Source organism: Vipera berus, assembly GCF_964194415.1.
Source record: "Vipera berus genome assembly, chromosome: 3".
Taxonomy (NCBI): Eukaryota; Metazoa; Chordata; class Lepidosauria; order Squamata; family Viperidae; genus Vipera; species Vipera berus.
This window is the reverse complement of record NC_138204.1, coordinates 186,410,985-186,552,468: the sequence shown is the minus strand read 5'-3', so window position 1 is coordinate 186,552,468 and position 141,484 is coordinate 186,410,985. Positions and strand designations below refer to the sequence as shown.

Sequence of the window (141,484 nt, the reverse complement as noted above, 5' to 3'; positions counted from 1 at the left end):
TAAGGAGCTTTATTGGGAATAATGCAGCTTTTTGAAAGAAAAAAATGCATATTAATTTACTGAATCTGTTCTATCAGACTGAATCAAATCAGATCAAATCAAATACCATTATTTAACATAAAGTTCATATGTGAGCCTACAATATTAAAGTAGTTGTGTGAATATTAATTCCCATCTTCTGCACTGGTGAAAATACTGATCATAAGTGGGTTGAGAGAGAGAGAGAGAGGGTGAGAGGAAGAGAGAGGACTGCTCATATATTTAGCATTTAGGAAATTTATTTTCCAAAGCTTTTCATGGGAGTTCTGCATATAATAAATGTCCTAAGATGTTGGCTTACATTTCAATATGCTGTTTCACATGAACATTTCATCCCTGCTAAGTTAAAAAAAATTATTTGGTGGGCTACATTTGAAATAACCACCTCGTACTAAGCTTTCAGGAAACATGTATACTAATAAAAATGCATAATTATGTGGAGAAACGCTGGATCCCATCAGCCTTCCTCCTGTGAGGAGTCTTCACCACAGCGATCTGTATGAGGAACATCTTATTTTAAAATATGTAGCAGAAAGTATTTGTGAATTCATCTTTCAGAATAAATAGTCCCCTAGGGTATAATATGATGATAGGTATCTTGTTCCTTTCAGCATAAAATACTGTGCCTTTACAAATGTACCTTCCATAAAAAGTCTGGACCACTTCTGACAATAGAAAACTTGGTGCATTCTCTTAAAACTGTACTATGGTGCTGTACAAAATTCTTTAAAAATATTTCATTGTATGTGTTTCTGATAGCTTGTTTGTACTGCGTTTTGTTTTGTTTTTGTTTTTTAAAAGGGAGACTTTTTTCTACTAAATTATCTATATTGCATAGTTTGGGATGCTAAATTTCAAGCAATGCTTTATGCACTACAAGGAGCACCACAGGCATACTTAGGAAGTGTTAAAATGGGTGAATTTTTGTAAAGCACAGTTAACTACCCACAAAAAGAGAAGAAAGGGGTATTCCAGTGGGACCTAAGAAGGTAGTAGTAAGCATCTAATGGCAGTAATAAGAAGCAAGGAAAGTTAATTGTATTGCAGATACATATTTGCTGGCCTTGTGTTATATATGTGATGTGTGTTTTACCTGGATGTTTTGTTTTTTATATGTGCGCATTTGTTTTTCTTAACAAAAGAAAAATATTTGATTTGATGTTTTGTACTTCTGCCTTGTATCTGGTATCTGTCAATCTATTTCTGCAAAAGGATATTAAAGCCGAAAGGTAATAGATGTCAGTATATTGTATGGAGGTTCTTGACCAAGTAACTTTTTCTTTAATCTCAGTAGTTTCCTTTTAGGACTGGTAATGCTCACAATATTGTCAAATCTCACCAACCTCAAAAAGTTAGGAATGACCTTGCCTTGATACTTTTGAAATCTAATTTGTTTTTGAAATCTAGCAGTGCTTTCATTTGAGAAAAGAGTGGAGTGAATTATCAAAGAATAAGAAACAGGTTTCTGCATTTGTTTGCCCAGTTGTAGTTTGATTTGATATTTGATTGCCTTCGGTTTGCACTATTATCGAAGACGGTTCCTCTAGTGACAGTAATTATAAGGCACTTTCATGCTTAGAAAAAATATATCTCTGAATATCAGGTGCGATGACAAAGCTTGCTCTTTAAATGCCCTTTATCTAATTGGCCACTACAGGCAGCAGATAGTCATGGGTCAATCCATAAATATTGTCAATACGTTCAAAGAGAGGAACAGTTATTCCAGCTTACTGTACTTGAATTGTTTGTCTTAAAGGCAAAATTTTAGTCCAGAAAATAAAACTTAAATTTTAATAGAAGAGATTAAAAGATGCATTCTGGGAAATTAGAAAAAATTACTGTTTTTTGGAGGTTTTAAGCATTAGAGGCATGACAAATCAAGAGAAAAGATAATGGAGTGTTTCATGTAAATTATGCTTTGGAATCAGAATTCTTGACAAGATACTACCTTGCATCATGAAACTGTCTATACCAAGTCATTCTCTATATATTTGTTGCTTAAATTTTTGAAATGATCTTCTATTATTTATTTTTATAACAGATGGTTCCAGATTGGTCCTTAAAGTGTGGCTCTAAGTTTAGTTGTCACAATTTTGAACATTATCAAAATTTCTTTTTGCCTTACACTTTTCTCCTATGGATACCCAAATGCTCACATTAATTTATGAAGTATTTAATATACTTCATATATACAAAATCATGTGAAATATTAGTACCATTCTATAAAGCCTTAGTAAGGCCACAGCTGGAATATTGCATCCAGCTTTGGTCACCACATTTCAAAAAAGATGTTGAGACTTTGGAAAAAGTGCAAAGAAGAGCAACTAAGATGATTAAAGGCCTGGAGACTAAAACACATGAAGAACAGTTGCTGGATTTGGGTTGGGCTAATTTAGATAAAAGAAGGACTAGGGGGGGACATGATAGCAGTATTCCAGTATTTGAAAGGTTACCAGAAAGAGGAAAGGGTCAACTTATTTTCCAAAGCACCAGAGGGCAGGACAAGAAACAATGAATGAAAACTTAATCAAAGAGAGAAGCAACCTGGAATTAAGGAGAAACTTTCTAACAATGAGGACAATTAACCAGTGGAATAGCTTGCCGTCAGAAGTTGTGGGTGCTTCATCACTAAAGGTTTTGAAGAAGAGACTGGACAGTCACTTGTCTGAAATGGTATAGGGTCTTCTGCTTCAGCACGGGGTTGGACTAGAATTCCTCCTCCAGCTGTATTCTGATTGATTGATTGATTGATTGATTGATTGATTACCTCATCTGGTTACATTTTGAGAGTTTAATACGCCAGTCTAATGGGCAGTAAGTTAGTGTCATTTTCAGAAATCCCGTGCAAATAATTGTACTTTTGCTACAATTCTAGCTCCCTCTATTGAGTAACTAAGAATTGTTGACTGATAGTTATTATTGGAGACAAATGCAAAGAAAGTAACTTCAATATTTCTTGTAATATATGTCTGTTGTGATCAAGTTTAGCAAACCTGTTTTCCCAATGTTTTTCATCAAATAGTTGTAGCCAATTCAACAATTGGCTGCTGAAAGCACAATAGGCTCTTGCATTTATTGACTGTAAATAAATCAAATTCTTATGTAAATACATTGGAGCACAGAGGTCTTGTTCAAGAACTAAATTTTAGTGATAGAAAATAAAAGATTCACTTTTTACTGAAAGTTTCTCTCCCTACCTTAGCAGCAGACTTATTCATATTCTTTATCAAAGATCTTTGAATATTATTTTAGAAATAAACACATATTAAAAGCGTAATGGTATGGCCTCAATACAATAAGCAGCTTATCAAAATGTATTGTTATTTTCTTAAATTTACAATTTTTCAAACATCTGACAATATGAATCAGAAAAATCACTTTGGTAGAGCCTTCCTTTATAGTAAAATTATCTGATTTTTATTCCACCTTTATTATTGATTTTATAAATAATTCAAGGCAACAAACATACTGTCTCGTATCTAGAATAGAATCTAGAATAACAGAGTTGCAAGGGACCTTGGAGATCTTCTAGTCCAACCCCTGCTTAGGCAGGAAAGTCTATACCATTTCAGACAAATGGCTGTCCAGTCTCTAGACATACCCAATTCCAGCAACCATTCTTTATATGTTTTAGCCTCCAGTCCCCTGATCATCTTTGTTGCTCTTTCTGCACTCTTTCTAGTGTCTCAACATCTTTTTTACATCGTGGTGACCAAACCTGGATGCGGTATTCCAAGTGTGGCCTTATCAAGGCATTATAAAGTGGTATTAACACTTCACATGATCTTGATTCTATCTCTCTGTTTATGCAACCCAGAACTGTGTTGGCTTTTTTGGCAGCTGCAGCATACTACTGGCTCATATTTAAGTGATTGTCCATTAGCACTCCAAGATCCCTCTCAGTTACTACTATTGAGCAAGGTACCACCTATACTATACCTGTGCATTTGTTTTTGTTGCCTAAATGTAGAACCTTACTTGAATTTCATTTTGTTAGATAGCGCCCAATGTTCAAGTCTGTCAAGATCCTTCTATATCTTAAGCCTATCTTCTGGAGTGTTGGCTAGACGATACATAATACTCTTTCCTCCTCTTATTTTGCCCACAACAACAACTCTGTGATGTGGGTTGGACTGAGAGACAGTGATTGACCCAAAGTCATTGAGCAGATTTTTCATGCCTAAAGCAGGACTAGAACTCATGGTCTCCTGGTTTCTAGGCCAGCACCATGAACTATTAGACCCAACTGATTGTCTTCTTTATCTTTAAATGCTAATAAAAGGAAGCAGTTTAAATTTTAATCAAAGTTCAGTGGAATTAATACACACTATATTATTTGGATAACATTGCTAGTGGTGACCTGATTCTGGAATTTCCCATCAGCCCAGTTGTGGCCAAGGAATCATTCAATACTCTTCTCTCATATTGACATAATGTAATCTTTTAACCAACACAAGACAACACATCACTTATAGCAAGAGAAAATGCATGTGAAACAAGGTTTTGGATCTGGCATGCAGCTATAGTATCATTGCAATTCTGTCTTACACCTCATTTCACAGGACGGTGATATTGGTTACAAAGATTCATAAATTACTTAACATGTTGTCTTATATTTGCCTATTTTCAGATGAAGTACCAAGAGGTTCAGAGAGAAAAATAAATTGTCTGCTCTCTGAAGAGTATAACTGAAAGTTTAAAAGTGCAATGCACAGGATAAAAAAATATAGTGTGTGATATAAAAGCTAATTACATATTTAGTAAAATCAAAATTCACAGGCTAAAAGTAGATTGGTTTTCCAATTTTAACAAATTCTAAAGTACCGTATTTTCCGGTGTATAAGACGACTCGGCGTATAAGATGACCCCTGACTTTTGAGAAGATTTTCAAGATTTTTCGTCTTATACGCCGGAAAATACTTACATGCCAGTTGCCAAGTGTCCGACACAAGCCCGATTCAGCCCTGTCTGATGCAGATGGTGCAAAGCCTCCCTTTTGAAGCCCAAAGGGGCTTTTCCTTCCACCCACCCATTTGAGAGCACATTTGCAGACGGAGCAGCCGCGTGTCTGGAGCCAAGCAGCACCCAGGAGGCAGTCAGCCAGGTGGGCTCGGAAGACGCGCTGGAGAGCTGGGCTTGGGGCGGCCATGCCGAGGCCGGCTGGCGAGGGCCGCTGCGTGGTCTGCGGGCGAGAGGGGCACCAGGCCTGCCGGAAGTCCCCAAAAGTTCCTGGAACAGCCTGGTGGCGGGCGGGCGCTCCCTCCCCGACCCGCCGGGGAGCGTCTCCCAAAGCACAGTGTCTGGCGGCCAGGAGTCCGTCGGCCTGGTCTCTGGCGAGCTGGCCTGCGGCTGGGGCCGGGGCCCAGGAACCAGTAGCCGGGTGCGGGCGGGGGGAAGGAAAGCCGGGCACGGGCTTCTGCGGCTGGTTGCGAGGCCGGATGCGGGCATCTGCCGGATCGCTGGTGAGTGGTCTCGAGGCCCCGCTGAATGTTGGGCCTGCCGGGCCTGACATGCCGCCCCCTCTACCCAGGGTCCTCCTGCAGGGGTAGAAGACAACTGCCGGGAGAGATAGTGGGTAGCAGGGTGTACTCTGCTTATGCTCAGATGCCGCTTGGGTGAGGGGGAGGGGCTTCCTGCCACTCCTGGGGTCTGGCGTTTGCAAGGGGGAGGGGAAGGGGCTTAGAGGCTCTTGGGGGTGGGAAGGGAGAGTCATGTTGGAGGGGGGACTGGACTAAGGAGGCTTGAAGTTGTTTTGCACGAACGGGGACGCTCGATTGATTTATGTACTATTTTCCGGCGTATAAGACGACTAGGCGTATAAGACGACCCCCCAACTTTTGAGAAGATTTTCATGGGTTAAAAAGTCGTCTTATACGCCAGAAAATATGGTATGTACAGAGTGATCTCACATATTGTTAATTGTTTATAAAATTTCAAAAATAATTTCAAGATCCATTATGCTGATATAGACTAATAAAGTACATGTTAAGTGATTTCCAACACTAATCAACACTATTTTCACTTAAAAGTAGTTGTACATAATGAGTGTTGCAATGTTGATTTGCCTTAATGCTAAAATCAACTGTTATAGACTTATTTGCCCTTTCTGTGCATACATAAAATAAAACTAGGGCTAAAACCAGCAAGTAATTGTTGCTGTTCCACAATCATACTATGTTTTTGGATAACTGAAAAAGTCATTTTAAAAAGCTTAAAACAACTTTCCACACTTGTGTATGTCTATATGTGTGAAAAAGAAAAAAATACACATTTGAGTGCAATGACTTTATAAAATATCTATCAAAACCATATCTAGCTTTAACTAATGCACAAATTATACATTAGTTTTAGATTAACTAGTTAGACAAGACTGAACCACCCATCAGGCAAGGTAGCCCAGCCATACTCAACATGGTAGAGCAAAAAGGTAATAATGTCTCCAGGTCCACCCTAATCCACAGGTGAAGCTACCTGCAGCCACCATTATCAGCTGAATTTCTATTATGCTTACTACTGTCTTTTCATTGCCTTGCTTTGACAATCCTGAATGTGAGAATATTTCCTCCAAAAGTGACCCAGAATATCAAGGAACTTCAGACCATTGTCCCTATGTTGATCTTAGTCATAGTAGAAGTTTGCAAGCACATATGCTCAAGCTTGTTCTCCATAAAAAGGTAAAGGTAAAGGTTCCCCCGCACATGCGTGCTAGTCGTTTCCGACTCTAGGGGCCGGTGCTCATCTCCGTTTCAAAGCCGAAGAGCCAGCGCTTGTCCGAGGACATCTCCGTGGTCATGTGGCCGGCATGACTAGACGCCAAAGGCGCACGGAACGCTGTTACCTTCCCACCGTAGTGGTCCCTATTTTTCTACTTGCATTAGGGAGGACTAACTCAGCCTGACTAGTTGGTAGAAGACAGAAGTTAACTTGAAACAATAGTCATCAAAGGGTTGATTTAAAATACATTTTCAGTGAAGTGCAATTCCTAGCCCACATAATGAAAAACTATTGAAAATTCTTTTCTCAACCCCTGAGAAACTCCAACTAACAGAGAGTTTACAGTAAATAACTTCTAGTCTTGTCAATGAAGTGCCTCACATGTCTCAGTCTGGAAAAAGAAGAGTGAGCCAAAAATGCATGAAAGTTCATTATATGTCAACTATTGATTATGAAGAGACAGAGGCAGAATTGTCTCTACGAGCTACCATGACAAGCGAACCCACAGACATTTCAAATCTGAGAATTTGGTAACAAACACACACACACACAGAGAGAGAGAGAGAGAAATTCCTAGGACAAAAAGAACATGCCCCATGATGAACATGTGTTAATGAAGGAGGAGTCTGCTTTCCAAAATGAACAGAACAACGAACATTGGCTCAGAGTATTGTCTCTGCTTGGTAATTTACTCATATGTGCCATATTGCCATCTTGTAGACTACAGAGTATAAATACTAATCAGGCAGCCAGAAATGTAAGAAGCTTAAACAAATGGAAGGAAAATCATCTAAAACACTGCCATCATCCTTCAATTTCAGAAGAGAGCCCTCAGCTATGTTAGATTTATGCTGAGTTTATGGACACAGTGTCTTCCTAGTAGGTTATCCTAAGCTTTGTGGAACTTAGCTATTTTCTCTGTTCTATGAAAAAATATGTGAGTCAAAATGAAGTTATATTTCAATATTTAAAAATAAACAAGAGATTGGATAATGATGTATGAGAATGCTGATACTGACATGTTAGACAACACTTTGAAATAAGTTTTAAAAAAAAGCTTTCCAAGCCACATCTATAAATATCTTCTACCCTGAGAATTATTCTACATTCATCTCTTTTCTACTTTCATCTATGTCTCCTACACAGATAGGTGCTCGTATAAACAGGCAGCTCAAGAGTCTTGCACTATGTTCATTTTGACTGGAGCAAAGTATTAGCCATCTGTTTCACTTTTCTAAATAAAAGTTTTATTGTATGGGGAAAGCTCTGAACTCTTAGTCCCTTTTTACAAATTAACTTGGCACTTAATGAAAAAAAGCAATATTTTTGGAGTTTGCACAATAAAAGGAACTGGGCAAGAAACCAATTTTTTCATGTTGCACTAAGTAAAATTGGAGTGGGGGGAAGGGCTGACAAAAAAGATTGTCCTGACTCCTTCCTTTTCACATATACCTTGCTTCGTTATTATCTTGATCTTCAGGAACAAACTATATAAGAAGGACACTGATAATCTGTCAGACTCTCTTTTGGCCTGAGTCAAAAAAATTAGGGAGGATTAAGTCAGGCCAGTTTGGCAGAGAACCAAATGTAATTGGAAACAATCGCCAATGTAGCTAAAAATACCATGCGGGATATATGTTATACAAAATGGAGAAATTTCTCTCCCCTTTCCAAGAGAGTGAGTATAAGTCATGTAAAACATAACTCACTCTCTTTGAAAGGGAAGATAAATTTCTCCATTTTTACACGGAGAGCATGGGAGCCTGATATATGTATCTCTCTTCTCTGAAAACAAAAGGGGAGATGGACCATATATACCATTCTAATGTCTATATTACTAAAATTCTTATCCCTGACTGATTGTTTGTAACCTTCAATTGGGAAAAATGGTACATCAAAAAGCAACAATTTTTGAATTAATGTACCTCAAATAGACTAACTTACAGAATGCATCCAAAATCTAGGACCCAAGACTCACACGAGATTGAAATTTGACATAGATGTGGCCTCTTCAGTGCTGCTGGAATCAGATACAGTCATGTGATCATCATTTACAAAATGGTCTGCCAGCTTCCTGCACAGAAACTCAATGAGGAAAGCCATCAGGAAGTCGAAAGTCACTGACTGCTTTTTTGTCCACCGATGGTAATTTCCCTATTTAGGTAAGGAAATAACAGTGAGATGATGACCCAATGGTTCATGGATTGTCAGTAGTCTCTAACATCATGATTCTCAAACTTCAGTCACCATGTTCACTTGCTACTTTTCCATATGGTTTGCAGAGCTACACTAAGCTTATCCCTCAGTCCGGCCTCTTCACATAAACCACCAGCCTCGTAACTAGAAACCAATCACTTACTATACCACCCCTCTCCTGTCTCCAGTGACTGTCATCTGCCCAGGTCTGAGTTACTTCCCATCTCACCCTAATCAACTGGCTCATGAAAAGGGGATAATTATCAAGGGATAATACAAATAAAAAAATGCTAAGGGAGGACTTCCGGTGGCAACGCGACGCTGAAAGACAGCCGTTTTTGGGCTGCCCGCTCCGCAGCTGTGTTTTTCCATCGTAAACAGCGTCGATCAGCTGTTTAGATGGATTTGAAGCCCCCTCCTCGGGAGAAGAGGAGGGGGTGAGGCCCCAGGTAGGGGTTGAGCTCTCCGGGCCGCCTGAGCTGAGAGCTTGGGCGGCTGAAGGATGAGCCCCCCCGAAGCCTGGGTTGCTCCGAGCTGCGCAGTGCCTCTGCTCTGGGATTTTTGGAGCAGAGCCAGGCGTTAGCAACCACCCCTGCCAAAAGGAAATACTTTTGATTATCAAGATGCAGGCAGAGCGGTACAGGAGGTCAAGGTGAAGTGGACTCTTTATTTTTACTCTCTAGCTCAATGGATTTTATAGCTTTAAAGTGAAAGTGCGTAATAAGTGAAAGTGGGGGAAGATGGCGGCTAAAACTTCTAAAGCTCTTCGGAATGCGGGGTCTTCCCTGGTGCAAGAGACCTCATTGCAAGCTTTGCTTCCTCCTGCATCTCCCCCGGTATTGACGCTTAAGGATTTACAAGACGCTCTTGGAAAGCATGCACAATTGATGTCTGATATGATGGATGAAAAGTTGAAAAAGCTGGAGGAGAAAATGGAGGAGAAAATGGAGAAATTGAAGAAGAAGATGGAAGAGAAGCTGAGAGCAATGAGGGTGGACATCTTGTCTATGGTTGAATCCGTAGCTGAATGTGTGCTACAGCTGGATATAAAAGTGGAGGACCTCAGTCAAAAGAACTCTATATTAGAAGCAAAGGTATTAGAAAATGAAAATATAAGGGATAAAATGGACGAAGAATTGAGCCTTGTTCAGTATAATCAGATGCAGTATGCTATTAGAATTAGGGGTTTAAAGGAGAATGGTAAAGAAGATTTAAAGCAGCTGATTTCTGAGGCTCTGGAAGGGGTACTGGGCCAGTCAGCATCTGAAATTGAGGGAAATATGGACAAAGTTTTTCGTGTAAATTCATGGATTGCAAGACAGAAGAAGTTACCCAGAGATGTGGTGGTCTATTTTACAAAGAGAGTAATTAGAGATGAAGTCATTCAAGCTGCTTATGATACTAATTTGGTAGTGGCTGAGCAAGAAGTTTTGGTTTTAAAAGAGATCCCTCCGAAGATCCTAAGGAGAAGGAAAGATTTTGCATTTCTAGTACAGGAACTTAAGAAACGTGATATTAAGTTTAGATGGGAGATTCCAGTTGGATTGGTGGCAACGCACGAAGGTAAAAGACATTGTTTGGTTACTGTGGCTCAGGCACGTGATTTTTATAGTAATGTGTTAAAAGCAACCCCCCTATCATTTTTGGAAGCTGCAAAAGGATACGGTGTGGGAAAGCTTCAAGATGTTGCAGATAGACAGACAGAGGACAATGGTGTTGGAGGGGATCAAGTCACAGTCTCATCGGTTGCTGCAGGAGGCCAGAAGATGACGCGTGCCGCCCTAAGAAGAGCGAGACGAGAGCAAGAGCAAGACCAGCAGAAAGTTATGGAATCTTCAAAGTGTGCCTACAGTGAAGATATGGGAGGAGAGCGGTCTAAAGAAGTTTTGGGGGTCATGACAGAGGTGCTCCAAAAGTTTTGGGGCGTTAAGATTGCTGATTAAATTTTTAGATTAGAATGTCAATGGAGTAAAATTATTATAGAGGAGAAAGAAAGTTTTTTTTTTTAATATTTTACACAATTTAAGATTGATGTTATTTGCTTGCTAGAAAAGTATATTAGGGTTATGGACTTAAAGTATGTGTTGAACTAAGAATGGGTATGTAAGCTCCTAATTAACAACAAGTTGTCTTAGAGATTGCCTAAATCTTTTTTTTATATACTCTTTTTATTTGAACTTTTATTTGAACTTAAGGATGATTTGGAACTGCGAGACATGTGGCGTGATACATGCAAGAACTATTTTTGATCATAGTTTAGTTTGGTCGGAGATTATTAAGATTAACAGAGATAGGCGCTTTTGGCGCGTAACTGAGAATTTGTTTGGAAATTAGAGAAAGGTGGGAGAATGCAAATAGCAGGTGAAAGTTTTTTTTTCTTTTCTTTTTTTTTGAAATTAATATGAATAAGGACTGGGATTAAGAAAATTTATTTTGAGTAAAGCTCTTTTTCTGTTTTCCTCTTTTTCTTTTCTACTTTATTTGTAATATTAATATTGTTTGTACTCATTTTATATGAGCTAGAGAGAGATAGAATTTATAGTTTATTGTTGATAACATAGGGGTGTTTATGTTTGTTTTTCGATTTTATGCCCTGTATTTAGCTCTGGGAAGTCGGGGGGGGGAGGAGGGAGTGGGGGAGAGGGATAGGGAGGGTTGGATAGGGGTGGGGGAGGGGGGGATTAAAGTCAAAAAGTATTGTAAAACTTTTTAAATAAAAAAAATGCTAAGGGAATATTGCTTGCACAAGCAAACCAAAAGAAAAGTACATATTTGAGCCACACTGATGAATATTTAAGAATGGGATTACTTTGGAATGGAGATGCATTTACACAGCTTCTTAGTACTTACTGGGTTTTTTGCATTTTTATAAATACATTAGATTAATAAGCAAAATATAAATGAATCAGTAAGGATTTAAAATGTAATGAAGTTGTAATTCTTCAGTATAACAATTAGTCAATATCTTAATAAATTATATTGCATCAACAGACCAAAAGTCACTATTTAAACTAAGAATGAATATTGAGAGCCATGGTACAAGTCACCAAGCAAAATTGTAGTTTATGGTAAATTCAATGCATATTATTAAAATATTTTAAATATTTTGTAAAACTAACATATTTACACTATACAGAGAGAAACCCAAATGTTGGGTGTGGTATTAATCTGTGTATTAAAGTTTAAACTGAATTCTGTATCTGACTTATTTTTAAGATTTATTTAAGACATCCAACTATATTCCTACAACTCAGCATTTGTCCTCAGAGGGGATCAAACAACCTTTCTACTAAAAACATACATTATAATATCCTTGCTACAGTTAGCATGTACAATATAAAGCCAATTCAGTACACTCCAAAGGGATATATGGTTTAGTAAAGTTTAATAAGAATATTTAATTTAATAATTTGATTTCTATACCGCCCTTCTCCCGAAGGACTCAGGGCGGTGAACAGGGCAATACACAATAAAAATCGAATACAAAAATTAAATTATTGCAGGTTGAAATTTCAAAATTTATTTCATTTGGTATGGATCATTTTCAGAATTGTTGTACAGTGTTACATTGCCACCTGATATGAAAAACTGATATAACCTGATTGCTACAGCTCCAGAAATTTTAGAAAATGAATTGCTCATTTTAGTAATCAGTCCTTGCAAAACATCTTAAACCAATGTTCTTTAAGTATGATATCTTGAGTAAAATTAATGTTCTTGTTCAAAGAAATTCTCATTGGTACTTACAAATTTCTACTGAAGAAGACTATAGCAAGAGATATTGTAGGTATTTATATAACTTTTTCACTGCATCTATCTTATCAGACAAAAGGCAATTGTTATAGAACAGGACAAATGTAATTATTTATTTGACTCATATACTTTCAGGGACTCAGGTTGGAAATATGTCCGTCCATCCATCCATATTCTCTCTCTCTCTCTCTCTCTCTCTCTCTCTATATATATATATATATATATATATATATGTATGTATATGTATGTATATATATGTATGTATGTATGTATGTATGTATGTTATGTATATATGTACATATGTATATATAAAAGGTAAATGTAAAGGTTTCCCTGCACATGCGTGCTACTCGTTTCCAACTCTAGGGGCCAGTGCTCATCTCTGTTTTAAAGCCGAAGAGCCAGCTTGATAGGAATGATTAGGAATCCTTCTTCCTATTTTTCCCCACAACTACCGTATTTTCCGGCGTATAAGACGACTGGGCGTATAAGACGACCCCCTACTTTTCCTGTTAAATTATAGAGTTTGGGCTATACTCGCCGTATAAGACTACCCCACTGCATACAAAGTCTGCTTGGATTGGGTGGGTCAGCTCTCCCTCCCTGCCTGCCCAGCCCTCCCTGTCTCCAAGACGATCTGAGCGGTAGTACGCAATTTTTTTAAAAAAAATCCCATTTATATCCTGCCCTTCTCCGAAGACTCAGGGCAGCTTACAATATAAAGCACAAATCAATGTGCTTAGCAATGTACAAAGTACACTTCCGGCATCCAGAGCCTGCCTGTGTTTCTTTAACCTCCACATGCTTCCGACTCTCGACAACTTCAGCATTGTAAACCTTGCTGCTGTTAGTATCCTGGGTGACTCTTCTCCAAACCCCCTCTACCCCAACCCGGGTGAAAACGCTAACGTGCTCCCAGTGTGTGCCTATCCCTCTCCAACCAACTGCCCCCCCTCATCCGTATCTGGCTCCAGCGGGCTCGTCCACACATCCCAGGGCCGCCCTCCAGCAGTCCCCAGCTCCAGTCCATCTGACACCGACGGAAAACAGCCGGCCCTTGCCTCCAGTGCGCAGGCTATAGCATGCAGTCCCGGCACAGGTCCGTCGGCAGGGAAGGGAACAGCTAGCATGTTTTGTAGTGCCCAGGCTCCCTGTATGGCAAGGCAGACTGGGCTGTCCTCCTGAGTGCCTGCGGGGTCCTCAGCAAAGCCCTGCGATGCAGGTGCATGCAAACGCCGTGAAGCAGCTGGTCGTCGGGTTTGCAGAGCCAGGAACCGACGATCAGCTGATAGTCGGGCTTACTGATTACGGGCGACCTCCTCCCTTGTTTGTCGGAGCGCCGGGTCATGGAGCGAGCCGTGTGCAGTGGGGGGGTGAGTAGATGAAGCAGGGCTTGTTTTTGGAAGGAGACCCCCTGCGTAGTGTCAGGCCCGCAGGGCTCGACAACGGACAGCAATTTTGTGATTCCCTCCCCCTTCCTCCCCCCCATCAATGAGCTGCTGAGGTTGCCTGCATGTGTGTATGTGTGGAGGGGTGTTGCCTCTGGTTTTTCCTGTAACATCGGACAATAAAACCGCCCCTAACCCTAACACCCAGCGTATAAGACGACCCCCGACTTTTGAGAAGATTTTCATGGGTTAAAAAGTCATCTTATATGCTGGAAAATACGGTACTACCCAAAGTCAGCCAGGGAGCTGCTGCAACAGTTACCCCATGCTGATTCTCTTATGAATTATGTTCGGTTTGTTGACTCTTCTCACCTTTGGTTTGAACAGATAACCTGAAGGTAAATTATTCCAGAAAAAATGAATTTGTGTGTGTGTGCACATGTGCATGTGCGTGCACATGTATATAGACAGGTTGTTATGTGATAGGTAGATGAGCAAACATCTGCCTACAAGAAGATAGTGTTGTGATTCAGGGTCAGCCTGTGGGTTCGGCAGTTGGGTTGGACGATTCAGAGGAGGAGGAGGGGGGTGTTGGAGAGCTTGCAGAGAACAGCCCGTAGGCTTTGCAGAGCCCTCAGCCAGGCCCTTCCCATCTGGTCACTATGCAGACCCAGCTGTGTGAGCCTGACAGCATGGATGAAAATGACCCACAGCTGGCCCTGTTCAAGGACGCCCGACGCAGGAGGCAGTCAATCAGGAGTAAACAGAGGAAGGCAATGGGGCACCTCAGAAGGAGGCAGAGAGAAGCCACGCCTTGAACTGTTTAAAAGGGGAATGTGTGGGAGGGCTGGTTTGCTGAAGGCAACCGTTTGAATAGCTCCTGTTTCATGGTTCGTGTTTTTGTTTGGCTCTGTTTGCTCTGTTTTATGTCAATAAATTTGGCAGGCTTAGTTCCAGCCTCTTGCCTTTTTGTAAAGGGTTGTCCCTGCCTTTTCTGCAGGGCTGGTAGTAGGCTGGTACAGAACAGTTATTCCACTTTGAAGATCGATTTCTCTTAACCATAGCTCCTTCCTTTAGCCATGGCTCCTTCAAATTATAGCAATTCTGGGGTTGAATATCTTCTCAGTTTAAAACATAGCAATTTATTTCCACTGTTTCCTGTTCTTTAATCAGTTACCATGAGAATCTCTAGCTTCTTATTTTATGGCTGTGGAATTTCCTTGGGAGACTTTGCTGACTTTGTCAACATCAGTTGAATGGTCCTGTATATATACTTGTGAACATCAATGAAAAAATTTAGAAAATTACTAAGACAAAACATAACTTTGGCAGAAGCCATGCTGTTTTTTCAGTAAGGTCATTCTTTTCTCTGTTTTCTTTAATAAGTGTGTTTATACAATCTTTAATTGTGTTTGTGTCTGCCTGGACTAGTTCCTGCAGTTTTCTTGGTAAAGTATTTTTGGAAGGGGTTGACCATTACTTCCTGCCAATTATCTGGAAGGGGCATTAAGATAATCTAGCAAATATATTTATTAAGATATCCACAACAATTTTTCTAAAAAGAAACCCCCAAAATTAAGCTGGCCATGTTCCAAATCCTTGGAAACAGATACCAAATTTTAAAAGCAGTTGGATTTGAAAGTCAGAATATAAGCTTTGGATTTTAAAACTGTAAATTCTGAAGCCAATGCCCATACACTGTATCAGTGTTTGGAGTTTTGAAACCTTGTAAGTTAGAGACCAAGAATAAAAAATTGTGAATATATGTACCCAAATTTCACTATTAAATCCTTGAGAAAAACTGATCTGTTAAATGTATTTCCTGAGTTTCCCTAGAGTATTAGAAGACATCTGTTATTATAATTTCAGCAGTTAACAATTGAGCTAAACTGAATTTGTATTACATAAAATTAATGGCACATTATTAAATATAATTGTGTCTTTTCTCCAGAGGTAACAAGTATTATTTATATGGCGAATCCTCATCTTTTAAGCAGCACTTTTAAATATGTTTAAAGAATATTTGCCATTAAAGCTATCTTGGAACTTTATCAGTTCACAATATCAGATCATACAGATCAGTGATTCTTCAGAGTTTTATATCTTTAATAAAGAAATTATGATGTCCATCCTTTTAAATACATTTGGGGAATGCAATACATCAAAATACAAGTTAATTGCTTAACTTCCTTTCTAAGATGGCGGACGTGTCGAGCTGAGCTCCGTGAGCTCCGTGAGTTTGGTGTGGATTGGTGGTCTTGGGGGGCGCCCTTGGGAGTGCATAATGCCTCCATGTTAGGGCTGGGTGAACAGACTGCTTTGCCATCCCTGCTTTTTGGGGCGTCGGTGCCCTCCATATCGGTGCGAGGTGACTGGAGGTCCTGCTTGGAGATCATGGCTCTGGCTCCGTTTGAAACACCGCGGCTTGAAATGCCCGATCAGCTGTTTTTCGGGGCGGATAGAGCCGCGGCTTGAATCAATCAGAAACGGCTTGAAATGGCTGTAGGAACTGCAACGGGAGTGAATGCTCCAGCCTGGAACGCTTGGAATTGGCTGGAGAAGCTGGAGGAGAAGCTGGAGGAACTGCGGCAAGAGCGAATGCTGCCAGAGGAGCCGTGGCTTGAAAACGCCCAAGTCAGCTGGTTTTTGGGGCGGATAGAGCCATGGCCCCGAATGGCCGGAACAACTGGAGGAACTGCGGCACAGGCGAAGGCCGCGGCGTGGGTAATGCTGCGGGTTGCGGCGTGGGTAATGCTGTGGGTTGCCCAGCGCAGAATCTTGCATGGTGGCCCTTCCACAACGGTTCTTGCTGCGGACTACCAGGCGACAGAGACCAGTTTTGGGGCAGATAGAGACACGGCTCCGAATGGCTGGATTAACCGGAGAAACTTCGGCATGGGTGAATGCTGCTGGAGGAGCTGGGATATTTTTATCGACTCCTCGCTTGCTCCTATCTGCTACCTGCTGCTATCTACCCCCCCCCCCCCCCGCTGGTTTAAGAGCTACTGCCTTAAGAGATCTGAGGCAGCTTTCAATCATGGCCTGGAGTTACGGCTTCCAAGTTGGACTGGGCTTGCCTATCACCCATATGGAGTTGGACTCTTGTATGCTGTTTCTCCTGTCCCCCATAGACTCAGGAGGACCCGGGGTGAAGAGTCGCTGTGAGAGGGCGGCTCAGTTTCTTTTCATCTACAACCCTCCAGATGTGAGAGATCCGTGAGGGTATGTTCTTTCTCCCTGGATGGGGTCTCCATCTACCTCCCAGATCAGCCTCGAGGTCGGGGTGAGAGATCGACTGCGGTCTGTTTCTGGGGTACCCAGCACAAGTGAGAGTTGTGCTGGACTGGCGGTTTTGGACTCATATACTCCTCCTGATATGACATCATCTTTCAACATCTGACTGCCACTTCCCGAACTCACATGGCCAGTCATGGCACGCTTACGTTATTCTGACACGGACTTATACGCCCTCAGGGGTACTCCCCCCTCCTGGGTGCATCCCGCCTTCTTTGTTACCTTTCCTCTTGATGACGGGCCCAATTGTTGGGACCCTGAGAGATGGTCAGGTATGGATTGGGGTCTCCAGTTTATTGTTAGGAAGAGACCCCTGATCTGTTTTTTAGCAAAAGATTTTAAGGAGTTAAGGGGGAGGGCCAGGTCCAGGATTGATCGCGCAGGGGGAGAGCGGGGGTCAGTTGCCTCCGGAGCTCTGGAGCGGGTCGTGGGACTACCTATTCCCACGACGTTAGGGAATGGCAGCAGGTGTACGAACAGAGGGCCGTATCGATATCCGGGAGGGGATCCCCGCTATTTACAAGCGGTGAGGTGCTCCGACCCTCTGTTTTCGCCCCGAGGTCCCGGGAGCGAGGATGTGCAGCCACCTGAGCTCCGGCTGGTATACTTGAACGCCAGGTCCGTTGTTAATAAGGCTCCTCTTGTCCGGAAACTGGTTGAGGGTGAGCATGCGGACCTGGCTTGCATTACAGAGACTTGGCTGGGCCCAGAGGGTGGTATTCCTCTGGTTGATCTTTGCCCACCAGGTTTCTGGGTGCTACACTGGCCGCGGGCTCAGGGTAGGAGCAGGGGAGTGGCGGTAGTTATGAGGGAGACCTTGTGTCCGCGGGAGGCCACCGTTCCCCAGATAGTTGGGTGTGAGTCTCTCTTTCTGAGATGTGGTCCTGGGGCGCAGTTGGGCTTGCTGCTGGTGTACCTTTCACCTAGTCACGCAGCAGCAGCCCTGCCTGAGCTTCTCGACATCCTCTCAGGGTTGGTGACTGAGTTCCCCAAACTTATAGTTTTGGGTGACTTCAATATACCATCCCTGGGAGGATCATCTGAGTTAGCTCGGGAGTTCATGGCTTCCATGACGGCCATGGACCTGATGCAAGTAATTCATGGACCGACTCATGAGGGAGGCCACACCCTTGACTTGGTTTTCTTATCTGGATGGTGGTTAGATGATCTTGGTGGGGGCTCCCCAATTGTTATGCCCCTGTCATGGACCGATCATCATCTCCTGCGGCTGGTCTTCCGTTTTGCCACTCCCCGCCGTGGGTGTGTGGAGCCAATTAGATGGTACCGCCCCAGGCACTTAATGGACCCTGATAGGTTCCAGGCAGCGCTGGGGCCCCCACCTGCCTCCGTTGCTCACAACTCGGCGAATGCCTTAGTGGAAGCCTGGGAAAGGGCAGCCACGGAGGCACTTGACCGAGTTGTACCCTTGCGGCCCCTGACTCGGCGCAGATCCCAGCGAGCTCCATGGTTCTCCGTGGAGCTTCAGGAGATGAAGCATCGGAGACGGGGCCTAGAGAGCTGTTGGAGGTCCAGCCGATCTGAATCCGACCGATTGCGACTAAGAACCTATATGAGGTCTTATCTCGCAGCGATAAGGGCGGCGAGGTCTAACCACTTTGCTACCCTTATCGCATCCACAGATAACCGCCCGGCCGCCCTGTTTAGGGTGACCCGCTCCCTCCTTAATCAGGAGGTGAGGGAGGAACCCTTGCAGGGTCGTGCCGAGGAGTTTAGTCAACGTCTGTCGGACAAAATCGCTCGGATTCAGACCGGTCTGGACTCCGACTGGGCAGAGTCTGACGATCAGGACACGGGCGGTCTTGTCGATATTATCTGGGAGGAGTTTGATTCTGTGACTCCAGAGGAAGTGGACAGGATTATGGGGAGGTTGAGCTCCACCACATGTTTATTGGATCAGTGCCCTTCCTGGCTGGTTTATGCGGCTCGGGAGGGGACACGAGGCTGGTTCCAGGCGGTTATATCTGCCTCTTTGAGTGAGGGCAGTTTCCTCGCCGTCTTGAAGGAGGCGGTGGTGAGACCTCTCCTCAAGAAGCCTGCCTTGGACCCAGCTGTGTTAAATAACTTTCATCCGGTCTCCAACCTTCGCTTTCTTGCAAAGGTTGTTGAGAGTGTGGTGGCGCATCAGCTCCCTCTGGTCCTGGATGAAGCAGATTATCTAGACCTGTACCAATCGGGTTTCAGGCCCGGGCACAGCACGGAGACGGCATTGGTCGCTCTGGTGAATGATCTCTGGAGGGCCCGGGACAGGGGACATTCCTCTGTCCTAGTCCTATTAGACCTCTCAGCGGCGTTCGATACCATCGACCATGGTATCCTGCTGCAGCGTCTCAGGGGATTGGGAGTGGGAGGCACAGTTCTTCGGTGGTTCTCCTCCTATCTCCTGGGACGCTCGCAGTCGGTGTTGGCAGGAGGGCAGAGGTCGACCCCTAGGTCTCTCGTTTGTGGAGTTCCTCAGGGGTCGGTCCTCTCGCCTCTCCTGTTCAACATCTACATGAAACCGCTGGGTGAGATCATTCGTGGTTTTGGAGTTGGGTATCATCAGTACGCTGATGATACCCAGCTTTTTATTTCGACCCCAAACCACCCCAGTGATGCCCTCGACATGATGTCCTGTTGCCTGGAAGCGGTTCGGGTCTGGATGGGGAGGAACAGACTTCAACTCAACCCCGTCAAGACTGAGTGGCTGTGCATACCGGCATCCCGGGATATTCAGAATATCCCATCTCTTTCTATGGGGGGTGAGCTATTACCCCCCGTAGATAGGGCTCGCAACTTGGGAGTCCTCCTAGATTCACGGCTTACTTTGGAAGATCACATAGTGGCCGTGACTAGGGGGGCCTTCACCCAGGTTCGCCTGGTGCGCCAGTTGCGGCCCTATCTAGACCGGGATGCCCTGCGTACGGTCACTCATGCGCTCGTGACCTCTCGTTTAGACTACTGCAACGCTCTCTACATGGGGCTGCCCTTGAAGACCACTCAGAGGCTCCAACTGGTACAGAATGCAGCCGCGAGAGTTGTGTTGGGAGTCTCCCGATACTCCCATGTTACACCTCTGCTCCGTGAGCTGCATTGGCTCCCAGTTGTCTTCCGGGTGAGGTTCAAGGTGCTGGTATTGACCTACAAAGCCCTACATGGCATGGGTCCGGAATACCTTGGGGAGCACCTGCAGCCGGCATCAACTTCCCTCCGCCCATTACGCTCCCACAGAGAGGGTCTCCTCAGGGTGCCACCGGTCAAAGAATGCCGACTGGTGGCCCCCAGGGGGAGGGCGTTCTCTGTGGGCACGCCGGATTTATGGAACCGTCTTCCGGTTGAGCTCCAGATGGCGCCCGACCTTCGCTCCTTCCAGCGCGATCTAAAGACGTATCTCTTTGAACAAGCTGGCCTGGCCTGATGGGAGGGGGTTGGGTTTTTATTACTTTTAAATGCGTTTTAATCTATTTAAGAGTTCTGGGCACTTGTTTAATCTTTTTTAATTTTTGTATTCTGTCTTTTTAACATGTATTGCCCTGTTCACTGCCCTGAGTCCTTCGGGAGAAGGGCGGTATACAAATAAAATTAATAATAATAATAATAATAATAATAATAATAATAATAATAATAATAATAATAATAATAATAATAATAATAATAATAATAATAATAATGAATTATTTTTAGCTTCAAATCCATCAATACCACTTCATTTTTTAAAAGAATTTGGCATGGCAGGATGTGGAGATTCCAATTCTTTAGATCATAATTGATAAACTAATACAACTTTTAAAATATTCTTTAATTTTTGATAAAAATACACTGAAGTTTGAAGTTCCATCACACTGATGCCATCTGATAAGCACCACAGATTCCTCTGAAGTGGCCAAGGCATCTTGTCCACATTAAGTGGTCAAAGCATGCTCAAGTTGAAAATTCAGCCCCTGCTGTGAAGTAGGGAAACCAAATTCAGTTTAAAGCCAATAAAAATCCTTAAGATTATCATTACACGATCACTGATCTAAAGTCACTTTCTTGGTTTCTGCCCATACTTTTCAATAAAACATTTTACAACTTATTTTGGACCGAGATGCCCTATGAACGGTCACCCATGCCCTTGTCACTTCTCGCCTGGATTACTGCAATGCTCTCTACATGGGGCTGCCCTTGAGGTGCACCCGGAGGCTTCAACTGGTGCAAAATGCGGCCGCGCGGGTGCTTATGGGAGTATCTCAATACTCCCATGTTACACCACTCCTGCGCGAGCTGCATTGGCTTCTGGTTGCCCTGCGGGTGCGATTCAAGGTGCTGGTAATTACCTTTAAAGCCCTACATGGCTTAGGCTCGGGGTACTTGCGAGACCACCTGCTGCCAATGTCAACCTCCCATCGCCCCGTTCGCTCCCACAGAGTCAGCCTCCTCAGGGTGCCATCGGCCAGGCAATGCCAGCTGGCGAACCCCAGGGGGAGAGCCTTCTCTGTGGGCACGCCGACCCTCTGGAATGAACTGCCTCCGGAGCTGCGGACGGCCCCTGACCTTCGATCCTTCTGCCACGACCTGAAGACATGGTTGTTCCAACAAGCAGGCCTGGACTGATCATGGTTTTTTAAATTTGGTTTTTATTGGCTTAAATTGTCCTTTATTTCTTTATTTATTAATTCTTTTTTAATCTTTGTATTCTATGTTTTTTAATTTTTTATTGTTGTGAGCCGCCCTGAGTCCTTAGGGAGAAGGGCGGCATATAAATTTAATTAATAATAATAATAATAATAATAATAATAATAATAATAATAATAATAATAATAATAATAATAATAATAATAATTTTTAGCACAGAAATATTTCAAAGAGTTAAATAGCTATTAGTCTCAATATCAAAATTCAATCCATATCCGAATAAAGCCCAAGCATTTCTTGACATTCTCTCCTAGAAATAGAACACCTTTTCTATTGCATGTTTCTATGGCACTTCTCTTCTCCTTCACGCATCTATCTAGTTTCCTCCGAAAACAAGTTACATGATGCTCGATGCCAGCCAATTTAATGTAGAGAAAAGCAAGGTTTTACACCTAGGTAGGAAAAACCAAAGGTACAAGTACAGATTAGGTGAAACTTGGCTCAAAACCAGTAACTGTGAGAGGGACCTTGGAATCCTTAGAGGATGATCACTTAAACACGAGCCAGCAGTGTGTGGCAGCAGCCAAAACAGCTAATACAATCCCTGGTTGTATAAACAGAGGCATAGAATCAAAATCCTGTGAAGTATTAGTACCATTTTATAAATCCTTAGTAAGACCACACATGGAATACTACATCTAGTTTTGGTCACCACATTACAAAAAAAGATGTTGAGACTTTAGGGGGAAAAAGTGCAAAGAAGAACAACTAAGATGATTAAAGGCCTGGAGACAAAAATATATGAAGAACAGTTGCAGGAACTGGATATGGCCAATCTAGAGAAAAGAAGGACTAATAGTATTCCAGCATTTGAGGGGCTGATACAAAGAAGAGGGGGTCAACTTATTTTCTAAAGCACCAAAAGGCAAGACAAGAAACAATGGATGGAAACTAATTAAGAGGAGCAACCTGGAATTAAGGAGAAGCTTCCTAATAGTGTGGACAATTAACCAGTGGAACAGCTTGCCACCGGAAGTCATAGGTGCTGCAACGCTGGAGGTTTTTAAGAAAAGACTGGACAGCCACCTAGCTGAAATGGCATAGGGTCTCCTGATTCAGCAGGGGGTTGGACTAGAAGACCTCCAAGAAGCTTCATTGACCACAATGGAATTTACTTCTAAGCACTGATGCATGCTGAGTGTACTTCCTAGTCTGGTGATCATTCTATTTTTATCACTTTAATTTTATTAATACTTTAAAGAAATCATATAAATCACCATAAAGAGTTTTGTGGCTGAGGATGCAAACATGTTGCATTATTTTGAACATTTTCTCTGAAATCTCCCCGGCTGCCGACATTCTAACAGTCTCAGCTAATGCTTTTCGTCTTCTAGGCACTGCTGTTCAGGCTCCTGTTATTGTAACCTCAGTCCCAGATGTGGCGCCAAAAACTAGTGCACTCTATAAAAGTAACTGACAGCTCAGATGTGTAGCTTAGTGGAGGCCTGGAGAAGTTAAACCAATGAGAAGCTAGCTTTTTCACAGAGCCACACATGTTTACAGTCTGCATTCTGCCAGGAGGAACGGTCTAACTGAAAAGCCGTAATGGATTCATAACAGGAATTGGGATTAATTTTTTCAAATATTGAGCAATCCAATTTCTCTTTATAGAGCTGCAGTACAAAACAGTGAAATAGTCTTGTTAATCGAAATAAAGTCTCATTTGAATGAAATCCTGAACCTGACTGATATGCCATGGAAATGCAGAGGAAATTATGAAAGAGATTTTTTTAAGACAAAAGTGTCAAAATTCATATTCATATACTTTTTTGAATTATCAGATAAAAAAGCCAGTAATTGTCTGTGAGAATAATATTTTGGAACATACAGCCTGTATGTCATAGAAACATTTATATTATTCTCACAACTATCAAGATATTGATTACTTCTTGACTGCCTATATAAAAATTAAAAAACAGTCAGTGTTGTTCATAAATTGGAAAATATTCTCACAGTGTGCCTTTATCAAATTACAGCTAACTAATGGTGCACCATATGTCCTGAACCTGTAACCTCCAGATGTATCATAATCCAATTTCTATCAAGTCTATATGGTCATGTTGGCTAAAATAATGGCAGATGGGAGTCTGGCCAGTGACTAGGAAATTGATTTTTATTTATAGCTACTGTGTCTTTGGGGTGAAGCATATGAGCATTACTTTCATGGAAGTCTCCTATGAAAGACTGTATGAAGGATCATAAAATATGTCTCCAAGGATGCAGCACATGGTATCTCAATCAGTAGCTTGTTTATTGAAAGGTAATAAAATTATGGTCTCAGGTTTACCTGTACCTTCATTTTAAGAATTTTTTTTGACTCTGCCAATATTAATAGTAGGAATGCTGTTCATTTGGTGGATTTGCCAAATATGACAGATGAATGACAGTATTATGATTTTAAACCTAAGAAGAATCTATTCTTGTTTGAACTTGAAGAAAACAGTTCATTGATTAGCATCCAAACAAGTGTAATAAGTCTTTTGATGAGCTAATGTAGAATGTATTTGCACGTATATATGAATGTATGAGAGAAACCTGCCTTGCTCTATAAGCAGAAAAATCTCCCTTGCTTTAAACAAAAACCTATGGACTTTAGAAATAACAGAAAACCACTGGTCCAAATTTGACTGGGTAACTTTGGCCAGTCACTCTCTTAGCCCAACTCATCTCACAGGGATATTATTGTTGGGAAAACAGGAAGATGAAGGAGTATTCAGTATGTTTGCAGTCTTGAGATGCATGTGAAAAAAAGGAGAGATGAAAATATTTTTAAAAAATCCAAAAGAGGAACGTTTATTTGAAAAAATGTTCCATCACTCAAGAGAAGGCCTATACTGGAATGAGATGTGGAACATTTAAGGGCTGGGGGCTGCAACTCAGCCTCCTCAGCTTCCAGGAAGCTAGTGTGATGTGAGGCAAATATGGCAAAACACATTTCATGTTTCATCTCTCTAAAGAAGTTTAAGGATGGCAAGTAACTATTGCCATCCCTATTTTTAAAAGGTAAAGGTAAAGGTTCCCCTGCACATGCGTGCTAGTCGTAGCTGGTTCCAGGCAGTTATATCGGCCTCTTTGAGTGAGGGTAGCTTCCCCGCCGTCTTGAAAGAGGCGGTGGTGAGGCCTCTCCTCAAGAAGCCTGCCTTGGACCCAGCTATATTGAACAACTTTCGTCCTGTCTCCAACCTTCGCGTTCTTGCGAAGGTTGTTGAGAGTGTGGTGGCACATCAGCTCCCTCTGGTCCTGGATGAAGCGGATTATCTAGACCCGTGCCAATCGGGCTTCAGGCCCGGGTACAGCACGGAGACGGCATTGGTCGCGCTGGTGAATGATCTCTGGAGGGCTCGGGACAGGGGGCATTCCTCTGTTCTGGTCCTATTAGACCTCTCAGCTGCTTTCGATACCATCGACCATGGTATCTTGCTGCGGCGTCTCCGGGGGTTGGGAGTGGGAGGCACAGAGAATGTAGACTGGTGGCCCCCAGGGGGAGATCTTTCTCTGTGGGCGCTCCGGAGCTATGGAACCAGTTACCGGTTGAGCTCCGGACGGCGCCGGATCTTCGCTCCTTTCGCCGCGATCTGAAAACATACCTGTTCGAACAAGCCGGCCTGGCCTGAGGGTGGGATTGCTGGGGTTTTTATTATCATTTTATTGGGGGTTTTATTAATGTATTTATTGTTTTTTATGGGCATGTATTTAATAACTTTTTAATTTTTGTAACTTTATGTTTTACTCTTGCCCTGTAAACCGCCCTGAGTCCTTCGGGAGAAGGGCGGTATAGAAATATTAATAAACTTAAACTTAAACTTAAACTTCTGACTCTAGGAGCCGGTGCTCATCTCCGTTTCAAAGCCGAAGAGCCAGCACTTGTCCGAGGATGTCTCCGTGGTCATGTGGCCGGCATGACTAGACGCCAAAGGTGCACAGAACACTGTTACCTTCCCACCGTAGTGGTCCCTATTTTTCTACTTGCATTTTTATGTGCTTTCGAACTGCTAGTTTGGCAGAAGCTGAGACGAGTAACAGGTGCTCACTGTTACGCGGCACTTGGGATTCGACCCGCCAAACTGCCGACCATCTGATCGACAAGCTCAGCGTCCTAACCCACTGAGCCACCGCGTCCCTTTCCCTATTTTTAATTACCACAAAAACAAAACATTGGGTCTAAAATCACAATTCAGGGATGATTTTGAGGTTGTTTTAAAGGACTGAGATTTTTAAGGATGTCAATGTAGCTTTTGTCTCCAGGAAATCCTCTATTATAGGCCCTCTAAAAAGACTTTTAAAATGGTTTGGATCCTATAATCAATCCTGCAATTATGACCATGTCATAGTAGGTACAGCAGTTTCTCCTATCTGCAAACTTTTTAAAATGGCTACAAGATTCAACTAGTATAAAATATAGCATCTGGTCATTGTCTATTTGACAAATATTTGGGATAAAAGTAGGGACAGAGCACAGGCTTGGACACTTAGCACTATTTCACTTGGTTGCATTGGGATAAAAATACTTAACAAAGCAACACTTCAAAATGAATGTATTGGTACGATGTATGCAGTGCTTTTTTTGTAAAAAAAAAAAAAGGTGCTGGAACTCACACGTCATACAATCCGCCTTGCCTACCCTACAAGGTTCCATCCAAAAAAGGTGCCGGAACTCCGTTCTGAGCGTTCTATGAGAAAAAAAGCCCTGGATGTATGTATGATCATATAGCAATGGGAATATGTTTTTTCGCATTTCTCCCTGGGATTTAAAAACAAATGAAGGATTCTCCAGCCCATTAACCATAGCAACACTAAAAGAGGTTGAGAATCCCATTATCATAATGATGTGTCTCAAATGTAGAGTTTATTGTGTTTTGTTGTGTGGCTTCAACTGCTAAGCGCTTTTCTTTGGGGAAGAACTTCAGAGTCATAATTATTCTAATTTTTCATATTTGATGGCTGGACAATAGGATAAATTACTTGATTCAACTGACTGTAATATAATCGTTTTTATTCACAAGGAAAGAGTTTCACCAGAGGCACATAGGATTTTGAAATGAGTCAAAAGGTTAAGTATCAAATTTTAAAAAACCCTAGCCCTAAACAATGCAGGCACTGCTTTCAGCCGATTAAGAATGGTTAAGGCATCAGATTAGAAACAGATTGTCCTGCCTTGGGCACAAATCCAGTTGTTTACCTTGGGCCAGTCACTCTCTGAATCCTAAAAAGCCAGCAATGGCAAATCACTTCAGAAATGCTGCCAAGAAAACTGCAGGGACTTCTGCAGGAAGTTGCCAAAAGTCCCTGACTGACTCGAAGGCACCCCCGCCACCCCCACAAGCCAAAAAAGTTTCATGGGAGCAAGACTGCAAGGCATCGGAATGTCTCGGCGTATCTTACTAGGTTGCGGGCTAGCGCTAAAAAAGAACCTAAAAAGTCGTTACTCGATCAGTGCCATCATGCTCGCCTGGTCTCCGCCAATCTGTCCTAGAAACTCTCATCACTACCCTAATCTGGTTGGTGCCTGCATGTGGTTTTGTCCGCAATTACGGAAGACCTATCCTGGCCCAGCCCAAACACGCCTTTGAAATCCGCGCGTCCTATTCCACAGCACGTTGTGTCGTTGTCACCACTTGTTGCTGGGCGCCTCAGGGCACTTGGAGGCGAGGAAGGCCATAGCCGGCGCTCCCAGACCAGCAATCCCCTCAGCCGACACGTGTGACTAGAGCGGCAGCGGCGGCGGGCAGGCGAAACTGCCGCCGACTAGCATTTCAGAGGCAGGCGAGTCCAGTCCGGGTTTTGGGGCTGAGGACTAACGAGCCGCAGGGAAAGGCTAGCAAAGGCTAGCTCGGTCCGTCCACCCAGCTTGCCCGCCCGCCCTTTCGCCAACATCTGGGAAGCGCCGCTGATCTGCAGAGGGGAGCTATCCCAGCAGGGTCCCTAAGTCCTCGCCGGACCAAAGCGCTCGATGGCTGCAGCGGCGCACCCGGCCTTCCTGCCCAGCCCAGCGCATCCGCTGTAAACGGCGGCTGCACCGCCTCTGCTGCCTTGCCGCGAGCGCCTCGGCTATAGCGGCAATAGCCGCCGGCGCTGCCGCTCCCGCCCTCTCGCTCAGCCTTGCCCACCGCCTAACCGAGCCGAGCCGAGCCCACTCCTCCTCGGTGCGGCGCGCTAAGCGGTGCTGGGCGCGGCCATGCAAGCGCGGCGTCTGGCCAAGCGCTCCAGTCTGGGGAACCGGCGCTTGAACGCGGCGGGGCCGCCCTCGGCCGCGCAGCCTTTCCCGGAATCGGGCGGCCGCGGCGTAGCGAAGACCGAAAACTCCTGGAGGCCGCCTCGGCGCGAGGGATCGGCTGCAGCCCTCGAGGAGGAGGACGAAGAAGAGGACGTGGTGGTGGACGTCGAGGAGGACGACGACGCCGACGAGGCGGAGGAGCTGCCGGGGTCAGTCAAGGGCCACGCGGCCGCCCGGGTAAGCCTAAAGGTGCGTCGCCGTCGCGAGGAAAGCGTCCCCGCCGTCAGAGGCTCCGCCTGGCTCGACTGGCGGGAGGGGGGGGCTGGGTGGGTCAGTGCGGCAGGTTATGGGGGGGCGGGTTGAATTTCGGCAAGGGACCTTCGTGATTGATGACAGCGGCGTCCTTCCTCGAGCAGCCGCTTGAAGTTGAAGGGCTAAGTCAGCCCCAAGTTGTAGTCAAGGTTAGCAAGAGGATGAGAGTGCAAAGAGCAGAAGGCGTCTGAGCATACATAGAGTGTCTTTGCTGTCCGGAAGAATAAGAGCCGTTTCCACCCCTCCTTTGTAACAAGGGCAGAGTTCTTGTTCTGCCCTGGTGTATCCTCCGCTGATTTTCATTCAACTAAAATGTCTAGGTCCGGAGAAGGGATTTCTGTGCGAGTCAGGTTGTGTAACAATAGACTTCATATTCAGCATTCATCTTATTTTGAGAAGAAATGTTCTGAAAGGCACGAGCGGGGTGTTCCCGTTTTTAATTTTATATATCTAAAATGCATGGTCAATTGAATTTAAAGAAGGAAAGAGATGGAATAAAATGCTGGCTTAACAGCCCTGCAGGGTTGGCATTCGTCTGTTTTGTTCCCCAACTCAAATAACTCGTGTAGTGCAAATAAAGATGGCTGTTGTTTACAGTATTTTAAAAATCAACCCTTTAACAAAGTCTGTTGTGCCTGATCGGATAATTTATCGTTGGATGATTGCTATGATTAGACCAAAGTAGATATCCAGAATCAACTCTTTTAATGGAAATAAAAAGGCTGGCTGATGAAAGAGGGCAAGATTGGAATGACCATTGGAGAGAATGATTAAAAATAACTGGGATGTGGGCACACACAGCTTTGAAATACATGCAGCTAAAGCGTATGTTACAGAAACAATAGTAAAGCTTTAAAAGGCCAAGGGGAATGCCAAAAAGGGAAGAAGGTAAAAATGACATCAGCTGGTAGAACTGCTGTAGTGCAGGAAAACCAACTGTATATAAACCCTGCAGTTCTAATACATGCTTAGGAATAGTTTGTCTATTACATCACCGAAAAGGTAACACACTAAGTTCAATAAATCTTACTCTCAGATAAATACAGGTTACAGGGAAGATGCAAAGAAACCTAATATATTCTATGACATTAAAATAAAAGATATATTAGAAAAGCAAAAGAAATTAAAGCTTGGTTATTGCACTGAAACTTAGTGTGTGTGTGTGTCCATCAGAGAAACAAATCTTTGCAATTTCTGACGCAAACCTGTGATTTTCTAGCTGGATCTATAGTCAAAATTTCCATGCAGCATTTTAAAATCTTCAATATAACTACCGGTAGATACTGAAAGATCAGTAAAACATTGTTATATATTTTATAACTTGAAATATTAATAAGGATAAATGTTTATAGTATTTTGAACAAGCAAAATGGCTCTTGAATCAGGATCATGGACTAAATTTGGCCCCAAATAACTCTTGACAGATAAAAGGTTATCTCTTAATCTTGTGGATCTGAAGCTCAATTAAATTGAAGATTTTGATTTTTGGCTTTTAAAAAGGTAAACATTCTTGATTTATGTAGATACATTTCCTATGTGTTTTGGGTTACTTGAGGTTCTGTACAGATAATGAACAAAAGTAGTATCTTTAATTATTTCAACAATTTCCAGAACAAGTTGTTATTCAGAAAGCATCTTTGGCTACAGCACTGGTTAAAATTTTCCTGTTTAGAAATATGCTTAAGAAAAAGAAGCTTTCAGAAGTAGGTGACCCTGTTGTATATTTTTTTAATTTAGTTTTTTGTTTTCTTGCATTTTGTTGTGTATTTTGAGAAAAAATGTTTTTCAACGCGTATTCTAGCTATTTGAATTTTATTGTAAAATAAAAATTGGAATAGATCATATATGTTGCTGGCATTTCACTTTACAGGTTTTTCTCTTGTATTATTTAACCAATACTAAAAAAAATCAGATACGGTAGATGATTAAAGTAATTAACTGTTTGCTCATATCCTTACGTTAGCATTAATTAGAAGATTCCATGTCAGTGAGTTTTGCAGAAACAGGCCAACTTAATTAAAAGTGGAAAGATGGCCTATTGTTGCAAGTTGGTAAATAGCTATATATTTGCTCCTAATGTGATTTTTTTTCACTCAGTGGAACTTTTTTACATATAATAAGTTTATATATTGCATTTAAGAAAATATACCTTGTTTGTTTTTGGCCTCCATTGTGAGTAATAAATTATCAGTCTTTGTTGCTGTAAGCTATCAGAAGCTAATATTAATAACTAATAATGATTTGGCAAAGTGTGTGAAATTGAGCTACTGTGTTAAAAGAGTGGTCTAAGGCTAAGCATAGCCATGTTGTTAAAACTGTAAAGGGACAAGTTGAGAAAAAACACAACCTGTATTTGGCTTCTCCATAGACTTTTCTCAAAGAACTATATTGGTGATCAATATGGCATATTTTTATGCAGGTTGCTAAATACTTCCTGACACATAGTAGTTGCTTGTGGAGTCAAAACGTTTTGATATCATCAACAGTAAGCTTAACCAAAACAAGAAGTACCAAGTTTTTGTGTACAAAAACATTTTTGTGCTAAGCTATGCAGCATATAGAAAAGGATCAAATTTTCATGGTGTAAGAAAGGAAGTTGTTCAGCAAACGTACTACCCAGTGGAAATGCTGTTTTGTCCTAAACTGCTTACAGCAGAGTTTCCTCAATATATTTATATACAATCAGGACATTTTTTAAAAAATTAAGTGGGTATTCTGAGTAAACAAGCAGGCTACTTAGAGAAAGCTGAAGAAGGGATTTGTTAGCTAAAAATTATGTTGAAGAACTCTGTGTGTGTGTGTGTGTGTGTGTGCGCGCGTGCCTCTGAGTCAGTTTTTAACTTCTGGTGACTGAACTAGTTCAGATACTATTTTCTGATCATGTGAATTAAAACTAGAAAAAAGTGTGTGTGTGTGTGATTTTATCTCCATGTGGTGCTTTCCAGGGGCATCCATGGAGATATCAAAAAAGTTCAAATGGTAATCACAACTGCATGACTGAAACACCACCCCTTTTGTTTATGAATTAATACACATACACAAAGTGATAGGGCTTCAGCTGCACAATTACAACTACTATCTTAACTTTTTACCTCTTCATTATCTTTGCAGATGTTCCTGTTTTGTTTTTGATGTTCTATAGCAAAATTGTTTTTTTAGTAATTATTCAGCATGAAGGTTGTACAATGAATAGTATTGCTTCCTCAGTAGACAAATATGCAGTTATACAAATAAAAGCAATTTCCTTTTACTACTATGGGTAGTAGTGGCAAAGGATGTATGAATCCCTTGCAATAGTGTGTTGCACTTAAATTATTTCTGTAGGTTTATTATTTTAAAAATAAATTGTTTATAGTAGTAACTTTTACCACCATCTTACATTTAGGATCTAAATCTTAGTTTCAAGTAACATGAAGAGATACTGGTATTTCTCGACTTAGGACCACAATTGAGCCCAAAATTTCTGTTGCTATGTAAGACATTGTTAAATGATTTTTGTCCCATTTTAACAACCTTTCTTGCCACAGTTGTTAAGTGAATCAGTGCAGTTGTTAAATTAGTAACATGGTTGTTAAGTGAATCTGGCTTCCCCATTGACTCTGCTTGTCACAAAAGGTGATCACATGACTCCAGGACACTGCAACTGTCATAAATATGAGTCAATTGACAAGCATTTGAATTTTGTTCACATGGTGATGCTGCAACCATCGTAAGTGTGAAAAACAGCCATAAATCATTTTTTTCAGTGCCATTGTAACTTCAAACGATCAATGGGGTGGGCATGGCTTCCAGATGATGCATCCGGCCCGTGGGCCAGCATTTTGACATCCCTGGTCTAGATATTTCCTATAGTGTCCCTGCCAAGCACTAACCAGGTGTGATTTTGCTTAGTTATTTTATGAAGCAACCACAGCTGAGGGCTAGTTTTCAGGTACTTATTTGATATCTTCCCTGAACTGTTAATTCTGAAAATAGATACAGTAGTAGATATGTAGATGTCCTCCTTATTTTGTATGGATATATATTGCACAAATACAATATAACAAACAGTTTGTGTAGAAAATTTACAGTGATTCTCCTAATTCATTACCTTAGGTACTACATTTAGATACAACCCTTTTCAGATGCTTTGATCATATTTAATTAATATATTTAATAAGAAATTGTTAATAATGCAGAAAATTAAATATAAATTAAGTTGAGTTGCCCCTAATATAGTAATACATGAAAACTCAGAATACCACTTTTTCTAGCATAACGACCACATTGTGGCTCTTTTCATGAATACTGTAGAGACTTCCGGATGAGAAGATTTTTTGACGTATTTCTTCTGTTTCAAACTGCTTCGTCCTCAGACTGGCATAAGAAATGAAATAATATTTAGAAGTGATTGATGTTGAAGAAACATTTTAAGAAATATGTACAGAAATTATTTTGGTTTAAGATAATCTCTTAAGTATTTGCTTTAATAGAATAGAGTATTTGTACAGTTACCATTGCTGTTAGTAAAGTTTCACTGTGAAGTATATTGCACAATTGCAGGAAGAGTTTATTAGTGCTAGTAAAACATCTCAGGAAAATCTTGTGATATAGGCATTTCTGAAAGACTCATTTTATGTTAAATCCTTACAAACAAATTTCATTCATGTCCATTCTTCAAAACTGTCATTTACCACCAGTCCTGTATTTTAAATTGACTTTGTAATGCTTTTGCATTCAACTGAACTGCATCTTATGAGCTGCATTCTCGTTGTCTGCTACCAGTTGATCACCTTTATTAGATAAAGGCTTGGTTTTGTCTCAAATACTTTGTTCTATTTATAGTCTGTTAGCAGCATAAGCCATTTCTTCCAATTGGTTTAGCAATAAGGAAATAAATCCAGCAGTTTTTCTCAACTTTGTGAGTTTGTGCTTCACTGAAGCTTTGCTTTGAATGCTGCAGCTTTTTTGGGGGGTATGATTTCCCTTATCCCAAATTATGGAATACTGACCAAAATTCTGTATTCTGAAACCTGTAGAGATAAGGTAGAATATCAAAGACAGGCAGGCAATGAATATGGTTTGATTATTCAAGCCTCGGGGAAAATAGTTGTCAGCTAAAATTATTAGTTCTTAGAATGGACTATGTAGCTACAGCAAAGCAAATAAGTAGAGACTAGATATCATAGGTTACAGAGAGCATACTTTTTATTACTATCATTTTTGTACTGTAAGCGACCTGCAGAGTCCAAGACTTCTTATTTGAAGTATTGGTTGATGAGGAAATGTAGAAAAATTTCATTTTTTACGTAAGATACTCCATCTAGATTCTAGAACATGGGTGTCCAAACTTTTGACTTGCTTGGGCCGCGCTGAGTGAAAAGGAATTGTCTTGGGCTGCATATTTGTTTTCTTTTTACGACCCTGTAATCCCTGTACTACCAGAAGTACAGGCAGGATTTCGAAGAGGCAGAGGAACAAGAGATCAAATTGCTAACATACGCTGGATCATGGAGAAAGCTAGAGAGTTCCAGAAAAACATCTACTTCTGCTTCATTGACTATGCTAAAGCCTTTGATTGTGTGGATCATAACAAACTGTGGCAAGTCCTTAAAGAGATGGGCATACCAGACCATCTTATTTGTCTCTTGAAAAACCTATATGCGGGCCAAGAAGCAACAGTGAGAACTGGACACGGAACCACTGATTGGTTCAAAATTGGGAAAGGAGTCCGGCAAGGCTGTATACTGTCGCCTTGCCTATTTAACTTATATGCAGAGCACATCATGAGAAAGGTAGGGCTAGATGAATCAAAAGTTGGAATTAAGATTGCCGGAAGAAACATCAACCTAAGATATGCAGATGATACCACTCTAATGGCAGAAAGTGAAGAGGAACTAAAGAGCCTCTTGTTGCGAGTGAAGAAGGAGAGTGCAAAACTTGGGTTGAAACTAAACATTAAGAAAACCAAGATCATGGCATCCGGCCCTCTCAATTCCTGGCAAATAGATGGGGAATAAATGGAGGTAGTGACAGATTTTATTTTCCTGGGCTCCAAGATCACTGCAGATGGGGACTGTAGCCAAGAAATTAAAAGACGCTTGCTCCTTGGGAGGAAAGCCATGGCAAATCTAGACAGCACACTAAAAGCAGAGACATCACCCTGTCAACAAAAGTGCGTATAGTCAAGGCTATGGTCTTCCCAGTTGTAATGTATGGTAGTGAAAGCTGGACCATAAGAAAGGCTGAGCGCCAAAGAATTGAAGCCTTTGAACTATGGTGCTGGAGAAGACTCCTGCGAGTTCCTTGGACTGCAAGGCGATCAAACCGGTCAGTCCTAGAGGAGATCAACCCTGACTGCTCTTTAGAAGGCCAGATCCTGAAGCTAAAACTCAAATACTTTGGCCACCTAATGAGAAGGAAGGATTCACTGGAGAAGAGCCTAATGCAGGGAAAGGTTGAGGGCAATAGAAGAAGGGGACAACAGAGAATGAGGTGGCTGGATGGAGTCACTGAAGCAGTAGGTGTGAGCTTAAATGGACTCCAGAAGATGGTAGAGGACAGGAAGGCCTGGAGGAACATTGTCCATAGGGTCGCGATGAGTCGGACACGACTTCGCAACTAACAACAACAATCCCTTTTTATCAGGATGGGTTGGGGTGACTGAATGGAGCTGACCGTTTACTGGCTAGATGCCCTTCCTGAGACCTACATGGAGTTTGCAGCAGGTATTTTCTCTTTGTGCCCTGATAGAGAAACATCTGTTGCTGCGTAGGATTGAACTCTCAACTTTCTGAGTGGGAAGCAACTGTCTTCACCTCTAGATCACTGTGCTGCTCTGTCTTAGGCCACATAAAATATGTATAATATAATTAATGTATATAAATCATATAAGAATGTTAAAAGTTTATGTCTTGTGGGGTTGCATTACTAGCTGTCCAAAGCTGCATGCAGCCCATGGGTCACAGGTTGAACATGCCTGATTTAAAACAGTGACACTAAAGACAAAATATTTATTAAATTGAAGGCATTTCATTTCTGTTCTTTCTCAACTTCTGAGTTGCTTATCAATTATGACGGTCATATAGGACAGGTGATGGCCAAATTCAGTCTAAGACCAGAGTAATAAATGTGAACTTCTGTCCTAAACTGGGGGAAAAAAGAAATTATATTAAGGCTATTGATATTTGCATGCCAATTTTGTTTTGTATTTTTGTTTTTAGCACTCTGGAAAATAGTGGCACTATACTTCATGATGTTGAAATTAGTGACAAAACACTACAGTAGTAAAGCATAGAAGCATAGATAGGAGGGCTGTGCTGTATCTGAGTTGTCCATTGTGATGAGCATCACAATGATATTTGAGTTGCTGATCATTTAAAGAGAGTTTAGAAGTTTTGTCTTTTAAAACTTAAAGATTTTGTTCTAAGTTTGATTCATTATTTTTGCCCATTTGTTTTATTAACTATCATATTGCATACACTGCTATTCCATCTTCAAATTACTTTTGCTGTTGTTACAAATATAACAAGAGATTTGCCTCTCCGATAGAATTAGGAATCTTTATGCAGCACAATAGCAAAGTCAGTGAACTCTGTCCAGTAGTACCAAAGATTATTGGTAGATTTTAAAAGCTTTATTTAAGCTGTACAAGAATCACACATTCAGTCTTTTAGTCATACAAATCTTACTAATCAAGAAACCTATTTATTATTGACCAAGTAATAAAACAGGCTTGGGAATTTCAGGAAAGCTTTTTAAAAGTATCTTTGATGGAAGGAAACTTCTTTTTTCATCTCTCTTTTTTATAGGCAGTGTTGGATTACTTCAGTGTTGTAGCTTGGGGTGTAATTGATTGATGATTTTTTAATTTATTTTAATTCCATTTATATCCCGCCCTTCTCCGAAGACTCAGGGCGGCTTACAAGCTTAGCAGTAGCCTTCATTCTATGTATATGCCTGCTTATTAGGGCTTTCACCCCCCCCCAAGCGGCATTATTACAAAGTCAGCTTAATTGCCCCCAACAATCTGGGTCCTCATTTTACCTACCTCGGAAGGATGGAAGGCTGAGTCAACCTTGAGCCTGGTGGGATGCGAACCTGCACTAATTGCAGGCAGCTTGTGTTACTTAAGGAGGCATTAGCCCACTGCTCCACCAAGGCTCTTTGTTGTTCATTAATCTGCAGAAATCATGAATCTTTGTGGTGGTCATGGGGATGTTCCTGGTTGTGCCCAAACCTGGCAGTACCAAGCCCTCAGGAAATGTAAGAAACATGTCAGGATGATCAATTCAGGAAACTTCTATCCCTTCGTAGCCTGGTACATCTTGACATGTTTCTGAACAACTTGTGCTTAGGTATATACAATCATATGTCACTTTCAGTGAGTACAAGACTCTTTAATGTCTGGCTTTTAATTTACTTACTTCCTGAAACACTGTAACTCATATGCATGTACAGAAGAATGGTGCTTGGTTATGAAGAAAGATTCATAACCTTCAATTTCATAAAACCAAGTCCTCAGGTCTCAAGGCCCATCAGAAGTTGTAGACAATTTTTTTGCATACTTTATTTGCCATTCTTGATTGTTTCGCTGGGAATTATTTTGTAAACTTGATAGAAAGTTCCCCAAACTAGCAAAATTACTCAAGATGCATTCAATCATATTTCTCATTCTAACATATGGTAGGGATTTTGCCATATGTCATATACTAACAAATTTTAGTAACATGAATAAACAAAATTTGTTGGTTTTGTTCAGTTTTCTTCTGTGTTTTTTTTTGTGGCATCAATTAACATGGCTCTCCTCCAGTGGTATATGGTGGAATGCTTGGGACTTACAGTCCAAAAGTGGGTGTTTTAAGAATTCTCAAATGTACTTTAACTTGTGGATTCTGTCTCCTGTAATCTGTCTCTTGTAGTGTTTAATGATCTATGTGTTGAGTTTGGTCACTTCTTGAAGGACAATATCTGTATTTAATATTTAGAGCAGGCCTGAAGCTACAGAGTGGGTGGACCCAAATCACAAGTATGAGGATGGCAGGATTTGAAGATTGAGAAATTTTCTTTAATGTTTAACTGTGGTGTGCCTAATTCAATACTAGCTCTTCATTTGTTCCCCTCCTCAAAGTGATTGGAAATTATGCTTACAGTTTACAGCATTCCTGGTCTGATCGGCCTCCAAGAGCTGTGTGCAATTTCAGGTCTCAGAACATTTTTTTCTCTTGTAGTGAATTGAACCAGGAAGGCAAAGACACATAAATTGCAAAGACTGAGAATATTCTTGCAATTATGATACTAGGGTTGGACCAAGAACTAATAGTATAACTTTTAAGATGGTGGACTTCAACTCCCAGTATTTCCTGGCCAGTAGGAGTTGAAATCCACACATCATAAAATTGCCAAATTTGGAAAAACACTGCACTTAACTATTTTAACCCAAATCAAGATGACTTTTTTTTAATCTAATATCTCTTATGGTAATCTTCTTAATGTGAATAAGAAATTGGGTGCACTATCCCAGCATGTAGGAAAATGTGCATCTGCATTATAAAAAGTGGCAAAATAATCCCAAATGATTTTGCTGCTTAAGAAGGATAGTAAATGATGCAGTCCATAAATCTTGGCCCAGATTTGCTTACAAAAAATTCTATAAGCCCCAATCCTATGGCTCTGCATCATACGTAACAATGCCAAATGATCTCTTGAAATACAGTGCATAATAATGTTTAAAAGTAAAATAATAAATTAAGATGGAATTCTCAACCTCTACAGTTCAGCATGAAACCGCTATCTTGTTTATAAGAAAGGTTTTGTGGGTAGGTTCCTAAAAATTAGGAATGAAGGCTGATGGTACCTTCAAGTGCAGCATATTCCACAAATGGTGTTACCTCCAGAAAGTCCTGCCTTCTGGTGGTGGTGATGGTAGAGGTAGTAAAAGACCTTAATGTCCCAACAGGTCAGGCAGGATCATTTTGGATAAGACAGTGCCTGCTTTATCCAGTAGGAAGATAGCACCAGTTCTGATATAAGAAAAATATAGAAAGCTAATCAGAATTGTTTAGAAGCTTCTCCTATCAGTCTAATGACTCCACAGTTACATCATAAATGAAATATAAATAGAAAATTAGACAAGTTTCTTTCTTTGCTAAAAAGTTGCTTTTAGTGGCACAGTATCCTGTTCAAGCTTCATTACAGAGATATTTTTACTATAGCAAAAATATGCTATAGTATCTGGTATCAAAATATGCTGGCCATAACTTTGGCCAACAGCATTAATTTTTACAAGACCTATAATAAATTACACACCCTAATTTTGTAAATTGAGTAACGTGTTCCCCCCTCCAAGATTTGCAATAGCATTTATTTATTTGCTTTATGTGGCCACCCATCTCACATATATGACTCTGGGCGGGTTACAGTACAATAAATAAAACAAATAAGATACATAATATAAAATAAAAACACAGAGCAGCTGAGCATCACAAAATAACCATCAACAAAGTCCCCAGTGGCCCAGATCAGTAAGGTCAGGGCTAACCTATTCTCAGGTGGAATGATGTTCCATAAGGAGGGTTCCATGACAGAAAAAAAAATCAAGGGCTTTGCAGCTGGTGCACCTTTGACCAGGTGGGACAGATAGAAACAATTTGCATGATGACATCATGCCAAAAACCTGCCTTCTAGGCAGAGTTGCTATTTAATTTTTTTTTATAAACCAACAACAGTCTAATATAATACATGTTTGAAGACATGTCTGAGGCACAGAGAAGTTCCAGATTTAATGCCTTTGTTTCTCTTTGTCAGAATAGAGGTGAAAACTGTTATGAAGATGCTTGAGAACTGCAAATAGTTTTAGGAAAGAAATTGAAAAGGTTTTCAGACGGTTATAAAGCAAATATGGTTGTAATGAAAGCCTGAACTGCTAAATAGAATTCAATACCTGGAGGCATTATCTGCTCGCTCTTTTAAAATGAATTGCAAGAAATCTAATAATATATGTATTTTATTTTTCAGGTAACCAGCATAAAGCATGAAATGACCTTTGCAGCATTTCAAAAGGAAGACCTAAAAAGTGATCTAAGTCAAAAACTCTCAGATCAGCAATTTTTTGTGTTGGCTATGAAGGAAGAAGATTCAAAAACAGACACCAAAAAACTTGGCAGAATTCATGATCATGAAAAAGAAAATACTCGTTCTATCTGTCTTCTTGAACAGAAGCGCAAAGTTGTTTCTTCAAACATTGATGTGCCTCCTACAAGGTACAGAAATTTAAAAAGTAGAAAAGGAAAGAAAATTGATAAAATCTGAGTTTATTTTGTGGTGGTCTTTCTGTTCTTTCGTCATTCTCAATTTATTACCACAACTGAGCCCAACATTGCTAAGCAAGGCAGTGGTTAAAGTGAGTCCTGCCCCATTTTGCAACCTTTTTTGCCATGGTTGTTAAGTTAATTGTTACAGTTGTTAAATGAATCATGCAGTCGTTAAGTAAATCTGCTTCAACCTATGACTTTGCTTGTCAGAAACTCCCTAGGAAGGTGGCAAATGGACCCTGGGGTGCTGCAACCATTGTAAATACACGCCGGTTGCCAAGTTTGATCCTGTGACTGGAAATGCTACAACAGTTGTAAATGTGTGAACTGGTCATAAGTCACTTTTTTCAGTACTTTTGTAACTTTGAATAGTCATTAATGAAATAGCTGCAAGTTGAGAACTAACTATAATGCTTTTGATGCAAGTGGAACATAGAACATAGAATTCTAGGGTTGGAAGGGACCTTGGAGGTCTTCGGATTCAACCCCCTGCTCAAGGCAGGAGACCCTATGCTATCTGATCTAAGAATTGCCCAAGGCCTAGAACCTTTTTCCCCTTCTGCTTTGCATCAGTAGGACCAGGGTGGAGAAGGGACAGAGACAATCCGGGAAATGTAGGAGATGTCCTCTGGTCACAGGTGGAAGACACAGGGCATGCTTGGCGCTAATAAGGAGGGGGTCAGGGTTCCTAAACGGAAGCTGCTTCGAGGCCAGATGAGTGACTGTTACGGTGTCGTTTAGTGGAATCTTGAATTCCAATAAAAGATACGGATCTATTGGGCAACCTTTAGTGCATCTGGTCTCTCTCAAACAGGAATAAATGTTGTAATTTTTTTTACTTCAGTCTAATCTTACATTTTGTGAGGAATAAATAATGGGAAATCATGAATAAAAATAGCTGCAGTTATGACACCACCTAGCACATTAAGCAACGGCCTTCTACATGCATAGCAGGTAGGGTAATTCCCTAGACTCATGTTTTTCAAGTTGTCCTCCAGATGTCTCAACTACAGATCCTTCATTCTGCATTCTGGTGCACAAACAGAACAAGGGATTGGGAAAAGCCACTAATCCAAGGTCCATTTTAATCGTATAACTTAATATATCGTATAAAGTCACAATTTCCCTGATCTGATTTTGGTTTCCTATGTTATTTATAAACTGGCTTTCCTATTTGGGTGAAGTAGGACACCTTTTAAAAAAATCTAAGCTGAGCATATCAAGAATGGGCAACGTGAACAGACAGCTCATTTTTAAAGCCATAGTTTATTAGACCAAAATATACCGGTAATAACTGAATCAGCATGTATTGAAGCTAATTAGTGCAACAACAACTAACAACTTTTTCCCCCTTTCCTTCCTTGGCATAGTACAGGTAGTCCATAAGCTATGATGGTAATTGAGCCAGTAATTATGATTACAAGTTGTAATGGTCATAAAGGAGTTCACCATAAGACCAGAACCAATTTTACAATCTTTTTTAACGTGGCCATTAATTGTACATCATTAAGCAAACCCATAGTTCTCTATGGGCTAGTTTTGCCAAAAACTGAAAGAATATGCTGGTTTCTGGAAAAACCCTCATAAATTGCACTCATGTGACCACAGGGGTAGAGGTCAGAACTTTGAAATTGGGTCATAAGTCTCTTGGGAGTCTGTCAGAACTTCAAAAGGTCACTAAGTGACCAGTTGTAAATTGAAGATTATGTGTACTTGCATTGGGGCATTCACAAAAGATTGCTTGAGTACGCTAAACATAATTGTATATATGTTGCTACTGAAGATATTTTGTGTATTATTCTCTGATGGAGGCACTTTCTGTAGTATGCATAGACTGCAGACTCATTTCTGAGAATTTGTGTTGGTTGTCACCTATGAAGTTGGTGTAAAAGCAAACTAGCATTTTTGAAGCTGATTTTCTCACTCACTCATCTACTCACTGCTAAAAAGACTTGAGTGATTTGAAGCCTTGATATTTCACCATTAACAGAGATGTGAAATCTGTCAGTGATTGATAATGACATACCATTGAAAGGGGTCATATTGCTCATCAGAAATGAACAGGAGGCATCAGGAGAGTGAGGCAGTCTACATGCTTTGGTGAAACAGCCAGTGAAGCAGTCCTTGGTGCTCCCTGAGCTTGGTTGTTTTCTTGCAGACATTTTATTACCCAAACTAGGTAGCATCATCAGCACATAGTTTGGTTAATGAACCAAACCTAGTTTGGTTAATGAAACATCTGCAAGAAAACAACCAAGTTCAGAGAGCACCAACCCTGAGCTACAAATATTCTCTTTTATTGATAAAATAGCCAAATTTCCATATTTCCCGAAGGCCAGGTATGAAGGGGGCATTTCAGTGTCAGGGCCAATACTGTTCTATAGGAGACAGCAGCAGCTAGAAGACATAATTCCATGGCAGTTGATCAAAGGGACATATAAGGACCCTTCCCTGCTAGATTATACTGAGTGGACAGATGTTCGTAGGTAAAGGCAGTCCTATAAGAAAGCCTGGTCTGTACCATGCACTGCTTTAAAAGTGACAACAGCACCTTGATTTCTACCTGAAAGCCAAAAGTCAACCAATGCAGCATAAGTGTTATGTGAATATCACATAATACACTCATAACTATTTGAGTCACTCAATTCTGGGCCAATTGTGGCTTATAATGGCAGCTCTTCAATGGCAGCTATATATAGAACATATTGCAATAGTTCAGTGAAAGAGTGACTAAGGTATGAATGAAAGTAAATAACATTTTCTGTCCAGGAAAAGATCACAGTTCTCACACAAGACGGAGCTGTGCCAAAACTTTCTTGACCAGAATTCCCAAGTACTACTTGAGCAAAAGCTGTGTCTGCTAGTGGACCCTCAAGTTGTGAACCATTCTGTTTGGGGCAGTGCAACTTCATACATGGCTAACAAGAATCATACTGGAATTAATAGGTCTTCAAACTGGAAATCCTTAATATTTCAGTCCTTGAGATAGACAGATGACATCTCATTCCAAAGCATCTGTACTCTTCCTATCCTGCTTCTTCAAAGTCCAGTTTAAGAGTACAACAGTGAAAAACTGTCCTATGTTGATTACTAAATAGGAGGTTTATATCAGATCCACCAGAGGGCACTAGAGAGTGTTTACAACTTTAACATACAAAAGAGATTAAGGGATTATTTCATAAAAAGAGGAAGTACATATTTTATCACATACAATCTACTTAGTTGAATTTATTCAGTTTCATACACTGAGCTTGAAAATAATTAGCAAAATGAAAATAGATAATATTCTTCCAGACCTGCAACATTTTTTCCATGAGTAAGAGTGACGTTCTATACAACTGAAGTCCTCAGTTTTTTCAAGTACCCCTGAATAATGCAAACATTTTGAAAATATGCATGTATATATGTTGCGTGTTTACTTCTATAAGAGTGAATTTGTTTTTGGCAGCAATAAAGAGAATTGTACATAAATGTTCTTTAAAAAAAATTCTACTAGTCAAGCCAAAACGTTCAGTGTCCTGGAAGTAATTTGTGATTTGTTGGAGATAGCGATACAAGATCTGGAACTATTTACAACAACATTTAAAATTTTCCTCATTTATTCATAGTTTTAAAAAATGCATGGGCAGAAGTTTTATTGGTGCTAGAAGCTTCGTGTTGTAACAATTAATGTATGTTAGAAGCATAGTCTTCGTGTTGTAACAATTAATGTATGTTAGAAGCATAGTCACGGACTGGAACAGATCTGTGGCCTGGGGTTTGGAGACCCTTGCTTTAATCAACTGCAAGGTTGGAGTGTGTTTCTAGCAATGCCACCAGAAGAGGTCAGACTTTTCCGTTTTGTCCAATTTTGTCATTTGAAGATAGGCATTGGAGCAAAAGATCAACCCCTCTATTTCGAATCATAAACCCTTTAGTTTTCCAAAAGATCCCCAAATTATGTCCTTGGAATTCAGCTGGAAAAAAATGGTCAAATTTTAGAGTTCAATTTCAATCAGGATGAATTATGTCCCATTCCTATTCCCACAAATTTTAAGGAAAAGAAATGGAAATGCCAAAATCCAGCCATTTTGTTGCCAAATTTTGCAGGTTAGTCTGTGGATTTTAACAGACCCATACAGCCAGTAGATTGACTATCCCCATTGTAAATAGATTATAGTCGTTTATCAGGATGGAAAGTAGTGAACTCATTGTTCAAGATGTCCTAAATTGTTCAAGATGCCCTACTGAAGTTTTGCTATTTCTTTTTTATATATATAAATTTAGGTCTGTAATATTTTTTTTTTACCTTTAGGATAAGCTTTGTAATCAAAAGCAGAGATTTATTTAAGGCATATCCAAGAAGTTCACATTGTAGGGTAAACCAGCCATAGAAACCCTAGTAAAGGAAATTATGATTGTAAAGTTAGCTTTTGCTATTGCCATTCCTGTCCTTATTCTCTAGCACCTGTTTTATTGTGCAAGATTAGGTAGCTTTTGCAGTAGCAAAACATCTGAAATATCAGAGCACCAATTCTGTTTTATTCAAAGTTTAAAGAATCCTTCAGATAATACTTAGTTACTGGTGATCAAATAGATGTGTCCATGTAGTCTCATAATGGGGCAGGGTGCCACTGGTCAAAGAATGCCGACTGGTGGCCCCCAGGGGGAGAGCGTTCTCTGTGGGTGCACCGGATTTATGGAACCATCTTCCGGTTGAGCTCCGGATGGCGCCCGATCTCCGCTCCTTCCGGCGCGATCTTAAAACTTATCTCTTTGAACAAGCTGGCCTGGCCTGATGGGACGGGGTGGGATTTTTATAAATGACTTTAATTTTAAATTTGTATTAATTTATGGGCATTGTTTAATCATGTTTTAATAATTTTAATTTTTGTATCTAGTTTTTATATTGCCCTGTTCACCGCCCTGAGTCCCTAGGGAGAAGGGCGGTATACAAATTAAATTAATAAATAAATAAATAAATAAATAATAAATGGTTCTAAATGAATAAATGAAGTTAACGCTGAAATTATAACACTGAAATGGTTTTCCACTACTTTCTTACTGGATTTTTTAAAAAAACTATGCAATCTAAATCAACATTAGGATTTCCTAGTGCAGGAGTAGGCAACCTTGGCTCTTTTATGACTCGTGGACTTCAACTCCCAGAATTCCTGAGCCGGCTGGCTCAAGAATTCTGGGAGTTGAAGTCCACGAGTCATAAAAGAGCCAAGGTTGCCTACCCCTGTCCTAGTGGTTCCCATTCAAGTTCCAATCAGATTCAACTCTGATTAGTTATTTCAAGATCAGCCAAGGAATTTAGTCTAAATTAAATATAGATCACAATTTCTTCCTGAATTCTGTTAATTGCTTACGTCAACCTTTGGCTTTTTAAAGAGCACTCATAATTCAACACTCATGAATTTTTGAATGTAGAACCTGCCAGAATAAAGTTTGAGTGTATCATTTCTCTTACTGAATGCTCAAGTTCCATCTGAGCAACTTCTACTTTATTTATTTAAATAAATACTTGTTTAGTAGTTTTGTCACATAGCAACATTGAATCAATGTTTGAAAGTCTCCACCAACTAAGATGTGTAAAAGAAGAGAAGTGACAGTGCAAAGAATCCAGCTTGAATGTACTTAGAGCTAATTCAGTTCAGTTTGGGCGTGTGCAATATAAATCACCAATAGTGTAAATTAGGAAAGAAATTAATTTCATTAATTAATACATTGGTTTAAATGAGCTATGCTAACTGGGCATCAAAAGAAAACTATAGATTAGTAAATATAGTACGTTCATATATTATCTCAGAATTATAATGCTATCAAGGGGCACAAACAGCTCCATTATTCTGTTCAAAGAAAGGGAAGAATGTAGTGTTTTTTTATAATTGCTATTAGTATAGTTTCTGTCCTGATGAAATACACTAAAATACTTCTTCAAATGGAATGGACTTGCAGGTATGGTACTTAATTAACTACAGTCCATGGCATCCATATCAACAAATGTTGCATATTTTACTGGTGGTGTTTCAGAATTGTCTCTGAATAACAGTAATCAGGTTTGAAAAGGCAGAGGCTATTAAAGATGCCTGCCAAAAAGCATAATACTATTTGCTAGATTAAAAACTGTGACATCTGGTAGCCAGTGTCTATCATACCAGGGCTGCATTCACATTACATTATGCTGTGACTCGTTTTAATCATGTTCATTGAACTAGCCCTTGTGGTTATTATGTGAACTCTGCATTTAGAAGACAGAACTCCTGTTCAGTTTATTTTTCAAATAATTGGCTCCAATTCTCTATACAACGTAATCAATAATTGTGATTTGAATTGTGACTGGACTTATCTCATTCTCTTAGACAGATTTAGTAACCTTCCTTTGTAAACACTGATTATTGATATGGAAATAAGAACAACCACCTGTAAAGAAATTCAAACTACTGTAGTTGTTGTCTGTTTATACCTCTAAATTTTCAGGGAGGGAGGAGACAGAACATTCAGAAATGTTCTGTTAAACACCTGATGGAAGGGCTCATTCCAGTATCTAAGCCTCAGGCTTAGAGATGGCTGTCCTACATTGTGACAGAAAAAAAATATAAATTCCCTCCTTTAAGATTATTGTTCCATTTGCAGCTTTAGAAGTGTTTATATTAAAAATTATCAAAATCCTAAACACCTTAGGCTGAGAGAAAGTTTCATTAAATTCACTCGAGTTTGGTGATTAGTATGCAGGATTTATTGATTGATTTGATTTGATTTCCATAGCTGCCTATCTCAACAAATGACTCTGAGCAGCTAACAGTTCAAAACACATATTACAGTTAAAATAAAAAAAAACATTTTAAAACAACAAAAGCATTAAAACAGCAACAAACATTACATATATTTGTAGTATGCAGGATTATATTTACTCCTGTTGAAAAAATAGATAATCTTCGGCGTTCCATGATACTGTATGCATAAATTCTAGTACAGGCACCTTTTTTAATTTCTTAAAAATATTAAAAATTAAACATATTTTTATAAATACCACTGAAGTATGCTAAGTACACAGCATCTAGTTCTAAGGGGTACTTATGCTCCAGAGCCTTGCAATAGTTGCTGGAATTGTAATTTTCAGTTCATAGGATGATTAATTTCAGTGTTTTCTTGACTCATTGTATATAAATGAATGCTTGCATTAACGTCTCTTTTTCTAAAGGCAAAGACAGATAAGTATTATAAAAACTTTTGCAGACTGGGTATGCCAGTGGAAAATGGTTAATAATATGTTCATGAGATGTTATTTTTATTAACCAAATTTAAGATATATAAAGTAGTGATTTATAGCTTTGTACTACATAGTAACATTTTAAGGGGGCAGTTTTGTTTATGAGGAGAACTGGACAGTCTCACATGGCTACTGTGTCTAAATGTGATATCCGAGTGAAGATCTTGGCAAGATTCTCATATTGTCATCTTCTGTGTTCCCTAATCTAGGATCACAACTATAAAGTATGAAATCTAGGCATAGTGACAAGCTTTCCTTAAAAAATGGCTCTTTTGATTTTTATGGTGTTACTATTACAATGCTTTGATGTATTTGTTAAAAACAATTCAGGTAATGTGGCTGCTCGCATGCAGTCTCTCTTTATCCATTCTTTCATTGTGGGAGTAAGTTTGGAAAGATTAATGTTCTTATTTATATTTATATTGCCAGCAATACTGTGATCACACCACCAAGCAGTGTAATATGTTAAGGAGATAATTCTGCCAAGTTGTTTTATTTGGACAAATGTACTCCATAGTCGTCGTGTAAAAAGAGAAGTTATATTTCATTTTCAAACACGAGGTTTGAAGAAATGGATTCAAAAGCAGGCAGCAACATCAATAAAATTATGTTCTGGGCCATTCATTATATGCATGAATACCCTTGGTGAAGAGTCAGACACCTGTGCTGGTGAAACCTGAAAGGGCAAAAAAAAATGTCATGTTGTGTATGTTTAATATGTGTGTATCATGACAGTGTACAAATGTCCCAGCATCAGCCTGTGAGAAACTTAATGGCTGCACAACCCTTGTCTCTTTCACACCCCACTGCTTCCATCCACACTGTTGCTAATACAGTTTGGGAATTATGTTTCCTTCTGACTCAGACTGGATCCATTTAATCAATTCACTTGAAGACTTGCAGGTTTTAAATTACAGTCTCTTCATCCTTGCCATTAACAGGCTGGGTGGGGTAGAGAGATGTTGGATGCCAATTACCTTTGGATTTTTCTCGTTCGTGATTTCCTTTTATGGGGAACAAGGAACGAGACTGTGCCAATGAGAGAAAATTAAACAGTAGCATCATGAAAGTAAATAGTACAGAAAGTAAATACTATCTGTTCTTCAGAAAGTAAGCGGGCAAAGGGGAGGGTTGTTGACATACCTCTTACCCAGGATTCTGTAATATTGTGCTTCTGGTTTGTGTGTCCATATGCCTGTATTCAAGAAAGAGAACATATGAGTGAGGCTGTTTTCTATTTATGAGTCCAAACTTTCTTTCTTTCTTTCTTTCTTTCTTTCTTTCTTTCTTTCTTTCTTTCTTTCTTTCTTTCTTTCTTTCTTTCTTTCTTTCTTTCTTTCTTTCTTCATCCACTTTCAAAATTATAATAAATGTGATGAAGATTTAACCCAATTCTTTCATCCAATTTCTCATGGATGCAACAATAACCCCTCCAAAATTCTTATTAGCTCAAGTGGGAAGTTTCCATTAATTGCTCTCTCTGCAAGGAGTAGCACTAATTCTGAATTTTCACTTCTACTTATAATGGAGCACAGATTCCTAAGAATCACTTACAGCTTTAGCTACATGTTTTTGGTGCTGCACATCTTTGAAATGCCTTGCATGGTGATGATATTGGCAATTTATAACATGGCAGCAATACTGTACAGAAACTGTCTTCCTTGATTTGAATGGCTTCCAAGTCCAAAATGTACAGTATAGTAATTTCCTGAATTCCATGTGATCTTTATTCTAGTGATGCTTATTTAGATGATTCTACATTAAAGGACTTGCAGGAATTTTGCATTTTCATGGTGTTAATCCTAATAAAATTATTACAGGAAGTCAAACAAGACTGAAATTGTTGGGCAGCATGGGTTTTGTGACTGTGGCACAAGTAACTGAGCAGGGACGCATTCAGTTCCTGCTCATCACAGTTGCCTCTGTGATCTTGAAGCCCAAAACTGCCCAACAGATACCGGCTGCGAATGCCTATACCAGTGTAAGTTTGAAATCCTTAACTGAGAAGCACTTGACTTTACTGAACGGTACAGTACATGTTCTACAAGACTCGGGAGATAGCAGTGGCTGGACTGAACTGGATTAAGCTTAAAAGATAATAAAAGTTGGGCTTGGTTAACGTTGGAATGAAAGAGTACCTGGGAATACCAGGAGATGGACTAAGCTGGGAAGCTGAATACACTCCAGAAGAAGAAATCATTTCTGTACTGTATTGTTGCCAAGAAAATTCCATAGACAAGTCAGGAAGCCTCCAGTCTTCCTTTGTACATGTTGTGCAAAAGCTCCATATTTGTATTTTGGTTCCCTTTTCCCTCCTTCCCTATCCGAAGACTTACGTAATCTCAGTTTTCTTCAAATACAGAAATACATTATTGTTGATGTTGACCTAAAAAAGGAAGATGGGGAGAGGAGAATGGAAGAGATAGGAGACCAATATATTTCCTGCTGCAGCATCTCTGTATGTAATCTGCTTCCTCAATCCCCCAGCGTGTAATGAAATAATGAAATATCTTACGAGGGGAAAAAAAACCATTTTGAAAAAGAAAAGTAGCTATGGCTGGAGAATGAGCTCTACGCATGCTGGGCTTCAGAGAAGCATTATGTCATTCTCATTTGCACTAGTATGGGATGATCTCATGAAGGAGGGGTTGCTGCAATTTACAGCTCTGCTATTTCAGCCCATGTGATGATCAGCATTCACTGTGCTTGCCAGCAGAACAGAATGAACGGGGAAAAGAAGAAGAAATGGCATTGTAAATTATTGAAAATCCGGAGAGTTTTTAAAGAACAAATGCTGGAATGCTGGATTGACAATAACAGGAACGTGATTCAGTTGCTCCTTTTTCTGTTGCTCCAGACAGAGGGATTTTATCTCAGAGAAGAAGAAATCAGAACACTCAGGTTGATTTTTTTCCCCAGTCCTTATCAACTTTTCCCTTGCCACCCCTCCTTTACCATTCTATGATCCCCATTTAAAGACTTCTTAATTTTTTTAAAGAGGAAAAGCATATATATTTACCCTATTGTATAACTGGAAAACTGTGGCCATTAACCAGTGCATCTGTGCCATAGTGTGTGTTGTGATTGATAATTCCCAAATTGCTTACTATTAAAAGATCTTTTGTAGGGTACAAAACTGTGAAAAACAATTTGTACTTAAAAAATTCCACAAGAATTGAAAAATGGAAGTGGGAAGAGAAGTCAGAAGACAAAAAGGAAGATTGCTGAGAACTAGAAGTAAAGATTGGCAAATCTGTATCTTCAAGCAAGAGTATATAGAATGAGAATCCAAATCAATCAAATATGTCATCCACATCATAAATCAGGGACAAACTAACTTTTTCCAGCCAGTAATCCAGTCTCCCCTCCTCCTCCTCCTCCTCCTTTTCCTCCTCCTGAGCTTATCACCTGTGGGGAAGAAATTTTAACTTGTTTCTTTTATTTAAATTATATAGTTAAATATTAAATACAGGATTTTTGTTTCAAAAAACCTCTGCATTTGCACATCCATTTAACAATTTTTTAAAAGGACTTTAACATATCTATATTATCTAGGTTATTTTCACAGAATCCCTATACATCTCTCAGAGATAGCCCTATGCATGAGATGAGAGGTCTTTGTGCAAAGAGAAATGATGAGGCTTATTTTCCTTACTTGTTTTTCCATCAGTTGCAATGCCATGTGGTTGAATTATAAACATAGTAGATTTTACTGTATTCATTAATGTGATTAATACCAGCAGAGCAGTGCTAGAAACAAAGGTGGCACCATAGATAGTGTACTTTAAATGAGACACAGGTTTTGCCTTGAGGATACTTCATTTAATTTCATAAGCAATTCATATAAAGATGGGTTTTTGAAAAAAAGGAAAAAATCTATGACATGTTACAATGCTTTAGCAAAGAAAAGAAAATACAACATGTATAGCGTTTTGCCTCTCCAGTGTACACTGCTTAGTTTCAGGAACTGGTTATTCCTCTCTATGGCTATGTAAAATATAGCAGTCTTCGGAGAAGGGCGGGATATAAATGGAATTAAAATAAATAAATAAAAATAAATAAATGTAATTCACAGTTCTCCTGCCCACAATAGTAGACATTGTTGCCAAATATATGTCACAGTTTGAAACAGAGAATCTTTTGGAGGTATTGCTAAGCTGCCGATTTTGGACTGCCGTGTTCTGGCATGACTACCTGGTAGACTTTACCTGCCTTAATGTTAACTAAGTTTTGAGGCATATGTTGAAAGTCAGTACAGTGAACAAGTACTATCCATTGAACAGAAACTGGTCCAAACTTGTTCTGTTGCTTGAAGCTTTTAGACAGCAGCTATACAACCGGTGCCCCATTGGGTCATTTCAGAGATATTTCTTTACCTAAATAGAGAAATAGAATGACCAACGATGGGCAAAAAACAGTGGGAGCAGGAGTGACTTTCATTTTCTGCTAACTTCTTCGTTGAGTTACCTTGTGGGAATGTGGCAGGAAACAGAAATTCCTTTCCCTTTCCTTCCCATCCCTTCCCCAGGAAGCAGGTAAGTGGGTGTTGCTGAATAGGGGAAGGACTGAGAGATTGCAAGACTGGCTGGGAAATTGAGAACCCTTTAAATTGAGATCATGTAACCACAGCAATGTAGAGGTGGGCAGCAATACTGAAGCAGCCGTAACTTTCCCAAATTTCATTCCCTTGGGAGTCGTGGTCCCAGATTTTGGACACATTCTGTAAGTTAGTCCATTTGAGGTAGCTCAATTCAAAATGTTGCCCTATGATGCACTGTTTCACCCAGTTAAAAGGTCATGACAATGAGAATTTTAGTACAGGTATTCCTCAACTTACAACAGTTTGTTTAGGGACTGTTCAAAGTTACAATGGCAGTGAAAAACATGACTTATAACCATTTTTCACTCTTATGACCATTGCAACATCCCCATGGTCACGTGATCAAAATTCAGACGTTTGACAGCTGATTCATATTTATGACAATTGCCCAGTCCTGGAGTAATGTTATTACCTTTTGCAACCTTTGAACAAGCAAAGTCAATGGGGAAGCCAGATTTACTTAACAGTTGTGTTACTAACTTAACAACTGCAGCGATTCACTTAACAAATGAAAGATCATAAAATGGGGCAAAACGCACTTAACACATGTTTCACTTAGGGTTAGGGTTAAGATAATACAAGATATACGTGAAAGAGGTGGTCTTAAAATGCCTAATTTTAAATTATATTATGAGGCTGCGGCTTTATCGTCAATTAGTAATTGGTTTAATTTAACAGAAGATTATTGAATGTTGAGGGATGTAATTTATTATATGGTTGGCATGCATATTTATTGTATGATAAAAAGGTGGATAATATTTTTAAGACACATATATTAAGGTATGCTCTGTTGCGAGTTTGGAAAAAATACCGATACAAGTTAAATTATAAAATACCAATTTGGGCAATACCTAAACATGCGATAGAAAATATAAGTCTGGGATTTAAACATGATGTGACCACATATAAAGATATTCTCAGACTGGAAAGGAATGTATGGCAATTAAAGCCATTTAATACTTTAAAAGAAGGGAAAATAATACAAACTTGGTTTCAGTATGGCCAGATACAAGCTAGATGGAAAGAAGATCAGAAAATTGGCATTTCAACAACAGATGAAAATCTGGTAAAACAAATTAGAGATCAAAGTCAAGCACATATAAGAAGGATATATTGATAGAAATAGATTCAGAAACGGAACTTGTTAAAGTTTAAAATGTACTGTAAAACTTTTCAATAAAAAAACACATGTTTCACTTAGCTATAGAAAGTTTGGGCTCAGTTGTGGATATAAGTTGAGGACTACCTGTAATATATAGACTAGAATTTGGAATATTAATGACACATTGTTCCTAACCCCTTTTTCATTTGTTCCTGATTTCTAATCATTTTGTTTCAGAAAATCTTCAGAAGAAGTGGATATGGATAAAGTCACGGCAGCTATGGTTCTAACTACTTTATCCACCAGCCCTTTGGTTCGCAGCCCCCCAATCCGTCCTAATGGTGAGCACGTTTTCAGGAAAGATTGTGAAAGAAAAGATTGGGGAAAAGATTGGTAGATACACCTAGCTTCATTTTCCCTTCTGCCTGCTAGTAGGAAGACCAGCCACCAGTAGTTCTCCCTAATGTGGGGTGAAGTGGAGTTAGTGATTATAAACAGATGTTTACACTAGAGGATGTATCCACTTGCTTAATTGTCCAACTAACAATGGAGATGTGGAGAGTTTCATAGTGTGAAGCAGAAGTCAGTGCCTTCTTGTGCAGTTCTACTCAGCACAACCCCTTCTTCCTGCTTTTGACTTGTCAATTAGGTTATTTCTGATCATAGGTTTTACTTCTTACGATAGAACGTGTTTTGAGATTGGCTGACAGATTGCAGGCACTGATTGAATAGGAGACAATAACAATGCTCATTTATTGCTTCTGCAAGACAGTGACAATGCTGGCAAGGAGTGACTTAAGAAATCTAGCTCTGACCTCCAGTGGCCAAGATACAGCCAGGTGAAACTCCTTGTTAAGCAGAAGCAGTAGAGAACCTGTAAACACACAGCTGATTTAATTTGGTTGTTTTCTGTTTTGAATTGGCTTTTTGTGCTATTTAGAACTAGTGCTTACTTTCAAAAGAACACTAAACCCATCTTTGGAAGACATGTTAAAAGACCTGCTCTTTGTAAGCAGCCAGCACAAACCCAAGAAGTGCATTAGAAAAGATCATCAGGCATTCTATGAACAGATACTTCTATGGAAGTTGTACATTGATCTTTCTTACAACCAAAGCCAAAAGTGCTATGAAAGGCAGCCTCCAGTAACTGAGAGAGAAGGAGGGAAGGAAGGAAGGAAGGAAGGAAGGAAGGAAGGAAGGAAGGAAGGAAGGAAGGAAGGAAGGAAGGAAGGAAGGAAGGATTTAGAAATAGATGCCTGAACAGAATTTAGGTCTAGAATGAGCAAACCTTTAGTCTTAATGCAGAAAATTTAGGACAGGGGTGTCAAACTCAATTTCATTGAGGGCCGCATCAACATTGCGGTTGCCCTCAGGGGGCCGGGTGGGTATGGCCAGGGTGGGCATGGCCTACTGGGTGAGTGTGGCTAGAGTGTGTATGGCCTACTGGGTGGGCATGGCCAGCTCTACATTGTTCGCATCAAGGGTGCCTATGGGGGCCTGGGCAGGAGTGGGACAGATCTCAGGGTCTCTGGCAGAAGGAGGGTCTCTGGGCCAGGGCCAAGGCAGTGGGGGCCGTTCCCTCACTGTTTCCAGGATGGCTTCATGGGCCACATGAAACCACTTCGCGGGCCAGATCCGGGCCCCGGGCCTTGTGTTTGACATGTCTGATTTAGGAGATATTGCTGAATGGGCTGCCATAGATACATCATTTGGGATAAGATTTCAGTTAGTTTCAGCCAGATGCTTTTTGTGAAATTGTATTTCAGAAACCCACAATAGCAGCAGTTTTATGCATGAACATTTCCTCCCACAACAGTTATGTTACAGAGGAACCCGTGATACTTTCCCAAAATTCTGGACATATTCATCCATTCAAAGAGGAAGAACTTTGGCCTAGTCAGCTGTCCAGTTGCAACCTTAGTGGCTTCTTAAGTAGATAGGTTGTCTAGAAAGCATTGGGTACCTGACTGTAGCCTTCTTTGGGCATGGCACGGTAGAAAAATATGTGTAAGTCTTTCTTTGTTTATATCAAGTATAGTTTATTTATGCAGTTTGGAAGCCCCAGTAGATATAGAACCATATATATTCCTGGAAAATCTGTATGCTTTCCATCTGTGTCTTGGGTGTGAGTGTGGGCATATGTACTTCTTATATCTTAGTAGACAATAATTTTCTTTTCAGTTAATTGTATGCAGGGCTTTTTTTGTCATAGAACGCTCAGAACGGAGTTCCGGCACCTTTTTTGGATGGAACCTTGTATGGTAGGCAAGGCGGGTTGTATGACATGTGTGAGTTCCGGCACCTTTTTCTTTTACAAAAAAAGCACTGATTGTATGTTATCTAGATGATCCAGCATTCTTCATAAATACATGTTTTAGTTCTATTGTCCTAATCCCCTTACTAAAAATAGTTTATTTATAGTATTTATTAAATTTATTTGCCTCCCATCTTGTTTCAAAGTGACTCTGGGCGACTTACAGCATTAAAAGCATTAATATCCAACATTGTAGTTATTTTTAATGCTGTTGTTAATTTATAGAATCCTTAAATGGATCCTGGAAAGAAGGAGGATTTGTGCCTTCCAGTACCAGCAGCAGTGGGTATTGGAGCTGGAGTGCTCCAAGTGACCAATCAAACCCATCCACTCCATCACCTCCCCTTTCTGCTGACAGCTTCAAACCATTTCGATTACCATCCCAAACTGATGATGGCATTGACGAAGCTGAAACTAGCAGTCTTCTTTTTGATGAACCCATTCCTAGGAAAAGAAAGGTGAGTATGATATTGAATTTGTCAATATTCTCCTATAATGTTATACCTGTGTTTCTCATCTTTGGCAGCTTTAAGATGGGTGGACTTCAGTTCCCAGAATACTCCAGCCAACATGTATATTGTGATATTATATGAACCTTGATTAACAAATACCTGTGTTTATTTATGAAAGACTCCATCATATATTATTTTTATCTAAAACCAGATGTTGTTTGTTTCACTTTGTCTTTATTTACTCTTCATTTTTAAAAATATATGTCAATTGTTTTAGTCCTCTTAAAAGAAATATTTGTCTGAAAAGCCCTGGAGTTGTTACAAAGAAATTGCTAGTAGATGAAATATTAGGAAATTCCTGCGTATATTACTGTATTGTACTAAAGTCAGCTACTGCTTGTCATTCTAATATGAAAATATGCACTCATTTCAGTGTTCCAAATTAGCTTTGCAAGATTAATGATCAAAAGATCAGTACTGTATAGTTCGGTTTATAAGCAGTGAACTTAAATTACACTCAGGTGCATGTTATTTAAAAGTAAATGCCCCTAGGTTCAGTAGTCCTATCTCCTTAAATGTATGTGTCCTTGAAACATTAATTTTAATTTACTTTAGTATCAATGTAAATAGAATAATTTGAAATCCATGCTTGTTAAATGAATGTACTGTATACAGATTGTGCTCCCTGTTTAACTTCTCAGAACTCCATGAAAGTAATGTTTAAATGCCTTTGGAAAAACTGTGGAAAGGTACTAAGCACTACTGTTGGCATTCAGAAACACATCCGGACTATTCATCTTGGGTGAGAAGACTACGGTTCTTTTTATTTGTGAAACAAGTTTTATCCCAATGTTAGCATTACTTTGAAGCAAGTTCACTAAGATTTATAACCAAATGAGCATGTTTATAATTGAGCTATTACTGGTGATAATTCCCTTATTTCTTTTCCAATATTTATACGGACCCACCCCAAACCACGTCTTAGGAAGACAAAACTCTTGGAGCCAAATCTTAGTCCAAAAGGAATCATTACTATGACATGCTTGGTTGTAGGAGGCGAGACAGGACTTAATATTTCCACGAAGTAAACCCTTATAAAGAGTTCCCGGTTTAACCCCCCTTAATCCCCATTTAGGGACGCGGTGGCTCAGTGGGTTAGGACGCTGAGCTTGTCGATCAGAAGGTCGGCAGTTTGGCGGGTCGAATCCCGAGTGCCGCGTAACAGAGTGAGCGCCTGTTACTCGTCCCAGCTTCTGCCCACCTAGCAGTTCGAAAGCACATAAAAATGCAAGTAGAAAAATAGGGACCACTACGGTGGGAAGGTAACAGCATTCCGTGCGCCTTTGGCGTCTAGTCATGCCGGCCACATGACCACGGAGACGTCCTCGGACAAATGCTGGCTCTTCGGCTATGAAACGGAGATGAGCACCGGCCCCTAGAGTCGGAAACGACTAGCACGCATGTGCGGGGGAACCTTTACCTTTACCTTTTTTAATCCCCATTTGGTCAGTCCCCCATCCTTCCTCTCGTATCATCCATCTCGTGGGAAAAAAGGAAGTTAGGACCCTTTTGTTTATTGCTGTCTTCCGTGACAAAAGCCAGATGCTAGCCCCCCCTTTTGTTTCCCCAGTTCAAAAGGCTTCTCCTTTCCTTTGAAATGCCTATTGCCGGTTCAATACACATCTATCCTCTTCTCTTCCGGAGATGGCAGAATCCATGGGATAATGTTTGAAACATTCCATTTATGAATATGATATAAATGGATTCTGACACGGGGGTTTGTGTCTAACATTGAAGTCTGTTTTATCAGTGCTTTGAGCTAGGTGAATAAATCAGCCAGAATTCAGTCTCATAAGCAGTATCCTAGCTTTTTATTATGTATAAATTTGTTTCCAATAATTAATAATAATAATAATAATAATAATAATAATAATAATAATAATAATAATAATAATTTTATTTATATACCGCCCTTCTCCCGAAGGACTCAGTGTGGTGAATGAGTAGACATACAATGAGTAGACATACAAGCCGATGACAAATCTTAGATTGTTTTCTTGATTTGCTAAAGAAAGTAGAATTTATTTTAAGCCACTGTTTCCAATGCATGCATAAGAATCAAAACAATACCTTTCCTAACATGAAACAGAGTGCTGATTTGTTTTCCTTTTTGGCCACTTCAAAGAGGGAAAGGTCAAAAAATACAAACCAGCCATTTGGGGTTCATTTTTTTGTGTGCCAATGAACTAAGCTTAATATATTAAGTTGGTAATTATTATAAATGAAGCTATTGAATCAGTACCACAAATTTGATAAAATAAAAAGTTTTAGGAACGTTTGGGGAATTCTTTTTGTAAAAAGAGAGATAGTTTCTTTGAAAAAGGATTCCTGTTATTTGTGGAAATAACATCTGAAGAAGTATAACTTATGACTGCAACAAGCTACTGCAGATCTTTGGTTAATGAATTTCCCCTTATCTCTCCTTCTGTATGGCCATGATAAACTTAGACAATTTTGCTTCACTTTTAGATTTACAGCAGTTTTTTTTCAGTTAGACCCAACCAATTGTGGTAAATCCTAACTGTAATTTCTTAAGCCAATTTCCGTCCTTGAGATGAATGCAATTTGCTTCAGTGACATATATGTTTTGGATATATTTGGATAATTCTGATAATGGACAATATTCTTTTTTAAACAATAGAACAAAATCTTTCATTTTCCTCTTTGTAGCAACATCAATAGAAAGAAAAACAAGAACTAATGTGAACCCAAAGGATTTTCAATATTTAAAAACTCCTATGAGTCACAATAGAAATAATTAAAAATTAAACTCACTGAACTGTGCTGTCATTTCTTATGTCTTTCCCATCAATTCAAACCTGCGTTTTTTAAATTAAATGATTAGTGGGTGGGGAAAGAGAATTGAATCTCATTTATTGCATAATCTATGTACAATTATGTACTTTTTCTTTCTCCCAAATTTTCTCTTTTGCCTCACCAAATTGCTATGAGAATAAAGGGGAAAATGTGCTGAAGGTTTTGAAACAAGTGAGATACAAATATGAGGAATAAATGAATTAAACAGTCTTTGCCTACTTTAAATATACTGTGTTTCCACCAGTCTTGATTTATAGAATGTGATAAATAAAGTTAACTCTTTTTTATTCCAACATTCTTGATGGTATATTCTATGCACATGAAAAAGAAGTATGTTAACTGATGAGTGGATCTCTTCTGAAGAGATAAAGTGTTTTCTGTGTAACGGTGTGCGTGTCTCTGTATGCAAATATTTCTTTATTTTGTTCTTTCCTTCCCCAATATGCACATGAATATATTAATTAAAATATATATTATTGGTTGTAGTTGTAAGAATATTGAACAATTCAATTTGTTTGTGTATACTCATATATTAATACATTGGAATTTCTTATTGTACTGACTTTGATATAGTATTAATAATTTCTGACTGTCGTTTTTAGACGTGTAGGAGAATCTGACTACAGTGATGGAGAGGAAGATTTTTACTACACAGAGATACGTCTCAACACTGACTCAGTAGCGGATGGATTAAATAGTTTATCTCCAGTTTCACCCTCTCTAGCATTTCTTCCTTCTTTTCCATCCCAAGATGTGAACAGAAGTGAACTGTCATGTGCCAAAACAGATGCTAAAGGGATGATGCCTCTAAGCCGTTCAGCTCCTACCAACCTCTACCTCATTCACTCTGACCATGCTTACCAGGTACATATTTTATTTTATTGCACTTGATTTATTTTATTTTATTTTATTTTATTTTATTTCATTTTATCCAAAAATTACAGTAGCTAGATTCAGTAGTAATGAAGTGGAATTGAGCTGTGCCTGACTTGTGGTTACATTTAGGGTTTGGTGTTTTGTTTTTTTGTTTTTTGCATCCCACCCTCTTGTTTCTCTTTCTTGCTGCAAAGTTCTTGGGAAATCGTTTAAAGTAGGTATATGAAATTGTTAAACTTTTTTACACTATGATTAATGAGATTATGCTATGAGAGCAGGCCGTGTTACTTTCAAACCCTTGTTTGAGAATAATAAAAGTTCTGGTGTTGAAATAACAGATGAATGTCTTAGTCAAAGTCAAAAGCTTTCATGAAAAAGAGGAGAGGCAAAATGGAAGCACATAATACCTCTCTGACAAAATTGTTTCATTTATTTATTTATTTCTTACCTTTATTATTTTTATAAATAATACAAAGTAGAAAATTTACTTAAGAACAAACCTGTGAGGCAAGTTGGGCTAAAAGAGAATGACTGGCGCAGAGTCAGTCTGCTGGTTTTCATGGCTAAGGCAGGACTAAAACTCAAGTCTCTGGGTTTCTAGCCGTGTGCCTTAACCGCTAGATCAAACTGGCTCTCTTGTTAACTTTAAACTAGCAATTATGCTTTGGTGCTAGTTTGAGTATCAATTGGATTTGTTTATCATTGAAGCTTTGGAAAATCTTTTGAAAATCGGTTTAGATCTGTATTTCTTTTTTTACAGATATACAAAATTTATATTAACTTTTAAGTGTGGGAGAAATTAACATGATATAGCATGTGGTGGCTGAACAGACCCTCATAATCCATGGGTATTTGCAAACGTTAATCAGATAATTGATTCCTTATAGCAACCTATATTCTAAAACACCTGCTAGTATAAAGAGTAAGTTGGAGTCAACACCATACCTGATCATTTGTTGCATAAATTGAAATGGTGATCTTCATATTTTAAAAAAAATGGAATAAAATATTTTAATTACCGTATCTCTTGTAAATGAGCTGAAAGCTACTTATAAAGGTTTTGAATATTTTAATTTATATAATCTTATTTTATTATTTATTTATTTATATTTCCAATTTCTAAATTACCTATCTCCCTCAGCGATTAAAAATAAACTCACTGAACTGTGCCGCCATTTCTCATATCTTTCTCCCATTAATTCAAGTCTGCATTTGAATTGCATTTAGTAAAAAAAAATTCTTAGTAAAATGATTACTGAGTAGGAAAAGTGAATTGAATCTCTATTCACTGCATATGAAATTATAACAGCAAAAACATATAAAGAGAAAAGGAGCAGAATATGTCAATATAAAACAACAAAAGCTATTGCTGATAATGCCAGTTGATGAATTTTTGACTGGTGGTCCCAGGAAGAGGGACTTCTCTGCCATTGCCCCTCCCCTCTGGCCTATCCTCTCCCCCATGCCCCAAGACAGGCCCCCACTCTCTTGGACTTTTGAAGAAAGTTGAAGATTTGGCTCTTCCAATTCACACAAGGCTCCCAGGTGCCTTGATAGCCCTCCTGCTGCCTTTTAACCTTTAATTTATTCTAATCTTGTTTTTATCTTGTTATTGATGTAACGTGTTTTTAATCTGGTCTTAGGCTTTCATGTTTGGGGTATCTTTACAAACTTTTTGAGCTTGTAAAGGTACCCAAAACAGGCACGTGTCCAAACTGCATGACTCTAATGCAGTCTCTCATAGAGGGAAAGACTGATGGCAGCAAATACAATTTCTCCACATCTCTCTGCAAATTATTATTATTACTATTATTACTATTATTATTATTAATATTAATATTATTGTTATAGAATTTTTTACACAGCACAAAAAATACAAATACAAAAAAGAAAAGTGATAAATAAGCAAGAAATAAAGGAGGAAAAACAAAAAAGATTTGTCTGCAAGAAGGAATCTGCAAACTTCCATAATCTTAAGGTAGAAAAGACATAAGCGAGTTTTAAGTCCTTGGTGGTGTCTGAACTTGGTTGTTTGCTTGAAGATATTGACCTAATGAGGTAATATCATCACTACATTAATAACCTCATCCATGGGCACTGATTATGTTACCTAGTCAGGTAGAGAAATGTCTGCAAGCGAACAACCAAGTTCAGAGAGCACCAAGGATTCCACAGTTAAGCTCTCAACTTAGCTTCTCCAGTCGGTAAATTCCAGATTACCGTAGTTGTTTTGTGACCTGTCCATTGTTACCAGTAATAGTCTTTTGCAGGTTGGAAATGTTACAAAAGATGCTATAGTTCAAAATATCTGAAAGAAGCCACATTGGGGAAATGAAAAGTTGCTCTAAAATGCTTCTTTTTTAAGATTTAAACTTTAAAATAATGTTATTAGATCTGCATATATTATGAATTCTTTATCTCTCATTTGTTTTAGTGATTGCTATGGACTTCTTTTTTCAGTGGTATCATTTATTATTCACCCTATTGTCCTCGAGAGAACTGAAAAATAGAATCAAAATGTTGCAACCATAGGAGATAATCAAACACTTAATTGGGCAACATGGAGATGTTCCTTTTTACTGATTTCCTATTTCTTGAAACAGGCCACAGCTCCTGTGAACATTCCAGGGTCAGCCAAGTTCACTCCCAATGGAAAAAGCTTTAGCATCTCTTGGCAGACACCCCCTGTTACCTTCACTGGCCTTCCAGTAAGTAGAAAACTAGCAAATTAGGAGGGGGAGGTTTGTTTACTACATAGGATGGCACATGTGAGGCAAGATCCATAGAGGGGATGGATTTCCTTCTCCCTTGCCTGTCCCATTGCATTCATACATGCATTGCAGCAGGCCTGCGTTATATAGTTCATGGGCTGCAGATGCCAAGGAGCCCATTGGCATTTTTAAAAAAATAATAAATCACCACCCCATCTCCAAAACCATACTGTGAGTGCTCCAAGCCTCTCTGTCACCACCAGCTCCAGAGTACTGCTGCTCCTGTAGCCTCCAAACTACTAACTGATTTGCTAGGCATTCCTTTGTGGCCTGCAGTGATTTTTAATGTATCAGTGGGATCCTTTGCTCTTTACCCTTCTGTAGGCCTGCATCACAGGATTCAGTAGAGGCAATTCAAGCATATTTTGAACAAAATAGCAACAACAATAGACTTATATACCGCTTCACAGTGCTTTACAGTCCTCTCTAAGAGGTTTACAGAGTCAGCATATTGCCCCCAACAATCTGGGTCCTCATTTTACTGACCTCGGAAGGATGTAAGGCTGGGTCAACCTTGAGCTGGTCAGAATCAAACTGCTAGCAGTCGGCAGAATTAGCCTACATTATTGCATTCTAACCATTGTGCCACCACAGCTCCCATTTGAAAAAGTGTTCAAATGAATATGCTGAATGATCTATTATGATCCCATAATGCTGCTTAGCTGCTTATACCTTCCATATCCATAATATACTTTTAATTTCACTTAATATGATTAACTACTGTAAGTAAACAATATTTCATTTTTTATTCAGATAATTTCTCTAACTTTTGAATGATCATTATCAGAGCAGATATCATGTCTTATGTCTTAGCACTTTACCTGAGGCTGTATGTTCCAAATTTTCTCAAATATGCAAGACTGTTTAAAAACTCTGATTTTTGACAGGGCGAATTAGACATTGATAAGGTACTGCCAACTATTTCTCATTTCACAACGTGAATCACAAGAGCCTCTTATTGTCAACCTTTAGAATTTCTTGGAAGCTTTCTGTAGAATCTGTGGTCTCCTGCTGAGCTGATAAAAATGAAAGTAACTGAATCAATTACATTGCATTCTGCCAATGAATATTTATTAAATTTCATCAAGGAATAGCTAGCAGTGCAAGGCATCCTGCTGGTTGTAATTTGAACAAGAGACTCTTAACAGAACATGCTGTGCATGAAATACCCCAAAATTTGATTTCATGACAATATGGTAGAACTGGAATAATTTTAAAAGGGGAGTTGCTCTCTGTGGCATTGGGATAAATTGACACAACTATTGCAAGAAAGCCAAAGGTCTCATTATCACAAAATAAGTAATAATTTCTAAAACCTGGATCTGGATATGTTGAGACTACAACTTCCATAATTCTCAGTCAACATGATCAACCAATATGCTGCCTATAGCTTCTGGGAATTATAATTCCAATATGGACTATAGAGAGTTATAGGTATTCAGTACCACTGATCCTTTTTTCACAAAGATTAATTATTCCCACACAGTTGGGAACACAACTGTTATATATCATAAGATAATTACTTGCTTATAATCTCTTCTTTCCAGTTCAGTTCTGGCCCCTAGGCTCCAAGATTACCTTCAAAATCACACAGAGCTATATTTTGGAAATTTCATTGCAAGCTTCAACAAAGCAAACCAACTCCACTGCCTGGGCCTCAGATCCAGATTACAAAGAGCTATTAGAAATGTCACTGTTTAGAGCATTTTTCAATTTCACTGCTGTTTTCTCAACAAATTTATGTATAAGCAGTTCAGAAGCTAACAAATAGCTAGAGAACAAAACTCTTATTATTAGTCTCATTTTGAAAAGCCCTTTTGCTGATTTTGCCAGTAGCAGCAGTTGAGCTTTTTTCCCATACAATTTTGTATAGTGTGTGCTACAGTTAGTTATTCTGATGTTGCCATCATTTACTGCATAAACTAATGAGGTGGCAGGAACATGTAAAATATTGATGCACCTGTTGAAGCTCTTCTCTGAGCAGGCTCATTAGCCGTCTATCACCTCAGTAGCAACAACACCTTGTATTGTATTGAATATTTTGCTTTTCTCATCTCACAGATGAGAATATGCTAGGTAAACACACGTGTCAGAGACAGTGGTGGGATTCAGCTGGTTCACACCAGTTCAGCAGAACCGGTAGCTAATTATTTGTTGCCCAGACCCAGAACGGACTTCCAGAAGTGGCATCCACACAGAGAACCGGTTGTTCACATATTTGAATCCCACCACTGGCCAGAGATACAAGTATATGATCAGATATCCACTTAAATATCCATGCCAAAACATAAGAGAAAACAGAGGATTAAATGAGAGAGCATAATCACATAAAATTCTGAAAACCAGAAAATTTTTCCAGGAAGGAGTACTATTACTTGATTTGTTTAATGTTATAAGCTCTACATATTCACATGTGAGCACATTCTTAAATAATTGTAATTATTTTTAAAATTAAACCAGATCAGCACACCTGAAGCCTCATGAGGTTTCATGGGACAACTTGGACAGATTTTAGCCATTTCTAGTTGAAATGTGGGAAATTATGTAAAGGGACCTGGGACTTTGTCTGTCAATCAGCAAGATAATGCTACCACTTCCTCCAATCTATGTCCCCTCCCTCCTGGTCATAGGGCCCCAAGCAGCACATTTGCACTCATCCTTTCCCAGGGCACGCATACATAGTCATAAAGATGCAACATGAGAGAACCTGTTATGTACTGGGTTTGTTGCTTAATGACGAAGACGAGGCGAGTGAGTTCAGCAAAGATTGTTTATTGCTTGCAGGATCTGAACTGAGAAACAGGGCTGCGAATGCAGCAATTTATACCCTGGCCTCTAGGCGGCGGCCAATAGGTTTAAAGCAACCAATTGCTGCCCTAGAGGCAACCAATAGCGGCGCTGGAGACGGGTTGTCTGAGGAGCTGGGAGCCGTTAGCCAGCTTCCCTGCTCAAGCAACCTTCCCACATGGTGTTCCCTTAACAAAACAAGCCCAATACATTACACCCCTCCCCCCTGGAATGAACAAACATTATAGCAACAAAAGGAAAGTAATTACAGCAATACAGTTTACAAAAGGTATAACGATAGTGTGAGTTAACACGTTTCCATCCTAGCTAATACAGGTGATTCCTAGCTAGCAGCACAATAAAGGTACATACATTATAGCTTCATTATTTCAGGACAAAATCTTGAAGATAAGCAAGAGGTTTGCAAGTCCTTGTGGAACACTTGGGGGACCCAGGCACTTCCTGGCCTACCAGCTTGCCTGCCGGGCTGAGTAGGCCAGTGTCTCTCAGTTCAAGTGATTCAGGTTGGCTCGGCAATCTCTGGCTGGCCCTTCCAGGTTGGCCCACCCCAGAGTCAGTTTGTTCTGCAGAGTTAGCACAGCAGCTGTAGTACTCAGGTTGGCTTTCTCCATCAGGGGACCCATGTTTCACTTCCAGGCTTTCCTCCCCTACTGCCATCTCCCCATTGCTCTGGCTGTTTTGGCACTCAGAGTCTATGCATGGACCGGCCTGGCTACCGGTTTGCAGCCCAAGGCAAGGACCTGTGACGAAATCCTTGCTCTGTGGCCGTTCTGGAAAACGCTTCCTAAGCTGATCGATATGGTGACGGACAACTCGCCCGCCATCTAGGTCCACTTCGTATGAGAGAGGGACTGACATTTTAGTGATTTTTCCTGGCACCCACAAGTTCCCATGCCCGTAGTTCCTGGCCCACACCCCGTCATCCACTTGCAGCCCCCTTGGGGGTTTTGGGCGAGAGGCCTCTGCTGCCACCCGGTCTGGGTGCAACCTGTCCAGTTTCATGATTAGTCGCCTCCCCCAGTGCAGTTCTGCTGGGCTTTTCCCTGTAGCCGTGCATGGCGTGGAATGTTGGCAAAGCAAAAAGTCGGCCAGTCTGTGGTGCCAGTTCCCAGTCACTATACGCCTCAGTGACTCTTTTGTGCGAACCATACATTCGGCTTGACCATTAGTAGATGGGCTGATGTCGCATGCCTAATGAGGTTTGCTCTCAGGAACACCTGAAATTCTGCCTCAGTAAATTGTGCCCCATTATCGGACACTACGACGTCCGGCAGCCTGTGCATGGCAAAGAGTTTCCTAAGCATCTGGATGGTCCTAGCAGTAATCATGTTTGCAATTGGTATAACTTCTAGCCATTTAGAGTGGCTGTCGACCACTATAAGAAAGAGCTGTCCCTGAAAGGGCCCAGCAAAGTCTATGTGAATCCTAGACCAGGGAGTGTGAGTCTCCTCCCACCTGTGAACTGGAGCGTGTGGCATTTCAGGCCTTGATTGCTGGCATGTATAACACACATGCACCTGGGCCTCAGTGGCTTTATCTAATCCTGGCCACCATAAATAGCTTCTAGCCAAAGCTTTCATGCCCAGATGGCCTTCATGCAGTGATTGCAAAACCCTGTCTTTTAGTGAAGTAGGAGCTATGACCCTGTTCCCCCAAAGAATACAACCCTTGTGAGCTGATAGCTCATGTCTCCTTGTAAAATAGCTCTGAAACTCAGGACCTGGGCTTTTATCCAGCCACCCTGTGTGTACCTACGATAGCACTCTACTTAGTGTCTTGTCTGCTGCCATTTCTGCAGCTATGTCCCCTGCATGGAAGGGAAACTCCGGCAAGTCCTGAATGGACAAAACACGGGCTGCTGGGGCCGGATCTGGTTCAATTTGTGGCAGTGGAAGCCTGCTCAGGCCATCTGCACGGCCCATATCTTTGCCGGGTTTGTAAATGAGCTTAAACGTATAAGCCAATAAAAAAATGGACCATCTAAGCATTCTAGGGGATAATATGAGGGGTGTCTGCTTGTCTGTAGTGAATAACCCCAATAGCAGTTTATGGTCTGTTAAGACCGTGAAGTCCCTGCTGTATAAGTAGTTGTGGAATTTTTTAACTCCAGCTACTATGGCCAATGCCTCTTGGTCAATTTGAGCGTAATTACGCTCAGCGGAGGACAATGTCCTTGAATAAAAAGCAATTGGAACTTGAGTTCCATCTTTCTCTAAGTGACTTAAGACTGCACCCACCCCGTATGGGTGCAGTCTGGTTTAGACTCTTTGAAATGAGTGATAGTGGAACTGACTGACAGAAGTGTTTTCAATTCCTGGAAACTCTTTTCGTGAACACTAGTCCACTTCTATGAAGCATTTTTATCTAAGAGCCTGTGAAGTGGCTCTGCCACTGCGGTCTTGTTAGGAAGGAACGCATGGTAAAAATTGAGGAGGCCCAGGAATGCCTGCAGCTCTCCTTTTGTTTTGGGGCTAGGTGCCATCTGAATGGCTTTTACTTTAGACTCAGCAGGGTGGATGCCATCAGCATCAGTGCGAAATCCCAAGAATTCAGTTGAAGGGACTCCAATACTGCACTTATTCTTTTTAAGCTTGAGGTCTGCTTCTCGCAGACTTTGCAGGACGGCTCTGAGCATCCTTGCTAGCACCTCAGTAGATTTTCCTGCAATGAGCACGTCATCAAAATAGGGGCAAACCCCCGGAATGCCCTTGAGTGTACATTCCATGATGCCCTGAAAAATGCCCAGGACTACACTGACCCCAAATTGCAGGCGCTTTACTTTAAACGCCCCCCTGTGAGTTACAATTGTCTGAGCCGCGGCCGTGGCCTCATCAACAGGAAGTTACTGATAGGCCTGAGCCAAATTTAATTTTGCAAAAATGGTGCCACCCTGCAAGGATGCCAGGATGTGGCTTACTACTGGTACTGGGTATGCATGTTGTTTGAGTGCCCGGTTAATTGTGCATTTATAATGTGCGCAGATTCTGACCTCCCCGTTGGCTTTTAGTGGTGTTACAATTGGGGTTTCTGACTCACCCCCATCTACTGGTTGCAAAACGCCCTGTTCAACAAGTTTATCTAATTCAGTGTCTATTTTGTGTTTGAGGGCAAATGAGACCCTACGAGGCTTCATCCTGACTGGCACTACGTTTGGGTCTAGTTTGAATGCTATTGGTGGGCCTGCGTATGTTCCCAGAGCTGAATCAAATACATCTGCAAATTCCTCGCATACTGTCGCTAGACTCACAACTTGTGTCTGGTTGATTCCGGTTACTTGGATGCCTAGCACATCAAACCAGTCAATCCCAATTAGGCTCGTTCTCTGGCCCCCTACTACGACAATATCCAGGTGCCCTGAAAACCCCTTAAATTTAACGGTTAGTGTGGCTTCACCCCTGACTGCGACTCTGGCGTTCTGAAAATCAGTTAGTACAATATCAGAAGGCTTTAGCTTGGCCCATCTCTTACTGCGACTACAAACGAAATTAAATGTTTCAAGGGAAATAATAGAAACAATGGAGCCTGTGTCCAGCTCCAACTTGCAGGGGACCCCTTGCAGCTCCACCTGAAGTCTATACTTGGGCCTAATCGGGCGGCGAGCCCCTGTACAACAAATGCTTCTGTGGCTAGAGCAGAAACCCACACTGTGCTGTCCCGGCGCCGCGGTACCTCTCCTGGTCGGATCTTCCGACTGGCGACTCGACGGCCAGTCCCTCTGAAATTAAGGTGATGAATCCACAGATTAAAGCTCAATACAAGGTAATTTAGTTTTATTATCCATACTGTATCTTTTAATTCTGCAATCAGAACTCCATCTTTGTTTCTCTTGCTAGGTTTCACCAACTCACACACGGCATGTGGGGATCGGAGAACAAAAGAACCAGGTCCATGCTGTTCTTTCATCACCACCTAGAGCATCAGTGGGCCTCAGGTAGGAGGGTCTTTACTTCAGAATAAAGTGAATTAATTAATGAGTGGAGGGTTTCTCTGGTCAACCTGTTTTTAATCTGAATTTCTTCTCAACATAAATACAGATGAATTACTTTTAACAATGCAATTTATCCTCAAGTGGCAATTACTTTTTTCACTTCATCACAAAACAAGCCACATTCAACCTCTTTTAAAATTAAAAAAGAAGAAAAATTAGTAAGGAAGGCCTAACTAGAGTATGCAGATAGGAAGAGTTAAAAAAATCAGACAAATATAAGTATAAGTGTTTTGTGAAATTTGGAGAAGGCTATAGGAGTAGATAAAAAATGAATAGAAAGGATGTTGTCGTATTGAAAGTGTGGCATTTTCTTGTCAAAGCATTGCAGAAGATATTGCAGAAAAGAATGTTTTCTTTGTAAAAAGAGTAAATTTTGAAGAAATATTATTCTAAAGATGTAACAGGTTTCTAGTACTCCATCTTCTTATTACATATTTTAACTACAACCTACCAGAAAACTAGAATTTTCCTTGGCGGTACCCTCCAACATTCTTCATACCTTGAAGCATGTTTTCATTATGTATTCTTGCATATCTTTCTATGTATTTTTCATTGAGTACTTGTGATCTTTGATCTCATGAATAGATTTCTAGTGACACTTACAATGATTTTGCTTGGCCAGAGTTTTGAATAGAGATTTCAGTATAATTTTTTTCCAGATACCAAAATCTGCAGAATATCGGTGCCTGTTAAAGATGCACCTAGTTTCATTTTCAGTCAGATGAAAGAAGGTTTCTCCTTTGCTACCTCAGCTATGGAAGCCATGCATTGTGGTGTAGTGCTTAATTCTTACACTATCAACATTTACTCATATTTATTAAGATTTTTTTATGGAACAAAAGACAAATTAAAAAGGGGAAATGAACAAATAAAAGAGTGTGGATTCAGTATGTGAACAACACCATCATAATAAAAAAGGAACAACTAGAAAAGATCACATGAAACAATCAAGAATATCTGGGGGTGAAGGTTTGTTCTCCAAGCTTGTGGGTTGATTTCTGAATGTTTTGTTACCAAGCTAGGTAACATCCCCTAAACTCCACTAAAGATGTTATTTACCCTGTAACGAAACTTTCGGAAACCAAGCCACAAGCTCAGAGAATGAACCTTCACTCTCATCCTACACCCAAGCTACAGATATTTGCCACTATTGCAAATTCTTCCAAGTAATCAAATGCACAAGGGATGAAGAAAACAACAACACACTATCCTTCCTGGATATTCTCATCAGCACAAGAAACAATGGCAAAATGCCAGTGTTTATCAAAAAAAACAACTTCACTAACCAGAGTAACGACCAAACTTCCAAGAAGAGGAGTTTGGTAACAATGTTATTCTGACAAGTACAACCGTATTGCCCAGAACACTAGAAAAAGGAAACAAACCACCTATACAACATCTTCCAACAAAATAATTACCTACACAACTTTATCAAAATATGTCTGACCATTCAACCCACTATAGCACAATCAAAATCAAGTTATGAACAGGACAACACTGCCATACATTAAAAACATCTTATAAACTATCCACAGATTATTACAACCACATAACATCACTGTAGCACTCAAACCAACTAGAGCTCTCCAAACATCTTAAGTAAAACAAGCAAAAGAGCCCAAGAAGGAGAAAAAAACAGTGTAAAAGCTGTAATTATGTAGGACAGACAGCCAGACAATTAGCAGAGCTCATCAGTCAGAAAACATGATGAAAACTCCTTAATCTAACAACACATACTTAACCATAGTTACAAGTGGGAAACTGTGAGTATCCTAAAACCAAGCTAAATCCAAAACCACTAGATAATTTTATGGAGGGCCTCAGTCATCCTGTTCATGGTTGTCCCAAATATACTTTTCCCAAGCTTCTTGGGTGAGAAGTGAAATGTCTTCAAGGAAAAAATGAAAGTCCCGTTGCCTTTTGAAAAAGTACCTTTGGGACGCTATGGAATTCCTGTAAATTGACCAATATATATATATATATATATATATATATATATATATATATATATATATATATATATATATATATATATATATATATATATATATATATATATATATATATATATATATATATATATATATATATATATATATATATATATATATATATATATATATATATATATATATATATATATATATATATATATATCAATCATTCAGAAGAGACAATAAAAAGCTAAAACAAATATCCTCTCCACCAACCAACACCCAGATAAGCAGGAATTAACACCAGACAAGCAATGAAGCAGAAAACAATACCCTAATCAAGGAACTATCAAGAAGAAAAACAAAATCCCCACCAACACTGGAAGTGCTTGCTACTGTATATAAACAGGAAGCAGTCTCTACACTCAAGTCATATTGATAATGAAACCTAGACTGGTAATGAAACATTCGCAAGCAAACGGCCAAGCTTAGAAAGCATCAGGAACTTCACAGTTCAATCTGAACTATGTATTTTCTTTCCTATTGGAATTTTAACTTTATTATACATAAAAACCTATGCCAATCAAACCTCAGGTTTCTTAACAAGATTTATTCTTTTACAAAAAAACAAATAGCCTGAAAATTATAGTTTAAAACCAGATAATCCCAGTCCTCCTCTGTCTTTGTATCCTGCAGAATTTTATATTTGACCATTGGTTTCTTACCCTGCCATACAAATGTCTATTATACATTTTTGCCTTTGTTTAAGAGGTACATCATTTTTCAAAACTGACATTGTTTGAAATAAAACATCATTGTAGGTATAGTCATTTTATCAAAGAAAATCTTCCAAACAGTGGAAGTTGCAATTTTTCCCATTTTGCTAGATTTTTTTTTAATTTCATTCCATATCTTAACATAATCTGAAATAATATACAGTAGAATTTTATTAGTTGCAATAATATCTGGATGTTTACCTTTTTCTCAAATCTGAAAACTAGTTTTTCCAAACAGTTCTTTTTCATCCTCCTCATATTTTTTGTTAACATTTTAGTCTTTATTCATTTTAAATTCAGCTACTGCGCCAAATTCCTTCAGCTTTTCCATTAATATTCTACTCCTTCCAAGGAATTTTCAACTATTAAAAGCAAATAATCTGCAGATGGCCTTAATTTATATACTTCTTTCATCTTCATGCCGGTTAGTCTCTCATCTTGTTTTCTGTCTCTATTAAGAACTTCCAAAGCCAAAGTAAGCAGCAGTGGTACCATCAATCTTCTCTTGTCCCTTTTTGAATCTCACAAGGATTAGTGAAATCATCATTAACCACAGTTTGTACTGTTCATGATGTATATACAATATCAGTTTTATCCATTTAATACAATTAACCTCCAAAATCCATTTTTCCAACACTTTAAATAAAAAAGGTTCAAATTGTTAATTGCTTTCTCTGCATCAAGAAATGTCAGTGTAGCTGATTTTTCATTACGTTGTTTCAAATATTCTAGTACAGTACATTAAGAATATTTCTTGTATTACCGGTATCTCTCAACTGTCTTTTAAGCAGAAAGTCATATTGATCTTCATGTATGAAGTCCTGCAAAACACCATTCATCTGCTTTCACTATTCACAGTTACAATGGGAGTAAAGAGCTTACTTTTCTGCTTGCCCTTTTTAGTTATGGATAATTTAATTAAAATTAAATATTGTTTGAGTTGCTATTATACCTCTTTATATATATATGTGTGTATATGTGTGTACAATCTTCAACCTCATCATTTTACCTTAATAAGTTTTTCTTTCAACTTTCTGGCAGAAAACCTAGAGGAGAGGGCAAGAAATGTCGCAAAGTGTACGGGATGGAGAATAGAGATATGTGGTGTACAGCTTGTCGTTGGAAGAAGGCCTGCCAAAGGTTTATTGATTGAAGCCCAGAAAAAAATACGGAGTTGTGTATAATAGGGTTCTCTTGCTGCAACTGTGCAGTGTGACTCTTCCCACCTCATTGAGCGCTAACGTCTATAGAAGACTGGCACTCTAAAGCAAACACATTTATTTCAAGGGGAAGGACTTCTCAAAAACCTATATGCAGCAATATAGGAAAAACTAACAAAATCTTTACCAAGTTTTGAATCAGGAGCAGCTATATGCATCTTTCTTTAAAAGAACAGAAACAAAATCTGTTTTTAATACCTTGAACAACTCGCCTGTCAGGACATTTGTCTTTCATACTACATCATGATCAGTATTTCACCTTTGGAATCACTTAAAGCCAAGTTTGAGTGATGCTACTTTTGTTAGAATGAAGTAAATAAAACACAAATACACACATACATACACAGATACAGTAAACTTTAGAAATAAGCTGCGTTTTTCTCAAGAGCAGCTCTCCCAGAAGTGGTAAATAATTCTATTGTGAACAGACTTGATTCAGCGTCTGGTGCTTGTCCTTTAAGGATAATGGAAAGATGCTTTGCAAAAGGGGCAAGAAATTTAAGAGTAATCTCAAACTCAGACCTGAAGGTTGAGCACTTCTTGTATCTGTCCCAAAGAAGGCTAGTTGGGGTACAATCACCAGCAGTCCTAAGCAAAAAACAAAAACCCACACATGGGAAAGGAGTCTGATTTTAAATGAACTTGGATTGAAGTCAGCATACTTACCAACAAAATTTGGGTTCCAGGATATTTTCTTAGAAGCAAGTACTGGAAAATGTACATCTCACAGTGCTAAAGGCTCTGCTCAGACTAATGGGCAGCCCAGTGGACTTCATCAACATTAATCAGGGATGTGATCAACCCATCAGCTTTTCCCTGCTTTTTATGCCATTACTAGGTTAACATTTTAGTTCAAACAGCAAATTATCACGTCAGGAGATAGAAACTAGAAGGACATACTGGTTTCCCACTTCCCGACATGTAAAATACGAGTGCAGCAAAGCAGATGTCTGTATATAAAAAATTCCATTGATTATAAAGTTCTTTCAATATCAGAAATAAAAGCCTTCACGCTGGCTTGCACTTTCATAGGTTTTTGTGCTTTAGTGTAATTTAATCTTCATTTGGCCCATGAGATAGACTGTTGTAGCTGTGGTGTAAATTGAACTGATGTTTGAGAATCAGTAGAAAGTTTGGACATCGGTTACTGAAATAATGTCTATGGATTGCCTATTGAAAGAAAGGAATTCCTATAAGAGCACTATTGCATATTAATATAAATACGGCTTGTGCTCAAGACCTTCCTGGTGGATTTTGTCCTTTGATATTAACTCCAGTGGGATGAGATAGGTATCCCAAGTTGGGAAAACAAGAGCAAGAATGGGAGCCCTTGATGCTGTTGTATGATGACAAGTCAGAAATAAATTTTATCGGGGAAGGGGGGTAGAGGAATCGCTGATGGAATATATTATAAATCACTATTATCTAGAGTAGCTGCCTATAATAAATATAAAGAAGCACAAATTTTAATTAAAAAACAGAATATTAAGCTAGGGATGACTCTTATGTAAATTTCAGAAGGATTAAGTTAGCTTTAATGCTATGATAATATTAAAACAATTCAGGTAGGCCTGGAACTGTCTTCCAAAATAAGGCTATCTGGCTGAAAACACTTCTACTGTACCAATAAGAGTCTTCTTGAAATAAGTATTGTCATCAGATATTCATCCAGTTTTCTCATTGTCTTCAAAAAGCGCAGTTTTGTAGCATGTTATTCCACTCATAACAAATTTCTTTCTTGAGATTTTGTAGGAAAGTAAGAAAAAGGGATGAATTCAACACAAATTATTTTTTTTCCTTTATGGTTTGGTCTTCAACTGGCCCACTTAACTACCTGTGTCTAGCAAAAGTAAGATTTAGGAAAATCTGAGGTTTTATGTTCTTATCTATTTATTTAACAGCAAATTGTGTTTGTCAGGGATTTCTTCAGATCATATATTTACCCAACCAGGCAGCTGACAACTAAATGTGAAAAACTACATGATGTAATAATCACATCTGCATTCTAACTTGAATGTGTTATATTGCAGTCCTATATTTGTGTTGAAATATATCTCTGGCTGCATGCACAGTCTGTCCAAAATTCACTAATAAATTGTTCTGACTGGGTGTTTCTTGGCCACTATACATCCTGGAGGAAATACCAAGTATGGCTTTATGTATTTTTTTCCTAATTTCACATACAAAAAAGTAATAGAGTTTATATTTTCAGGTCCACTTTCTGGCATTCCCATTTAAAAGTTTCTAAATGATAGGGCTATAGGCAGGGGTCTGCTTGAAAGCATAAACTTCCACTGTAGTCAAAATTAGTAGACTAATGGTTTGAGGTAACCAGACAGCTTAATAAAATTAAGTTAACATTCTTGATATAGAAAAAAACAAACTCAAAATCACCTGGAAAGCTAAGAGTGCTATAATGAATTACTAAATTTTACATACATTGAAAGTATTTATGCATTGATCTTAATAAAAGTTCAGAGAACAGTGTATTGATTTTCTGTACATTGGACTTTATTTGCATCATCCTATTTTGTTCTGTTAGGTATTTCCTTTCACAGGATGATATGGCATACAATTTTTAAAAAATTATAACTTAGTTGAATCAGCTGTTGGTGTAAATTGTGATCACATGCCTTGGAAATACCAAGACAAAAGTGGGGGAAAAATATTCTAAGATGTATGGGTTGGTCATTGTTGGAAATAAGTGATTTATTGCATATGTTTTCAAATTGAGATAGAGATTATAATATATGCCAAATAATATTGGTAAATTTATTATTCCTACTTTATGTTATGTTCTCAAATGTTCAAAGCAGAAGTACATGCATGTTATAATCAGACTCCACATTCACAGGAATTTTAAACCTGGTCGTTCAGTATTTTTACTGCATATTTTTCTAATTAACTCTGCACTCTTGAGGGCTAGAAATTTTTAAAGATTGAAAAATAATCATAGGATAATAACCATTTGCCAATCTCTGTGCAATATAGCTTTTGTAAGTTCATCTATTCTTTATAGTATCCTCAGTTTTTGGTTCTGCAGATTTTCACTGAGCATGTTCAACTTTGACAGTGAAAACATTTTTATCTTTATAGCGATATTTGAAAAACTTTTTCCCATAGGTAGATTAAAGGCAACAGACCTAAGGTAGTATTTGCTTGCTTATACTTTAATTGAAATTACTGCCTGATAATTCTGTTGGATCTGCTGTCTAAAGAGACAAACATAATTTGGCAATGAAACTGCTGGAATTTGCCTTGTTCTACTTAGTAAGTGTTCCTCATAACATTGATTGCAACACAATAAATCCTTTTTATTGCTGGAGAATTTCAATAGGGCTTTAAACACACCAAAAACACAGGAAATAGGTGCTAATCAGAACTGTAGCTTAGAATTAGAGACATGGTAAGCAAAGGGGTTGCTGTTAGCATTTCATAGGACTTTTTAAAAAACTATTTTACTGCTTTCTTTCATAATGATTTATAGGATATCACTGAGGGTTGAGAAGTCCAAAATGTTTTCCCAACTCTCCCTGATATTTTTCTTAAGATGTATTCATAAATATTTTGAAGCTATGTCAGATTTGACTAAACTATGGTGTTGCATAGTAGCTTCAGAATGAGGGCAGAAATTATTGTCTCTGATTGCTTGTTAGAAAAGAGTTAATAACTTTAACTCAGGGCTACTTTGAAAAGCTCTTGCTGTGTCTATTTGGACATTTCCAAATCTTGTATGAATACTGTTGTTAAACATCTTCCATGCCCAAACCAAGACTACTTTCTGGTAAGTCAGAATAATTTTGAACAGCTGTTACTACATGAGCTTTATGTATAAATAATTATCATGTTAAAATCAAACATGAAAAGCTGCCATTTTTTTTCTTTTATTCAGGTTTGTGTGTTCATATAAATGTGTTTAGATTATGCCCAGTGTCATCAGATTATCACCTGTTTGCATCATTATTTTAATTGACCTCCCAATCAAAGGAATATACCAGGGGTGTCAAACTCACAATGTCATGTGACGTGACGTATCGGAACTTTTTTTTCCATTGCCGGCAATGGGGTGGGCGCTGTTTTGCCATGACACATTCGCCCCACGGGTTGTCAGTTTGACACCCCTGGAATATACAATATACAACATGCTTGTGCAGCTCCCTTTAGCTTTTATTTATTTTTCTGAATTTCAAAATTTCTTTCCACTGATAAGATTTAGCTAAAATAAATCTCAGTCATGTAGTCCTCAACTTATGACCACAATTGGAACCAGAATTCCATTGTTAAGCAAAGTGTATTTATGTCAGTTGTGCCTGTTTTTATGACTTTTTTTGGCCACCGTTAACTAATCACTGCAGTTGTTAAGTGAATCATGTGGTTATTAAGTGAATCCAACTTTCCCCGCTGATTTTGTTTCTTGGAAGCTGGCTAGGAAAGTGGCAAGCAGCCATCACCTGATCCCAGAATGCTGCAACTATAGTAATTGCATGCTGGTTGCCAAGCCCCTATACTTTCATCACCTGACCATGGAGATGCTACAACTGTAAGTGTGAGGATCAGTTGTAAGTCACTTTATTCAGTGCTGTAGTAACTTTGAACAGTCACTAAACAAATGGTTGTAAGTCAATGACTTCCTGTATTCCAAAAGTGTGTTTTTAAGGTCCTGGTGTGCATAACAATAATAACCATCAAGCTGATGAAATGGCAGAATTAGTTTTTGCTTTTGTTCGTCTTTCCATGTTGTGCGCAACTTGCCAGCTATGTTTAGCTAGTGCTTCAGCATTGTTAGATTGCAGACATATTTTCCAAAAACCAAATTTTATTGGCAGACAAATTAAGGGATTATGGATTTATGAGGGAAGAAATAACTTCTTATCTACTAGGCTCTGATTCAACCAACACTTCCTTGTGTTTATCTTTAATTGGGTCTTCTTACTTAACAATGAGTTCAACCAACTCCCCTATAAGAGTATTAGAATGCACAAGTTGCACTTCTAATCTTTCTGGATTTATATTGCATGACAATCTGGGTTGTTTTAGATGTCACACTATACCCTCTAGACACAGAATACTATTTTTCTCCCTCAGTTAAAATATTAAAAAAGTAATATAGACAAACCAAACTTAAAAAAGTAATATAGACAAACTCCAAACTTGGAGTTGACTTTTTAAATAAAATATTTAAACTTAGGTCTAATTGATTAAATATTTTAATTGCTTTCATTTGTGGCTGTTGAAGATTTTAATATGCAGTAGTTTAGTCAAAAGGAAAAAGAGACAACTGCCTTATTGAATGGTGCAATATTGCTTTTTACTCTAAAAAGGGCTAACTTTTTGAAATAGAATTTAAGCTACTGTGAAGAATATTAATTCAGTGTATATTAGAAAGTCTGTATAGACAAGAATATTTTAACAAATGATTTTAAATCAGTGTAATAAGCTTTCCAAAATATAATCTTTCCTTAAAACATGTGACTAACTTTTGAATATAAATGCAATTTGCAAATCTTTTTTCAAGACAGAGCTTTACTTTCAAATTTTAATTAATTCCCAGCAAATTTTTCTTGCATGTGCATATGGCACAAAGGGAGATTAGCTAGAAATTCTATTATTCTTAAAATAGGCAGATATTCTTATACTATTTTTTAGAAATTGCTTTGGTTCAGTTCTGCTGTTTAGGCAATGTGAAATTTGTTTAAACTTTCCTTTATTTTTTTTCTAAATGTACATCAGAAAATGAATCTTATACCTAGAAAATCATTGTTAGAGTTTAATCAGCACTGTGAATTAATCTGAATTTGGGAATTTACATCTGGATTTTTCTGAAGAAAGAAACAACAACAAAAGTTTTGTCTACAAAACCCATAAATTAACTAAAGATTATAGGATTTTATGATTTTTATTTTCTTTTAACCATGATTATTGTCTTAGAATTAATTTGGAGGAAGATCAGTGTAAAAGAATTAAAAAGGGAATAAACCTGGGACTGGTTTAGGTGCAGCAAGATTTATTAGAGTGGGGCTAATAAATACCCTTCAAATGTTTTGGAACAACTTCCATCATCTCCAACCAGTTTGGTCAATTAATTGCTTGTACCTATGATAGATTTTTTTTTAAAATTATCAAATCACTTAAGTTATTTGGCTTCCATTTTGGATTCCCTTTGTAAGCTTTGATTATGCTGCTTCTTTGTAGCCCTTAAGCACTTTCAGTGTATATATTCATAAACTTTGAATAAGCTGTGAAATTAAAATTTTCTGTGGTGTGATGAAGATGGCAGAACTTTAAGTAGACTACTAGTCTGGCAGTGACAAAACACAAAAGTTAGTGTTTCTGCAAGAGATTCAAAAATCTCTATTTATGAACTAGCAAAGCATAACTGCACACACTGTTAATTTGCAGATGATAGCAAAAAGTGGCAAGCTAGTCCCCTGCCCTCTCCTATGTCTTCTATTAAAAGTATTTTTATGTTATTTTATGTTATAGTTGGGTATAGTGTACTATAGTTTGGTATACCATTATAATCTAAAATGTATTGAGTCATTGCATTTCTTTCTTCTATTCACTGTCCTTTAAGCCAAACATTATTCTAGGATTTAATTAGGTACAGTAAATTGATGAATAATTGTAATGAAGGACAATATCAAAATGTTATTTCTTGAAATAGTTTCTCTGAGATATTTCTATCAGTTTAAAAGAGAATGTTTCCTCAGATCAAGTTTCAATATTAGCACCAGTCAATCTTGTGGAACTTAGTAGACATGGATGATCATATTATTAGCAGCTTCTATGGAATTTAGAAAGGGAAGAACATCTTTTTATCTAATTGGCAACATTTTTTCACTAAAACCATTACTAATATGTCATCTTTGTTAATGTTTATTTTTAGAATACATGTCTGGAGCTAGCATGAATAAGAATTATTATTAGTTCTTATTACATACATATAACAAATCATGATATTTTGCATTAAGTTTCAATAAGGGTATGCGTTTTTCTAGGCCAAAGATCAGTTGGCATAATGGGGCGCTAGTCTAATAAAAGAGGTAGAGCCAAAACAAATACGTCAGCAGATCGAACTGAAAATTAAATTCTCCCTGATTTTAATTTATATTGAAATTTAGTTACATTTAATGTAGATCAAATTATTAAATAGTTTAAAGTTCACATGATCATTCCTTATGTAGTTAATAATTTCTCCTATGTAGCCTACTTTTGGAGGACTTCTCTAAGCTACATCCCACTTCGTACATGCTTGTTTCTGAAGCCAGGAAGGACTATTGGATCATATTGGCTTCATTCCTGACTAATTTTAAATTAATGGTCCTTATTACATACAAAATAGAGAACTTTTTAGTAATTATTCTTTGCTAGTGTTAAAACCCACCTCATAGGGTTATTGCTGTGGGGAAGTTATAGGAGGAGGAAGCAGTATTAGGTATATTTATTGCCTTGAGTTATTTATAAAAGTAATTCACATCCAGAACACCTGACCTGAGTTCAGTTGCTTTTTTGTTTTTGAAAGACATGGCAGATTCATAAACATGGACCAAGGTTGAACCCAGAGGTATCTGCAAAGTGATCAAAGGTTTACAGATGATGAAAGCCTTATGGCACTGTTGAAATTTAAGCTTGGCTCCTTCTGTACTTACACTTTGACTTTAATGCACATTTGAAAGAGGCAGAGCTTATGTTGTAAGAGTATGATGCTGCTTTTGTCCATTTGTTGAAAATTTTGGATTCTGCACACACATCTGGTTGAGCCTCAGATAAGATCAATGGACCATATAGTGGAGTTACGTAGAATAGAAAAAATAATTCTATACGCGGAAGACTAATTCTATTCATGTATCTTCTTTATATTTCATGCATGGCTTGTTTTGCAAAGGTTTTGATAATTTTATGAAGTTAGAACCTATTCTTGGCCTACTGTTGAAAAAGTGTATTCTAATGAAGAGGTTTTTGTCAAATCAGATCTATCTGATATTTGTGAAACCTTTCCTACTGAAACTGCTATTTACTTAAAATTGGCACAGTGTTAATGAATATTACAGAGGCATAGTGAACATGTACAGAGAGGTAAAAAAAAGGCAAAATGGCAACAGTGCAAAATGCTGCCCCTTTTTATGGTACACATGTGACGGACATGAAAAGGGTGGAGCATCACAGAGTCATGCCTAAAAGACTCACCAAATATCCCACATAAATTGGTTTGGGGATTTTATTTATTTATTTATTATTGGGACTTATATGCCGCCCTATCTCCCGAAGGACTCAGGGCGGCTAACAACAATAACATACAATAAATACAGAAGTTAAGATAAAATTAAAATTAAAGGCCTCTGTACAATAAATTAAAATTAAAATAAATTAAAAATTAGAGTTAAAAAATTAAAAACATAATTAAAATCCCTGTCAGTCCAGGTCAGCCAGGTGGAAAAGGAGTGTTTTGAGGCCGCGGCAAAAGGACTGGAGATCTGGGGCCATCCGAAGCTCATGGGGGAGCTGGTTCCACAGGGCTGGCGCTCCCACAGAGAAGGCCCTCCCCCTGGGGGTCATCAGCCGACATTGTCTAGCCGATGGTACCCTGAGGAGGCCTTCTCTGTGTGAGCGTACTGGGCGATGGGAATTCGTTCCCGGCAGCAGATGGTCCTGCAAGTATCCCGGGCCTAAGCCATGTAGGGCTTTAAAGGTAAGTACCAGCACCTTAAATCTCACCCAGAGGGCAACCGGTAACCAATGAATCTCACGCAGGAGGGGTGTAATATGGGAGTATCGGGGTCCTCCCATCACTACCCGTGCAGCCGCACTCTGCACCAGCTGAAGCCTCTGGGTGGTCTTTTAGGGCAGCCCCATGTAGAGAGCATTGCAGTAATCTATACGGGAGGTAACGAGTGCGTGGGTGACTGTGCGTAGGGCATCTCGCTCCAGAAAGGGGCGCAACTGGCGTACCAGGCGAATCTAGGCAAATGCCCCCCTAGCCACGACTCCAATATGATCTTCAAAACTGAGTCGTGAATCCAGGAGGACGCCTAAATTGCGTGCTCTATCAATGGGAGGTAACATCTCTCCTCCTATAACCAAAGATGGAACCTCTTGGACTAAACGAGATGCCGGTACGTAACGCCACTCAGTCTTGGCCGGGTTGAGCCGGAACCTGTTCTTTCCCATCCAAATCTGTACTGCTTCCAGGCAACGGGACATCACATCGAGGGCATCACTGGGTTGGTTCGGGGTGGAGATGAAAAGCTGGGTATCATCAGCATATTGATGATACCTCACCCCGAAGCCACGGATGATCTCTCCCAGCAGCTTCATATAGATGTTGAACAGCAGGGGCGAGAGTACCGACCCCTGAGGCACCCCACAACTAAGGGGCCTAGGGGTTGACCTCTGCCCCCCTGCCAACACCATCTGCGAATGGCTCGAGAGGTAGGAGGAGAACCACCGCAGAACGGTGCCTCCCACTCCCAACTCCTCAAGACGACACAGCAAGATACCATGGTCGATGGTATCAAAAGCCGCTGAGAGATCTAATAGGACCAGGACAGAGGAATAACCCCTATCTCGGGCCCGCCAGAGATCATTCACCAGCGCGACCAATGCCGTCTCTGTGCTATACCCGGGCCTGAAACCCGATTGGTACGGATCCAGATACTCAGTTTCCTCCAGAACCAAAGGGAGCTGCCGTGCCACCACGCTCTCAATGACCTTCGCAAGAAAGCGAAGGTTGGAGACAGGACGGAAGTTATTTAAAATAGCTGGATCCAATGCAGGTTTCTTAAGGAGGGGCCTTACCACCGCCTCTTTCAAGGCGGCAGGGAAGTACCCTTCACTTAGTGAGGCATTGATAACTGCTAGGACCCAGCCTCGTGTAACCTCCCGAGAGGCATAGACCAGCCAGGAGGGACACGGGTCCAACAAACACATGGTGGCACTTAATTTCCCCATGATTTTATGTTAATTATTACATTCTGAAAATAGAAGCATTTAGGTTATTTCCACATGTTATACTAAGAAGTTAAGTGTTGCCAATATTTATTATTATTTATTAATTCGGTTTATATACCGCCCTACTCCCAAAGGACTCAGGGCTGTTTACAAGGCAAAATTTAAAAACAATACAATATAAAATTAAAATTAAATTAAATTAAGTCTAGCCGCAAAAAATTAAAATCACAATATGATTCAGTTACTCTTTTTGCAGATGTTTCAAAATGCAGTTCTACAAATATGTTACATAGTAAGTGCTGGATTTTGTGAATGAATGTATCTGGAACTGCACATCACATATTTTCATTTTTAACACACTTGTTTTGCACCAAATCTGCATTTTTCTAAGAATCTATTTAAGGAGATACTTACCCGAAATTAGCTTCCAAGCAGAAATGGCATAGGTTTGACATTTTGTTTTTAGATGATACAACTGAGGATAATTAAATACATACCAATCTCGGTGCACTTTGCTTTAAAAGACCCACTGTTTATGATAGGAAAGTGACAAAACTTTTCCACTGCTATGTATCCTTGCTGTTTCACCACAGCTGACATACTAGATGGTTCTATATTTTATTCCTTCCTCCCATTGACTATAATAGAATTGCAAATTCCTAGACAAGTATTGGACTATTTTTTGTGGATGTACTTGAGACTCTGGTTGGAGAAATATACAGCCATTTGCATTACCCCTGATGTTCCCTAGACTCCCCTCGTCAAGAACTGCCAGGAAAAAATCTTGATAGGCAGCCTGTTCCAGCCTATCCCAGAGGACCCCCTAAGAGAAGATCTTGCAAAGATTTAGTATTCTTTAAGCTGCTTAGCCTGCCTCACAGGAGGCATGGATTGGCTTCTTTACATATATGCTGAAATCATTCCTCTTAACACCAGGCACTCTATATTTTGTTTAGATTTTGTCTAATATTTGTAATGAATTGTCAGCTGCTTAAGTGCATCCAATTGCAATGGCTGTCAAATTGAAAGTGATTACGTAACTTCAACTCTCTGAGCTACTCCTTAAACTCAATCGAATTAAACTTTTCAAATGCCTCAAGCCAATTTATGTATAGTCAATGCTTTCTATCTAGATAAGCTTGAGAGTTGAAATGCAATCATTTGAAGAGTGGAGCCTGGAGATAATGATTTTCCTGATGTAATTATTTTGATTAAGCAACAATCCTACCATGCTGCTTTATTTTATATACAGTTATCCATATTTTGAGAAATACTCTTTAATAAACCTAGGAATAGTCCAACACAGGAAGAAACATCTCTCTCATTCTACTATGTCTCTAATTCCACATCATAATTCATTTCTTTCTGACAATTGAGAGGAATCTCATTGCACATATGGTGTTGCAGGACTGGGTGTTGAGATAGCATACAGACATCACCATCACTAGAGGGCTCTTTCATAATATATTTTACCCCTGTGCCAGGGGAGTAATTTCTAGGTTGGCCTCGGATTAGATTCAAGCCTACCTCGAAGCAATGACTGGAAGTGATTAAGTAGTGTTAAGTAAAAATCTGTCTTGGGATAACAGCAGCCTACCTCCAGTACGACATGGGGACAGATGGCAACTACCCTTGGTATGAATGCTGCAAAATTGTGGTATGTTTCAAAGCTTGCAAAGCTGTGTCATATCTCTGGGGTTTCCCTTTCATTGGAATCCAAAGAATATAAGGAAAGTGAGTTATCTTTCAGGAGAGTTTCTTTTCTTATCTGTTTAATATGAAAAAATTCACTTTATAAATATTTGAAAGAGCTTCCAACTTTGGCACTAATGGAAATACTGGATACTTTTCATATATATTTAGAAGGTTATTTGAAAAGAAATGTTCTGTCTTTTTATATAATTTTTAATCAAATACAAATATTCTGATTACTACGTCTTGGTTTCCTATCAGGCTGTATGTGCAAAAATAAAACTAGTTCAGGTCTCAGAATCTTGAGTTAGGGGTGGGGGAACCAACCGTTTGAAGTGCTTTGCCAGCTTTTGGTATATTGTGCATTTTGTGTGTGTATATAATATATGTAAATTATAAATAATATAAATAGATTCATATGGTTAAATGTTTAGTGTTTTTTCACTGTTCTTCAAGGAAACAAAGTGTTTTGTATTGCTTTATGAACTGATTTAAAAGGTTTTATGAGACGACTAAAATATTTTACAGCTATTTTATCCCAGAAATGGGCAGTTCTGCTCTGATGTAAATCTCTCCATTGTTTTTGAAAGCAGAATTTTAGGTTTTAAGCTGGTCCTTCTGAATAGTACCAGGTAAAATGCACTTTCTCATGGCATGCAGTCTATTTTCTCTGAATGAACTTTCCAACCTAGTGACCACAACACGTTTACATTTCTGTGTATGTGTGTCCTGTTTTCTTCCCTGCCTAACAAAAGTTGCAGAACTTGAAATCTTTAATCTTTTGGGTGGAGAGGATGGAAAGAAAAACAATGAGCTACTGAAGTAATAGGACATAAGATCTATCATTAGGAATAGATTAGTCCATCTGTTAAAATCCATTGTAGTGATAGTCTCAGTAAGTGAGCTGTGCTTTGTAATTCTTGGCTGTAACAAATATGCCTTTTCTTTACTTGTCATAAAACTGTTTTACTATTAATGGTTATTTCTTTTGTTGCATTTGCTTGAACTTAGTTGGAAGACCTTATTCAGACTGTTATGATGTCCATAAATGCAATTTAAATGCACTTACAATTGATTTGCTACCATGGAGTGTGCTGAATTATTTCATTTAATAAAAGCCTTTGTGTAAGTGTTTTCATGTGTGGTTTGTTTATGTTAGCTTTTGCTTTTATTGTAGTGAAACTAAACTGCACCAGTGTTTAAGAAGAGAAAATAGTTATGTCTACTGTACTGCATTAAGTAATCCAACACTGGAAGTAATGGAAATAATTACTTATCAGAATGTTTAAAATTCCAGCATATTTTGAGGTAAGATCCTTTCATTATGAGATGTTTTAATATAGACAGAGAGATGTTTTTATAGCTAAAGACAAAAACTTGGTGCTACCACTGAAGTCTTTCAACATTACTGCAATGTTACCATTCATTTGCATTGTGCCATATCTAGTTGGAATTGCATTTCTCAGTAATCCAAATAAGAAAGCAAGTTGCACGTGTCAGTGAAGGCATCATTATTATTTCAATTGTTTCAGCTCCAGGTTGAAATTGCAAGATTTTCTAAAAGTCAATTATTTAAATAAGTTGGGCAATGTTTATCATAGTGTGCCCTCCTATGGTGACAAGTATGGCCACAGTCTTTTAAAAGTCATAAACCTGCACAGGCTGTTTGATGGTGGATGAGCTGGGTTCTGATTGTGCTTTTCCCACTGCAAAGGTTATTTTTGGCTCTTGATGGGTTTACCAGGAGCTGCTCTCCCCAAAAATATTAGTTAAAAACAGGACAAAAGTGGTATGATTTTATTTTCATCAAGATTTAATCAATATCAAATACAATTAATATAATTATCCACCTATGCTTTTTATTCCCGGAAACTGCCTGGCCAAGTTCCTGGATTGGACAGAATGGAAGAAAAAAATATTTATCATTTTTCTCTTCTATAACATTAAATGCTACTTTTTTCTACTTTTTGGGTCCACAACTTGAATTATTGGAGCCACATGCAGGCCTGGAATCTTTGAACAGACACAACATTCACATACACAAGTTCTTTAACCTGGAGTGGGATGATAGCAAATGGGTACATTACATGGCATGTTAATCCAGATATGCATAGAAGGGATACACAACATTACTTTCCAATTTATTCTCCATAGAAGGAATTTTACCAGTTGCTCAAATCAATATCTCTATATGTTTAATCACATTTTAACTACCTTCACTGTATTTGTAGGCCATCTAACTCGATTACAACTCTAGGCAGGTATAATACAATTTAAAACAATGAAGTATAAAATAATACAGAAAACTAATATCCAGTAAACATAGCACAAGACTAATAAACCCATCTTCTCTAAGGGGGCCACCATTCACTCCACCCAAGACCTGGGGGAAGAGCAAGGTTTTGATTCATGAGTCACAACAGATGTCACTGTTTAATTAAGGGACCCAGAGCATTCCAACTTTGTTGCATCATATGGGATGGGTAGAAATTGCAGAAGATAGATGATCCTTTAGACAACTAAACCCAATGCTTGACCAAAGCCAAACAAAGCACAGTAAAACTTTATGCAAAAATAGAGATTATTTTGGTTGGTGCGGGTGTGTGTGTGACTGATTGATTGATTGATTGATTGATTGATTGATTGATTATATTTATATGCCGCCCTTCTCCCTAAGGACTCAGGGCGGCTCACAAACAATAAAAACTATAAAAGAACATGAAAATACAAAATTTTAAAAAGAATTAAACAGTAGATATGTTCAATACATAGTAATTTAACCCCATAAAACCAAATTTAAAACCATAGTCAGTCCAGGCCCAATTGTTGAAACATCCATGTCTTCAGGTCACGGCGAAAGGACCAAAGGTCGGGGGCCATCCGCAGCTCCGGAGGCAGCTCATTCCAGAGGGTCGGCGCGCCCACAGAGAAGGCTCTCCCCCTAGGGGTCACCAGCCGTATTGCTTAACCGACGGAACTCTGAGGAGGCCGACTGATGCTTTGGAAGAGTTAAGGGCCATCAAAGGGAGAGTTATGAGAGATATTGAGTGAGGCTCATTAATAATGAGCTGGTCTGGAACCCACTTTATCAAGTCATGGCAATTGTTTAATCAAAATTTAGCACCATGATCAGAAGGAGCTCTAGTGTATATATGTGCTAAAAGTGATTTCAGGAGCCACTTCTTTGTTTACCATGATGTGTCCCTTCAATATAACCAAAAGAGGGTAAAACATTAATACAAGGTCAGTGTTCAGTGCTATAGCAGATGCATTATGTATGCGATCCCTGGGATTTAGAAATCTGGCTTGAACAGTCCTGCCTGAATCCGTGGATAACCTTTGCCAATCAAAGTAAACATAATTAAGCTGACAGAACAAGGAAGCTTTCTAGATGCCAACAAAATCCACCTAAAGCAAAAATGGCAAGCATGTGGCCTTCTAGATACTGTTAAGCCACAACTGCTGTCATTCCTTATCATTGGCCATAAATTGATGGAAGTTGGACCTCAGCACCATTTGTTCATTTCAAGCTTAATGAATGCTTGACAGAGTACGGTAAGTTTTATTTATTCCTAACTTCTTAATGGGAGGGAAAAGAAAACAGGTTTTTTTGCATTGTTCTCTTGGTCTTTATGGTATACAGCTATACTATAAGAATTATATAGCGTCCTCAAAAAAACCTCTCTTGATGTATCCCTTTTGTGGAGCAAGTCAGTTGTGAATATCACCATTTTTGCAGATGGAAAATGGAAACATCAACTCTTGTTTCAGAGTGAAATAAAAGAGGATAACGTAGCAAGAAGAGTCAAAATATAAAAGTTAACACTGTATTGTGATAAGCAGGAAATATCTTGATGGCCCTACATAAGGTCCCATACAAAGTCTTTGTTGTACATCTTTGCAATTCAAGGTCCATAACTTGGGATACATTGCACTTTTGGGTTGCAAACTTCCAGACAATTACTAGAAGGCAGCCTAGAGACAGAAAGTTAATTCCTGTCATCTTTGGATCCTTACTCTGTCAGCCTTATTTGAACAGCTCCTTAGGTGGTAACTTTGGAGAATTTTGCCTTGCTATTCTTTCCAAATATTACATTACTATTGTCTGGATTTCTTTTCATCTTAATAAGCATGAATAGTTACTGGTGTTTGGTTACCAACCTGAGATACACACATATAGAAATAATAATTAAATGTATACTTTGAAAACAGGATCACAGGTTAATTTCATTTAACAGAAACATTGACTTGCAAAAGGCAAAGTCAAATACTTTGGATAAAGAGGATTGATTTGAAACATAGGAATTCTACATTTCTTTTTAAAAATCTATTGAAAATTCTTGTTTGAAGCTAAGCCTGCATCTATAGAATGCATTGAATTTTAGACTAGCTAACCAGATTTTATGAACCCAATTCATGTGGTCAATTTATGGTTCATGAGACGTCCCAAGATTGGATTAATTTAAGCAACCAAAGCCTTATAGAATGGCGTGTAGATGACTTTGCTAAGCAGATGTCAGACCTCATTAATATTTGTGTAGGAGACTACCAGAAAAATCTCAGGAATGAGGGCTGAAGTAAGGCTTTCCCCCATTAATAAAAATATTGTGAAAAAGCAGAATGGCAAACCACTTCTGCATCATTGCAAAGAAACAACATAGACGTGTAGGCATCTGAAATAAAGCGTGTATTTATATTTTGCGCTTTGTAAATGTAATGAAAAACTATTTTGCATTAACAAAGACACAATCTCATTGTGGCTCAAATTTTACAAGGGTGGCAGATAGAAAGCTAAAGCTAATCCCTGAACATGTCTTTCTTCAATCTTATGACACCTCCCATCTGTTGATGTTACAATTTTCAGAATTCCAAACACATTTAAGAATTCTGCTAATTGAAGCCTTAGCAAACCTGGATGGGTCAATGGGGATTCCAAAATATTTTCAAAATAAGAAATTATGGTGTGCAATATCAATGCTATTATGCTGTGTTTAGAAATATTCAGCCTCCAAATTTGTTGGACTTTCAGACCATTTTAGCATCATGGTGGTCATTCACATGTTCTGTTGTTTGTGTTGGAGAACTGGCAGCATGATGTGGAATTGGGGAAGGTTTGTTTCACCCATCATGGTTAGATCATTCTAAATGATCATTCTGCAGTTCTCTGGCACTGCTCCATTGCCCTCCACCTCAGGGAAACTTGTCCTATTAGATTGGTCAACTTCAGGCAACTGACCGACACAGTTTGTCTTAAAGGAAACTTTAGGGTTGTTCCTGAGAGGCTGCTGCACAATCTGATCAATGAAAGGATGGTGAGACTTCTTGATCCGCAGGATTGTCTGGGACACTACACGTCCTCTTCACAACCTGTTTTCCTTGTTACCTTCTGGGAGGAGGCTTCTTGGTATCCGAAGCAGAACATACAGTTTCAGTCACAGTTTTCTTCCATACAGTATTAACCTTGTGAACTCTCAAGCTTCCTCTTTCCGCTATGTTTTCAAGGTGGACAGTGATTAATATTTATATATAAGGGTGTAGGTATATACATATGTTGTACAGGTATATAGCATGTTTATACGTGTGTTATCTATGTGTACACTTTGGAGAGCAGGCAACAGAATTTTATTTTTAATGTGTGCCAATGTGTCCACAGTAAAAAAAATGACAATAAAGGTTATCTTATTATCTTATCAGATTGTGCCCAAGAAGCCTCTCCCCACCCCAAGATCTAGAACCCTCTTTGGTTTACAAAATAGTGGAAAGAAATAAAGCAGGTGGACAAAAGCGACGCTAATCTAACCAAACACGAGCTAGAGCTATTACGGCCTACCTTATGGTGGGAAGGATAGCAATTTTTTGCTGCCATTATTGCATCCATTGATGCCTTATTTGTGGGCTTCTGAATCTTTGTAGACCTTATGTGACCCATAAGGTCACATTGAAGAATTCACAAGGCATCTGACAGATAAATTTGATCTGGTGCTATGTTGAATTTTGTCTGTATTAGGTCTTGCAGATGTGACTGAGGTGAGGCCTGGTTCAGTTATCTGGAAAGAAATTCATCCTGTCGGACCTGATGAAGTGGGCAGGGCTCTGAAGGCTGTTGGCTCAGCCACCTGATTGGCTAAAGCCTCCCGAGAGGTGACTTATGGTTGTGTCTTGATGGAAGTTAAATACTTTTTAAGACGGATTGGTTCCACCATCTCTTAAGGCAGTGGTGGTCTATCCCTCTTCAAGAGGCCATTATTTTGTCCAGTGTTCAACCTTCCCCTTTTGTGGAACGCTGTGGAAAATGTGGCTGTGCAGAAGCTTCAAAGAATTCTAAAAGAAGTGAATTGTCTGAACTTCTTTTAGTCAAATTCTGGCCCTCCCTGGGATGGGACTCAGACGGCATTGACTACATTCTTGGATCATCTCTGGCAAGAGCAGCATGGGCATAGTATATCTGTCCTTGACCTCTTAGTGGCCTTCAATACCACTGAACATGGTATCCTTCTAGAGACTGTCTGTCCATCATGGGTTTCTGATGTCTCCAATATTGTTTCTTGATGGACTGACACTACCACTGAAAGAGCAGGTTTATGACCCTGGGCTCATGGCTCCTGCTAGATGGCAGATGAAGGCTTTAGCTGGGGGGGGGGAGGGTTGCCCAGCTTCAGCTGGTGTACCTGTTGCAACTTTACTGGAATGTCACAATTTTACAACAGTGCCTCGTGCTGTCACTATAGTTCCTCCCAACCTGCAAGGCAACTGTGCAGCAGTACTCAGGACAAAATCATTATATTAGAAGATACAGCAATAGCACTTAGATTTATATACCACTCCATATGCTTCAAGGACACTTTGAGCAGTTTACAAATATCAGCATATTTCCCCCAACAATCTGGATCCTCATTTTACCAACTTGGAAAAATGGAAGGTTGAGTCAACCTTGAGTCAGTCAGGATTGAATTCCTGGCTGTGGGCAGAATTACCCTGCAATACTGCATTCTAACCAGTGCACCACCTGGCTCCTGGTATCAGAAGATATGCCACCAAGATATGCCCGGGGATGGGGGCACTGGTATATAGGAAATTATTTTTATGGTGGATGGGAAGACTTTATTTTTCATGTAAACATGCACCCAATTATGGATCAACCACCGAGTACTGTTTAGCTGAGATGCTGTGAGTGTGTGTAGAGTTGTGATTGTCTTTCTCTGATAGTGCTGCAACTCACTACAAACTAAAGATATCCCTTCTGCAGAATTCTGATACCTTAAATAATCAGCAATACTTGCTCAATCCGTATTTCATTTCAATTCTGAGATCACATTCTGTTGTGAAGAGGGAATTTCAATGGTTGCAACTTCTTAGACAAATTCCCACATCAGGACAACTACTAAAAATGCAGTTGCACATTTTTTCATCTAGCTACTTGACCCAGATGTTATGCAGACAGAATTACAGCCATGAAAATAAAGCTCCCCTGTGTTTACTCAAAAAGAGCACATACTATATACTCAATGATACATTCTAACAAAATTTTAGCCTCTAAGAAAAATCTTATATTCATAAATACTACTCAAGTTCAATGACGACCCATTGTTTTAAAATAAAGTTTCTTAATCCTCTTACCTGATTTGAACCATGAACTAATGTGACTGGTTCACAAATGTGCAGCACAATTAATCAGCCACATTTTAATCTCCCGGGTAATCTTGACCCTTCACTCTCATCTCTCTCTTTTTTTTACACACACACACACACACACATCTCATTGTAAATTATAAGGCTTGCTTCGACATTCCTCCTGGATGTGACTAACAGTTGAGTTAGATCAGCAGGCTCCAAGGACAGCAAAGCAAGAAATCTCTCTGAAATATACAGAAATATCTTAAGTATGCTTTCTGTTTTTAGCAGCCAGCAAGTGCTTGACAGAAAAAAAAATGTGGTAGAATTGTCATCATAAATACATTCATACAATAATGGCTCGTTTTCAGTCAACTTTTAGACAAACACATTCTGTAATGGGGTATTTTTTTTCACAACACTTTGGAGTTTTATTTAAAAAGACCAGGCACAGAACCAAAAAAGAAATTCCCAAGGGGGCATCTGTTGTTATTAGGTTTAGTGTAAAACGTGATTTGACAACAAAATCTTCACGTTAAAGCTTGGGTTGAAATGCAACATTTAAAGGCATTACTATTTATCCCACTTGCTGATCGTATGGAAACGTTACTTTCCCCACCCCCCCCGATAAGATATTTTCAGAAAACGGCGGGGAAGCGAAAGCTTGGCTTGCTAAGTTGCTTAAAGGTTAACCTCACCAGCCTGCTGACCACCCCTCTCTGGGTTCCCAGCCCAGGTGGACTGTTCGGAGATTCTCAAGCAGAGGAAAACTCTACTAACAGCAGCAGGATTGCCATGAAAGTCGGGATCTTCCACGAGCCGCGTGCTAAACAGAGAAGCCTACCGCCTCACTCCGCGAACTCTTTAAAACACCCTTCCGGCATCTTCCTAGGAGTCTGCGCATGATGAGGGGCGGGGGGAAGGAAAGGGTTTCTATGGCACCAGCCAACAAACAGGAGCCAATCCAGCCCGGGCGTTCTTTTTTCCTACCGAGTCGGAGCTGCCGGTTCTCCTTTCGAGAAAGAGGTTTCGGTGATGTAGGTGGGTGAGTTGATGGCTGCCGGGCGTTTTCAAAGGAGGCAGCGTGAAAAGCAAACCTCAAAAGATCTGCTCAGGTTCCTTCGAGCATCGTTTTTTCCTTTATCGTTTAGGTTAGGACAGGGGTAGGCAACCTCGGCTCGGCGATGCTGAAACACCTCGGTGATTGAGAGGTTCACATTCCAGTCTAGCTATGAGGAAGAGTCATTTACCTCAGTTTCTCAAACGGAGAAGGAATTATTGGGCTTTGGGCTTCCAAAACCAGAAAGGAAGGACCATTATTCTTGTCCTCATGCTAGCATTGTGACCTCGGCAAGGCTGTCCTTCTGAATCAGTTCAGGACACAAGCTCAGGAGTGGGAAGCACCAGGAGGGAAAATGGGTAGACTCTGTAGAAATATGGGTGGTTTATCAAGCTCCAAACTGGATATCACTGTCCTTTCTCCTCTGCTAATAGCTGTACCAAGATGCACTTACTGTACTTACCCATCCATTTGCTCTCCAGTCTCCACTTTGAGAATGACTCTAGTCTGCTGCTCCGGAGCTGAGCCAGCACATCTGTTTCTTAGACTGATTTCCTTCTTCCCCTTGCTCTCTTTTTGTAATAGTTTGAGAAAAATCCTGGAGAATTTGAAATCTTGCCCAGTCATTTTATCTGGTCCCATTAAAGTTTTTAGCAAATTTTAGTTTTGGATTCTTTATGAGCTGCCATTGCTGTGATTGCTTTTTATGTAACTGAATAATTGATTTTCTAACACTGAGGCAAAAATGAATGACTGAGCTATAGAACATTAACACTGGATTGCCAGAGAGATGATTGACAACCTGATCCATTCCATGTCTCTTCAAACCAGCTGGAAGTCCTTTTAAGATTATAAGAGGGGCCCTGCAGGATCATGTGTATCTAATCCAGTATTCAGTGTCGCATAACAACTAATCAGGTGCATTCATGAGTCTCAGGCATGAAAGGCAGAGCAGAACAATAGATTCCTACTCCTGAGCAAGTAAAATGCTACCAGTGGAACCCCACAAAGAATATCATTATACATTTTGAAACCATATGTCTGTGCAGATTTATTCAGGTAGAAATTCAACTGAGTTCAAAACTGCAACTGTATACACCCTTAAAATACCACTAATCTTCTCCAAACATACAGTACCTCTCCAAACAAGGGCTTAGTCATCAACCAAATATTAATGAATGTAGCAGACATGCATCATGAAATTCTATGAAATACAAAATGAAAATAGCAAAAGAACATCAACCTTGTACAAACTTAATGTTTAAGACAAATCATGGGAAAGATGTCAGTTCAAGCTGTTTGTTCATAATTAAACCCTTGGGCAGATGCAATTTTAAACTTAAGCAGCATATACACTTTAGTCCTCTGCATATCTATTCAGAAGAGTGGCCTTGCTTAGGCCCCATCAAGCAGGTAAATCTAGTGAGAGGAAGGAAGCATGCCTTCTCTGTTAGGTGTCTTCCCTCCAGAATAATATTCCCTCACTGCAGAGATCTGAATGACTCCCACCTTGAGGATGTTGATTGAAGCTGTTAAAGACCTGTTTATTCTCCCAGACTAGGGACAGGATAAAAGTTGAACCCCTATTGAATGTGAAAAAATTGGGGTTGGTTACTTTATATCTTTGTCTGTCTGTCTGTCTGTCTGTCTGTCTGTCTGTCTGTCTGTCATAAACATTTGTTGATCTATTGATCTATCTGCCACTCATGATCTTTTTGTTATTTGTCTGTTTTTACTCCCCCCCCAATTTTCAGGGAGTATCTAGACAAGTCTCTGCATTTTTCTTGACAAGCGGATTGCCATTCCCTGCTTCCTCAGACTGAGAGAGAGTGACTGGCTCAAGGTTACCCAGCAACTTTGTGCCTAAGGCAGAACTAGAACTCCCGTTTTCTAGCCTGATGTCTTAACTACTAAACCAAACAGCTTTTCATTTTTACTTTTTATAATTAAAAGTGGTCTATAAGTTGCACAAATGCATAAAAATGTTATGTAGATAAGGAAAGAAATACAATATTCATTTGGAAGCTTTTAAAAACCTTCATTAGATTCCTGATACAAAAGAGATGAAAATGGCATTTCCCTCCCCCCCTCTCCCCCCCCCCTCTGTAGCTACTAACACATTCATGTATGGTTTGTGCTTCCTTTTTTTAGTGAGATGAACTTTGTCAATTCATTTGAAGCTGAGTACATAAAGAATTTGCAAAAACAAATCTGCTTACTAGAATATGAGACAACGTATCTATATCCTTTTAAAATAATGGGATTTTATTACAAGTATTTATGGAGGTTTCAAATTAGCTTTATTTCTTAATTTTAAAATGTTCTGTATTTTGAATACCAAGGATCCATATTTGTTATGAAGGATTACAATTTATTGGATTAATTTGTTCTAAAAACACAATGTGATAGGTTTCTTTTTCCTTTCCCCAATATTCAGTTTCTTTATTTAGGACAAAATTAAGTCACACCTTTTGTTAACAGTATGTCATGTACTTTCTCTGTTTCCAACACTAAAATTGGAATGACACTTACAGTATTTATTTATAAATTTGTAAGACCACGTAACTCACAAAATGTGACACAAGGCAGCTAACATAGTATTAAAAGGAATAAAAGATTAACAAAAAACCATCAAAGAACCATAACAATACAATATGAATGGTACAGAGATTAAAAATGAAACATCTTCAAAATCCTAAACCAAGTTAGTTTTCCAGATGTCTTAACTCAGTTCCCAGAAGAAATACAAAGTTTTTAACACCTTGTGGAAGGCCAGCAGCGTTAGGCCATCTGAATCTTGAGGAGTACGTGTTCCAAAGGACAGGCACCATGACAGAGAAATCATGTCTTCTGGGTCCCATTAGATGCCACTGTGCCATGGAGGGGACCTGAAGCATGCCCAGTTTGTCAGACCTCATGCGATGGGCAGACATAATTTGATGTAGATGGTCTCACAAACAACATGGCCTTGTGCTACAAAGGGTTTTGTAGTTAATATGTACCTTGAATTGCACCCAGAGCCTGTAGAAAGCTAGTGCAATAGTAATGTACATTTATTTATTTTATTTTTATTTATTTTATTGGATTTATATACCGCCCTTTCCCGAAGGACTCAGGGCGGTTTACAGGGTATTTAAAACAAAGATCGATACAAAAGTTCAAAACAATTAAAAAGATTAAATCAAATCCCTAAAAAATAAAAACCCCAATTAAAATTCTCAGCCTGGGCCGGAAGGCTCAAAGAGCCAGGGCTTCAGGTCCCGGCAAAATGAGCAAAGGTCGGGGGCAGTCCTAAGCTCCGCGGGCAGCTGGTTCCAGAGGGCAGGCGCACCCACAGAGAAGGCCCTCCCCTGGGTGTTATCCGCCGGCAATCTTTTACCGGCAGCACCCTGAGAAGACCCTCCCTGTGGGAGCGCACTGGATGAAGGGAACTTGATGCTGGCACTTTTAATTATACATATCAGTATCTTCTTGACCAATTGTAACTTCTGGATGGTATTCAAAGGTAGCCCATGTACAGAGTGTTGCAATAGCCCAAGTGGAAGGTAATGAAGATATGGGTAACCATTAGCAAAGCCTCCTGATCATGGAAGAGATTCCATTGCATACAATATGTAGTTGTAGAAAGTTCCTTTTGACCACTACTGCCACCTCTTCTTTTAAGCAGGAGCCACAACACAAAATTACCTCCAGATTGCACACCTGTCTGGAGGGAATACAATCCCATCAAGAACTAAACAGAGAAAAATCTCCAAATTCAGATCCAAAACCCAGAGCTAGTCTTGTTTAGATTAAGCAAAATGTGTTTCTCTCCATCCAGATATCTATAACATCCAGATATTGGAAAATAAATGTGATGCTATTATTTAGTCAGGTGGGGAAGAGATCCAAAGCTGACGGTACTTAACCTCATATTGATGGCTGGATTTGCCTACTGGTTTCATATATATTAAATAGGAGCAGAGAAAGAAGAACCTTGAGAAATCCTGCAAACCTGCAGTCTATGGCTAGATCTCTTTTCTCCATCAACATCATCTATTGAAGAAAGGAGGAGAGTTGCTGCAACGCTCTGCCCCTATTCTCAACCCTCAAAAACTGATCCAGAAAAATACCACAGCTGTAATCTGTGCTTTATTGGATTCACTCTTTATTTTCTTCAGGTGGCATTTGGGGCATCTCTTCTGCTGCTTCATCTCAGGAAGGACTAGAGAAGTATCATGAGCTGAGAGTTCACACATGTGCAATCTGATCACAGGCTGTTGTCACCCCCTTATTCCAGACAATGACTGCAACCTCACTCAAACCATGCATTAGACACTTAGGAATAGCCCCAAGTTTCCTCTGGATCCCAATAGAGTCCATCTAGCACCCATGATGCGCCAATCTAATAAATCTTTCCTGTGGTGGGAAGAGGGCGCAGAGAACTTCAATGGAACAAATCTAAAATTAAACACACACACCTCCCCGTCTTTCATCTCCACTGCATTTCTCAGCTATATACAAAATTGTTCTTTGGGAGGGAAGAAAAAGCATTTAATTCCCTTATTGTACTTAATATTCAAATGAAATGACCAATGCCTGTCTATACATAAGAACTGTTTTCAATAATATAAGAGAACAATGCAAGCTTGGAGACCAGATAGTACCTTTATATCCTCCTTTATATTGCATATGGATACTTTTCTTTTATACTGTTTAAAAAAACTCTGAAAAGTAATATATTATTTCTAGGACAATTAAAGAAAACTTACCTTATGTCCCACCTGAAAAAGTGTACACCATGTATATTTAGCGCTCCAAAGGAGTGCCAAAATCACTCATGCTGGTATCAGAAATTTAGCATTTTTGAGGCTGAATTTTTTTTGAGATCATACTTTTATGAAGATAATAGAAAATTCATATGATTACTCAAGATTATTATCGTATTTCTGATGTTAACATATTTCTGAAACAAGGAATTGATCTTTCACACATTATATACCTTGTTCCTTAATCATGCACCATGAACTAGAGAGAAGGCTAAGAATGCTACACACATCCCACCTAAAGTTACTAAAAAAGCCGAGACGCTATTGCAGGCAATGAAGGTAACTTCTGTTAAGGGTTTATTTGGTTCTCTTGCATTGCCATTCCAATGTCAGTATTTTCAATGATCAATACAGGCTTCTGTGGCCATATCGAGATGCTCTTTCCACAGCACCTTCATGTTGCTGGCCTGATGTTCATTTGAAAGCAAATTTTGAAAGCAAAATTGTCAAGGATATCTTTGCATCTACAGGACCACTCTGTGTGATTGCGCTGAGTCTTTATAGTGTAGTCTTTCCATTTTATTTAAATTATAAATATTGATTATACTATAACTTCACATAATTACCTGCTTGTAGAAATAACCCATTCTTGTAATTACTTATAGAGCAATCCTTAAGTAGATGATCCCATAGTATTTATTTATTCCTTAATTTGATGCCTTTTCTTCACTTGTTCATGGATTGATGTGCAGCCAGTTTAGTTAATTTTGCTTATTGTGCAAATTGAGATAATCAAGTTAGTAAACTGTGGTTCAGTTAAACTGAGTAGTGTATATGTAAACAAGCTAATCTAATATGACACTGAGCTTTATAACTGCTTGGGGATTCAGTGGCATCAATAAGTGTCAATTCTTAGTGACCACATAGGTAAATTTTCTCCATGATGATTTGTTCCAGTCTGGTACTTCAAGTCTTCTTGCAATGCACTCATCATTGCAGTAACATCTACTTTGCTACTGGGTTTTCCTTCCTTCCCTTTCTTCTGTTTCATTCCATCTTTCTAGGAGCTAGGTCTTCAATGATGAATCCAAAGTATGATAATTTCAACCCATTCATTTGTGTCACAAATGAAAACTCTGGATTCATTTGATAATCTATTTGTTTGCTTGGCTGCCTGTGGTATTCTCAGTAGTGTTCTCCATTATTCAAAAAACATTAATACTCATTCTATCCTGTTGAAAGTCCAACTTTTCTTCCCAGCAGCTGAGTATTTCTCCAAAACCTTCATTGCTACTCTGCTGACTATTTCTGGTTCTTTTACTTTATTGTTGATTCTGAAAGGCAAAGCTACTCACTATTTCAATATCTTCACTGTTAGGTTTAGTCTGGTTGTTGTATCCGTTGTCATTAATTTGGCCACCTTTAATTTAATCTTTGTTCCATTTATTTTTTCATTGCACTCCTTGACTTATATTAGTACTGTAGTTTGCAAGTCAATGCTTTTTCAGCTATCAGTTTAGCACCATCAGCATAGTGTGGATTATTGATGTTTCTTGTTCCAAACTTAAACATTCCAATATTCCACGTGTTATAATTTATTTTATAGGTAACATATTTGCCCCAATACCAAAAGGATAGCACTTATTCAGGAGATCGATGAGAAAAGAAACATAAATACAGAAGGGTACAGAAAGTAATGTGGATGTGAGTTTCTTGCCATTGTTAAGAATCAGTGTGGATCATAGCCTAGGCTTCCACAATGAGATTCCATTTGGGGCGCTTGACTTCAACTGTTAGCTATGCTGATTCTGAATGGTGGAAAATAAAATCTTAATTCTCTAGATGGCAATAATTTGAGGAGCATCTCACCTGTATTTTAACTGATTTACTAGTCACCTTTAGTCTTTTAATTAAAATAAATGCATTTGCATGAAATTAATCTAGTGCATATTTTCAAAGGAACTGGAAGCTACCATAAACAGAACAGAAATAGATATAGCAAAGAAAGAAAATAGCACCATGCTCTATGAAGCTGAAACTCAAGCAATACACAAACGTCTTCAAATACTGTCTGGTAATGAAAAACTTTTCTTCTCATGGGCTGTCATTCTTGCTATTAAGCTAAATTTAAGAATACAGTATGAACTGGATCACTGTTGAATTTCTATATCTCTAAATGTCTATCTAAAATGTAGTCATATTTGACTATATTCTATATTCTGATCATGAATTATCAGAAATCGGGAAAATCTGGCTTTACAAGACATGCGAGCTTTGTGTTACAATCACACTTGTAATACCAAGCAAAGCTGTCTTTTTTTTTTGGATGAATATATTTGGAAGTCCAGAAGAAAAGGAGAAAGAAGGAAGTTATTCTAAGCCAGGGGTCTTCAAACTTGGCCCTTTTATGACTTGTGGTCTCTCAGAATTCCTCAGCCAGTGTGCCTGGTTGAGGAATTCTGGGAGTTGAAGTCCACAAGTCATAAAAGGGCCAAGTTTGAAGACCCCTGCTCTAAGCGGTGTAGGAAATCAAGTCTTTCCCAATGTTTGCTAGATTCGGAAATATGAGTATTTGTTTGATATTTATTAGAATACCCATGTTGGAGCAGATGCTATCTATCCATATTGCATTATAATCCCAAATCATGGTTTATAAACTACAATTGGGCCAGTCTGTAAGCCTTGCTTAAGATTATCATTGCTCAAACAATATATGAAACCATTCACTTCTAGTACAACTTTCCTTTCCTAGGTAGCTAACAGGATTAAAGCACCAAAGATTCTTTTTTTTAAACTTTTTAAACAATACTTCTTCCATGAGAGGGGAGAGTTCCATAGTACAGTCTCTTGCTGCTCTAGAATTCTCCATTCATGGCTGAATTTACTAGTGTCCCTCAACCTCTATTATAAAAAAAACTATCACAATTTATTTTCCTCCCCACTAAAACCACAATAATGGAGGGCGCTGAGACTCTGATTGCTAGAGCCAGCATTCCAATCTGCATTGCTGTTGGAAAAAGTAACCCCGGCAAAAGGAAAAGGAAAAAGCGCACCAAGATTTTGAGTGCAAAGCTGTCTAGCTATCTTCCTGGATTGAGGGACACTAAAATACAAACACATAACTCTGTACATATTGTTTATGCATTTGCACGAGAAGTGAATTTGAAGAAGTAGCACATAAGGTGCTGCAGCAACTCAAATTTTGTTTGTTCCCATTCTTTGCATACTGTAAGCATGTTTTATCTGGACGTAAGCCCTGCTTTGTTTCAGTAGGTTATCTTCCCTAATAAGTACTTTTAGAATTCCAGGCTCAGAAACATCTGGAGGCTTAGTGTCATAATTCAACTAAGCAGTCACGCAAGAAAGGAAATAGATGTTTACAGGAAGATAATGCGTATTTTAAATGTGTGGAGCGATCCTGATGATTTCCTGCAGATGCAAGTGCTAAAGAAAAGCTGATATTAATGGAGGAGGTTACAAAACTGAAGAAAATGGTTGAACACTCTACCCAGGCTATTTCACACAAAGAAGCAGAGCTGCTAAAAATTCAGAGAGAAATGCAAGAGACTGTGAATTCAGTGAAAGAAAAAGAACATGCTGTCTGTCTTTTGAAATCAAAAGTAAGCTATTGCAGTTAAGACATTTACCAAAATGCATCTGTGAGATAGTTGTGCTATGTTAGAGGCATAGATGGCTGAATTAATTTTAATTTAAAATGAGAGACTTGTAATGAATAGACACTTCTTTCTTAAAAGTGAAAATAATATGTATTTATTACCTAAACTATAATTTATCTAAACTGTGTCTTCAATCTGCTTTTGCTAATCCAAATAGATTATATTTCTGAAGAAGAATATAATTCAATTTACTTAAATACAAACTTTAAAATATATATAGTTCTGAAAACTTTAGTCATTATGTAGACCTACTCATACCTAAAGTAAAAAATTTATGACTTGGATTATTTGAAGAAGATCAAACTTACCGTATGTTATTATTCTTTACTTACTGAAAATTGATTTTGGAACTTTAGTTCTATGAAATGGCCTGTGATCTCCGTCAATTAAGCCTTCAGTCTTGTTATGAAACAACAACCTTCATAATTTTAATGGGAAGCTTTGAGCATTAAAACTCATGTTCATTTCTGCTCTAATGAAAATTGATTAAAATTGATATTATTTAGAGCTAGCTTTAGTATTAAAATGAATATTGCTTCCAGAATTATGGACAGGGATGAGGTTTTCTTATCCATCAGCCACCTCCATCAGTGAGCCCCCTTTTTAGTAAAACTGGAATTAAAATCTGGTGAAGTTTGGTTTAAACACAAGAAACAAGATGCACAGATTCTAGAGTTATGACAAAAGCAATATCTCATAACATGAGCAATCTGGAAGGTGAGTGCCTTACCGCTATATAAGCAACATTCCTTATGCTAGAAATGGATCACCCTATACTCTCACTAGAAGAATCCTTAATGATACTTACAGCAATAGCAGCAAAGTCTGAGGGAAGGGAATGTTTAGCATTCATTTTACTGTATGTTTTATTTAGTGTCAGCAGAAGATTTGGCAGTACCAGGACATGGAAAAAAACCTTTCAGAACTCAGATCGCAGTGCACACAACTACAAGCATTGCTCTACCGCTTAGAAGAGAAATTATCAACAAGCTTCCAATCTCCACAAGAGACTATTGTCAAGGAACTTAGGTAAAGACATTTCTGTTATCCACCTTTTAATATTTTCAGAGCTATTTGGTATCTCTTGTTCATACTGGATAGCTAAGAATTTCTGGACAATCATCTGTAGTACAATAATAAAATTAAGAGAGATAATGGTAGCATAGAAATAAAAAAGAACCTTATTTTTGAATGATCCATGGCAGTTACTATTTAAAATGATTTATACTTAGTGAGGAAGCTGAAAAATTAAGGCAGATCCTCAAGGAAAATGAGCTTTCAGCTGATGAAGATAAATATTTGCTCAATAAGATGGCAGAAGATTGTGGACATCTGACAAAGGAGAATAGTTTTTTACATGCTCAAATACAGAAAGTTACCAAGCATCTAAACCAGGTAGGCCTCATTTGTTCCTCAAATTCCAGCCTCGAAAAGATTAAAAGAAACCACAAAGAAATTTCATTCCAAGATTTGTTGTTCTTTGTAAATTATGAATTTTCATAACATTGAAAGATCCATGCACAAATACATAATAGACATTATAAAATTGAAATTTTTTACTATAATAGCCATAAAGGCCAAAACAACAGGGGAACTTCAAGGGAATTCTATTATGTCTTATGACTGGAAAAATAGCAATAGGGATTTTATGGCTTATGAGTTGAAATCAGCAGCATACTATTACTGCTATTTTTCAAATTATTTCTTCATATTTTCATTGCTGAGGAAGGAATCCCAGGATTCAGTGAGGCCAAAAGTGGGGACTCTGATATCCTCTGTCTCTCAACTCTGTCTTCCATGCAGCAGTGAATAAAATAATTCTTATCAAATTCTGAGTTGATCTCTTGCATGAGAAGACTGAAATTAATTTTGGCCTAAATGAAATCAGTTGTATTCCTAGTTGTTCACCCCTTTCTTAAGACAAGGTGTGTAAATAAGCTGAAACTTGGTAATATGTTTCTGTTATTGCCATAAATCAAATTGGTTTTTTAAGGCAGCAATTAAATGTAACAGGTTCAATCTGCCAAAGTACAAAGCCATTGCATTTGGTCATTCCTTTGAATTCAGTGTTCTTATTAGAATATCAGTATCAGCTATGGTGCAATTGCAGAATCTATGATTCCCTAAAATAGAGCATAGGTAATTCCAGATTGGTAGATGCATTCAAAGCATTTTGAGTTTTTGAGACTTAAGAAATAGTCTTTACTCTCTGCATAGGAATCACTCCACAATGGAAGAGTGGTTTGCAGTGCTAAAGCTGTACTGTGTTTGAAAATGATCTGTTTTTCCATTTCCAACTAGTGCAAGCTGGAAGTTAAATCAATAGATACATTCTATGGCAAGTGCCCCAAAGTGGCCAAGAAACAGTTGATACATTTTACTTAAGTCTTAGAACTAGAGGCTGCTCATTTTTAAAAACATGCTCATTTTTAAAAAACAAATGGTAGATAAATAATTATTTGCATGTGTTATAACAATTACATGAAGTGAAGAGCGGAACTACCAGTAGTACATCAGAGATACTATGATTTGTTTTACTAATATACTAACTCATATATATATATGCTATAGGAAAGGCAGCTGAGAGCAGAGGAGACTTCTTCCTATTCAAGAAGAGTGTCTGAGCTAGCATCAGGAAGAGAGAAAACATGGCAATTTAAGCTGAAACTCACCCACTTTAAGACTCTGTTACAAAACATAAGACAGAAAGTTCTTAAAGCCCAGGAAAAGGTTGTAACAATATTTTATGTAAATCAAATTCCATTGGTAGAATATAGGTGTACCTGGGGAATTAAGCTATGCTGATGGCCTATCTCAATGTCTGAAGGCTCTGAGCATCTGGATGGGGAAAATTAGGCTTCGACTGAACTATGGTTAAGAATGAGTGGTTCTGATTTTTAGGACCTGCTGGCTCTACAACTGTGACATCTTTGGTGCTGGATGGGGATATATTGTCCCAGACAGCTTGACAATCTGGAGGTCCTCCTAGAATCATGACTCCTGCTTGAAGAGCAGGTAACAGTTGTAGCTAGGAGGGCCTTTGCACATCACGTTGTGTGCCAGTTGCACCTGTTCCTATATTGAGGGCCTCTCTTCACAGTCACTAGTCAACTTACTATGTGGATTAGTCTAATGCAGTCTACATGGTGCTGTCATTGAAGAGTATCTAAAAGTTTCAACTGGTGTGAAATACAATGTTAGTTATGTGTGTTTCTAGTAGAACACAGGTTAAACCTCTGCTCTGTGAGCTACATTGGCTGCCAGTTTGTTTCCAAGTCAAATTCATGGAGTTGACTTGGAACTGATTACATCTGTCCAGATCCAACAGAGGGCATGCTATGAGTCCTATTGGCTAGGCCCTAGGGAGCTACATTTGGTAGACCCTAGGCAACAGGATATCTCTGCTGTGGCAACTACTGTATGGAATATTCTTTCCCCCAAAGTGAGGCTGGTTTTATCACTTTTTACTTTCTGAAGATCCCTTAAAACCTGGTTCTGCCAACAGGCTTGGAGACCTGCAGGTGACTGGTGAATTAGTAAGGTGGCTACATTATTACTATCATATTTCCTTTTCAGCTTTTATAGTTGTTTTTAATAATATTTATAATATTGTTTTTGTATTTATTAATTACCTCTTTTAACTTTGTTGTACATTGCTTAGTCACTTGTTGTGAGATGGGCAGCTATATAAAGTTGACAAATAAACTGAAACACAAGAGCCAATATACATTCCTTTTCTGTACTAGGAAATTTTAGTAATATACCTTGGATTTTGCAGACAGTCAAAATTAAGTTTAAATTAAAACAAGTTTAGTTTTTATCCTGATCTCACTTTGTGCAGTGATTTCCAGTATGCTATTTGACAGAATTGTCCTCACCTGAAAAAGATTATTTTCATTTGGCATATCAATTCACACATACATGAAGTGTGCTTAAGTTTGTATGTAATTTTACAAGCATAATTAAGGATAAAATTAAGACATTCTTTGAATCCTTGTTTACAACAATGTTGTTGTAAGAATTGCCAGTAAATGTGACATGTATGTATCCTTTCTGAACAATCTTCCGTATTCCATTAAAATCAAGGAAGCCTATCACGCAAGCATGTTTATTAACTACACATTTTTAAATGAAATTGAAGTTTAGACACTAATATATTTCAAAATCATGCAAATAGTTACTTCATCTACAAGAAAGAAAATCTATGGATCACAAAAGGCAACATCTTCATGCACAACTAATTGATTTAGAAAATCAACACACCAAAGTGCAACTGGAAAATTCTAAACTAAGAACAGAGAAAAATCATTGGGTGAAACATATTTCTCAAATGCACAAACAGGTATCTTAAGCAACATACCTTCTTATTTACGTTCTATGCTTTAGACATTTTGAAAAAAATAATCTCTGTAATTGGTTCCCCATATTTAATTATGTCTAGTATAAAATACAGCAAATGACTGGTTATGACTCAAAGTATTTATGAAAACTGCAGTTAGAGAGCAAGGTACAATTCTGTGAACATTCAGGGGAAGAACTAAAAACAACTTATGGATTCTTGCTGGCAGTTTAAACAGTTAAGTGAATTAAGATTAGAAAATTCATTAATCAGGGTTAAACTGCTTTAAAGGAAGATCATCAGTGATTATTATTAGTCATGGCAGCTATTGGGATATTCATGTTCAGGAATAACATACCACTGAATAGGAGATGCTGGGATAAGGGAAGATCAAAGTCTTTTGTGTTCTGCTGGATTTCCTTCAGAGGCATATAGTTGGGGGAAAGGATGCTGGATTACAGTATATATCAAGTTGAAATCAGTGCTTTACAAAATGACCTGAGGCTTTTAGTTATATAACTTTCAATAACAAGTTTATCAACTCTTGAACCATACATAATCCTATAGTACCTGACCTACAGCGTGATCTGAAATTTATTCAAGTACTGTTAATAAACTCACTTTGGGGGTGGGGAGATATTTTGGCCCACCCCTTTTTACGAAACTACTTCAGCTCATTGATGTTTTGAAGCTGTGTGAAATGCTCACTTCAAGTCCTACTGCAACATTTCAGTTGGGTTAGAAAAACAATTCCAAAATGCATTCTTCTGCATCCGTCTTTCTGTTGTAGATTTGTTTGTTTTGGATCATCATTGTGCTGCATGACTTAGATCTGGCTCACAGATACAGTGATGTCTCTTGTAGAATTTGATAATATGCAGGTAATGGAACTCTATGTCTAAAAGCTAATCCTATCATCCAGAGGCAGCCTCTTGATTTTGAAGTGACTTATTGAACAGCCATTTGTGAAGAGAGTAGCAGCATATATACAATAGAAGATGCAATTATCATTAACTGCATGATCAGGGATGATAGATGATCAAGATTTTCTAGTATGAGCATCAACAATCCTTTTTTGAGGTCTATAAAGATCTCTGGATCAAGACATGTGTACCATCTTTTGTTGGAGTCTTCCAAACACAGCTGATTTGCAATTTAATTGGAATTATCAGTTGAAAAGCTGCTTGCCCCAGGGCCTTATATACTTTTTCCAACAGTCAGTGAATGTTGGCTTAATACATTCAATAAAGACATGACACAATACACTGTCTTTGTTAATCTCTTTATTAATGGAAGCTTAACTGAAATTCTGATTACGTTGTTGCTATAACAAGCAGATCATTAAACCTGCTTTTCCTAGCACCAGTAGAAGTAGTTGTTTGCTTGACCCACAAGCGTAGGGATTAAAGTCAGTCATGGAAGCTCACTGGGACATTTTAGATCAGTCATTCTCAGCCTAAACTAAATTCGAAGCTTGTGTGTGTGTGTGTCCTTTTGAGCTGCTGAAGGGAAGGGGAAATAAATCAATTATAAAAATGTTAACTTCTCCTATTCATTACTTAAACAATTTTAAGATTTTGCCTAATTTTATGAAACATAGTCCTGCATGATGCCAAAGATGTCTATCATCCAATGATCTACTTTTGTAATAAAATGTGATTAGTAGGCAAAACATTCAGAAAATCAAAGAATCGGATTTGCAGTGATCAAAAACATGCATTTTAGTGACTCGACATAATTTTGTCCTTTTCAAAGGTTAGCAGAGTAAGAAAATGTTTCTTTTCTTCGCTTCTTCATACACAACACAGAACTTAGCTTACCTTGATACAAAATTTAATAGCTTCCATTTGTCAGGCATTTCTAGAAAACTATCATGATTATGGCTAAAAAGTAGAGCTTTTATTGCAATATGGCAGCATATAACAGAAATGGTAAAATATAAAAATGTTTAATGTTTAAGTCATGGCTAGCAGTTCAATAAACCAGATTAAAGATGGCCTTCCATGCATACTTAACAGTTCCACAAAAATTCCCTCAAAAGAGCCCTTTCTGCATATTTAATAACTTGTTACCTTTGTCCAGTTCTCAAACTACTGGATAGTATGTATGACTTTAGAACATGAAAGCCAGACCTGGAGTTAATCCCAAACCACTGACCAATGAAGGTCTCTGTGAGATTAAAATCACCACAGATGATCACCATTGCAATTATGACTGTTTTACATTCATTAATTAAAGCTTCCGATTCCTGATTATGCTGAGAAGCTTACAAATAGTTTAAGGATTAGGCAAATGAGGAATGGAAAATAGTTGCCAAATCAGTTTTCATGTACCCTTCCTGATATACATGAACTATGATGCTTACGTAGGGTTTTTCCTCCAGTATCCTTAGAGATGCTTTTATTAAATGTTTTGAAAGAATACATGATTCCATTTCACATTAGGAAAGTTCATCTCCTTTTTTACAACTTTGTAAGCCTCTAACAACCATAGCAGCAAATTCTAGGAGTTGGCTTCAAAAACCTTCGCCGCAGTTAAGTATTGTGACAATTTTTTGGTGCATAAAATTTAGTTGATAGTACTATAACCTCCGAAAGCCTGTATCATAAAAATTGTTTAAAGGTCCAACCAACTTTAGAAGAGGACAGGAATAATCTAGTCCAACTCCTTGCTCTGTACTAGATCCATTTCAAATTGGACCCAGATTGTTGGGGGCAATTAAGCTGACTTTGTAATAATGCCGCTTGGGGGGTGTATGAAAGCCCTAATAAGCAGGCATATACATAGAATGAAGGCTACTGCTAAGCTTGTAAGCCGCCCTGAGTCTTCTTCGGAGAAGGGCGGGATATAAATGGAATTTTAAAAAAAATTGGCTATTCAGCCTGTTTGAAGACTTGCACTGAAGGAAATGTACTTCAGACCATTGGCTGACAACTCATAGCATAAAGAGTTCGTAAAGTGGCATCTTAAGCCAATATATAAAGTCTAATCTAAATGTGTCCAAGTAATTGGATCTGGTAGATGAGAACAAGCCCATCCCCTTCTCTATGTAACAACTCTTTAATATGTGAAGATTATTCTGTCTTGTTGCAGTGTTCTATTTTGCAAGTTAAACATATCCAGGTTCTTTAGCTGTTCCTTCTTAAGACTTAATTCCAAGCCATGCAACATTTTGGTAGCCCTCCTATGAATTTGTCTGTCAGTTCAGAATGTGGTATCCAGAACTGGATGCAGTATTCCAAATGGACCTGACCAAGGCAGAGTGCAACAAGAGCAGAATCTAAATTCTATGCTGTTACACACAGAAAAATAGCATTTCCTGTTTTTAGCAGCCATACCTATTAATTTCTGTTCAAAGTATGATCTTCTAGAACTTTTTCATGTTTCTATCGCTACCTATGGACTTTAGCGTTAGATATGAGAAAATTATGCAGCTAGAAATTTGCTTTAAAAATTTTCTTCAAAATGCTGATTTCTTCAGGTATTACTGAATATTTTGTATTTTGCTGAAACCAGATCACCGTGTCAAATCTCATAATTACATGTATAATTAAATATGAAGATTAATGTTAGTACAATTATTGCAATATTCAGAATTAACATTTTTTTCCTATTACACAGATTGCTGAAAACCAGGACGTCAGTTTTCTGCATAGCCACGTTTATAGCTTGTCATGTGATCTCAACAACTTGAAATCTGAAGTCAATATGGCATCTATTCCTCAGAAGGAAAAGGGAACATGATCTCCAATATATTAACAAATTGTAGTTCAGTGAACTAAGATGAAAAGTAGTTAATTTTCCATTATATAAGTATCATTCTTTGAAGTTTCTTTAAATCAGGAAGTTGTGTTTAATACATGGTACTATTTTTTTAAAAAAAATTGACTTAGAGAAATATCTTAAGATTAACTAGGTTAGTTTAAATAACATTTTAAGTATTTGTATATTCTCAAGATATCAAATATTAATTTCAAAATAGTTGTGATACTTTTCTGGTTATTAATGGATCAAATTCACTATCTGAAAAGAAATTGTCACAAATCAGTACTAGTGAAAAAATAGGACTTGCATGGTATTCTTATTGACATGATTATATTTAGCACACAGCAAAACTGTGCAATGTTTTCATGACAGAAAATAAATTACCTTTTTTAAAAGTCAGAATTCCTTCCCTACTCTGCTTCCTATAAAGTATCAGATTCATTAACTCTTCACAATATGTCTAATGGTTAGTGCCACCTGAACCACCCCATTCTACAGACATTGAGTCCAATTACCCCATTTATTTTCTAGAAAAACAAAGAGGGGAAATCTAAGCCTTTTGTACACAGAATGTACAAACTTACAGCAGTACCAAGAAAAGATTTTAGTGCCAGGTTGCTGTTGTACATGTTCTACACAATTCTCTCTACAGAAACAATTCAGTAGAGAATCTACTAGATAACCTTTATTGTCATTTTTTTTACTGTGGGCACAACGGCACACACCAAAAATGAAATTCAAAGGGGCTTATATAAATTAATTTGACTGAAAAATAGGTAGGTAAGCAAATTTGTGATTTTAAGGCTAGTAGCCAGTCTAAACAAAGCAAATACATTACTGTAACGCCATAATTCTTGTAAAGCTATAAACAAAGTCCAGAGCTAAACTAAGGCACATACCCCTTTAGGAGAGGGAGACTGAAGAGATACCCATCTACATTTTTTCTTGCAGTTTCTTAAATTGTATGCAATAGCTTAAAATATTTAAATACATTTTAAACTATGGACTTTATTCTTTTTATCATGCTTTACATATTTACACGTAACTTTTTAAATTACTATATTTTGATTTAATTATGTACATTTTCACACCTTAACATTGTATTTAGGAAATAAAGCCTGCTTAAATAAACATGCTTCTTTCCTGAAGCTATTTTGGAAAATTGCTTAATAGTAGTATAGCTAACCGTCCAAATCCAGCTTAAACAAAGGTACTAGATAGGTTTTTAATAGCAGTGCAGAATGTATCCCAGAGAAATCTAAGCCAGTTCGAGGACTGATATGGAAATGAAAAGGTAAAGGTTCCCCCGCACATGCATGCTAGTCAATTCCGACTCTAGGGGCCGGTGCTCATCTCAGTTTCAAAGCCGAAGACGTCTCCGTGGCCATGTGGCCGGCATGACTAGACGCCAAAGGCGCACGGAACGCTGTTACCTTCCCACCGTAGTGGTCCCTATTTTTCTACTTGCATTTTTTTACGTGCTTTAGAACTGCTAGGTTGGCAGAAGCTGGGACAAGTAACAGGCGCTCACTCTGTTACTTGACACTTGGGATTCGACCTGCCAAACTGCCGACCTTCTGATCGACAAGCTCAGCGTCCTAACCCAACCGATTCTTAATCTCTGGTTTATAAAAAACTTTTTCCCAAAATATAAATTAACATTTTTCTTCCAATTAGTTATAACCAATAAAAAGTTTGGTCTAGAGGCAACTACCATGGGGTATCAGTTGTTTGAAGTCAACAGTTTTCCTTGATAAAATAATCTTGATAATGCTTGTGTTTTGTTAAAGGAATAGCCAAAATGCCACACTTAAGATAATAGTTAAAAACAAAAACAAAGGCCTGACTAGATGCAAAATACATAATAATTTATCCAAAGCCAACAACAAATCCTGAACATGTCTAGTTTTTTCTTTTAAAAAAGATAACTCGAACAAATCACAACAATTCTGTAGTGTACCAAGTGTATATTTCAATTTACTGTATTTAATCTAACAACAGATTTGGTCATAATTTACCAGATATACACAAATGATTTAAGTAGCAAAAGGAGATTCGGTTTCAAGAGAATAAGTAAAATACATTAAGAATGTAAAGCCAGGTCCAGTTTAAGCATTAAGTGAATAGTATGTTATAATAAAGCAGATTTAGGTGATTTTCGGACAAGATAGGTAGATCAATTGTAAACTATTTTATGGGGAATAAATGGGATGGAAGAAATCTTTATACTATAACTTACATATTCACAGAGCAGAACATTTACTTAACGTTTAAAATACTTCCCATTCATATTATGTTTCCCCCTATTTTCTACTTTGGACCCCAACAGAATTACACATTACTCATTTCAGTCTAGAAGAGAATAAGATGTATTCAGTTCTTAAAAGAAAACCCAAGAACTACTTATCTGTCAGGTTTACAGTGATGTGGAATCTACCAATGATGTATTTGGATAGAAAAGATTATACAATACCCATATGATTCAGTCTGTTTCATCCAGCAGAAACAGTGTCTAACATTAATCCATTGTTGAATTGAAATAAGGGATAATAAAGCTGTCTCTTTAAATATATTTTATATATTTTATATATATATATATATATATATAAACTTTGAACAGATGGAGCACCATTAAGATTCTATCTGTCAAAGCAATTAAGTTTACCACACAACTACCATAATTTAGTTTGCAGATATAAAATAGGAAAATATACTCATTTTAAAGTTAATAAACTCAAATATGGTGACCCTCAACTTATAATACAGTACTATCACACTGGCCTAGCTATGTATTATGATAAATGCTGTGCATATTTATTCACTGTGACATAGTAATATATTGAATGCAGTGTCTAAACTTCAGGTAGCTCACGTGCATTCAGGCTAGATGAAGCTGAGAATACTAAGCATAAAAAAGGTGCAATACCCTCCCTTCCCTCAGAAAAAAAAGGCCTGAAATCATTGGTACAATATAACAATTTTAGAAAAGATTTATGGCTACAAAAATTCAAGTTTCAATGTCTCATCCAAAAACAGAAGCAAAGAGCATTGGGGATAAATAGCTCCAGCAATTATACTAACAATTTTCTTTTTTTAAAAAAGAAGTTCCAGCAAATTAAGCTGCCAAGTTAAACGTAGTTTGTTTGGTATATAAAAGAACCCCCCAAATAGGAGAGAAGCAAAGATTCAGTTTGTGTTTACTTTAATGAAAAGCAAAGGGGCACAAAAAAAGAGACAGCCTTATGTCTAATTTTTCACATAACAAAAACTAGACAAAAGCAGACAAATTGGGCTGGACTATTAAAATCAAAAATATCAATTACACGCCTTTTCAGATTCTAGGACTCTAAGCTTTGTGATGGATTGAGGTATACAGTAGTGAATAAAAGTAATAGCCAATAGAATAGTGCTAATAAAAACATAAATTAAAATATGGGCAGCCACGCCAAAAAGTGTCTTAACATAAAGTTCTTTAAGTGACAAGGAGAACATTTCTTTCACTCCAATCACAATCTTCCTTGCAGTTTTAAGTCATTATTAACATTTGGTGAAAGAGCTGTAGCATTTTGAAAACTCAAAGTACTGAAACCTAGGTAAGTCAGGAAATTAAATATCAGTGATTAGGTTTCCAGGACTTGTCAGCTACCATATCCTGACAAAATTAAGTGACACAGATTCATGTCATCCAGAAGTTGGATATTGAAACTTATCAGGGGAAGGGCAATGGCAAGAGAGGTGAGGTAAAGCCTCCTTTTAGGAAACGCGAGCCACTATGCCAGACTAGCCACTTTTGTTCACAAACTATGATTGGAATCAAGGGAGCCATCTCCAAAAATTGCAATTTATTTCATCCATGTTAAGACACATGAATGATTAACACAGGCATAGTTAGTACTATGCCAGATTAGGACCCAAATAGTAATATCCTATAAATAATAAAAATACACTTTTACTTTGATAATTGACTGTGTGAGGACTCTATATAATTCAACCAAATGACTGCATGCTGTACAGTCCTGTGCAAATATCTTTTAAAAAATTAATAATCCTTTCTTTTTTGCTATAAGGCTTTAACCCTATAATTTTCACAGCAACATAACTTTCATCCAGCCTGTACCATATTTTTTCCAATCCTTCAGTCCAAAAATTCAACATGGTCAGTCTGTATGACGTCAAAATAAAGCATCTATAAGATCAAATCCCCTCAGTCTTCTAAAGGCACACAGACTTCCCCAGATTCATCCCACCGAGTCTGGTCATTCTGTTCTTCTATATCATCAGGTAGCTCTTCATCAGCTTCCCCTACTTCATTTTCTTCAAACTCTTCATCTCTAGGAAAATCGGTGTCTTGTACCTGGTCTACTCCCTCTTGCGCTCCTGGCTGAGATTTGTCTGCACAGTCAACACAAACACCGTAACGCCGAGATCCATGTCTTATTCCAACGCTGGCTGCTAGCATGAAAATCTTCTTGCACACCATACATTTGTACTTCTTATCCTTTTTGTGAACCTACATAAAGGATAGAATTATTACATCAACAGGTTTAATAGAGATTTATTAAAATTGATTTACATTTTGTAATTAATCCAAAACTAAGATTTTAATATACTTGAAAGCCAAAAATGGGATTTACTGCACCCATATCAAACTTTTCACTTCACAAGAAATGAAAATATATAAGCTTACCTTGTTCTTGTTATATTTTTAAGCTCCTATTTCTGCTCCAGTTCCTTAGTAAGTTGAATTATAAATTATTGTAGAATGCAATTTAAAACCCAGTATCAAAATTAAATATTACTGATATGTCTCAATAATATTACTTCTTAAAGCATATATTCAGCCAGCCTTTAAGAAGGAACACTAATCTTAAGTTTCCTTCAGCTTTTGGTATTAAAAGGCAATAAATTCTGACACCAAATTTCTTGGCTTTTTAATTACCAAGTACACATTGTAAGGTGCAAAAATCCCACGCTGTATTCTCATTACTTATTCCTCATGAGGGAATAGCTGAGAAGCAGGTTTGTATTTATGCCTACTGAAACAGACCAAGATTGTACATATTCATCTAAATCTGATTACTGGTTAAACCAGAACAAAATCAGGCCTCCATTCATACATTTAGTTTATCTACAATAGTAGTCTTCCTGAATAATGAACCAGGGAATTATTTCTATTTTTGCATTATGTTTCTGAAATATAGCATAAAAACCAGCAAAACCATTTTGTTTAGTTATTGAATTCATCCAATAATTGCCAATTCCTATCATTACCTTAGCTATTTTATAGTAATAATGTATATATTAGTATTTAGAAAAAAACTGGGGCAGATTTTTATTAATTATCCAATTTATTAATTTAAATGTTTAAACATATTTTACAGGATCCAATCTGGGTCGGTCATCAGGACCAGAGGTTTAGTCTTCCTAGCTTTCGGACTCGTGCTGCAGCCCATCCTCAAGGAACTTTTCACCATTATCCAATTATAGATGTTAGTTTGTTTGACCAGTAGGACAATATAATTCCAAACATTACCCAGAGAATGCTATAGTTTGAAGCAGGTTACTAATTTAAACACTTTAATTGTAAACTGCACAAATGTGATGTCAGTTAGCTTAATTCTATATGAAACATGATATACCAAACTAAATTGAATACATAAGAAATCTTATTTAGTTTTATTGTAGCAAACTATAGATGTTACATACCAAGGAATGTCTTTTTACATGTTCTCTACGAGTAAACAGTTTTCCACAAATATCACAGCTGAAAGATCTCACTCCTGTATGAATGAGCAAATGTCTCTTTAGTGTTCTTCTATATTTGGCTACATAGTTACAGTGTGGACACTTCAATTTATTCATGATTAGAGAAGAATCACCTAAAGATCCAAACAGAAGTGATTTAATAAGTTAAGAGAAACATTTTTCAAAATATGATATAAAATAATATAGTATAATAAGTGTGTGTGCATGTGTATTGCCGTTCAGCACAAAGCTAATCTCTGCATAGCCATAACACCCAGATTTATTTCACCCACATACCTCAAGTATGTTTACATATAACTACAGTGAGAGAAAAAATATTTGATCTGCTGTTTTTGTACGTTTGCTCATTGACAAAGAAATGATCAGTTTATAATTTTAATGGTAGGTTTATTTTAACAATGAGAGACGGAATAAGAACAAAAAAATCCAGAAAACCGCATTTCAAAAAAGTTATAAATTGATTTGCATTTTACTGAGTGAAATAAGTATTTGACCCTTTGCAAAACATGACTTAGTACTTGGTGGCAAAACTCTTGTTGGAAAAACCCTTGTAGTTGGCCACCAGGTTTGCACACATCTCAGGAGGGATTTTGTCCCACTAGTCTTTGCAGATCCTCTCCAAGTCATTAAGGTTTCAAGGCTGACATTTGGCTTGATTTTGGTCTCATATGACCACAACACTTTCATTCAGTTTTCTGAATCATTCAGATGTTCATTGGCAAATTTCAGACGGGCCTGTACATGTGCTTTCTTGAACAAGGGGACCTTGCGGGCACTGCAGGATTTTAGTCCTTCAAGGCATAGTGTGTTACCAATTGTTTTCTTGATGACTATGGTCCTAGCTGCCTTGAGATCATTGACAAGATCCTCCTGTGTAATTCTGGGCCGATTCCTCACCATTCTCATGATCACTGAAACTCCACAAGGTGATATCTTGCATGGAGCCTCGGACTGAGGGAGATTGACAGTTATTTTGTGTTTCTTCCATTTGCGAATAATCGCACCATTCTCACCACACTGCTTAGCAATAGTCTTGTAACCCATTCCAGCCTTGTGTAGGTCTACAATCTTGTCCCTGACATCCTTGGACAGCTCTTTGGTCTTGGCCATGGTGAAGAGTTTGGAATCTGGTTGATTGCTTCTGTGGACAGGTGTCTTTTATACAGTAACCAGCTGAGATTAGGAGCACTCTCTTTAAGAGAGTGCTCCTAATCGCATCTTGTTAACTGTATAAAAGACACCTGGGAGGCAGAAATCTTGCTGACTGATAGGGGATCATTCATTAAAATGCAAATCAATTTGTAACTTTTTTGAAATGCGTTTGTCTGGATTTTTTTGTTGTTACTCTGTCTCTCACTTAAAATAAATCTACCATTAAAATTATAGACTGATCATTTCTTTGTCAGTGGGCAAATGTACAAAATCAGCAGGGCATCAAATAATTTTTCCCCTCACTGTAATTCATTCACCTTCATTTTTGAGACCAAGGTTAAAGAGAACAGCAATTTACCACATGATTGGAACAGGTTAGCAAAAGTGTGATTTCCAACTGTTTAGCAACAGCCTGCATACAATAGCACACATGGTACTTTCTGAAAAAAATTAAATTTTAAGGTAATCAGCAAAAGATTGGTGACAATTGCAAATAAAGTGTTTCAATGCCTTGAAAATGTTTAGGTAATTATCCTTATCAAATAAACAACAGAAAATAAACAAATTAGAAATTTTCTAATGCAAAGAGAAAAATGTCCCAGACAGAGTGATTTCTGCAATCCCCTAATTTGTAGAGGAAGATTTTCAGAAATGTTTCTGTACAAGGTTTGCCAGAATGCTAATACAGGTAGTTGTTGATTTACGTAACTTGATAGTGACCGTTATAACGGCACTGAAAGAAGTTATTTATGACTGCTTTTCCCACAACTGTTGCAACATCCCCATGGTCACATGATAAAAATTCAGCCGTTTGGCAATTGACTCATATTTATGATGGTTGCAACATCCCGGGGTCTTGCAAATCTCCTTTTGTGATCTTCCGATAAGTGAATTCAATGGGGAAGCCAGATTCACTTAACAACCATGCTACTAACTAATCACAGAGATTCACTTAGCAACTGTGGCAAGAAGGGTTGTAAAATGGGGCAAAACTCACTTAACTATCTCGCTTAGCAACAGAAATTTTGGGCTCAATCGTGGTCATAACTTGAGGACTACCTGTAGTAATCTTGGCAAATAAAAGGCTCTCTAAGAGTCAATCACTAATGCATTCTTATATGTAAAGACTGCAGGTTCAACCAAGATTTTAGGCAAAGCATATCCCTGAAGATACCATTCTCAATCTAAAATGCTCAAAACTCTATGCTGCCCCATTGATCCACCAGTTTAAATTAAAAGTATGGATCCTGGGATTTTAGAGTTCTAATTGAAATCCAAATAAACACATCAAGAAGTTTGTTCTTCATTAATATACATTGCAGATGAATTGTACCAAAGTTTCAAAACTTTTTTTTAATAGTACCAGAAATTCAAAAAGCACATTTTTGAATTGTAGCAGAGTTTAAGTATATTATTAAATTGTATGAATGAATGAAGATAAGGCCACACATAAGATTAGATCCTCCAAATTCTGGGAAATCTGTAAAAACAGACTAGGAAAGCTTTTTTTTCAAGTTTGAGGGAAGCATTCCCTCACAAGAAATCTTTAGAAGGGAGACATATGCTAGGATCTCTGAAATTCTTATCATCTGCGGATCTGCAAATTATCATTCAATAATAGATATTCTGCTTATTTAACAATAACTATTGCAGATTCTTTTTATGCAGTTTGAATTTTTCAGAGAATAGTTCACTTCTGATACAGTACAATTATATTACTCTTGTATAAATAGAAAATATAGTTTGAACAGAAGCTTTGCTCACCATTTTCCCAATTTTCTTTTGGCCAAGATTCAGGTAGCAATCCATATTTGAAATCATTTGAAGTCCCTGGTAGTAACCCAAACTTGAAATCATTGGTGATACTAGGAAATATTCCAAACTTGAAATCGTTTGAGGTACCTGTTATGATTTTTTTTAAAAAAAATATATATTGTAAGATGTATACAAAAGACATATTAATGCAAATAAATAAGCACCCATATTGTATATATAAAACAAAGACAGGAGTCCCACAAGTAACCTAGCCCTGTGCAATAAGGATTTTACCTAAGCATACTGAGATTCAAGGTGCAAAAGTGGTAATTAAACCTTGTATATGCTATGTGCATTAATTTTACATCTTTCAGATACAAAACACTCTACAAAACTTGACCTGAGTTAATTTGAATATAAGTAGTAATTTGAGTAGTAGTTAATTTGAGTATATGGCTCTATGTACTACATACTGAAACTGGAAAACTACATACAGTTCTATATTCAACACCCAGTCTAATCTGTAATTTATCATTGCTATTTCATAGAGAAGACATATCAAACTTGCGATGTCACATGACATCGTGCAACATATCAGGACAGTTTTGCCATTGCTAGCAATGGGGTGGGTGTTGCTTCTGGATGACGTGTCCGGCCCATGGGCCAGCAGTTTGACACCCCTGTCATAGAGGAAACAAAAACAGATCAGGTAAGTTTTAACCTCCTGTTTCTATGAACTTTCTGTTTGGCTATCATGACTGACCAGAAGAACTTTTAGGGACAAAGCAGATAGAACCTGAGAAAGTTATGATAGGAAGAGCTTAAAATGATGGAGGAATAGGGGAAATTTATAAACCAAGATTCATTATGAATTTTGTTTACTGAGGAAAACTAAGTTACAACAAGCTCTCCAAAATGGATGTTATTGGGGCTTAAAAAAACCTTAACAAATAAAATGAAAATTACAGTTAAAAGAGCAAATCCCACATTGTTTACAAATCTAGAAAACAGATTGAAATCAAAACAAGATAAATATAGAAAAAACAGTGCAGCTAGATATTACTAGCAATTATATCCAAAAGCTATATTTCAAAATTATTTAAATCTACCAGTGCTGGTTAGTATTCTAAAATCAACACTATTAGTTCTTTTAAAATAAAGGAAAAATGTCCCCGCTCATACAAGCCTCAAGACGTACACCAAAGTTAAGTTACTGTAGTAAATAATTGCTTCCAACATTCTTTTGCAAAAGTTTTAAATACAAAGTCCAATGTTGACCACTGGGCTATTAGAGAGCTTAGTGCATTGCAATAAATTAAATTTGAAAATGGCTAAGCAAAAATGTTACCTTGAATTTATATAATTCACTCATAAATTAACACTTTAAAAGCTCCAAATCAACTCTCATATAGTTGGCCCTGAACTAACTGAAATGGAGGAATTACTTTTCTCATATTGAATAATTCTAAGTATGAAAAAGGAAACTTTAGAATTTACTCGTACACTCAAAACTTCATAAATAGGTAGGACCCATATGAAGCTCAAATAATATTCAGTAAAAACATTAAAGGTAAAGATATACAAAATGCAGAAAAAAAGCAAAAGAGCCAAAACTGTTTCACATTACAGTACACTAACTCTCACCAAATTTAACATAACAGGATAATAGACTATGGCCTAAATCTCAAGCTTTAGTTTATCTAATTTAGACTTCTTCCAATTATTAATAGAAAGTAATTAAAATATTAACTTGGCAATCATGGCTAAAGTAAACAAGTCATCATTTAATTTGAATGTCTGCCCAGAAACAGTCAGGACTGCTTATCTGGGCAAATGTGTTATATGACCCATTTGTCAAAGAGATAGACCTTGCAATCTATTTCCAACATTCTTTCAGCTGTTCTTGGCACTTGTATTCAGAGTAGGTCACAGGAATTAAAACCTGGAAACCTATCTTCACAATCTTCAACTAATGAATTAGTGGAGTTAGTTGTAATAAGTGAATGAAGAATGAATATTGATCTTCCTCTTTTATTTTCTATAACCGCCTTATATTCTAAATATCTCACTTCAGTAATAAAAAGAACAAAGAAAAGGAAAAAGCATTGGCTTAATTTCCCTAAAGCAATTTAGTACAATTTGATTAAAATCATTACAGCCATATATATCTCTTCTGCCTTTAATAGAAATATAAAAGTTGAAATAAGTGACTTCATGTCCATGTATCCTTTTGGGGGCAGCAATAAGTAATTTGCCATTACAAATAATCCTCAAGTTATGACCAAAATAGACCCTGGCCAATTTTACAAACATTTTGCAGCAGTTACAAAGTAAATGCGTTCATTAAGAAAACCCACGGTTCACTATGGGTGTGGTTTTGCCAAAAACCAAAGTGCTGTTTTTTTGCAAAACCATTGTAAAATGTGGTCATGACTGTGGAGGACACCTTATGAACTGGATCTTTAAGTCTCCTTTTTCAGCTTCAACGTAACTCTGAATTGTCATTAAACAACTGGTTGTAAGTTAAGGACTACCTGTACTGCTGTCTGATTTTTTTATTCTCCAGTCTAAACTATAGTATCATTAGTGTAGTATTATTCTCTGCGGATTTCTCATTCAAGTAATAACCAACTCCTGCCCTCCTTTCAAGCCCAGAGAAGGTTGGTTAAGTGCTGCTGTTAACAGAGCAGCTCAAAGGGATTGGTTATTCATGTAGAGATGGTATATACTGATTCCAGACTACAGAAGCAAGAAAATTATTCTATGTATAAAGAAGTGTTAGGAAATAAAAGGAGGGTGCAAAGGACAAAAGCAGTTAATGCAGTCGTTGGAAGCTTAACTTTGGTGCCAAATTTTTAATCTTTATGGTTTTAATTGATATATATATTATGTTGCTTTAATGATGCTGCTTTGATTTTGATTGGGAACTATCCAGAGTTTGATATAAGATGGGTGACAATATAAATGTTTTAAATAAGTAAAATAATTTTAATTTTCTCGTATTTTTACTTCACAATTAAGGTGAAAGGATTCCTAAACAAATAACACTACATTGTTTGATTAAAATTTACTTCAATGATTTCAACATATTTTCATTTTCAATGTAAGCTCCTTCCCCCCACCGTCCCAGCAATTTCATATATTTTGGGTTGGAATATTTATAATGTACTGTATAGAAACATTCTGGGATGAAGCACAGCTGTGTTCACTGATGCCTTTTCCTTCCTGGCTTAATTCTAAGGCAGGAAGAAGCAAAGCACAAGTATGCTACTGTTTTATAAAGGTAGTCCTGAACCTAAGGCCATTGTTCAGTGTTGTTTGAAGTTATGACAACACTGAACAAATGGACCGACAGTCATGTAATCAAAATTTGGGCATTTTAGCTGCATGCACTTACAACTGCAGGGGTACCTCAACTCCCTCCCACCCAGCCCACTCCACATCTATACCCTTTGTGAGGCAGCTGCTGGCTACACAAGATTTCTTTTCCCAAGGAGTCACACAGCAGTTTCCTCGCAAGTCTTGAAGAAGATGATCTCATGTGGCAGCAGTTGCCTCAGGACAGGCACACTTGTCAGCAGTGGGAGCAAGATGGCAAAGTCAGCTGGGTTGGTGTATAGCAGGGGTCTCCCAACCCCTGGGCCACAGACTGATAACGGTCTGTGGCCTGTTGGGTAGCAGGCTATGCAAGCGGCAGGGCAAGGGCGTGAAACTTTGTGGAGCCAGGAAGGTTGGAGACCACTGGTATATAGGGTAGTAGGGGTGTTGGCATGCATGTTGTTTTAATTATTGTTTTAATGTAATTTATTTTCTGCATTTGGGCACTAGGGTTTAATTTGTTTTAATTTCTGTATTTTGGGTATTTTGGTATTTATGTCCCTGTTCACCGCCCTGAGTCCTTCGGGAGAAGGGCGGTATACAAATCAAATCAAATAAATAAATAAATAAATAAACTGCAAAGGTGGCTGAACTGGGGCTTCCCAGGGTGCAGCGCCTTTGTACAGTGCTGCTGAACTCCACTGTGCAAAGTGGTTTCCTGGCACACTGCAACTCTGGGACTGCAAAAAGTTCCAGAGTTGTGTACCAGGAAGTCCCTTTGGCCAGGCTTTGCAAAGCACAAAGGAAATTCCTGGCACACCACAGATCTAGGGCTTTTAGCAGCTCTAAAGGCCATGAAGTGCCAGGAACTCCCTTTACACAGTACCAATCCCAGCCACAGCCTGGCCCAGCAATGCAGCACAAAGGGGCTACATGGCATGCTGCAGCTGCAAAAATGTATTTCCAGAGCTATGGCCACACCAAGTTTCCTATCCCCCTATTTTCTAGTCACTGTCATTTGGCAGCCCTCACCTACAACAGTGGCTATTCCAGTTCCCTCCCTGGCCTGAGAACATAGGGAAAAAATATCTCTCAATTCAAGGCTCTTTTAACTGTAGCTTAGTGATGTACTATTAACTTTTTAATATATTTCTAGATTTGCTTTGTTTCCTGTTTTTCTCAGCTAGTTACCGTATTTTCCGGTATATAAGACGACTGGGCGTATAAGACGACTTTTGAGAAGATTTTCAAGATTTTTCGTCTTATACACCGGAAAATATGGGTACATGCCAGTTGCCAAGTGTCCAATACAAGCCCAATTCAGCCCCGTCTGATGCAGATGGTGCAAAGCCGCCCTTTTGAAGCCCAAAGGGGCTTTTCCTTCCACCCACCCTTTGAAATACACGCAAGAGCTGCGTTCACACGACATGCTCTTCCAGGCCAGACTCTGCAAACGGCACGCCAGAAGCCACAACCACCACGGGAACTCTGAGTCCCCGCCTTTCGGCAGCCTGCACAGCCAAGCGCGATCCGGCTTTTTGAGAGCGCATTTGCAGATGGAGCAACTGCCGCGTCTGGAGCCAAGCCCCGCCCGGGAGGCAGTTGGCCAGGCGGGCCCGGAAGATGTGCTGGAGAGCCGGGCTTGGGGCGGCCATGCCGAGGCCGGCTGGCAAGGGCCGCTGTGTGGTCTGCGGGCAAGAGGGGCACCAGGCCAAGTACTGCTGTCCAGGCTGCCGGGAGAGATAGTGGGTAGCAGGGCGCGCTCTGCTTATGCTCAGATGCCGCTTGGGCGAGGGGCTTCCTGCCGCTCCCGGGGTCTGGCGTTTGCAAGGGGGAGGGGAAGGGGCTTAGAGGCTCTTGGGGGTGGGAAGGGAGGGTCACGTTGGAGGGGGAACTGGACTAAGGAGAATTGAAGTTGCTTTGCAAGAACGGGGGCGCTCGATTATGTACTATTTTCCAGCATATAAGACGACTGGGCGTATAAGACGACCCCCGACTTTTGAGAAGATTTTCATGGGTTAAAGTCGTCTTATACGTCAGAAAATATGGTATACTGAGATGTTTAAATACCTTCACGGATAGTACAATATACCCTTAATACTGGTTTTATTTAAAAGCAGTTATACTTCTAAATTATAATTAGTCCAAAAATACAATTCTATGTGCCATACATTTTACATTATCAAACTATTACTGATTTCAAATGCTACACGTTTGAGTTTCCCCAAATGCTATTCTTCTGTTAGCAGTAGGCAAATAAACCAAATTTCAAAGATTTGAATTTTTTCCTCTGAATATGCTGGCTATAACACGAACTCGAAAAGAACATGAACTCTGTCAAAAGCAATATTATTATCATATATACACCTGCACTCTGCATATTGTAAAATATGCTAATATTTCAAAATTGTAGGTTTTGAATATTTAGAACTACTGTTTCTATAAACTTCTAAACAGAATTCCAATTCTAAACATTGTTACAAACTATTTTGGAAAGTAAGTTTAGCCACTTTAGTATAAATGTGCGACTTTAGCTCCATCTTTCTCTCTATAGTAGTGTTTTGTAATCCTGCAGTAAAACCAATACTGCCTATCATCAATCTTCACAACTGGGATTTATTCTATTTTATATCTTAATTTAAAGCAGCTGTACACTCTATGATCCATATGTACATGACTCAATGGTTTCAAAATCACAAGAGAAAAGGATGCTTTTGTATTTCAGAAGAAATATAAAAAAACGTTAGGATATTAAATTTTGGAAAAGCAACTTTCTGTTGCTTTAATTAATTATAATGTTTGATATCCATCATGCCAGCATTTACCTGCTATTTCTTCCTTGATAAACTGCAGATCTTCTTCTGGATATTGTACTGAAGTTTGAGTAGCTGAGCAGTCTTCTAATGGCTCATCGTTATTGGGTGGTATATTGTAAACAAATCTTTTTGCACCTGGATTTTTCCTTCTCGTTTTTCCAGGTTCTTGAAGTGATTGTCCTTGTGAACTCATATCATTCCACACAAAGACCTTCCCTTCACCTTGAGATTCATTTTCAGCCATTTCGGGTGAGCTGTCCTGGACCCAATCATTAATTTGGTAGTTTTCAGACTGGCTTTCATCAATGCAGTAGCCATCATTTTCAGTTTTTATGTTGCTTGCCAAGTTAGTTAGATTTCTTGTAGCCCAAAAACTAGCAACTTTCTGATCCCTTGAAGATAACCCATCTCTACTCACTGATCTTCTATTATAGTCCACAACTACAGCTTCTGGGGCTTCTGATTTTATGCTTATATTTAAGGCATCTTTGATAAAATTACGACAGGATTGCACAACCTCTGTCATCTGAAGGTAGCTGGCCACTGACATAACTTCAATTGCATTCTGGCTTGTAAGCACAAGATTACCAGAGTATAGAAAGTCCAAGATGACAGAGAAGCCTTGAACAGCAACAACATCTAAGTAGGTAACAGTGGTTTGGTTACGATTTTCTTTGTTTGTAAAGCAATACAGAGTCTTGAAGAAACGGCTGCCTGCAACCAGAATATTTTTGTGAGCTCTGAAGACTCTTCCACTCACCACAATATTGACATCACAGAGAATGCCCTTTTTCCTTTGCTCGTTTAATTCTTGCAATAGTTGATAGCAGTAAGAGTTCTCATTTGGCCTAATATTATAATCACAATCTCTCTCATTAGCCAATTCTGATGTTAATTCAGATTCCTGTAATTAAGAGAAGAGGAAGGAAGATTATACATTTGAGTTGAGGTTGACTGGTTTGAAATTCTACATAATACTTTTAGGATTAAACAACCCAATTCTAAAATATTGTTGTTGCTTTCTTTATAACACTTTATAGTTTAGTCCACTGCCATATATTTCTAGTTCAAGCACGCACTGAAATTAATTTTATCACACACCAAATATGTACAAAGGACATTCAATTACATTACACTAATTTCTCAGTGCCATTAAAACTTCTGCTATTAATTGGAATATAACTATTTCATTGCCATGTAAATACTATGTAAATGCCCTTGTGCAATTTGCAAGATAAAAAAAATCACTGTGTCCTTGCTGAAATGGATAAGACTACCAGCTCTAGAGAAATATATATGAATTTGAAATATAAATTAGCCACTGCCTAGCCACAAACTGTATGTTATCTTTTTTGTCTCCTGGTTTTTGTCTCCTTCCAAGTCATACCTCTTTAAGTATTTGGTGCCTACTTGAATACCTAACATCTTTTCTTAAAATTAAACCTCAAAGTTACCTCAATTATTTTATTACTTTCCAGTTTGCTAACCATCCTCACCACCCTTTGCATTGCTTCAGTTTGTCTGAACCTCTGTAAAACTGAACACATTTCTTGAGGTGGACTCTAAACATGGGATTTTTACTTCCTGTATTTGGAAAACTATTCCTACTAATACGACCTATATTTTCAAATGTCTTTTCAACAAGCTCCTTAGACATTCAACTCATATTGCACTACAATTCAAAATTATTTTCACACACTCTACCACCAAGATAGGTATCACTCATTTGATACTACTATAAGGTATACTATAAAGCCAGAAGCTGAACGAGTACTACAATTGCTATGTTGTCCTACTATCTAACCATACTGTGTAAGAATGCTGCTAACTGGAATACATCTAATAACTCAGCAAATAAAATTCTCCTTTGATTGGGCTCCAAAGTTTCTTTTGTATAAGAAGTTACTATCTTGAGAAGCTGCTTATGGGTTAATTTATTCCTCCTCACGTGCATTACCTCATAGCTCACTGATGAATCCCCTAATTTACAAAAGTGCCATCTTAGTGAAGGAATCTTCCTCGGATGCTATGTATTTCATTTTTAGCACTTGGCACAGACACATATGCCTTTTATTATTTTTGTATATACTTTTGTCATTGTTGGCAATTGTTTTCAATGTTATTTTCTTTCCCAGAGTCACTTGTTGAGCTGGGTGACCATACAAACTGATTAAGTAAATAAATGCATAAAACAATTGTTCCTAAATTGGAAATCTCATCTTTACTGTAATCACCATATGACAGACTACCCCCTGACCTTGGTCTAGAAGATACAGGTGATGCAGAACATGGCAGTAAGACAAGCAACAATTCAGATTTAAAAGGCGAAATGCAATTTGGCATGTGCATCAGTGCTCATGCAGCAAGTGTCAGAGAAATGCCTTATAGATTGTATGTCAGTTGCAGAGAGTGGCTGTGAACCCATGAAAAGCTGCAGCTGTTTTAAGGTATTCCTGACCAATGCTAGGTCAACAGTAATGTATCTGAATGCACAGCCCTAATGGTGATGCATATTACCCACTTGCACTGATAGTTGGTTAATTAATAATGAGCAAGATTAAGGTTTCTTCCCTGGGATACTGTGATCACTGAAAATTTAAAAAAACATTCCAGAAGAAAGCAGTAACATGGTAACATTTTCAAAGACTCTGTATTAATACAGTGACTAGAAGTTAAGATCAACTTGAATATCCTTAAAAAAACCTCTAAATAACTTATGACCATGTCATTACTATACAGACTTAATCAACTATGATAAAAGAATCTTGTGTGTCTATGTACAAGACACACAGGATTCAGTTAATAATATTAGAACCACAATTCATTTGTGGTTGTATCGACTCCACTTTTGAGGGCACCAAAGCAATTTTTTCTTTCATTGTACCAATACAATATGGCAGGGCTTTTCAACCTTTTCACCCATTGTACCACTTTTAGGATATGGCAACATTCGAGTACCACCAGTCGCCTAGCAAGGTATCAAAAACTTGATGACCAAAAAAAAGGAGGAAAAAAGTGATGAAGTACAGGTAGCCCTCAACTTACAACAGTTTGCTTAGTGACTGTTCAAAGTTACAGTGGCACTGAAAAAAGTGCCCCACAAGCCACAGCCGAGCAAAACACCTGCCTGCCTGCCCAGTGGTGCTCTTCCTCCTGTCCGAGGTTTTCATTGTTGTGAGCATTTCTGTTGAAGATTGGCAGCGGGGGTGGGGTAGGGGTGTTTGGTTTTTATTCCTCCCCCCCCCCCAGGCTGGGTGGTTGCAGCAGGTTTTGGTCATTTCACATGACCCTGGGATACTGTGACCATCATAAATATGAATCAGTTGCCAAGCATCTGAATGTAAATCACAAGACCATGCAGATGCTGCAACATTCCAGCTGATCAGAAGCGCCCTGACAGCCCCAAAGAAGCGCTGATCCTGGCGCTTCTGCTGAGTCCTGACAGACCTGCAGCTCCAGCCATTTCTTGCTCAGGCTTGTGCGGTGCTGCCACAGGTTCAGCTCATTTTCCTCCCCCACTATTTTCTAGGATGGTCATGTACCACCTGCCAGGTGCCAATGTACCACAGGTGGTACCCGTACCACTGGTTGAAAAGCCCTGCAATATGGGATAATGGCCTGAAGATGCCCCCTCATTTTTCCATATTAAAATTAATTTCTGCTCTGGGCTAACATTTTCATTATTCATTTGCAATATTACTTAAGTATTATTGAAATAAGAGAAATTTTACCAGTATTATGCTGTATCAGTACACTGATTCCCTACTGCTATTTATTATGACAACTATGTTTCCCTTTTGTTTTTGCTATCCTCCATTTAAACTTCCAGATAGTCTTGTGAGGAATAAACCCAGCATCTGTAGCTAAAACATATTTTTCTGTTCAATTTGGGGCCTTCAAGATCTTTTGGTACTAAAATTCATAACTTCTAGACAATGTAAAGGATACAAGGGGGGGACTATTTCACATATTAACCTATACATCAAAACACAGTTTCAATATCTATCATTAATCAAAGAGCTCATTCAATCCCAGTTAACTGATATATACCATTTTTTGGTAAAAAGTGTTAAACGTATCAGGCATTATTATCCATTCCATAAAAACCAACCTTTGTTAATAATCCGGAAGCTATTTTCCAGAAAATAGCTGTCACATCTATTCCAGATTTCTACATAGTCATGTATGACATAAATATGAAGGAGAGTTTGTTACTATCTGCTCTTCGGTTAAATGCATTGTGGATTTTTAGTGAAGATACTGTTCCTTCAAGATGTCTAATACAAATGGGAGGATTTTAATTAGCTTAACAACCTAATCCCTAACCTGATTTTCAGACACAAGCCCTAAGATTGAAGACTTATACCCTACATCTATTTTAAGGAACCTTAAACTGAAGAATGAGATCATCTTCTTGTGCCTATTTAAAATATATCCCATATACTCAGCTTCCTGAAATTTGTTCAGTATTAACATCTTATAAGGAATCTTTACAAAACCAAAGTATTTTCAACTATTTTGTACAGCCTAAAAATGTCTACAATCACACATCCAATCTTTGAAGAAAAATGTATTTCTTAAGGTATTCATGCAATCTTTTATCAGCCTAAATATAACACAATATAACACAAATTAAACATCATTTTATTTTATCAGTGATACTTTCCACGTAATTCAAAACTGCTTCCATCACAAATCCCTGTATATCTCAGTTTTGAGTATGAAAGTTAGAACAGCTTCTCCAACTATCAAATATAATATTTCTTATCAAGTGTTATCCTGCAATTTTAAAAAAACCTGTTGATGTTAATATAAATTCAGGCCCTAATGAAATACAGGGAAGTATTGCATGCTAAGGGACATACACATTGCATAGAAAATAATCTAAAAATTTTTCAAACAATGGAATATACAATTTGGATGTTAACAAACAAGTGTCATTTGTAATTTGAGAAAGTTTTTTTTAAATACACACTATAATGGTTAAAGATGGATACAATGGAAACTGTAACTCACAAGGAAACCCACAAGGTTTACATTGACGTTTAAAGACCACAAAAATCCATGATTACTGTACCTCAACCTTGTTCATAGCAATCTAACTTTGGATCTGGCATTGTATGAGTTAATGCAGGAATATAGCAAAAGAAAAGATGAATTTAGCAAAAATATTCCATTTTTTTCTTTGGATTCTAAGTACAGTACAATAACAAATGTATATTAAATTGCACTGAGAAATACTTCACAAAGTTCAGGGCAATAAATAATGGCTTGCTCTCCTTAACTTGAAATAGATCACGCTTCACCACCAGTCTTCCCATCTTTCTAAGGCAGTGCTTCTCATCTCTGGCACCTTTATGATGTGTGGACTTCAAGCTCCAAAATTTCCAGAATATTGGGAATTAAAGTCCACACATCATACAGTTACTAAAGATGAGAAACACAGTTCTAAGGAAATAAAACACTTGATTATCTCATCCTTCCTTAGTACCTTTCAGAAATACCCATAGCATCCACCTAAGATACAATTAGTCTTGGAGAAAGTGGGATATGCTGAGAGAACAACAGCAATTTGTGTGCTGTTGGTTGTCTCTTGACAAGGAATGAGGAGATATTAATACAGTGCAGTGAATCATAAGAACTTAATGCTAACAAGTAAATAAATTTAAATTGGCAAGAAAAGTTACTTAAATCATTAGATCAAATTTTTTATTGAAAAAAGTATTAAATAATGGTCACTGACATCAATGTTAATATAGTACTGAATAATGTTGTTTACTTATTACAATTACATTAATTGTAATCCAGCACCAAACTGGGCAACCCGATTTATGATTTCTCATAATCTTGCTATCAACTTCTGTCTTCTATTTTTTGTATGTTTTATCAACATTTTCTTTTTCTTTTTTATAAATAAAGGAAATTGCTTGAAATATTCTGAAGGCAAAATAAGACCTGACACTTTACTGAATGGGCCAACAGAATTTAAATATTGAGACTTTTTTTAGTTTGTATGAAAATGTTTTACAATAGTATATGGTATCTTTAATTTTTGCATAAAGATTAATTAAAGCTACCATACAACATTGTGTTTGTTAAGCAGGCAAAACACAATTTAAGAGCTTTTTTAGTTTTTTAAAAAAGTATTTTCAGCCACTCTGGTGTGTCTGCATCATATTCAGAACAAAAGAGACTCTCACCATATTTTCTAAACTATATGGCTTAAAAGAAATAATTATAACAAAATATAAGAAGGGACAATGGAAATAGTGAAAAGAACCAGGTAAGATATTGGAACTTAAATGGATCATCTACACAACTTTAGAACAAAACTGGCTTCTCTTAGGGTAGAATGCTCAGTTTAGATAGATCCCCAAAGTTATGTTTCTTTGGATAACATTAAGACTAGTCTAGACTAGCTCACATTTATATCTGGGTACATGGTTGATTGGCTATAAATTCAAAATGATCTAGTTGTTCAATATTCAAATGCTGAATGCAAAATCTACATTCACATATTTCTTGCTGTAATCTCATTTCTCAATCTATCCATCTTCAGAAGTTTATTAAACTAATATTTCAGTTACCGGTATTTGAAATGTAAAAACTTTTATCACATTTTTAGATTTTTATTTTGCCTTTCCTCCAGGGACTCTAACTGAATTATAGAAACTCTATTTTTCTCACGATCACTTTGTGGGGTAGAGAAATAATGGATGGTCCAAAGTCCATTCATGAACTTCCACAATTAAGAATGGACTTGAATTTGCATTTTTATCCAATACCTTAACCATTATATCAAGAAAGACTCTTGGTTTTAATCAGAAGGAAAATGGAAACATAGCTAAAATTTGATAAGTTTATATGCAGGTTTTCATATGAGGAAACATAATTGACTTTAGTCTCATTTTTTGCATCTGAAGTGTTTAGTGAACTAACCGTAACCCTAAGCAGAAAAATTCACATGACACAAAAAGTAAAAAAAAGAACCCTTAGGATTCTTAATAAGAGAAAATTTGGAACACTTGAAAATATTGAGAACTACAAAATGGGTATATAATGTGCCGGGTTCAATTCTAAAAAAATATACATGAGTAAACAGAGTACAGAACACCTTGTCTGCACCTCTTTAAAAGTAGCAGTCTTTTCTCTGGGTCCTATAATGCCAGAAAAACACTGATGCTTTAAAAAGTTAGATAGGTACAAAGTTTCCCCCCCAAAACAATTTTACTTGTAGTGCAATAATGTATTTTTCAAGAACTCTCAAGATTTTTGAAAGATTTGTCATTACATTTAGATTTTCCCATTATGAATAAACCTCACTGTATTATTTGAATGTGGTATTTAAGTGGGCAAAAAGGATAAGTTTGCACCACGTGATGTAATACAATGCCAAATACAGGGAGTACAAAATATATTAGAGTCTAATAATTACACCTTACATTCAACTACATTATACAAACCAATTACAGATACTACTGCTTACCTAGATTTATCCCCACCCACCCAAACAATGGAAATAATTGCATTAAGAAACATTAAAAGGTAACAATTATTGAACCTCAAAACTGTTACAAGCCACCCCTTAAACTTTAAATCAAAATTGTTGAATATGCTTCCTTAAAATCAGAATTAATTCCTTATTACGGGAAGAACATGAACCAGGATTATAGTATGCCTTCAAACTCACACAATCCTTTAGAAGCTCTTTAAAGTAATTCATACAAGGCACACTGCCTGACAACTCTCCGAGAGGAGGAGGACATCGGGACGGTAATGCTTTCCCCTACCACCTTCCCCTACCACCGCTGCCCAGTAGACCACGTTTCTCTCCCTCCCCCAGGCCCCAATTCAACTCACCTGCTCAGCAGTTACTGGCTCATTGAGACGGTGCTCAGCTGACAGATGATGCCTGAGAAATAGGGCACGTTTATAATTGCGGGTACCCTTGCAGAGATCGTCGTGTCCCCTGCTGCCGCCGCTGTTGTTGCTGCTGCTGCCGCCGTCTGCAGAAGAAGTGGTAGGGACGGCAGCGGTGCACCAGGCACAGGACACTAGCCCTGTCTTCTGACAGTACTGTAGCCACGGGAACTCCTTAAGCCAGCAGCTCTGGAAGGAGACGTGCAGCTTCTGCAGGAGGGACTTGGGCCGGGTTGCCAGCGGAAAGTGTTGGATACTCTCCCCCTCCCCCGCGCCTACGCTGTTGACCTCCGCCTCATCCCCCCCGGACCGCCTGCTGCTGCTGCAGCTGCCGCCCTCTGCGCCGCTGCCATCACCCAGGCTGCCCCCCTCGCCGTCTTCCTCGTCCTCGCTGCTGTCGCTCAGCGACCCCCCGTCCTGCGCCAGCTCTTTCCCCTCCAGCAGCCCCTCCAACTCCAGCTCCTCCTCCTCGCCGCCGCCGCCGCCACCCCGCCCGTTCAACGGCCGCCGCGACCAGGCCGCCCCGTCGCAGCCATTGTTTGCCGCCGCCGCCGCCACCAAGCCCCCGCCACGGAAGGCCAAGGTCCGGCGATTCCTCTCGGCGAACATGGGGCCGACCGGGGCGGCCACGGAGGTAGCGGCGCTCGCCGAGTCCGAAGGAGGGGTCGGCGAGAGCTCTTTTCCGGCAGCGTCCACGGCCTCCACCTCGGCCACCTCCAGTTCCACGGTCTCCAGCTCCACTTCCTCCTCCACCCCCTGGCCGTTCAACTGCTCGGCTTCCTGACGGACCCAGGCCTCGCCCTGGCCACTGCCGCCCCCACTCCCGCTGTTGCCGTTAGCTGTCGGGCCGCCGCCACCCCCTCCTCCTCCTCCCACGGTGGCGGTGGTGGCGCTGACCAGGCCTCCCCCCCGGAACGCCAAGGTCCTGCGGTTCATCTCGGCGAACATGGCGGGCGACCGCGCGCCCCCCGCCCGCCTGTCTCCCTCCCGCGCGTGCCCCCCCTCCCGCCCAACTGTCTCTCTGCTCCCCTCCCCTCCCCGACCCCACAACCGATCGCTCTGGGGGAAAAGGGGAGGCAGAAAAAGCGGCTAACCAACCGAAGCACCCACCCGGCCAGTCAGTTTCAGTCAGTCAGTTCGCCGGGCCGCTCGAAAGCGCTTTTAAAGGCTGCAAGAACAAAATCTTATCCCCGCGCTCCAGCCTGCGTCGCTGGCACGGCCGCCTTCGTCGTCGCCTCCTCCTCCTCGAGCGCTTCCCCTACAATAGATCCGGCTCAAACAGCAGCAGCCCTTCCGCCCCACCAGGCCCCGGCCCAGGTCGAATGGCAAATGAACAACGGACTGCGCCCACAATGCACTGGGGCGGCAATAGCGGCCGACGCCGCGGGGGAGGGGAGGGGGAGGGAGAGAGAAAGAGAAGGAGGGGGGGGGCGAGGAGGAGCCCGAACAGCTGGCGAGTGTCAGGTTTTACTGCGCGTCCGCGTCACGCCCGCGGGGCGACGCAGGCTCGCCTGGGCTTGGCAGGAGTTTTTGCCCCCCTCAAACTTTCGTCCCGAAAGGCTCGGCGCGTTCTCCCCCACCCCTCATTTTAAGGAGGCGCTGGCACCCCACCCATCGGAGGCTCACATATTAATCCCCACCCCTTTGACATCACCACCTTCCAGCGCCCAGTAGTGGACATCTTGGGTCCCTCCTCGGTGCAATTCCTCCTCAGGCCACCGCGCCTCGGTTGGTCAGCCCTTTCGCACGTCCCGCGCACTTCCGCTACCGGCCCCGGCTCTGCCGAAAGAAGGGTCTCCCTTCCCCCTGAGGTCTTTTACACCCACCGCTCCGAGGGGGGAAAAAACCGACGCTCCCCGGGCGCGCAAAAGAAACCGTCTTTTCTTGGCCGGCGCGAGCACGCGGGAGCAGCGGCTGGACATTTCCCCTCCCCTCCCTCCCTCCCTCGAAGCGCACCGGGCGGTCCCCTCCTAGGGGAGAGCCTCGCGTGCCCTTGAGCGCCGGCGGTCACCGAGTTGCGAGCTCGGAAAGGCCGCCCGTGGGCTACGGTGGAGAAGCGCCGGCTGCCTCCGCTGACGAGCAGCAGCCGTGTGCCAGGCCCTAGTAATTACTGGGAAATTGTACCGCCCCGAGTGCCTTTATTTGTGTTCTTGGGAAACGGAATTTAAATAGAAAGGTCACGCACGTGCTGCTGCTCCGCTGAGCCAAGGCTTTTCTATTGACGCGGCCGTTGGCTCGCTGGCAACCGACGGCAGCGCTTCCTTGCTACATGTTGCTACTTGAACGGCTTTCGAAATTTGGGCTTTTAAAGTTTGCATACCGGCGACTTAAAAGGTTGCTAAGGGAGTGGCCGGGAGGCATAGAGACCGGCAAAAGGAGAGCGAGAGAAAGGCAAGCGGCGTTGCAAGCAGATCCCGCGCAGGATTGCGAGCGCTTTAAGTCCATTGAAAGGAAGGTTCCCTTTAAAAACGAGTAATTTTTCAAAGAATTGATCGTGCCTACAGGAGCTGATAGGACTATAAACCGCCTGCCGCTGTCGTTTCGTTGGAACTTTTCAGAATTGTTGCCGATTATTTTCTTAAGCTCCCTGCTGAATATGGGGAGCTTTTCACTTAAGTAATCGGGCAGAGTGTAAATGTGGAGGATCTCTGAGTCCTTTATTTTCATCGCTTTCCCCGAGAAGGCATTTGTTCAATAAAACACACTTATTCATATGTTTTCACCCTTAAAACTAATTTTAAAACATTTTCCATGCGTGCTTATATATTGGATATATGAATGCAACTAGATTATATACATAAGTGTAGAACAATGAATTTTGAGTCTTCAACTCATTATTTTAAAGGAAGCATTACTTCAGATGGGAGAAAGGAATATCTCTTCCACTGCAGCACCCACAATCTATCATTTTTATAGGTAGCATTGTCTGCACTTTATCACTATCTGATTTATGTTTTAATTCTTTTAACTGATTAAATGACTTAAGTTAATCTGTTCTTAAATTTTATGGAACATAATTCATTATTAACAGGATGATGTTGATATACATTTAAAGTCAGGATGTATGCATGTGCAGGAAGAAATATGGCTCATTTACTTTAATTGGGTTATTTCTATGCAACTGACTCTGATGCATGTTTTCCTGAACTTGAATTTGGTGCATCCCTGAAATTGATTTTCGAGCTTTGTTTCATAACTTTTTTATTATGATACTGTGGATCTAAATGGACTTTCTATGCTCAGTAGCTTCTTGGTTCTCTGCCAAACAAGAAGCATTAAATTCTTATGCAGGAGCAAAATTGCCCATGACTAGAAAGGATTTTTATGATCCCACAATACAGCCTTGCACTGTGACGTCTCTGTCGTTATATGGATTGCAATAACTACCATACTGGCAAAGATGATATTGTAGATAGATAGATGAATAAGTGGATGGATGGATAGATGGATGGATAGATAGCTGCAAGTATACTGTTAAATTAAAATGGCATACTATACGTTAGCTTGAGAATAGTGATTTAAATATATTGATAGAAACAATAGTCAGCCAGCTTCAAAGCTGCCGTATGGAGTCACCCTAACTGCCAAGAACAGCAAGGAACAAACTTGTTTAAAATGAGAGTGGGATTCTGGTTATTTCACCTATTACTAATACCTATGTCACTAAACTGAAGAAATATTTTTGACTAATCATGGAGATTTTAATTTATTACTCAAATATGGACTACATTTGCATATATTGGCATGTAAATATATTTTGCAAAAACATATTTCATTTTGTTCACATGTAAAATAAGATCTCAAATATTTTAAATATTCCCAATACCATATTTGTTTAGCTTTTTAAATGTTTTGTTTCACATTCTATATTATATAATATAAACCATTAAGATTAGAGTGATATTGTCTACTGTAGAGAATATGTGGTTACATTTTTTCCTTTAAAATAGATTTCTATTGTATATTATGAAACTGGTGATTTCAAATGTAATCACAAGCCAATCATTTAAAGTCACCTGATCCTGATTATCTATAGCTTGAAGCAACAGTTAGCCCATTAATTATTTTGGAATTTTAGGCATCCTATACAATGGCCTTTCAAATGTAAATATTCCTTTTTCTTTACTCATAATATTCAGTAAAAAGATCCATTGACTTAAACTGCAAAACATGCCTTTCTAGTTCGATTCCTCATTTGGACTATAACTAGGTACTAAAACTCCAAGTTCCTTGTTTAAACACTACAGGTACATTTGGATCATTATTTTGTACCAAATTGTACTTTGGGGATCAAAATGTCAGTCTAATAATGATTTGAGGTTTCAAAAAATATTTTGCTTGTATTGGCTAGGTAAGTTCATAACAGAAAGATTTGAACCCGGAACTTTGCTGTTCATACTGTACATCTACTCATTGCTTAAGTCTACATTTAGAATTTCTTAGAATGGCAGATACTTTTCTGCAACAGTTTGGGGATCAGTTTTTTGGCAATAACTGAAATATCATACTTTTGAAGTGGGAAAATATACCCTATTCATAGCCACATTTTTTCTCATTTCAATTTCATTTCAGTTTCAATTTTCACAGAAATGTACAATCTAAAATTTAATTTAATTTAGGGAAATATTAGACCAGTAGGCATATTGATTAGTGTGTTATGTGAACGCAATTTTCCTGGGAAGGGAATACCAGAGACTAGATTCTATTTTTCTTGGCTTATCACCCATCTTACTTCAGTGACATGTAAAGTTTTAAGTATTTTTATACATGACTGTAATTAAGTATGCTAATTGGGTTTGCATATGGCACAAGGCTGGGTAGGTAGCTAATATGCTAAAACACCAATTTAAAATTACCATAATGTATTAGAAGAGTGGGCTGAAATGAATCAAATCTAATTTAACAGAAACAAATGCAGAGTTCTTCTTTGGGAAACAAGAATCAACATGCATATGTGCAGAGGGGAAGATACTGCTTATGAAAAAGACTTTGGATTAGCAATTGATTATAAGTGGAATTAGAACCACTTTGTTGTAATGGTTAAGGCATCAGGCTAGAAACCAGGAGACTCTGAGTTCTAGTCATGCCTTAGGCATTAAGCCAGCTGTGGGTGACCTTGAGCCACTCAATCTCTCTCAGGTTTAGAAAAGAGGCAATGGCAAATCACTTCTGAAAAACATTAGCAAGAAAACTGCAGCGATTTATTCAAGTAGTCTGAGAATTAGACAGGATTGAATAGAAGAAAAATGAACAGAATTTAAATAAGCAGTTTAATGTCATTGCAAAAGAGCAAATATAATTTTAGATTTTGTAAGAAGAGGTATAATTGTCAAATAATGGGAAGTAATAATTCTACTTTATAGTACACTGTCCTGTTCTCAAGTATTGCATCCAAGTCTGGACACCACACTTTGCTGAGATTTGTTTTATTTATTTATAAAAGTTATTGGCTACCCATCTTACTGTAGGGTGACTCTGGTCAATTTACAACCCCCAAAAGTAAATATATATACTAAAAACATAAATAAATTAATACAAGCAAATACATGATCCAATTACAGATGGAGAGGGTGGGAAGGAGGGGAGAGATGGGATCTTTGTTAATCAATTAACCACCTTCACTATGATGCTCTTAAGAAAAACAATCTTTCTTCACCACAGTAATTCCAATATTCACTTTCAGAAATGCAGAAAATGTAACAGGAAAAGAGGACTGACAGATGTTAGTTCACCTTTCCTAATGTTCCCAATCCCCAGTAATCAGATTGCTTAAAAGTCTCTTCTGGAGAGAAATAAATGTTTATCCTCTGTGGCATTGATCAGACAAATCAATTGTGAGAAATAATCAGATTGGTACCTGAAGAGTTGCCCTTTCTCAATCTCATCTTGCCACTTCTTTCAATCCTTTTATTTCAAGGCTTGGAAATGATGGTAGAAGTGAGGAGATACAATTCTGTAGCAACTGTGTAGCCTCTGATTAAATATATCAGTTTTATGGAATCAGAGATTGGGCAGGTAAAAGTCTATCCTTCCCCCTTTTTTCTTATTATTCCCTACCTTCCCAGCTGTGGGAATACATGGCAGGTCTGGGAAGGAGGGATCTTTGCCCATTGGTTTTTTGATCCCATTAATCACTTTATGGGATCAGGGAACTGGTTAGTATAGGAGGTGCTTTAACTGAAAAAAAAAAGACTGGAAAAGACAGTGGCATGCAAACCAATACCCAAAGATTGGATGGAAGAGAGCATGGTCATAAACATGCTGGTTTAAATCACAATAATCCCACTCTAATCTCATTACTATCTCCAATAAAACTTGTGCTGGAAAAAAACCTTGTTTAAACATAGATCAAGTATATTATAGACTAAGTTGCTTCTATGTTAGGTTGTACATGACACCAAGTGGCATGAGGACATAACCAATATAAATGGTTATGAACATATTTTCCTGTAGTGATTATAAGAACATAAGGATGAGCCTTGAGAGCAAATTCAATATGAAAGAACAGAAGAAAGTCACAAATCTGTGCTCTGTCATTCCAGAGTTCATATCATGGAATAAAGGTGTAAAGTTACAGGAAGGCAGATTCCAGATGGATTTTTTTAAAAAAAGTAACATGCATCATTACAACTAACAGTGGCTCATTTCATCAGATAGATAGAGCATACCCCTGAAAAAAAAGTCCATAAAAACAACTATTTTTGATAATAGGCTGGGATTGAAGGAAGTGGAGGAAAAAGAAGATGCAAAATACAAATTACTTGCAGATAGTGGTAATTGCACAATGTTTATGCATAACTGTTTAAACACAATCACAGATTGTGTTCTGTGATTGTTCTTGCATTAATTAATGTAAGTAGGTTGGTTTGGTCATCACACTATTGAAATGTGATTGGTTTAGTTTTGAATGAGCAGATTGTACACTAACCCATTGTTAGCATGTTTTACAAACCCAATCAACTGGTTTATTAATTAAACCATGAGCAAGCCACCATGCCTTAATGTGATGTGTAAACTAACTGACAAAGTAAATAAACTTGTTCTTTAATTTGTGAAAAACTGATCAATTTCACAATAAGTTTCAGCTTGAATTCTAGCTAAAACTGGTTTAGAGTGAGTGAAACTGATTTTGTCCTTTGGGTAACCCTTGGGGTATATTGATCTTAAACAACATAGAACTTCAGGGATGATAATGGCACCTTGAATTGTTCTTGGAAGCAAACCAGAAATTAGTGCAATTGCTGAAAAACTGGCATGTGAACTGCTACATCTGAATCTGAGTACAAGAAGAAAAAGAATTAGACATTATTAGCATGCCTATATGTGAGATGGTTATATGTGAGATGGTTACTGCGGCTGTCTCTGGAGGCTAATGTCAGGGTACTTCACTCTGAGCTTTAAATGCACTCATGTGCTGCTCCACGCAGTGACTTGGAAAGTTACAGAGTAATAGGCCCCAATTCATTACCTGTTTTGCTCTCTTAACTGAAATTGCTCTTCCATTCAGATTTTAGGCTTGCTTAGCATTCTCCAGTCACAGTGGCTAACAATGATCAATCAACATGGATTGATCTTGAAAAAACAAAGCAAGATTTGACATTTAGAATTTGAATGAAAAGTTACCAGGAAATTCCATGGATAGTGTACAGATTGAGAAATCAAAAAGATGGAAGGACACTGGCAAATGACTTCCCTATTGTGTTCTCCCAAATCCAACATGGCTCTGATCATATAATCATTCAAGTTCATCTCGAAAGACATTTACTTTGTATGTGTTTGAGACAATGGCATAATTGAAGGGGTTTAAGGTGGCAATCAAAGGTATGATTTCAACAAAGGGAAGCAGCATGGAATCTTAGGCCATTTATGTTTGAATTAAAGCTTGTAGAGCCACTCAGCCACCAAAGTACCACTAATGAATAAGTAAATACCAGCCATGTAGAGCTACCTTCTGTACATATTGCCATATAAAATTATCTTATGTTGCAAAATGCTAGAGCTATAGTTATTCTGTATATAGGGAATAATTAAGACTGGGCTACACAGGCAGATAATTGATTGTAACCTAAATAAATAATGATCTAATCTGTATTTCAAGGGAGGAATATAATGTAGTCTGAGTATCTTTATTTACATGTGGGCTGCAAAATCCAGACCATCATTGGATGTAGCAAAATGATAGCATTTTGGCTATATCTTTGGTACCATCCAGTGATTTTTGTAGCCCATGTATGTACCTATTCCATATGAAAAAAATGATACACACTATGGTGGGATTCAACCGGTTTGCACCACTTTGGCAGAACCGGTAGCTAATTTTTTGTTGCCCAGGCCCAGAGTGGACTTCCTGAAGTGGCATCCACAGAGAGAACCGGTTGTTCACATATTTGAATCCCACCACTGGATACACAGTAATGCATTAGATACATTAGACTCAATCCTATTAGCCCTTTCAGTGGAATGCTAAGCTTTTGTGTTTGATGGCTTCTCTTTCAGTATGTTAGTAATATCTTATATAAACAACTAATCAGTGTTTTAACAAGCCTCTTAGCATTAATTTACTTATCTATAGTGTGCCTGCTTGGGATTTCATTAAAGAAAGAAAAATAATCCAGGCTATGTTTCAGTATATTTTGACAGATATCTACTGCTTCCTAGAAAGAGCTTTTGAAAGATGCTTGTTACATACCAATGTTGATGCCTAATACACTATGAAAGGTTCTGGTATATCACATTTTTTACCAGATTTTCCTTTTTCATTGTAGCTCAGCACATTTTCCCCTACAAAATTGGTATAAAGACTTGCACATTAATAAAGTCATGTTTAAAATCATAGTTTGACAAAGCCACAGTTGTTTGGATTCATACACCCTACTAAATCTAAATTAAGTAAAACTTTAAGGATCCTTTGGGTCAGTTTTTGACTCCTGGTGACTGCCTGTACCAGTTCCTGAAGTTTTCTTGGGAAGGTTCTTTGGAAGTGGTTTGCCATTGACTGCTTCTTAGAGCTAATAAAGAGTGACCTGCCCAAGGTTCCCCAAACTGATTTTGTACCCAAGGCAGGACTAG

The 141,484-nt window shown here is 38.6% G+C and overlaps 3 protein-coding genes across 5 annotated transcripts; 2 read left to right on the top strand and 1 right to left on the bottom strand.

Annotated features, from left to right (window-relative positions):
• The first annotated feature begins 27,790 nt into the window (after nt 1-27,790).
• Nucleotides 27,791-75,368, top strand: ZNF704 (zinc finger protein 704). 2 transcript variants are annotated; one of them, XM_081323281.1, is made up of 9 exons: nt 27,791-28,506; nt 39,577-39,821; nt 53,070-53,173; nt 55,372-55,604; nt 56,300-56,400; nt 59,078-59,339; nt 61,955-62,059; nt 68,764-68,861; nt 72,670-75,368. In XM_081323281.1, exons 1-9 carry the CDS (start codon nt 28,231-28,233, stop codon nt 72,779-72,781), a joined length of 1,536 nt encoding a protein of 511 aa, XP_081179407.1. In that variant the 5' UTR covers nt 27,791-28,230; the 3' UTR covers nt 72,782-75,368. The 2 variants fall into 2 exon arrangements, with proteins under 2 accessions (XP_081179407.1, XP_081179406.1); XM_081323280.1 differs by having other exon boundaries at nt 27,791-28,518.
• Nucleotides 75,369-82,515: 7,147 nt separating this feature from the next.
• Nucleotides 82,516-110,037, top strand: LOC308665461 (uncharacterized protein). Its single transcript, XM_081323506.1, has 9 exons — nt 82,516-85,120; nt 85,666-85,796; nt 99,867-99,981; nt 101,343-101,527; nt 102,459-102,613; nt 102,817-102,979; nt 104,156-104,314; nt 105,762-105,926; nt 109,545-110,037. The coding sequence occupies exons 2-9, from the start codon at nt 85,770-85,772 to the stop codon at nt 109,665-109,667; spliced, it is 1,092 nt and encodes a 363-aa protein (XP_081179632.1). The 5' UTR covers nt 82,516-85,120; nt 85,666-85,769; the 3' UTR covers nt 109,668-110,037.
• Nucleotides 110,038-111,647: 1,610 nt separating this feature from the next.
• ZBTB10 (zinc finger and BTB domain containing 10) lies at nt 111,648-133,397 on the bottom strand. Of its 2 annotated transcripts, XM_081323278.1 has the most exons (5): nt 132,356-133,397; nt 124,505-125,399; nt 118,371-118,508; nt 115,395-115,567; nt 111,648-114,198 (listed from the first exon to the last, which is right to left on the bottom strand). In XM_081323278.1, the coding sequence occupies exons 1-5, from the start codon at nt 133,361-133,363 to the stop codon at nt 113,893-113,895; spliced, it is 2,520 nt and encodes an 839-aa protein (XP_081179404.1). In that variant the 5' UTR covers nt 133,364-133,397; the 3' UTR covers nt 111,648-113,892. The 2 variants fall into 2 exon arrangements, with proteins under 2 accessions (XP_081179404.1, XP_081179405.1); XM_081323279.1 differs by lacking the exons at nt 111,648-114,198; nt 115,395-115,567 and adding an exon at nt 116,892-117,046.
• Nucleotides 133,398-141,484: the final 8,087 nt, after the last annotated feature.

What these genes read in the sequence shown, in the direction of transcription:
- LOC308665461 (XM_081323506.1), top strand. Translation starts at nt 85,770, where the DNA reads ATGTTTAAAATTCCAGCATATTTTGAG. An exon ending in TCTGTCTTTTGAAATCAAAA is followed by an intron (nt 101,528 to 102,458) that starts GTAAGCTATTGC and finishes TGTTTTATTTAG; the next exon opens with TGTCAGCAGAAGATTTGGCA. An exon ending in TTTCTCAAATGCACAAACAG is followed by an intron (nt 105,927 to 109,544) that starts GTATCTTAAGCA and finishes CCTATTACACAG; the next exon opens with ATTGCTGAAAACCAGGACGT.
- ZBTB10 (XM_081323278.1), bottom strand. Translation starts at nt 133,363, where the DNA reads ATGTTCGCCGAGATGAACCGCAGGACCTTGGCGTTCCGGGGGGGAGGC. An exon ending in AGCCAGTAACTGCTGAGCAG is followed by an intron (nt 125,400 to 132,355) that starts GTGAGTTGAATT and finishes TCTTAATTACAG; the next exon opens with GAATCTGAATTAACATCAGA. An exon ending in AAAAGAAAATTGGGAAAATG is followed by an intron (nt 115,568 to 118,370) that starts GTGAGCAAAGCT and finishes TTGGATCTTTAG; the next exon opens with GTGATTCTTCTCTAATCATG.
- ZNF704 (XM_081323280.1), top strand. Translation starts at nt 28,231, where the DNA reads ATGCAAGCGCGGCGTCTGGCCAAGCGCTCCAGTCTGGGGAACCGGCGC. An exon ending in CCGCCCGGGTAAGCCTAAAG is followed by an intron (nt 28,519 to 39,576) that starts GTGCGTCGCCGT and finishes TTTATTTTTCAG; the next exon opens with GTAACCAGCATAAAGCATGA. An exon ending in CCATTCCTAGGAAAAGAAAG is followed by an intron (nt 55,605 to 56,299) that starts GTGAGTATGATA and finishes TTAACTTCTCAG; the next exon opens with AACTCCATGAAAGTAATGTT.